The 144,179-nt window shown below is 49.0% G+C and overlaps 1 protein-coding gene across 1 annotated transcript; it reads left to right on the top strand.

The window, feature by feature from the left end:
• The first annotated feature begins 67,722 nt into the window (after positions 1 to 67,722).
• On the top strand, positions 67,723 to 117,975 carry LOC134945686 (uncharacterized). Its single transcript, XM_063935127.1, has 4 exons — positions 67,723 to 68,110; positions 74,343 to 74,466; positions 75,293 to 75,366; positions 117,365 to 117,975. Exons 1-4 carry the CDS (start codon positions 67,792 to 67,794, stop codon positions 117,766 to 117,768), a joined length of 921 nt encoding a protein of 306 aa, XP_063791197.1. The 5' UTR covers positions 67,723 to 67,791; the 3' UTR covers positions 117,769 to 117,975.
• The last annotated feature ends 26,204 nt before the right edge of the window (positions 117,976 to 144,179 follow it).

Here is a 144,179-nt window from a genome sequence, read left to right as displayed (position 1 = left end):
GTCATCCTAATTGTTACGAGTATACTACTATCTCTTTATCAACCAGTGTACAGTGCGGTAGTTCACGGCTGTGGCTACCTCTGTGTCGGCAGTCGGCAGGCAGTCCGTCCATCCATAATTGTATTATTATTATAATATATACCACCTAACCGTGGTTTTTTTATACCACCTAACCGTGGCAGTCCGTCCATAATTGTATACTAGTATCCAATCCATCCATCTCCATTGTTTACCTGAGGTGCCTTTTAGTTCTGCCTATAAAATATGGAGAACAAAAAAGTTGAGGTTCCAAAATTAGGGAAAGATCAAGATCCACTTCCACCTCGTGCTGAAGCTGCTGCCACTAGTCATGGCCGAGACGATGAAATGCCAGCAACGTCGTCTGCCAAGGCCGATGCCCAATGTCATAGTACAGAGCATGTCAAATCCAAAACACCAAATATCAGAAAAAAAAGGACTCCAAAACCTAAAATAAAATTGTCGGAGGAGAAGCGTAAACTTGCCAATATGCCATTTACCACACGGAGTGGCAAGGAACGGCTGAGGCCCTGGCCTATGTTCATGGCTAGTGGTTCAGCTTCACATGAGGATGGAAGCACTCAGCCTCTCGCTAGAAAACTGAAAAGACTCAAGCTGGCAAAAGCACCGCAAAGAACTGTGCGTTCTTTGAAATCCCAAATCCACAAGGAGAGTCCAATTGTGTCGTTTGCGATGCCTGACCTTCCCAACACTGGACGTGAAGAGCATGCGCCTTCCACTATTTGCATGCCCCCTGCAAGTGCTGGAAGGAGCACCCGCAGTCCAGTTCCTGATAGTCAGATTGAAGATGTCAGTGTTGAAGTACACCAGGATGAGGAGGATATGGGTGTTGCTGGCGCTGGGGAGGAAATTGACCAGGAGGATTCTGATGGTGAGGTGGTTTGTTTAAGTCAGGCACCCGGGGAGACACCTGTTGTCCGTGGGAGGAATATGGCCGTTGACATGCCAGGAGAAAATACCAAAAAAATCAGCTCTTCGGTGTAGAGGTATTTCACCACAAATGCGGACAACAGGTGTCAAGCCGTGTGTTCCCTTTGTCAAGCTGTAATAAGTAGGGGTAAGGACGTTAACCACCTCGGAACATCCTCCCTTATACGTCACCTGCAGCGCATTCATAATAAGTCAGTGACAAGTTCAAAAACTTTGGGTGACAGCGGAAGCAGTCCACTGACCAGTAAATCCCTTCCTCTTGTAACCAAGCTCACGCAAACCACCCCACCAACTCCCTCAGTGTCAATTTCCTCCTTCCCCAGGAATGCCAATAGTCCTGCAGGCCATGTCACTGGCAAGTCTGACGAGTCCTCTCCTGCCTGGGATTCCTCCGATGCATCCTTGCGTGTAACGCCTACTGCTGCTGGCGCTGCTGTTGTTGCCGCTGGGAGTCGATGGTCATCCCAGAGGGGAAGTCGTAAGCCCACTTGTACTACTTCCAGTAAGCAATTGACTGTTCAACAGTCCTTTGCGAGGAAGATGAAATATCACAGCAGTCATCCTACTGCAAAGCGGATAACTGAGGCCTTGGCATCCTGGGTGGTGAGAAACGTGGTTCCGGTATCCATCATTACTGCAGAGCCAACTAGAGACTTGTTGGAGGTACTGTGTCCCCGGTACCAAATACCATCTAGGTTCCATTTCTCTAGGCAGGCGATACCGAAAATGTACACAGACCTCAGAAAAAGAGTCACCAGTGTCCTAAAAAATGCAGCTGTACCCAATGTCCACTTAACCACGGACATGTGGACAAGTGGAGCAGGGCAGGGTCAGGACTATATGACTGTGACAGCCCACTGGGTAGATGTATGGACTCCCGCCGCAAGAACAGCAGCGGCGGCACCAGTAGCAGCATCTCGCAAACGCCAACTCTTTCCTAGGCAGGCTACGCTTTGTATCACCGCTTTCCAGAATACGCACACAGCTGAAAACCTCTTACGGCAACTGAGGAAGATCATCGCGGAATGGCTTACCCCAATTGGACTCTCCTGTGGATTTGTGGCATCGGACAACGCCAGCAATATTGTGTGTGCATTAAATCTGGGCCAATTCCAGCACGTCCCATGTTTTGCACATACCTTGAATTTGGTGGTGCAGAATTTTTTAAAAAACGACAGGGCCGTGCAAGAGATGCTGTCGGTGGCCAGAAGAATTGCGGGACACTTTCGGCGTACAGGCACCACGTACAGAAAACTGGAGCACCACCAAAAACTACTGAACCTGCCCTGCCATCATCTGAAGCAAGAAGTGGTAACGAGGTGGAATTCAACCCTCTATATGCTTCAGAGGTTGGAGGAGCAGCAAAAGGCCATTCAAGCCTATACAATTGAGCACGATATAGGAGATGGAATGCACCTGTCTCAAGTGCAGTGGAGAATGATTTCAACGTTGTGCAAGGTTCTGATGCCCTTTGAACTTGCCACACGTGAAGTCAGTTCAGACACTGCCAGCCTGAGTCAGGTCATTCCCCTCATCAGGCTTTTGCAGAAGAAGCTGGAGGCATTGAAGAAGGAGCTAACACGGAGCGATTCCGCTAGGCATGTGGGACTTGTGGATGCAGCCCTTAATTCGCTTAACAAGGATTCACGGGTGGTCAATCTGTTGAAATCAGAGCACTACATTTTGGCCACCGTGCTCGATCCTAGATTTAAAGCCTACCTTGGATCTCTCTTTCCGGCAGACACAGGTCTGCTGGGGTTGAAAGACCTGCTGGTGACAAAATTGTCAAGTCAAGCGGAACGCGACCTGTCAACATCTCCTCCTTCACATTCTCCCGCAACTGGGGGTGCGAGGAAAAGGCTCAGAATTCCGAGCCCACCCGCTGGCGGTGATGCAGGGCAGTCTGGAGCGACTGCTGATGCTGACATCTGGTCCGGACTGAAGGACCTGACAACGATTACGGACATGTCGTCTACTGTCACTGCATATGATTCTCTCAACATTGATAGAATGGTGGAGGATTATATGAGTGACCGCATCCAAGTAGGCACGTCACACAGTCCGTACTTATACTGGCAGGAAAAAGAGGCAATTTGGAGGCCCTTGCACAAACTGGCTTTATTCTACCTAAGTTGCCCTCCCACAAGTGTGTACTCCGAAAGAGTGTTTAGTGCCGCCGCTCACCTTGTCAGCAATCGGCGTACGAGGTTACATCCAGAAAATGTGGAGAAGATGATGTTCATTAAAATGAATTATAATCAATTCCTCCGCGGAGACATTGACCAGCAGCAATTGCCTCCACAAAGTACACAGGGAGCTGAGATGGTGGATTCCAGTGGGGACGAATTGATAATCTGTGAGGAGGGGGATGTACACGGTGATATATCGGAGGGTGAAGATGAGGTGGACATCTTGCCTCTGTAGAGCCAGTTTGTGCAAGGAGAGATTAATTGCTTCTTTTTTGGGGGGGGTCCAAACCAACCCGTCATATCAGTCACAGTCGTGTGGCAGACCCTGTCACTGAAATGATGGGTTGGTTAAAGTGTGCATGTCCTGTTTTGTTTATACAACATAAGGGTGGGTGGGAGGGCCCAAGGATAATTCCATCTTGCACCTCTTTTTTCTTTTCTTTTTCTTTGCATCATGTGCTGATTGGGGTGGGTTTTTTGGAAGGGACACCCTGCGTGACACTGCAGTGCCACTCCTAGATGGGCCCGGTGTTTGTGTCGGCCACTAGGGTCGCTAATCTTACTCACACAGCTACCTCATTGCGCCTCTTTTTTTCTTTGCGTCATGTGCTGTTTGGGGAGGGTTTTTTGGAAGGGACATCCTGCGTGACACTGCAGTGCCACTCCTAGATGTGCCCGGTGTTTGTGTCGGCCACTAGGGTCGCTAATCTTACTCACACAGTCAGCTACCTCATTGCGCCTCTTTTTTTCTTTGCGTCATGTGCTGTTTGGGGAGGGTTTTTTGGAAGGGCCATCCTGCGTGACACTGCAGTGCCACTCCTAGATGGGCCCGGTGTTTGTGTCGGCCACTAGGGTCGCTAATCTTACTCACACAGCTACCTCATTGCGCCTCTTTTTTTCTTTGCGTCATGTGCTGTTTGGGGAGGGTTTTTTGGAAGGGACATCCTGCGTGACACTGCAGTGCCACTCCTAGATGGGCCCGGTGTTTGTGTCGGCCACTAGGGTCGCTTATCTTACTCACACAGCGACCTCGGTGCAAATTTTAGGACTAAAAATAATATTGTGAGGTGTGAGGTATTCAGAATAGACTGAAAATGAGTGTAAATTATGGTTTTTGAGGTTAATAATACTTTGGGATCAAAATGACCCCCAAATTCTATGATTTAAGCTGTTTTTTAGTGTTTTTTGAAAAAAACACCCGAATCCAAAACACACCCGAATCCGACAAAAAAAATTCGGTGAGGTTTTGCCAAAACGCGGTCGAACCCAAAACACGGCCGCGGAACCGAACCCAAAACCAAAACACAAAACCCGAAAAATTTCAGGCGCTCATCTCTACTAACTACGAGAAGTTAGGAGGTACAAACGAGAAACAGACAACTTTGAGATTTTCTGTGCTGACCACTAGAGGGAGTTGGTTATACAGGTTACTGTGACATAGAAACAAAGGGGTACATTTACTAAGATTCGTATTTTCCAGAATCATGTCCAAGTTCAATCACGAATGACATCGACAGTGTAAAATTGCAACTTTTTGAATTGATTACGACTAATTTACTAAGCTGTCGTATTCGGGTTTTTCTTTTCTTCCGATGTCGATGTCATTCGTGTTTTTTTTTAGTTTTTTACGGCAGTGATTAGCAAAACACTGCCGACTTTTTTTACAATCAATCTCGGCCGGATCTGTGTGATCTGTGCTGGGGTTCATTTTTTTTTATTTTTAATTAAACAATGTAAAATTTAAAAAAAATGCGTGGGGTCCCCCCTCCTAAGCATAACCAGCCTCGGGCTCTTTGAGCCGATCCTGGTTGCAAAAATATGGGGGAAAAAATGACAGGGGTTCCCCCATATTTAAGCAACCAGCATCGGGCTCTGCGCCTGGTCCTGGTCCCAAAAATACGGGGGACAAAAAGAGTAGGGGTCCCCCGTATTTTTAAAACCAGCACCGGGCTCCACTAGCTAGACAGATAATGCCACAGCCGGGGGTCACTTTTATATAGTGCCCTGCGGCCGTAGCATCAAATATCCAACTAGTCACCCCTGGCTGGGGTACCCTGGGGGAGTGGGGACCCCTTCAATCAAGGGGTCCCCCCCCCCCAGCCACCCAAGGGCCAGGGGTGAAGCCCGAGGCTGTCCCCCCCCATCCAATGGGCTGCGGAAGGGGGGGCTGATAGCCTTTGTTGTAAAAGAAAAGATATTGTTTTAGTAGCAGTACTACAAGTCCCAGCAAGCCTCCCCCGCATGCTGGTACTTGGAGAACCACAAGTACCAGCATGCGGCGGAAAAACTGGCCCGCTGGTACCTGTAGTACTACTACTAAAAAAATACCCAAAAAAAGACAAGACACACACACCGTGAAAGTATAATTTTATTACATACATACACACATACATACATACTTACCTTAAGTTCCCACGCAGGTCGGTCCTCTTCTCCAGTAGAATCCAAGGGGTACCTGTTGAAGAAATTATACTCACGAGATCCAGGGGTCCAGGCTCCTCGGGAAATCCAGGGTTAATCCACGTACTTGACAAAAATAACAAAACGGTGTCCCGACCACGAACTGAAAGGGGACCCATGTTTGCACATGGGTCACCTTTCCACGAATGCCAGAAACCTACTTTGACTTCTGTCTAAGTGGGTTTCCTCAGCCAATCAGGGAGCGCCACGTTGTAGCACTCTCCTGATCAGCTGTGTGCTGCTGTCCTCACTGACAGGCGGCACACGGCAGTGTTACAATGTAGCGCCTATGCGCTACATTGTAACCAATGATGGGAATTTTCTGCCCTGCGGTTGACCTAAAGTGACGTCACCGCTGAGCAGAAAGTTCCCAGCATTGGTTACAATGTAGCGCATAGGCGCTACATTGTAACACTGCCGTGTGCCGCCTGTCAGTGAGGACAGCAGCACACAGCTGATCAGGAGAGTGCTACAACGTGGTGCTCCCTGATTGGCTGAAGAAACCCACTTAGACAGAAGTCAAAGTGGGTTTCTGGCATTCGTGGAAAGGTGACCCATGTGCAAACATGGGTCCCCTTTCAGTTCGTGGTCGGGACACCGTTTTGTTATTTTTTTCAAGTACGTGGATTACACCTGGATTCCCCGAGGAGCCTGGACCCCTGGATCTCGTGAGTATAATTTCTTCAACAGGTACCCCTTGGATTCTACTGGAGAAGAGGACCGACCTGCGTGGGAACTTAAGGTAAGTATGTATGTATGTGTGTATGTATGTAATAAAATTATACTTTCACGGTGTGTGTGTCTTGTGTTTTTTTGGGTATTTTTTTAGTAGTAGTACTACAGGTACCAGCGGGCCAGTTTTTCCGCCGCATGCTGGTACTTGTGGTTCTCCAAGTACCAGCATGCGGGGGAGGCTTGCTGGGACTTGTAGTACTGCTACTAAAAACAATGGCCCTCATTTCGAGTTGTTCGCTCGAAGTTTTTCATCGCATCGCAGTGAGAATTCTCATAGTGCGCATGCGCAATGTTCGCACTGCGACTGCGCCAAGTAACTTTGCTATGAAGAAAGTAAGTTTACTCACGGCTTTTTCATCGCTCCGACGTTCGCATTGTGATTGACAGGAAATGGGTGTTACTGGGCGGAAACACGGCGTTTTAGGGGCGTGTGGCTGAAAACGCTACCGTTTCCGGAAAAAACGCAGGAGTGGCCGGGGAAACGGTGGGTGTGCCTGGGCGAACGCTGGGTGTGTTTATGACGTAAGCCAGGAACGAAAAACACTGAACTGATCGCACAGGCAGAGTAAGTCTGAAGCTACTCAGAAACTGCTAACTCGTTTGTAATCGCAATATTGCGCATACGTCGGTCGCAATTTTAAGAAGCTAAGATTCACTCCCAGTAGGCGTAGGCTTAGCATGTGTAACTCTGCTACATTCGCCTTGCGAGCGATCAACTCGGAATGAGGGCCAATATCTTTTCTTTTACAACAAAGGCTATCAGCCCCCCCATCCGCAGCCCATTGGATGGGGGGGGGGACAGCCTCGGGCTTCACCCCTGGCCCTTGGGTGGCTGGGGGGGGGACCCCTTGATTGAAGGGGTCCCCACTCCCCCAGGGTACCCCGGCCAGGGGTGACTAGTTGGATTTTTGATGCCACGGCCGCAGGGCACTATATAAAAGTGACCCCCGGCTGTGGCATTATCTGTCCAGCTAGTGGAGCCCGGTGCTGGTTTTAAAAATACGGGGGACCCCTACTCTTTTTGTCCCCCGTATTTTTGGGACCAGGACCAGGCGCAGAGCCCGATGCTGGTTGCTTAAATATGGGGGAACCCCTGTCATTTTTTCCCCCATATTTTTGCAACCAGGATCGGCTCAAAGAGCCCGAGGCTGGTTATGCTTAGGAGGGGGGACCCCACGCAATTTTTTTATAAAAAATAAGCACTTTCCCACCCCTTCCCATTGATATACATGCACGGATCTCATGGATCCGTGCATGCCTATCTAATCACGGGGAAAAAAAATAGGTCTGTTTTTTTTTAGCACTTTTTTACGAGTTGTACTTTTTCACGGCAGTGTTTTGTTTTTTTTTGCTTTGCACTTCTTAGTAAATGACCGAGATTCATACTTAAACAGCCGCGTTTTGACCGATGGTGTATTCATTCGTAATTTTTTACTTGGACTTGCAAAAAATTACGAATGCCCTCATCTCTGCCGTGATTAGTGTTTAGTAAATTACCGAGATGACACTTTGATGAAAAAACGGCATCTCGGTCAAAATCGGGAGCTTAGTAAATTTCCCCCAAAGATTTAAACATACTGTGCTGGAAGTCATGACACAGACCCAGTGGCGCATGCAGGGGGGTTTCTGAGTACCCAGAACATCCCCCCCGATCAGCAGAATCTGCTTTCTCAGAGACGGAGACAGCTCTGTCTCCGTCTCAACACTAACTGCGACCGTGATCGCGGTTGCAGCAGCACTGAGCTCTGATCTGCAGAGCTCAGTTTCTGGAAGCCGCAATGTATACCGAGGCACTTCTCCCTCTATGTCCATTCTGCAGTGTCCTCCTCTCTGCCACTGGTATTGTTTGTATGTGTGTATGTATGTTTGTTTGTTTGTTTGTATGTATGTATGATGTATGTATGTATGTATGTATGTATGTATGTCCAGTAACCTGTGTGTGTGTCTGTGTGTGTTGTGTAATGCATGTATTGTTCTTATGTCCAGTAGCCTGTGTGTGTATTGTGTAATTTATATATTGTTCGTACTGCATGTCTGCCAGCCTGTGTGTGTGTTATGTAATGCATGTATTTTGTTTGTATGTACAGCAGCCTATGTGTGTGGTGTGTTATGTATGTATGTATGTGTGTATGTGTGTGTGTGTGTGTGCAATGTATATATGTGTGTGTTATTTGGTGTGTGTGCTATATAGTGTGATATATATTAGTGATGTGCACCGGAAATTTTTCGGGTTTTGTGTTTTGGTTTTGGGTTTGGTTCCGCGGCCGTGTTTTGGGTTCGAACGCGTTTTGGCAAAACCTCACCGAATTTTTTTTGTCGGATTCGGGTGTGTTTTGGATTCGGGTGTTTTTTTCAAAAAACCCTAAAAAACAGCTTAAATCATTGAATTTGGGGGTCATTTTGATCCCATAGTATTATTAACCTCAATAACCATAATTTACACTCATTTCCAGTCTATTCTGAACACCTCACACCTCACAATATTATTTTTAGTCCTAAAATTTGCACCGAGGTCGCTGGATGAATAAGATAAGCGACCCAAGTGGCCGACACAAACACCTGGCCCATCTAGGAGTGGCACTGCAGTGTCACGCAGGATGGCCCTTACAAAAAGTACTCCCCAAACAGCACATGACGCAAAGAAAAAAAGAGGCGAAATGAGGTAGCTGTGTGACTAAGCTCAGCGACCCAAGTGGCCGACACAAACACCTGGCCCATCTAGGAGTGGCACTGCAGTGTCACGCAGGATGGCCCTTCCAAAAAGTACTCCCCAAACAGCACATGACGCAAAGAAAAAAAGAGGCGAAATGAGGTAGCTGTGTGACTAAGCTCAGCGACCCAAGTGACAGTAGACGACATGTCAGTAATCGTTGGCAGGTCCTTCAGTCCGGACCAGATGTCAGCATCAGACTGCCCTGCATCACCGCCAGTGGGTGGGCTCGGAATTCGTAGCCTTTTCCTCGCACCCCCAATTTCGGGAGAATGTGAAGGAGGAGCTGTTGACCGGTCACGTTCCACTTGACTTGATAATTTTCTCACCAGCAGGTCTTTGAACCCCTGCAGACTTGTGTCTGCCGGAAAGAGAGATACAACGTAGGTTTTAAATCTAGGATCGAGCACAGTGGCCAAAATGTAGTGCTCTGATTTCAACAGATTGACCACCCGTGAATCCTGGTTAAGCGAATGAAGGGCTCCATCCACAAGTCCCACATGCCTAGCGGAATCGCTCTGTCTTAGCTCCTCCTTCAATGTCTCCAGCTTCTTCTGCAAAAGCCTGATGAGGGGAATGACCTGACTCAGGCTGGCAGTGTCTGAACTGACTTCACGTGTGGCAATTTCAAAAGGTTGCAGAACCTTGCACAACGTTGAAATAATTCTCCACTGCACATGAGACAGGTACATTCCACCTCCTTGGCCTATATCGTGGGCAGATGTATAGGCTTGAATGGCCTTTTGCTGCTCCTCCATCCTCTGAAGCATATAGAGGGTTGAATTTCACCTCGTTACCACTTCTTGCTTCAGATGATGGCAGGGCAGGTTCAGGCTTTTTTGGTGTTGCTCCAGTCTTCTGTACGCGGTGCCTGTACGCCGAAAGTGTCCCGCAATTCTTCTGGCCACCGACAGCATCTCTTGCACGCCCCTGTCGTTTTTTAAATAATTCTGCACCACCAAATTCAAGGTATGTGCAAAACATGGGACGTGCTGGAATTTGCCCAGATGTAATGCACGCACAATATTGCTGGCGTTGTCTGATGCCACAAATCCACAGGAGAGTCCAATTGGGGTAAGCCATTCTGCGATGATCTTCCTCAGTTGCCGTAAGAGGTTTTAAGCTGTGTGCGTATTCTGGAAAGCGGTGATACAAAGCGTAGCCTGCCTATGAACGAGTTGGCGTTTGCGAGATGCTGCTACTGGTGCCGCCGCTGCTGTTCTTGCGGCGGGAGTCAATACATCTACCCAGTGGGCTGTCACAGTCATATAGTCCTGAGTCTGCCCTGCTCCACTTGTCCACATGTCCGTGGTTAAGTGGACATTGGGTACAACTGCATTTTTTAGGACACTGAGGACTCTTTTTCTGAGGTCTGTGTAAATTTTCGGTATCGCCTGCCTAGAGAAATGGATCCTAGATGGTATTTGGTACCGGGGACACAGTACCTCAATCAAGTCTATAGTTCGCTCTGAAGTAATGATTGATACCGGAACCACGTTTCTCACCGCCCAGGATGCCAAGGCCTCAGTTATCCGCTTTGCAGCAGGATGACTGCTGTGATATTTCATCTTCCTCGCAAAGGACTGTTGGACAGTCAATTGCTTGGTGGAAGTAGTAAAAGTGGTCTTACGACTTCCCCTCTGGGATGACCATCGACTCCTAGCAGCAACAACAGCAGCGCCAGCAGCAGTAGGCGTTACACTCAAGGATGCATCGGAGGAATCCCAGGCAGGAGAGGACTCGTCAGAATTGCCAGTGACATGGCCTGCAGGACTATTGGCATTCCTGGGGAAGGAGGAAATTGACACTGAGGGAGTTGGTGGGGTGGTTTGCGTGAGCTTGGTTACAAGAGGAAGGGATTTACTGGTCAGTGGACTGCTTCCGCTGTCGCCCAAAGTTTTTGAACTTGTCACTGACTTATGATGAATGCGCTGCAGGTGACGTATAAGGGAGGATGTTACGAGGTGGTTAACATCCTTACCCCTACTTATTACAGCTTGACAAAGGCAACACACGGCTTGACACCTGTTGTCCGCATTTGTGATGAAATAATTCCACACCGAAGAGCTGATTTTTTTTGTATTTTGACCAGGCATGTCAATGGCCATATTCCTCCAACGGACAACAGGTGTCTCACCGGGTGCCTGACTTAAACAAACCACCTCACCATCAGAATCCTCCTTTTCAATTTCCTCCCCAGCGCCAGCAACACCCATATCCTCCTCATCCTGGTGTACTTCAACACTGACATCTTCAATCTGGCTATCAGGAACTGGACTGCGGGTGCTCCTTTCAGCACTTGCAGGGGGCGTGCAAATGGTGGAAGGCGCATGCTCTTCACGTCCAGTGTTGGGAAGGTCAGGCATCGCAACCGACACAATTGGACTCTCCTTGAGGATTTGGGATTTCAAAGAACGCACAGTTCTTTGCTGTGCTTTTGCCAGCTTAAGTCTTTTCATTTTTCTAGCGAGAGGCTGAGTGCTTCCATCCTCATGTGAAGCTGAACCACTAGCCATGAACATAGGCCAGGGCCTCAGCCGTTCCTTGCCACTCCGTGTGGTAAATGGCATATTGGCAAGTTTACGCTTCTCCTCCGACGATTTTAATTTTGATTTTTGAGTCATTTTTTTACTGATCTTTTGTGTTTTGGATTTTACATGCTCTGTACTATGACATTGGGCATCGGCCTTGGCAGACGACGTTGATGGCATTTCATTGTCTCGGCCATGACTAGTGTCAGCAGATTCAGCACGAGGTGGAAGTGGATCTTGATCTTTCCCTATTTTTTGAACCTCAACATTTTTGTTCTCCATATTTTAATGCGCACAACTAAAAGGCACCTCAGGTATACAATGGAGATGGATGGATAGTATACTTATGGATGACGAGTGACTGACGACACAGAGGTAGCTACAGCCGTGGACTACCGTACTGTGTGTTAGGCGCCAGGGTCCGCTCGTCGGTGCGGCCCGGCGCCTAGCAACCAGGGACGCCGTACGCGTACAGCCGCCGGCTCCCTGGCAACGCTGGACGCCGGGCACACTGAGCCACACGGACCCTAGCAACGGGGACGCCACTGGTGGACCGCGTTCCCCGTTGCTGGGTCCAGTTTAAATGATTGTGCTCCTGTTTCCTGGCCGTGCAGCAAGGCAGCTGCACGGCATTTATGTAATCAGCCCTGTCAGCAGCTGATTGGAGGACTCCTGTTTATATGCACTCCCAGGGCTTCTCACAGACGCCGGTAATAGCTTCCTGCATGCTGTCCTTGTTTGCTGAGAGTCTGTTTCCAGTCTTGCTGTATCCGGTCGTTCCTGTCTTCAGTAATCCTGTACTCGGAAGTTGTCATCTTGTTCCTGGAGTCCTGACTGATCACCGTTTAACATCCAGTGGTGTTCGTGAGTCGCGGCGTTGCCGTGTGTTGCGGCTTGGCCGCTTACCATTTATTATTTGTGTTTTGGAGCATTTTGCGGAGGGTTCCGCTTCCACAGGTCCACTCTGGTATCCGGCGGTGCTGGGTAGGAGTATTGGACAAGTGGATTTTTGGTTGTCCTTTTCCCTGGCGGTTTTTCCGCACATACTTCAGGTCTTTGCTAGTTAGCTTGTTGCCCCTGGCCTGTTGTCAGTCAGAGGTCCTCTTGTTATCATCCTGCCTCGGATTTCCCTTTGTCTCTCATTAAGACCGGGGGGCATCAGAGTTGGGCAGACATAATCCGCCCTTCAAACGTGGCTGCCATGGGCTCAAGAAACCATAGTCTCGCAAGGGATCTCCGATAGCACGGGTGAGAAAATAGAGTTAGGGCGCCAGGGGCAACTAGTCTTTCCTGCTCCCGTTACCAGCATTCCATTCCAGCGCTCTGGTCATTGTTATAAGATCTCCTCTGGCAAGGAGTGCTGGAATCATAACATTATTACCGGCCACACCAAAACTTAAAATTAAACGGGGTTTAATTTTTTTCTCATTCAGTTTTGTAAGAGTTTATCGGCCTCATGAATCCAACAGGTTTAGGGCCAAATCCTGGTCAGCTCTTAGTCAGCCAGATTCAAGAACTTACTCAGATGGTTCAGGATCTTTCCCTTCGGGTGAAGTCGCAGGAAGATCTTTTGCGAACTTCCCCGAGGGTAGTCCCTGAACCAAAGATGCATTTGCCTGACCGTTTTTCTGGTGATAGGAAAGAGTTTTTTAATTTTAAAGAATCCTGTAAACTTTATTTTCATTTAAGACCGATCTCCTCGGGTACTGAATCTCAGCGGGTTGGGATTATTATTTCTTTGCTCCAGGGGGATCCTCAGACCTGGGCTTTTGGTTTGAAAGCAGAGGATCCGGCCTTGTTGTCAGAAGACGCCTTTTTTGGGTCTTTAGGGCTATTGTATGATGACCCTGATAGAGAGGCATCCGCTGAAGGTCAGTTGCACGCTCTCAGACAGGGTAGGAATCCTGCAGAGGTTTATTGTATAGAGTTTCGCCGTTGGTCGAACGACTGTGGCTGGAATGACCTAGCCCTGCGCAGTCAGTTTCGCCTCGGCTTATCAGAGTCTATAAAAGACAGTCTCCTTCAGTATCCCGCTCCTGAGACTCTCGATAAACTCATGGAGCTTTCTATTAAGATTGATCGTCGTCTCAGAGAGCGGAGGGCTGAAAAAGGAGCTTCTGTCAGGTCAACTCCATGTGTATATTCCATTCCTGAGGACGTAGAGGAGCCCATGCAGATGGGTCTCTCCCGGCTGTCTCCTGAAGAAAGAGCCAGAAGGCAAAACTCTGGTCTTTGTTTGTACTGTGGGGGTAAGGGACATTTTGCTCGTAATTGTCCGAACAAGTCGGGAAACGCCTCGACCAGGTGAATTGTGAGGGGGTTCACCTAGGTCTGCAGCTTATCTCCTCGAATAACTCCCTATTAGTCCCAGCTAAAGTTTCCTTTGGCAGCCTCAGTTCTTCGGTGTCGGCTTTTGTTGACAGTGGAGCTGCAGGAAACTTTATGGATTTAACTTGGGCTAAGGCTTTAGGCATTCCTCAGTTATCTTTGGGTAGGTGTGTCACCATGCATGGCTTAGATGGGAGTCCACTGTCCAATGGGGTTATTACCCTCTGTACACCCCCTGTACTACTTACGGTAGGAGCTCTTCATTCTGAAAAAATCGAGTTCTTCCTTACCCATTGCCCAGCAGTTCCAGTGGTTCTGGGTCACCCTTGGCTGGCCTTTCATAATCTCACCATTGATTGGCGGTCGGGGGAGATTTCACAATGGGGTACCTTCTGTGATAAGGAATGTATTACGTTTCCAGTCAGAATAGCAGCTGCCATTCCTGAACTCATTCCCGTGGAATACCAAGAGTTTGCTGATGTGTTCTCCAAGGGCAATGCAGACATTCTGCCTCCACATCGGCCTTATGATTGTGCTATTGAGCTAATTCCTGGTGCCGCTTTGCCAAAGGGAAGGTTATATGCTTTATCCGGGCCAGAAACTGCGGCCATGAATGATTATGTTAAGGAGAGCCTAGGGAAAGGATTTATTAGGCCATCAAAATCCCCTTTAAGTGCAGGCTTCTTCTTTGTGGAGAAAAAGGATGGCTCGCTTAGACCTTGCATTGACTTTAGAGCCCTGAATAAAATCTCAGTTAAAAATACTTATCCTCTGCCGCTGATTTCTGTCCTCTTTGATCAGTTGCGTTCGGCTGTAATTTTTTCTAAAATTGACCTAAGAGGTGCGTATAATCTCATCCGAATCAAGTCTGGAGATGAGTGGAAGACGGCTTTCAGTACTCAGTCGGGTCACTACGAGTACCTGGTGATGCCGTTCGGCTTGTCTAACGCTCCAGCAGTTTTCCAGGACCTCATTAACGATGTGCTCCGTGACATCCTAGGGAAATTCGTGGTCGTTTACTTAGACGACATCCTGATTTATTCTGACTCAATTGAACAACATGTTACCCAGGTGCGTCAGGTTCTTCAAAAGTTACGTGAGAATCATCTATATGCCAAGCTGGAGAAATGTGAGTTTCATGTCACGGAAGTATCTTTTTTAGGGTACATTATTTCCCCTCTGGGATTTTTCATGGAACCTAAGAAGCTCCAGGCCATACTTAGTTGGGCGCAACCCACCAATTTAAAAGCAATTCAGCGCTTTTTAGGGTTTGCAAATTATTATAGGAGGTTTATTCATTCTTTTTCCGACCTGGTTGCTCCCATTGAGGCTCTGACAAAGAAAGGAGCGGATCCTACCAACTGGTCGCGTGAAGCTGAGTTGTCCTTTCGGGCCCTGAAACAAGCTTTTGTCTCGGCTCCAGTCCTCAGACATCACAATCCAGAATTGCCCTTCATTGTGGAGGTTGATGCCTCGGAGGTTGGAGTGGGGGCTATCCTATCTCAAAAGGATCCGGAGTCTCTGGAACTACATCCTTGTGCCTTTATGTCCAGGAAATTCTCCTCCGCTGAATCCAACTATGACGTTGGTAACCGGGAGTTACTGGCAATAAAATGGGCTTTCGAGGAGTGGAGGCATTGGCTGGAGGGAGCAACACATACTATTACAGTATTGACTGACCATAAAAACCTGCAATACATCGAATCAGCTAAGCGGCTGAATGCCCGGCAGGCTCGTTGGGCTTTATTCTTTACTCGTTTCAAATTTATTATCACTTTCAGGCCAGGTTCCAAGAATACCAAGGCGGATGCCCTGTCACGTAGTTTTCTTCCAGTTCACAATAACAGTCCTGTTACTCCCATACTTCCATCTTCAGTCATTTGGGCAGGCCTCACACAAGATTTATTTACCCAGTTAAAACAGCTTCAACACCAAGCTCCTAGAAATACTCCTGCTGGTCGTCTTTACGTCCCTGAGTTTTTGAGAGCTACTGTTTTGACTGAGTTCCATGATAACAAAGTTTCCGGGGATCTCTAAGACTTTGGAGTTAGTCTCCCGCTCAGTATGGTGGCCTGGTCTTTCTAAAGACGTTAAGGAGTTTGTTTTTTCATGTCAGGTTTGTGCACAGCATAAGGTTCCCCGTTCCTTGCCTATCGGGCAACTTATGCCCTTGAATGTTCCCCTCAGGCCATGGTCTCATATTTCCATGGATTTTGTGGTAGACCTTCCCCTTTCAGCCGGATTCCGAGTCATATGGGTGGTAGTGGACCGTTTTAGCAAGATGGCTCATTTCATTGCTCTTCCCCGACTGCCATCTGCCCAAGGATTGGCAGTTTTGTTTCTCCGCCATGTTTTCAGACTTCATGGGTTGCCCACTGATATTGTTTCTGATCGGGGTCCACAATTCATTGCACAATTCTGGAAGTGTTTTTGTGCTTCATTAAAGATGAAATTGTCATTAACATCCGGTTACCACCCCCAATCCAACGGGCAAACCGAGCGAGTTAACCAATCATTGAAAGAGTATTTGCGTTTGTACTCAGCCAAACTCCAGAATGATTGGTCCGAGTTTCTTCCATTGGCGGAGTTTGCTTACAATAATTCTTGTCATTCCTCCACTAATGTGTCTCCATTCTTTTCAGTTTTTGGTTTTCACCCCAGAGCTAATTCTTTTTTTCAACTTTCCTCAGTTTCCTCGCTAACCTTAACCTCCCATCTCAGAGCCATTTGGAAAAAAGTGCACCTTGCTCTCAGAAAAGCGGCCTTTCGAGAGAAAATTTTTTCTGACAGGCTCCGACGTCCTTGCACTTTTAAGGTGGGAGATAGGGTATGGTTGTCGATTCGTAACATTAGACTTCGACAATCCTCGGCTAGATTGGGACCCAAATTTATTGGACCATTTCATATTATTAAAAAAGTCAACCCAGTTGCTTTCCGGTTACGTTTACCAAGATCTCTCCGGATTAGAAATACGTTTCATTGCTCCCTGTTGAAACCATACGTTTCTTCCAGTAGATTTCCTCGGAAGATCTCTCAGGGAAGATCTCCAGTGGATGTACAGGGACAACAGGCGTTCCTGGTGGAGAAGGTTCTCGATTCCAAATTGTCCCGGGGCAAGCTTTATTTTCTGGTTCACTGGAGAGGCTATGGTCCTGAAGAAAGGTCTTGGGTCCTGGATAAGGATCTTCATGCCCCGGGGCTCAAGAGGGCATTTTTTCGGGAATTTCCTCGGAAGCCTGGCTTTAGGGATTCCTTGACCCCTCCTCAAGGGGGGGGTACTGTTAGGCGCCGGGGTCCGCTCGTCGGTGCGGCCCGGCGCCTAGCAACCAGGGACGCCGTACGCGTACGTACAGCCGCCGGCTCCCTGGCAACGCTGGACGCCGGGCGCACTGAGCCGCACGGACCCTAGCAACGGGGACGCCACTGGGGGACCGCGTTCCCCGTTGCTGGGTCCAGTTTAAATGATTGTGCACCTGTTTCCTGGCCGTGCAGCAAGGCAGCTGCACGGCATTTATGTAATCAGCCCTGTCAGCAGCTGATTGGAGGACTCCTGTTTATATGCACTCCCAGGGCTTCTCACAGACGCCGGTAATAGCTTCCTGCATGCTGTCCTTGTTTGCTGAGAGTCTGTTTCCAGTCTTGCTGTATCCGGTCGTTCCTGTCTTCAGTAATCCTGTACTCGGAAGTTGTCATCTTGTTCCTGGAGTCCTGACTGATCACCGTTTAACATCCAGTGGTGTTCGTGAGTCGCGGCGTTGCCGTGTGTTGCGGCTTGGCCGCTTACCATTTATTATTTGTGTTTTGGAGCATTTTGCGGAGGGTTCCGCTTCCACAGGTCCACTCTGGTATCCGGCGGTGCTGGGTAGGAGTATTGGACAAGTGGATTTTTGGTTGTCCTTTTCCCTGGCGGTTTTTCCGCACATACTTCAGGTCTTTGCTAGTTAGCTTGTTGCCCCTGGCCTGTTGTCAGTCAGAGGTCCTCTTGTTATCATCCTGCCTCGGATTTCCCTTTGTCTCTCATTAAGACCGGGGGGCACCGGAGTTGGGCAGACATAATCCGCCCTTCAAACGTGGCTGCCATGGGCTCAAGAAACCATAGTCTCGCAAGGGATCTCCGATAGCACGGGTGAGACAATAGAGTTAGGGCGCCAGGGGCAACTAGTCTTTCCTGCTCCCGTTACCAGCATTCCATTCCAGCGCTCTGGTCATTGTTATAAGATCTCCTCTGGTCAGGAGTGCTGGAATCATTACACTGTGTCTGCTAGTATAGAGATGATAAAGATATAATAAAAAAAAATATGATACTACTGTCTACTGTAGGTATATATATATATGATATAATGACGGACCTGCTGGACACTGTCAGCAGACTGCTAAACTAACTAGTACTAGACTAGTATGAATGAAGATAGAAAAAAGAAAACACCACACAGGTAGAGGTACATTATTTACAATATTGGCCGAGCACTAGTAGTCACGACACAGAGGTAGCACTAGCTACAGCCGTGGACTACCGTACTGCGTCTGCTAGTATAGAGATGATAAAGATGATTGAGATGAAAAAAAAAATATAACACTACTGTAGGTAAATATTTATATAATATAATGAATGACGGACCTGCTGGACATTGTCAGCAGAATGCGTTTATAGAATAAAAAAAAAAGACACCACAGGAGTGTTTAACTTTTTCAGGCAGACAAACGTATACTGGTGGTCACTGGCAGCAAAAGTGTGCACTGTACTCCTGCTATAACTGCTCCCCAGTCTCCCCCACAATTAAGCAGTGTGAGCAGTGAGCACTCAGCACAGTCAGATATACATATATCATGCAGCACACTGAGGCTGAGCACAGATAGTATGGAGCGTTTTTGTTCAGGCAGAGAACGGCTAAAAAAAAAATAGCAAAACCTCCCCAATCCTCCCAACACTAAGCTAAGCAGTAGCACTAGCAAATCAATTAGATCAAGTGTAATACGCAGGGTCGGACTGTCCCACAGGGGTACCTGGGAAACCACCGGTAGGCCCCACTGCCTGGGGCACCACTCCTTCCTCTAGGGATCAGGTTCCAGACTGTGCACTTGTATTATACACTAGGTGCTTCATCGCGCCCTACAGGCGCTCTTCACACCGTCGCAAGGGGCTACGCCCCCTTAACCCTTGCATGCCTTTCTGGGGTTTAAAATTTGTATTATATGGAGTATTACCTGCATTCCTTTGTTAGTGGTTAAACATTGCACAATGAAAGGGCGTGCGATGGTGAAGGAGGCGCAGCCCCTTGCGACGGCGTGAACAGCACCTGCAGGGCACGATGTACAGAATGTAGCGGGTGCGGGGGGGACTGCAGATGGTGTCTGTAGATGCTGTGGGTGGAGGGTGCCCGGATGGGGAAGGTTCGGGAGGTGCTGCGCGTGGGGCAGGGGTAGAGGAATGGGGGATGCAGATGGGGGAGGGGTCCGGAGGCACTGCAGGTGGGGGAGGGGCAGGGGTGCCATGGGTGGGAGAGGGGCAGGTGTGGGGATGTTGTGGATGGGTGAAGGGTTCCGGAAGTGCTGTGGGATGGGAAGGGACGGGAGTGCCGGGGGTTGGGTAGGGGACCGCAGGCACCATGGGTAGGGTAGGGGCAGGTACGGGTGTTGCGGCGGATGGGAAAGGAGGTCCGGAGGTGCTGCAGGTGGTGGAGGGGCAGGTGCAGGGGTGCCATTGGTGGGGGAGGGGGGGACCGCTGATGGAGGAGGGTGTCTGCAGATGCTGCGGGTGGAGGGGGGCAGGTGTGGGGGGAGACATATAAGGGGGGTGAATGGTGGAAGGGGCCTGGAGGTGCTGTGGGTGGTGAAGGGGTGGAGGAGTGGGAGCCACGGGTGGTGTAGGGGGTCTGGAGGCACAGCATGTGGGGGAGGGGTGGAGTGCCGCATGTGGTGGAGGGGAAGGTGTGGAGGTGTGGTGCATTGGGGAGAGGTCTGGAGGCGCTGCGGGTACTGTACATGCCATAAAAGGTAGTTGGAGGGTATGCAGTAACAGGGCCAGGACAGGGGTGACAGGGTCAGTACAGGGTTGACGGGGCAAGGACAGGGGTGACAGGGCCAGGACAGAAATGATAGGGACAGGATAGGGGTGACAGGGCCAGGGTAGGGGCGGGAGGACCAGGACAGGGGTGACGGGGCCAGTATAGGGTTGACAGGGCAAGCACAGGGGTGACAGGGCCAGGATAGGGGTAACAGGGCCAGCATAAGGGTGACAGGGCCAGGATAAGGGTGAAAGGGCCAGGATAAGGGTGAAAGGGCCAGGATAAGGGTGGCAGGGCAAGGCCAGGGGTGACAGGGACATGACAGAACACAGGGCACGGGAGAGATTGGTATTAGGGACAAAACAGTGGTGACAGACAGATGTGTCTTACCGGAGTCACTGCTGCTGGCTGCTGCTGTTCCACTCCAACCTGTTGGGATCTGCTGCTGCTGGAGACTTGGCATGGCTGACTCTCTCAGGCTGGAGTCCTGCTTTCTCTGCCCGTCCGCATCCCTCCCCCCCTCCTCAGTCACACACCGCAGACCTCGCGCAGCTGCCGGGCACTGTGGTAAGGTGAGACTGGAAATGACTGGTTAGCCCCCAGGAGATGCTGCGGCTGGAGGGAGGATGGGGATCATAGCATGCACGTGGCGCGGACCTCACGGCTTCCGGGCACTGTGGTAAGGGGAGACTGGGAGTGACTGGTTAGCTCCCAGGAGACGCTGCGGCTGGAGGGAGGAGGGGGTCAGAGCCTGCAAGCAGCTCGGATTTCTGCAGCGCTACCCGCCAGCTAAAGTGTGTGAATGAGCTGGGCGCACTCCACTGCGGGTGGCAGCGCTGCAGCTAGCGGTGGGGTTGCTGGGGCTGGAGATAACAGAGGCAGTATGGAACCTGTACAGCGGCAGGTGCCCCACAAAACTGCAGCTAAGAAGCGTGGAGTGTGCTAGAAAGTGACCCTCCTCCCCACCAGAGAGACCCTGCTGAGTATGCCGATGTGGGGGGTCAAGCACACAGTGAGCCGGTGCCCATCTGTCTGTATGACATACCCCTCACACACCCCCATACCTCCCAAATGTCCCGATTTTCGCGGGACAGTCCCATTTTTTGGGGTCTGTCCCGCTGTCCCACCCGCGGGTCGCAGTGTCCGGCGGTGGGGGGGGGGCAGTTGGAAAGCTCCTGTACTCGCTGTTCTGCTTAGCAGAGCAGCGGTGAATAGTGGAGACAGAGGGAGAGGGGGCATCAGGCGGTACGGATTAATGGGGGGGTTCCAGCAGCAGAGCCGGATTAAAGGGGGGGGGGCAGGGGATACGTACCGTTGGCCCCACAGTTTTAGGGGGCCCCCCGGCTGGAGTAGCTCTGTCCCAGCTCAGAAGCTCCCCCCCCGTTCTGCCAGCAACAGCGGCAGCATTGTGCTACAGTCAGCACACGCTGCTGCGTATTGGCAGGTCTGTGGTGTTGCAGGGAGGCAGCAGTCTCCCTGCTTTCTTCTGCCTGTGCGGGTGTGTAGGGGGAGCGACCACCTCCTCTGGATTTAGCCCTAGCTGAGGGGCCAAAATCCCATTAAAAAAATTAAATTAAAAATCGGAATTGGCATAAGGGGGCGTGGCCGCGCGGGCCGCTATTAGGCCACGCCCCCAACCCACAGCAGGCACAGCAATGAGATAGGGCTCCCCTGTCTCAAGTGCCCTGTGCCCCCTGGACTCATAATCAGCCCCTGGGAGCATACCAGCAGCTCACAGAGCGCTGGGCATGCTCCCTCACTGACGAAAACGGGACCCTCCCGTGAAGCCATGCCCCCTTTTCGCCGAGTGTGTGTCCTTCCTTCTGCCTGGAGAAAGCTCCTGCAGGAAGCTGGGAGGTCTGCACCCCTGCCTGTGCCATGCCCAATGCCCATGCTATCTGCTTCTGCTCCTAGTCTCCTGTAGATTTGGCCAGATCTCTGTGACTCATTTGACTAACTCCGCCCAGTGTTGTGACTCCGCCCAGCGTTAGCAAATGAATCACAAGGTCACAGAATAGGGCTATTATATAGGAGATAGTAGACATGTTGCATTACACTGCACAAGACAACTGTGTATTTCAAGCCTCTGTGGGGGTTGGCCACACCCCCTTTGTACGCTGACCACACCCCTAAGTATGGGCCCCTATCACTACATTCCCCCGGTGGGCCCTTCATGCCCCAGTCCGACACTGGTAATACGTAATAATAACTAACTACTAGTACATAAAGTAAACGGAGAGGACGCCAGCCACGTCCTCTCCCTATCAATCTCAATGCACGTGTGAAAATGGCGGCGACGCGCGGCTCCTTATATTGAATCCGAGTCTCGCGAGAATCCGACAGCGGGATGATGACGTTCGGCCGTGCTCGGGTTAACCGAGCCGCACGGGAGAATCCGAGCACGGCTCGGACCCGGCCACAAAGGCTGAAGTTCGGGCGGGTTCGGTTTCCAAGAAACCGAACCCGCTCATCACTAATATATATATATATATATATATATATATATAAATAAAATAAAAAAATCTTAATATTTTGAAAATTACAATAAGTAAAACTAAAAATTTCTAAAATGATAAAAATAGTTTAATATATTTTAAAGAAATGTAAAATGCTTATTTAAAGAGGGAGATAAGTTGTTGGTATGCCGGCTGTCGGGATTCCGGCGCCGGTATACTGAGCGCCACGATCCCATCAACCGGCATATCAAATAACATATATATATATATATATATATATATATATATATAAAAAAGGGGGGGAGGTGCAGCGCCACTTGCGAGATATATCTCATTAAAAAGAATCACCTTACAATGAGGGATTACATATACCTAAAATTTACCATAAAAAACACACATAACCTCATTTAAAGGTGTCTGCCGGGCCCTAAGGATGCAGTGCCGGTACCACACTGCTAGGTTTATGGAGAGTTGGAGAGATAGGGTTCGGCGCTCAGTGTTGTTAAAAAATGGTAAAAGGCACACAAATATCTAAAAGTTTAAAAGATTTATTTTATATAAAAAAAATTTTAAAAAATTTTTTTTAATATATGAGAGTAAAACAAGGGTACTTAAAAACATATACGTATGGATCAAGTAAAATCAAGTAAAAAAAGGTCAAGTAAAAAAAAATTTTCAAGTAAAAAAATTTTTTGGGAATACGTAAAAAATTTTTTTTTTTTCCGTATTCCAAAAAAATTTTTTTACTTGAAAAAATTTTTTTACTTGACCTTTTTTTACTTGATTTTACTTGATCCATACGTATGTTTTTAAGTACCCTTGTTTTACTCTCATATATTAAAATTTTTAAAAAATTTTTTTTTTTATATAAAATAAATCTTTTAAACTTTTAGATATTTGTGTGCCTTTTACCATTTTTTAACAACACTGAGCGCCGAACCCTATCTCTCCAACTCTCCATATATATATATATATATATATTCCAAAAACTTGCCCCGTCACTCCTCTAAAGTAGCTGGCTGTGGTGCCCTTCCTTGTGAACCAGCAGGCCCACCGGTATGTAGACAAAGAAATTAGGTGGCACTCACAGGCTTGTAATAAACGTGAAAACTCCGTGAGGAGATTTATTGTGCAAAAACCGTAACGTTTCGGGGACGTGTCCCCTTCCTCAGACAATTGAATCATAACACATGCAATGTATAAATAGTGTACAGTGACCCCACTTACCCCCTTCATCATGACTCCCAGCTGCGTGGACCACGGCTTGCCTCGGCGCCTCCCGACCCGCACTTCCGGTTTCGGCGTCACCGCCCAGCCGGAAGTGACGCATGCGGGCTTCGCCGGTCACCATGGAGACGCGCCGGGAGCCCTGTCAATGCAGAAACAAAGACAAAACAAGACACAATTAATTACAGTGAGAAAATGACACATAATAAAGCAGCGCTCGGTCAGAGCTAGAGTGTCAGAAAAACCAATAACAAATGAACACACTATTAGAACACAAACATCTAAAAACAGGAATAGTGTTAAAAAAAATTTCTAAAAACAGGAATAGTGTTAAAAAAAATGTTTAAAAGTGACCAGTGAGTCAGGTGCTGTGTAAAAAATTACTCTTTTCTTCTAATAAATAGACCTGGGTGGCAAAGAGCCCGAATGGCTCCTAATCTGCAGGGCAGTATACATGTGTCGGTGGTATAGGTTAACCCTCAACTGTGAAATCTGTCACTAAAAGGCCCTACTCATTCTCAGAAGTAGTTCTTGGGTCGGCGTACTTAATACCCCAAAATTGATAGCCACAGACTTTGGACTCATGCCGATCTGGAATGATTCATAGAAAATTGATTAGTCCAAGGGACTCATTTAACCCTTTAGGGGCTAGGCAATCCAGGCGGTAGATCCACCTGGATTCCAACTGCAACAATTTTTTTCCCCTATCGCCACCCCTTAGAGATGCTGGTACATGGTCAATGGCCCTATATCTCAGACTAGCCAAGGTATGGTGCTTTGTGGCAAAGTGTCTAGCAACCGGTTGGTCACTAGTCCCTGCTGCCAATGCTGCTCGTATGGCTGACCTATGTTGAGTAAGTCTGACTTTTAATTGGCACTCCGTTTTGCCCACATAATAGAGCCCACACGGGCACACTATTATGTAGATGACAAAACGGGACGTGCAGGTAAGTGGCCACCCTATCTTCAATCTCTGGCCGGTATGTGGATGGGGAAAGGAATCTCCCGCTAAGAAAAATGAACACGTCGTGCAACCCAGGCATTTGAAGCATCCGTTTTTCTTGCTCAAAAAATGCCTGGGTGCATTCTTGGCGTCAAAACCTGTGATATCGGTCTTGACCACCAAGTCTTTCAGATTTTTGCCCCTGGAAAAACTTGTCAACAGTTTACTGTTTTGAAAGCATTTTAACTCTGGGTCCGTGGTGACCATCCGCCACATGCTCTTAACTTGTTTAACCAAGTTCGGGCTGTTGGCATTATACTCGGTTACCCATGGAATGGTTTCTCTGGGCAGGGTTTTATGGCGCTGTTTGGCCTGTTTTTGAAAATTGGTCAGTGCCCTGTCTCGTGCTTTCTTAAGTTCAGCCAGGGCGTAACCTCTCTCACTAAATTTTATTACCATCTCCTCTAGCTGCATCTCACGTGTGTTGGGATCTGTATTATTTCTGCAAACTCTGAGGAGTTGTGAGTAGGGTAAGCTGCGGATCATCGCTTTAGGATGAGAGCTTTCGGCCCGAAGCACTGTGTTCCGGTCCGTGGGTTTTTTGTATAAAGATGTCACAACCTTTCCTTCAACCAGCTGGATCCGGACATCCAGATAACAGATGTCTATCTTACTTGATGTCCAAGTTAATTTAATGGGACTATTCGTGTCATTATGTTTCAAAATGATGTCGATAAGTTTTTGTATATCATCGTTCCACAAGACCAGAAGGTCGTCAATGTAGCGGAAGTAAAGTGAGATCTTACTTGAGATATTTGTATCTATGAAAAAAAGGTCCCGTTCCACCTCCCACATGAAATTATTGGCAAACGCTGGGGCCACCGGGGACCCCATCGAACAGCCCTGAAGTTGCCTGTAAAACTTCCCATTGAACAAAAAGAAATTATGTGTCAATGTGAAGGTCAATAGTTCAATAAACAGATCAATATCAGGACCCGAATACAGGCTATTGCCCGTGATCAGCCGTCTAACCGCTTCCAACCCCTCTTCGTGGGGGATACAAGTATAGAGGCTGGTCACGTCCAATGTGACCATGATTGTTTCACTGGGAACCTGTCCCAAGCCTGCTAGTCTCTCTAGCAACATATTCGTGTCCTTCAGATACGTAAAAGTGGCTTGTACACATGGCTGCAAGAATGTGTCTAAAAACACCGCCACTGGTTCGCACAGAGACCCCCGGGCCGAGATGATAGGTCTCCCCGGTGGCCTCTGTGCGTCCTTGTGGACTTTCGGCAAAGTGTAAAATATTGGCACAACCGGACACTTAGTAGTTAATTTATCTTGTATTACCTGTGATATTAACCCCTCTTCCACCGCTCTTTTCAATATAGTATCAAGCTTTTGTTTAAAAACCGGTGTGGGGTCATGATCAAGTTGACAATAAGTTTTGCTGTCACTAAGCAGCCTATCACATTCTGCAACATATAGTGACGTGTCCTGAATAACGACTGAGCCGCCCTTATCGGCGGCCCTGATCACAATATCAGTCCTCTGTTGCAGGTTTTTCAGAGCTTGTCGTTCATCTCTGGGCAGGTTGTGTTTCACTGTTGGTACTCCAGTTCCCGTGATGCCGTCCATTAGTCTGTGGAAGGTTTTCAGGGTGGCATTGTTTGACTGTGGGTCAAATCGGGAGCGATTGCCCAGTCTGGAGATACGGCTAGGTAATGTCGGTTCAAAATTTGCCGTCGGGTGTTTAAAGAAATGTTCCTTAATTTTTAAAGAACGTGCCAATTTAAATGATTCCACCTTCCAGTTAAATGGGTTCATGTAGTTGGTAGGGATAAACGTGAGTCCTTTGCTGAGCAGCCGTTGTTCAGGGTCTTGAAGGGTGTATGAGGACAGATTGAAAATTAGGTGGCTTTGTTCTTGGGTGGTCTTCCCACTCTGCCTCCTCGTTTGGCCTCCCCGTCTTGTTTTGGTCTTCCCCGGGAGGAGGCCACTGCCCGGGTATTGGCCCCTAAAGGGGTCACGGGTTTTCTAGCTTCAAAACCTGTTGCTCCCCCTTCATCGTTATCACTGGCAGAGGTACTTGAGAAACGTACCCGTTGTGGTCGTCTCAGATTACCAGCTCCTCGACCACGTCCGCGGGTTTGAATACTCTGCCCCAACCAGGTGTATACTCGGTGTTGGGCATAGTCAGTAACAACCTTTTTGTGTTTCTCTTTCTTATATTTAACCAGGTTGTTTTTATATTCGTCAAGTTGGGCCTGTAGTTTAGAGACCCAATCGGTGGACTTGTCAGCAGTCATAGTGGTCAGATGTTCGGTTTCGAATGCGCTGATTTTTTCAGTTGTTACTTTTAGCTCCCTCGTGGACTCCTCAATGACCAGTAACATGAGGTCCATGGAGCATTTATTGAGAATTGAAATCCAGCGCTTGCAGAAGGTGGTATTGTACCGGCCAATGGTTGGAATATTGTGGACCCTGAAACCACGGGGTATGTGTTTTGCCCTGTAGTAATCGGACAGGGTGCGGCTATGGTAGAGGAAGTCCATCTCTCTTTTCTTTAGTTTAAACAGTTCACGATAGACCTCAGAGCTAGATTCCGTATAGTCATCAGACAGAGCCCTGTCTTTGTGTAGAATCTTCTCAGCATCTATGTCTGAGAAGCTGAGCGTCTCGTAGTTGTCACACTCTAATAAAAATGACGTGAAATCTCCCTCACCTTCCGATGTCGCCATTCTGGGTTCTTGTGCCCGTCCCGGTGCTGCACCTGGCTGTGAATGTGTTTCTCACCAACGTGTCGACACCGTGCAAATCGGTGTTTACAGTGACTAAAAACAAAATGGAACTCTGAGGGAGGAGGTCTTGTTGGAGGGTGCCATGGGCTGGTTCAACGAGCTTATCCACCGCAGCAGAGCGTGGAACCAAATATTTTCCAAAAACTTGCCCCGTCACTCCTCTAAAGTAGCTGGCTGTGGTGCCCTTCCTTGTGAACCAGCAGGCCCACCGGTATGTAGACAAAGAAATTAGGTGGCACTCACAGGCTTGTAATAAACGTGAAAACTCCGTGAGGAGATTTATTGTGCAAAAACCGTAACGTTTCGGGGACGTGTCCCCTTCCTCAGACAATTGAATCATAACACATGCAATGTATAAATAGTGTACAGTGACCCCACTTACCCCCTTCATCATGACTCCCAGCTGCGTGGACCACGGCTTGCCTCGGCGCCTCCCGACCCGCACTTCCGGTTTCGGCGTCACCGCCCAGCCGGAAGTGACGCATGCGGGCTTCGCCGGTCACCATGGAGACGCGCCGGGAGCCCTGTCAATGCAGAAACAAAGACAAAACAAGACACAATTAATTACAGTGAGAAAATGACACATAATAAAGCAGCGCTCGGTCAGAGCTAGAGTGTCAGAAAAACCAATAACAAATGAAAACACTATTAGAACACAAACATCTAAAAACAGGAATAGTGTTAAAAAAATTTCTAAAAACAGGAATAGTGTTAAAAAAAATGTTTAAAAGTGACCAGTGAGTCAGGTGCTGTGTAAAAAATTACTCTTTTCTTCTAATAAATAGACCTGGGTGGCAAAGAGCCCGAATGGCTCCTAATCTGCAGGGCAGTATACATGTGTCGGTGGTATAGGTTAACCCTCAACTGTGAAATCTGTCACTAAAAGGCCCTACTCATTCTCACAGTTGAGGGTTAACCTATACCACCGACACATGTATACTGCCCTGCAGATTAGGAGCCATTCGGGCTCTTTGCCACCCAGGTCTATTTATTAGAAGAAAAGAGTAATTTTTTACACAGCACCTGACTCACTGGTCACTTTTAAACATTTTTTTTAACACTATTCCTGTTTTTAGAAATTTTTTTTAACACTATTCCTGTTTTTAGATGTTTGTGTTCTAATAGTGTTTTCATTTGTTATTGGTTTTTCTGACACTCTAGCTCTGACCGAGCGCTGCTTTATTATGTGTCATTTTCTCACTGTAATTAATTGTGTCTTGTTTTGTCTTTGTTTCTGCATTGACAGGGCTCCCGGCGCGTCTCCATGGTGACCGGCGAAGCCCGCATGCGTCACTTCCGGCTGGGCGGTGACGCCGAAACCGGAAGTGCGGGTCGGGAGGCGCCGAGGCAAGCCGTGGTCCACGCAGCTGGGAGTCATGATGAAGGGGGTAAGTGGGGTCACTGTACACTATTTATACATTGCATGTGTTATGATTCAATTGTCTGAGGAAGGGGACACGTCCCCGAAACGTTACGGTTTTTGCACAATAAATCTCCTCACGGAGTTTTCACGTTTATTACAAGCCTGTGAGTGCCACCTAATTTCTTTGTCTACATACCGGTGGGCCTGCTGGTTCACAAGGAAGGGCACCACAGCCAGCTACTTTAGAGGAGTGACGGGGCAAGTTTTTGGAAAATATTTGGTTCCACGCTCTGCTGCGGTGGATAAGCTCGTTGAACCAGCCCATGGCACCCTCCAACAAGACCTCCTCCCTCAGAGTTCCATTTTGTTTTTAGTCACTGTAAACACCGATTTGCACGGTGTCGACACGTTGGTGAGAAACACATTCACAGCCAGGTGCAGCACCGGGACGGGCACAAGAACCCAGAATGGCGACATCGGAAGGTGAGGGAGATTTCACGTCATTTTTATTAGAGTGTGACAACTACGAGACGCTCAGCTTCTCAGACATAGATGCTGAGAAGATTCTACACAAAGACAGGGCTCTGTCTGATGACTATACGGAATCTAGCTCTGAGGTCTATCGTGAACTGTTTAAACTAAAGAAAAGAGAGATGGACTTCCTCTACCATAGCCGCACCCTGTCCGATTACTACAGGGCAAAACACATACCCCGTGGTTTCAGGGTCCACAATATTCCAACCATTGGCCGGTACAATACCACCTTCTGCAAGCGCTGGATTTCAATTCTCAATAAATGCTCCATGGACCTCATGTTACTGGTCATTGAGGAGTCCACGAGGGAGCTAAAAGTAACAACTGAAAAAATCAGCGCATTCGAAACCGAACATCTGACCACTATGACTGCTGACAAGTCCACCGATTGGGTCTCTAAACTACAGGCCCAACTTGACGAATATAAAAACAACCTGGTTAAATATAAGAAAGAGAAACACAAAAAGGTTGTTACTGACTATGCCCAACACCGAGTATACACCTGGTTGGGGCAGAGTATTCAAACCCGCGGACGTGGTCGAGGAGCTGGTAATCTGAGACGACCACAACGGGTACGTTTCTCAAGTACCTCTGCCAGTGATAACGATGAAGGGGGAGCAACAGGTTTTGAAGCTAGAAAACCCGTGACCCCTTTAGGGGCCAATACCCGGGCAGTGGCCTCCTCCCGGGGAAGACCAAAACAAGACGGGGAGGCCAAACGAGGAGGCAGAGTGGGAAGACCACCCAAGAACAAAGCCACCTAATTTTCAATCTGTCCTCATACACCCTTCAAGACCCTGAACAACGGCTGCTCAGCAAAGGACTCACGTTTATCCCTACCAACTACATGAACCCATTTAACTGGAAGGTGGAATCATTTAAATTGGCACGTTCTTTAAAAATTAAGGAACATTTCTTTAAACACCCGACGGCAAATTTTGAACCGACATTACCTAGCCGTATCTCCAGACTGGGCAATCGCTCCCGATTTGACCCACAGTCAAACAATGCCACCCTGAAAACCTTCCACAGACTAATGGACGGCATCACGGGAACTGGAGTACCAACAGTGAAACACAACCTGCCCAGAGATGAACGACAAGCTCTGAAAAACCTGCAACAGAGGACTGATATTGTGATCAGGGCCGCCGATAAGGGCGGCTCAGTCGTTATTCAGGACACGTCACTATATGTTGCAGAATGTGATAGGCTGCTTAGTGACAGCAAAACTTATTGTCAACTTGATCATGACCCCACACCGGTTTTTAAACAAAAGCTTGATACTATATTGAAAAGAGCGGTGGAAGAGGGGTTAATATCACAGGTAATACAAGATAAATTAACTACTAAGTGTCCGGTTGTGCCAATATTTTACACTTTGCCGAAAGTCCACAAGGACGCACAGAGGCCACCGGGGAGACCTATCATCTCGGCCCGGGGGTCTCTGTGCGAACCAGTGGCGGTGTTTTTAGACACATTCTTGCAGCCATGTGTACAAGCCACTTTTACGTATCTGAAGGACACGAATATGTTGCTAGAGAGACTAGCAGGCTTGGGACAGGTTCCCAGTGAAACAATCATGGTCACATTGGACGTGACCAGCCTCTATACTTGTATCCCCCACGAAGAGGGGTTGGAAGCGGTTAGACGGCTGATCACGGGCAATAGCCTGTATTCGGGTCCTGATATTGATCTGTTTATTGAACTATTGACCTTCACATTGACACATAATTTCTTTTTGTTCAATGGGAAGTTTTACAGGCAACTTCAGGGCTGTTCGATGGGGTCCCCGGTGGCCCCAGCGTTTGCCAATAGTTTCATGTGGGAGGTGGAACGGGACCTTTTTTTCATAGATACAAATATCTCAAGTAAGATCTCACTTTACTTCCGCTACATTGACGACCTTCTGGTCTTGTGGAACGATGATATACAAAAACTTATCGACATCATTTTGAAACATAATGACACGAATAGTCCCATTAAATTAACTTGGACATCAAGTAAGATAGACATCTGTTATCTGGATGTCCGGATCCAGCTGGTTGAAGGAAAGGTTGTGACATCTTTATACAAAAAACCCACGGACCGGAACACAGTGCTTCGGGCCGAAAGCTCTCATCCTAAAGCGATGATCCGCAGCTTACCCTACTCACAACTCCTCAGAGTTTGCAGAAATAATACAGATCCCAACACACGTGAGATGCAGCTAGAGGAGATGGTAATAAAATTTAGTGAGAGAGGTTACGCCCTGGCTGAACTTAAGAAAGCACGAGACAGGGCACTGACCAATTTTCAAAAACAGGCCAAACAGCGCCATAAAACCCTGCCCAGAGAAACCATTCCATGGGTAACCGAGTATAATGCCAACAGCCCGAACTTGGTTAAACAAGTTAAGAGCATGTGGCGGATGGTCACCACGGACCCAGAGTTAAAATGCTTTCAAAACAGTAAACTGTTGACAAGTTTTTCCAGGGGCAAAAATCTGAAAGACTTGGTGGTCAAGACCGATATCACAGGTTTTGACGCCAAGAATGCACCCAGGCATTTTTTGAGCAAGAAAAACGGATGCTTCAAATGCCTGGGTTGCACGACGTGTTCATCTTTCTTAGCGGGAGATTCCTTTCCCCATCCACATACCGGCCAGAGATTGAAGATAGGGTGGCCACTTACCTGCACGTCCCGTTTTGTCATCTACATAATAGTGTGCCCGTGTGGGCTCTATTATGTGGGCAAAACGGAGTGCCAATTAAAAGTCAGACTTACTCAACATAGGTCAGCCATACGAGCAGCATTGGCAGCAGGGACTAGTGACCAACCGGTTGCTAGACACTTTGCCACAAAGCACCATACCTTGGCTAGTCTGAGATATAGGGCCATTGACCATGTACCAGCATCTCTAAGGGGTGGCGATAGGGGAAAAAAATTGTTGCAGTTGGAATCCAGGTGGATCTACCGCCTGGATTGCCTAGCCCCTAAAGGGTTAAATGAGTCCCTTGGACTAATCAATTTTCTATGAATCATTCCAGATCGGCATGAGTCCAAAGTCTGTGGCTATCAATTTTGGGGTATTAAGTACGCCGACCCAAGAACTACTTCTGAGAATGAGTAGGGCCTTTTAGTGACAGATTTCACAGTTGAGGGTTAACCTATACCACCGACACATGTATACTGCCCTGCAGATTAGGAGCCATTCGGGCTCTTTGCCACCCAGGTCTATTTATTAGAAGAAAAGAGTAATTTTTTACACAGCACCTGACTCACTGGTTACTTTTAAACATTTTTTTTAACACTATTCCTGTTTTTAGAAATTTTTTTTAACACTATTCCTGTTTTTAGATGTTTGTGTTCTAATAGTGTTTTCATTTGTTATTGGTTTTTCTGACACTCTAGCTCTGACCGAGCGCTGCTTTATTATGTGTCATTTTCTCACTGTAATTAATTGTGTCTTGTTTTGTCTTTGTTTCTGCATTGACAGGGCTCCCGGCGCGTCTCCATGGTGACCGGCGAAGCCCGCATGCGTCACTTCCGGCTGGGCGGTGACGCCGAAACCGGAAGTGCGGGTCGGGAGGCGCCGAGGCAAGCCGTGGTCCACGCAGCTGGGAGTCATGATGAAGGGGGTAAGTGGGGTCACTGTACACTATTTATACATTGCATGTGTTATGATTCAATTGTCTGAGGAAGGGGACACGTCCCCGAAACGTTACGGTTTTTGCACAATAAATCTCCTCACGGAGTTTTCACGTTTATTACAAGCCTGTGAGTGCCACCTAATTTCTTTGTCTATATATATATATATATATATATATATATATACAGTATATAGAGAGAGAGAGAGACAAAAGATGGAGCACTCACCAGGCTTGTTCTTCAATAAACATCACCGATTTTTATTAAATAGACAGCACAATTTCAACTGCTCACTGCAGTCTAAGAAGAGATACCATAAGTCCTCTCACACGTTTTCAGTCCCATACAGACCGTCATCAGGAGAATCCAACATGTATAGAAAGCTGTCTCATCCTTATCCCAAAGCATCAGCAGTCTATCTCACCATGCCTCACCAGCTCCTTAAATACCCTCATATTCATCTTTTGTCTCTATAAGTGGATGCTCGGGAGAGCATTTGTGGATGACACCCCAGCTGATGATCTCTGCTTTATACCTGAGTGCGACCTATCTTTATATATATATATATATATATATATATTTATATATATATACGGAAATCCACCCTAATAAATCATGCGTTTGCCCCTGAGACCCACAATCAGGACCCATGTATAGCAGCAAAAAAACGCTCCATTCGCTGCAACATTGGCGGTGTATCCATCCAGGCTGATTTTGCAATGTAAAACAGGAGAACTCTCATAAAATCTCTCACCGATTCTCACACCCTATTACATTCCTCCTACTATCACAGGACAATGAGCATAATTCAGACCTGATCACTGTTCAGTTTGCTCGCAAGCAGCGTTCGCAGGTGTGCGAACGCGACGCAAGAGTGCCAACTCACACCCACCGTGCACGAGTGCACACAAATGTGCTGCAGTGCGCAAAAGAGGTGTATACTATTCTGCATTCGGAAGGTTGCAATTTGCATCGCTGTCAACATGGAGCTTGTCGTACACGTGCGTTGCATTCGCTAGCTTGCAAATAATCGCACAATGGTGTGGGGGTTTCAACATAAATAAAACAATCACCCTAAGGAATTGTAATGTGATTGATCAATTAAGTGATCAAACAATGCAAAATGAAGAGTTTGACAACCTAATAGCTCAAACACATTCAGCAATTAAGGCAACAAACATACTGTTTGCACAAAATATGTTTGTTGACCTACTTGCACAAAACACTTAATACTATTTTTATAAACTATATATTGAAATATGTAGTGTTTTAAATTAGTGATGTGGTAAAGCCCCCCCCTCCCCCCCCCCACAAAAAAAAAGGAAAGAGACACATCGAAATGTAGCAAAAATAACAAAAGTCACATATTGCAGTAACAGGATAGATGATATAGTAAAAAAACAGATACAGAGATACAATGCAGTACCATTCATCACACAATACAGTTGTGAAGAGAATCGAATTAGAAAGTCTTTTTCAAAACACTGGCATGTTCTAAAATTGGATCCTGTGCTGAGAGAAATCCTACCAGAACGCCCACAAGTCCTATTCAGAAAATCCCAGAATATCAAGGAAATCCTGGCTCCAAGCATGATTAGAAGCAAGGGGACCACTACTACGAGTCTTCCCAGATGTAAGGGCATGTATAAATGCGGACACTGCATTATGTGCAAATTCGTCCACCCGAATAGGCGATCCTTTTTTAATTCTGACCAAACCAAAGAATTTAATATGAAGGACTTTGTTAATTGCAACACGTCTTCAGTTATATACGTGATAGAGTGTGGATGCCATCGTAAGTATGTGGGAAAGACTAAAAGACTTCTGAAACTTCGAATCCAAGAACATGTACGTAATATCAAAAACAAAATTGAAAGTCATCCACTCTCCAGACATTTTACCGAATCCCACAACTCCTGCCTGGATACATTTACTTTCAGAGCCATCGAACATGTTACATTAGGACCCAGAGGAGGGGATCTCCTAAAAAAACTATCCCAGAGGGAAATGTATTGGATTTTTACTCTAAATACCCTCCAACCTCGCGGCCATAATGAAGGCTACGAGATCGCCCCCTTCCTATGAGACACACCTAAGCCTCATATCTGAACCATGAGCTCGCCGAGAAACAGCTCCCTTTGTATTTCCTAAAATCAGTGATCTCCCCTGTAATTAATTAATTATTTAATTATTTAATTATTTATTTAATTAATCATTTATTTATCTATTTTTTATGAAAGATCACGTTTTTTATTTCACATCACATAAGAAATATACTTGGGATTATGGAATATGTTTTAACTGTTTTTATCTCTATATATATTTTTTTTTATATGCTTTTTTATATATTTTTTAAAATTGGCACATTTCTTATATATATATATTAATCTAGCACTTCTGTATTACTTACTTATTTATCTATTTATGTAATTTATCATGTATAAGTATGCTGCGGAGCAATATTAATGATAATGGACTTTACTATTCTGCTTCTAAATCAGCTTTACTGCATTGGAGTTACTTCCGCCAACCACTGTGCCAACCACTAACAGGATGTTATAATTTTATATATTTTTTAAAATTGGCATTTTTTTATATATATATATTTATCCAGCACTTCTGTATTACTTATCTATTTATGTAATTTATCATGCATAAGTATGCTGCGGATCAATATTAATGATAATGGACTTTACTATTCTGCTTCTAAATTAGTTTTACTGCATTGGAATTACTTCCGCCAACCACTGTGCCAACCATTAACAGGATGTCATTGCTGGAACGCATGTGGCTCTCCAGTCCAAAACCGGAAGTGACGCGGCCGCGTCACTTCCGGTTTCACGGAGCTCACGGAGCACATGTATTGTGTGTCCGTGGCGCTCTGCACCCATTAGATTATCCTTTATTTTTTCACTGCACCACCAATGTAACATATAGATATGGGTTAAATGACACAGATGATGCTTTGTATACTTTTATAAGTCGGACCAAGCACTTCCGGTTCCGGAAATGACGCGAACCGGAAGTGCAGTCGAAAATGAAACTGAAAGTAGTATAAATATGTGCACTTTCTGACATGATGTATTCTCCTGAGGAAGCCCTGGAGGCGAAACGCGTTGAGACTGACCTATCTACTGCCTATATCAATCAGCTAAGATTTATGATTTATTCTATTTTATTTTATTTTTGAATTTGTGTATTATTATTGTTAATGATTAAATACTTTATTGATAATATACAAGGCAGTAGCAGACGATTGATTCAAGCTATCACACATCACTGGACCGACTTGTTCTACATGGATATATATATATCCTACATGCTTTATTGAATTTTCCATCTGGTACGCTTAAAATAGAAAGGGGGGGGCACCCCAAGATATACCTGAGGTTACTACACCATATGGCGATGATCTTTATTTCCTAGGTGGGGAACAGCCACAAAGAATTGTCCGAGATATACAGGCTTAAATCCCAAGAATTTATCTGGTGGGGAAAAAGCCACAAAGAATTATCTGAGATATACAGGCTTAATCTCAAGAATCTATCCGGTACTTATATTTTATTCACATACATATCACTCCATTTATTCCTAAATACTACACCATATGGCGCCTGTTCTTTTCCCCTGCCTTACAGAATTGCATGACTGAACATACCCAAGTCATTTTTGAAGAACGGTGCAGCCTCCAAAGAAGCTTGGGAGGTGTCCTCTAACGGAGTGTCTACGACTGACTTAACCTAAGAAATAGCAGAACTTTCTGACGACCAATTACTCTACAGTAAACATTTGAACGTTTGATTAAGCGCACCGACCTAAAAAAACTCTTTTCACAGAGATACAATAGTTTAATAAAGACGCTACTTAATAAAAAAATGTGTAATCATTTACTGAGGTTTTTTTTTTACAAAATATTAAATTAAATGTAACAAATTGTAATTAAATTAAATGTAACAAATTTGAGACATTTCTCAGCAGGGCTGGATGTTTGCCTGCATGGCTATTAGTTCCATTCTTGTGGCCTGATCACGGTCTGCAACCTCAGGAACTGTAATAAGTGGGTGACAATGTGCTTAAAACATTATTTAAAAACATAAAAGCATATTCTGTAAATCTTCAACACTAAAACCATTAAGAATGGCACCGCAAAGCTGATTATGCTCTTCACATGTGCAATAACATAAAAACTACCACTCAAATCTACAGAAAAGTTTTTGCATATATAATTGTTAAAAAAATAAATGTGTATATATATATATATATATATATATACGTCCCTTTGTCAAGGTGAGTTACTCGACAAAGGGACGTGTCAGTGCCGCTGAAGGCTTCATTGCTTCTAGTCTACCTTAATTGTACCTTAATTGTACCAGAGGGCACCGGGGCACATAACTCAAGCCGTGGGAGTGCCGATCCACGCTGCCTCTATTTATATATATATATATATGGAAAACAAAAGGTGAGAATAGGCGCCTCCTAGTGTAATATTATATATATAATGTGACCATCACCCTTGATATCACCCTGTAGAGTGGAACTGTACCGTGTATGGTGGAATTCCAACCACCTTTAGAATAGCATAAAGTCACAATTTGAGCGGCGTCATCAGTGATCTCAATGATCTCCTGTTAATCTTCCTTCATCCTTCTGTGCATGTAACCAGTCCCTTGTCCTCTTCCTACAAGGACAGAACCAACCAAATGATGAGCTCATCATTTGGTTGGAATTCCACCATACACGGTACAGTTCCACTCTACAGGGTGATATCAAGGGTGATGGTCACATTATATATATAATATTACACTAGGAGGCGCCTATTCTCACCTTTTGTTTTCCAGATTTACTATTGGTGGGCTTGAACAGCCAACCACTGGAGAAAAGGGCTGCCACCCCACGAAATATAATACTGGGGGAGTATATTCTAGATATAAGAAAATTGACCATAGGAAAAAAGGATAAGTCATCCTAAGAAGGGTTTAGCGCCATTTACCACCACCAACTTTCTATATATATATATATATATATATATATATATATATAAATGTCCCATATATACAGCGGCACTCAGAGACTCATAATGAGTGAAAAAATTTGCAAAATTTATTCCATGCTACAAACTGTTCAGGCCTGAACAGTTTGTAGCATGGAATAAATTTTGCAAATTTTTTCACTCATTATGAGTCTCTGAGTGCCGCTGTATATATGGGACATTTGGATATCGATTACTCACAGAGGGCACCGGAGCAAAGTATTTATGAGAGGTGAGTGCCGGTCCTATACGACATATATATATATATATATAGATATATATATATATATATATATATCCGCTTATCTAGTCAAAACAAACAAATTCCACTTACACTATGCATCTGTCATGTGAACAGCGGACTTGTTCACAATCTCAATTTCAGGAGTTTTTTACCCGTCTTATGCAATGGTGTCACACAGGGCCGGTTCTACACCTTGTGGCGCCCAGTGCGAATGTTTCTACTGCCGCCCCCCCCCCTGCGGCAAAACAGTTAGTGCGTGCCAGAGGTGCGGAAAAAACAGGGGCGTGACTTCATTGGGGAGGGGTGTGGCCACAGTTATGCCCCCAGTAGCTGTGCCTCCAGATTTGCCCCAAGTAGTTGTGCACCCCAGTAGATTTGCCCCCAGTAGATTTGCCCCCTGTAGCTGTGCCTCCAGTAGCTGTGCCCCCTGTAGCTATGCCCCCAGTAGATTTGCCCCAGTAGTTTTGTCCCCTATATCTATGCCCCCAGTAGATTTGCCCCATTAGTTGTGCCCCCTGTCGCTGTGCCCCTAGTAGTTGTGCCCCCTGTAGCTATGCCCCCAGTAGATTTGCCCCAGTAGTTTTGTCCCCTATATCTATGCCCCCAGTAGATTTGCCCCATTAGTTGTGCCCCCTGTCGCTGTGCCCCTAGTAGTTGTGCCCCCTGTAGCTATGCCCCCAGTAGATTTGCCTCAGTAGTTGTGCCCCCTGTAGCTATGCCCCCAGTAGATTTGCCCCAGTAGTTGTGCCCCCTGTTGCTTTGCCCCCAGTAGTTGTGCCCTCTGTTGCTGTACCCCTGTTGCTTTGCCCACAGTAGTTGTGCCCCCTCTCACTGTGCCCCTTAGTAGCCGCTTACAAACACACACAAAAATAAAAAAACAATACTTACCACTGCCCCGCTCCTGCTTCCCGACCGCTGCTGCTATGTCTGGCCTCCTGCGGCTCCTCTCTATGGGAGAGACGTCATGACATCTCTCCCATAGCAGCACCGCACAGACACTAGAGGTCAATAATGACCTCTCATGTCTGTCAAAGCCCACGGTGTCTGCTGCAGCCGGGGAGCGGAGTGCGGGTAGGCGGCGGTGACTGCAGCCGCGCCCCCAATCCACAGCGCCCCGGGCGCAGGCACTGCTTGCCCGTACCAAGAACCGCTCCTGGTCTCACACACATCTTAATATGGGAGTCAATCCGAGTTGACAGCTATGGTCATCTTCCCCCCGCACAAGTACAAAAGCATCACACAGGTCAGACCACCACCGCCGCTCGAGTTGTACAATGGTCTGCCGCATGCGGACCCTTGCACGCAGTTTTCTGCGGGCCTCCATGTAGGCCGCACGTTTTTGGGCATTTGACACTTATCTGCCCGTGCGGCCTATGCGGCGGTCCATGACTGCGGTGAGGAGCCACAGCTCCTGCATACTGAAGGCGGCAGCTCATATAGTGCCAATAACTTATTCATCACAAATGCTAATATTTATACTGTCTGCCAACTCTTGATTGGCTGTCAGCTGTGATGCAGACATATATTGATAAACTTTATTGCTATTACTGCAAGTTAACAGTCTGCTACGTGTTCTCGGTTGCGTCTGCAATTGCGAGTTTTTGTTACTGTTAGTGGAGCTTCTGCAAACAAACTTATCAAAATTCTCTGCTCTTTATTTAGCTAAACATTACAGGATTGTTGTATTAGTATGTGTTTTTGTTTTTATGTGGAAAAAAATTAAGAAAAACTCTAAGACACATGAATGCATGATAACAAATACATATATGCAGCATTTTAAATACAAAACCTCCAAAAATAAAAATTTCAATAAACATAGTACCACACTGTTGATATAGACAATATATATATTGACAACACAACACTACTGTTGTTCAATAACTATTTTCATGTTTTTTTTATGTTAAACCCATATTTTTTTATTGTTTTTAGTCTCAATCAATTACATTTTGATTTTTTTTTTTTTATTAAAAAGGCAGTAATAATAATTTTACATTAATCTAAGTCAAAACACATTTTTGGATTAAAATCAGTAATTACATATGTTATACCTTGCTCAAATATGTGTATAAATACACCCATAAACACTTGTCTGATGTGTTTTTAACGGCAACATACCTGAAATATTGGTTGACTATTCTGGCCCTAAGGGCATGTCCCCACTGGGACTCTGAGCCCCACCTCCATGTCCGTCCAATCCCTAGCTCCTCATCTTCTGGGGTCAATACCTAATTTTGAGGCAGCTTTACAAGCCTTCTTACAGCAATATTGTGGAGGATTGCACACAGGACCATGATTTTACTTACCATTTCAGGCGAATACATGAGGTCACCACCAATGCAGTGGAGCACACAAAAGCTTCCTTTTAAGACTCCAATTGTGCGCTCCACCAGCTGTCTGGTGGCTGTAAGCATGGAAATAAATGCCATTTGTGGTCCTGGTGTTGGTCTGCTGTAAGGAGTCATGAGCCAGGTGGTGCAAGGATATCCACGATCTCCTGCAAAGAAACTATACAATAAGAGGTCAAACATATGATTAACAAGTAAAACTAACAAAACTTAACCTTTACTGCATGATGTGGATCAAACTCACCCAATATCCACGCATCTTGGCCTTCCAAAAATCTTTATTTTTGCCATATCCCTGATTGCCGAATCACGTAGAAATCATGGGCACTTCCTGGGTACCGGGCATTCAGAGAAAGGATCTGGAGGGATGGGCCACAAACAAACATCACATTCAAAGAGTGGAACAATTTTCTGTTCCTAAAGATTTCTTCATTATGTATTGGTGCCACAAGTGGAACATGTGTCTCATCCACTGCCCCAATAACGTGTGGGAAGCGACTACCTTCTTCACGTAATTTTCACTTCAATACAGCTAGGGCACCCACATCTAGTGGCATAGAAATGAACTGCTTCATTCTTTTCAAGAATGCAGCAATTACGCACCTCAGGATCCTTAAAAAATGCTGCCTGGGAGATGCCTACCAGGACACCAACTATATGCTGGTAGGACCCTGAGGAACAGAAATGTAAGACAGCAAGGAATTGTGTCAGTGGTGGAATTGCTGTAGGATGCTGAATTTAACTTCCTAGATCAATCTCTATTATTAAGAGAGTTTCTAGGATGACATGAGGAGGCAGCCTATAGCGGCACACAACCACATCATCTGGCATAGCAAAAAGGCTGACACGGGTATGGAAGATAATAGGCCTTGCACTCCTTTGTTGCCTTCAAGGATGAGGGTCAGGATGGGGTTGGCTGTATAAGGCATACAGGTCTGCTGACGACACCATCTGAAAGACACATTTAACAGAGTGTAGAAGCATAAACCAATGATTTCACCCAAATATTAGTCACAAACAATTTCTTAATACAATAACCACTTACAGCTGTTGGAAGGTCCATATCTAAATTGTGAACACTAGGAGGAAAAGAACATTGTTAACTTTTAAAATATTTTAATAAACAAGTATTATACAAAAAACACATCACAGCAGAACAACACAATGAGCATGCATAGATTTACAATGGGCATGCATATACTTACCATAAAATAAATTTAATAAAAAACAGCAAAAATAAGTAAAATACAAAAACAAGGCTACTTAGGGCATACAAATTGCAAAAATGAACGCTGCCTTGAGAAGAAAATAAGAAAAACATAAATAATAAGCACACTAAGATAACCCAACACCCCACTGCACAACAAACACCTATGAGCATGCATTTACTTACCCGCAGAGGAACTTGAGGAATGGATATAAAGGTAAAAGGCCACAAAAAAGAAAATGGACTACTTTGCCAAAAACAAGAACTCAAAAATATGCTTCGTTCGGAAGGGAAAAAACCATGGCCCTCATTCCGAGTCGTTCGCTCGTTCTTTTTCATCGCATCGCAGTGAAAATCCGCTTAGTGCGCATGCGCAATGTTCGCACTGCGACTGCGCCAAGTTATTTTGCTAAGAAGATAGTATTTTTACTCACGGCTTTTTCATCGCTCCGGCGATCGTAGTGTGATTGACAGGAAATGGGTGTTACTGGGCGGAAACACAGCGTTTTAGGGGCGTGTGGATGAAAACGCTACCGTTTCCGGAAAAAACGCAGGAGTGGCTGGAGAAACGGGGGAGTGTCTGGGCGAACGCTGGGTGTGTTTATGACGTCAAACCAGGAACGACAAGCACTGAACTGATCGCACAGGCAGAGTAAGGTTGAAGTTACTCAGAAACTGCAAAGTAGTTTGTAATCGCAATATTGCGAATACATCGGTCACAATTTTAAGAAGCTAAGATACACTCCCAGTAGGCGTAGGCTTAGCGTGTGTAACTCTGCTAAATTCGCCTTGCGACCGATCAACTCGGAATGAGGGCCCATAATAAGCACACTAATATAACCCAACACCACGCCTCACAACACACACCTATGAGCATGCACATACTTACCCGCAGATGAACTTGATGCAAAAAAAAAAAAGGCTAAAGGCCACAACAAAATAAAAGTGCTACTCTGCCAAAAAATCTCAAACCAAAAAAATACTTCCTTGAGAAGAAAAATAAATAAGCATAATAAATACACACATAGATACAAAAGCTCCACACAACACATACCTGTGAACATGCATATACTTACTTACAGATAGATATACTGTTGTTCCTTTGAGAATAAATGTACAAATATAATTGTCAAAAATCAGGTTATCCCCACTACAAACATCCTACAATACATACCAAAACAAAACACGAGAGCCCCCAAAAAATAGTTTGTGCTACACAATGGCCCTCATTCCGAGTTGTTCGCTCGCAAGCTGCTTTTAGCAGTATTGCACACGCTAAGCCGCCGCCTACTAGGAGTGAATCTTAGCTTCTTAAAATTGCGAACGAAAGATTCTCATTATTGCAATTACACACCTCTTAGCAGTTTCAGAGTAGCTCCACACTTACTCGGCATCTGCGATCAGTTCAGTGTTTGTCGTTCCTGGTTTGACGTCACAAACACACCCAGCGTTCGCCCAGACACTCCTCCGTTTCTCCAGCCACTCCTGCGTTTTTCCCAGAAACGGTAGCGTTTTTTCGCACACACCCATAAACGGCCTGTTTCCGCCCAGAAACACCCACTTCCTGTCAATCACACTACGATCGCCAGAATGAAGAAAAAACCGTGAGTAAAATACCTAACTGCATAGCAAATTTACTTGGCGCAGTCGCAGTGCGAACATTGCGCATGCGCAGGGCCGGCTCTAGGCATGTTCGAATAGAGCGGCCGCACAGGGCGCCACCCTTAATGGGCGCCGCGCGCTGGCGCCGCCATATTCGATGCTGGAGCCGGCCCTGTGTGTGCAGCATTGGCCCGTGTGCACTGTGCGCTATGCGCGCTGCGCGGCGCCGGTGTCTGACGTCAGACGCCGGCGCCATAGTGCACACAAGTGGCCACCCGGACCCAGGCTCACTCTGACTCGCCGGCCGCCCGCCCGCCCGCCAGCACTCCCGCCCGCTCGCCAGCACACTCGGACAGGCGGACAGCAGCAGTACTCCTCCCCAGCAGCGCCGCAGGTATTGGGGGGATCCGCACTGTGGGGGCATTTCTGGCTATGGGGGGGGCATTTCTGGCACTGTGGGGGGCATTGCATATCTGGCTCTGTGGGGGCATATCTGGTTCTGTGGGGGCATATCTGGCACTGTGGGTGGCATATCTGGCACTGTGGGGGGCATTTCTGGCACTGTGCGGGCATATCTGGCACTGTGGGGGCATATCTGGCTCTGTGGGTGGCATATCTGGCACTGTGGGGGGCATTTCTGGCACTGTGGGGGCATATCTGGCACTGTGGGGGCATATCTGGCACTGTGGGGGCATATCTGGCTCTGTGGGGGCATATCTGGTTCTGTGGGTGGCATATCTGGCACTGTGGGTGGCATATCTGGCACTGTGGGTGGCATATCTGGCACTGTGGGGGGCATTTCTGGCACTGTGCGGGCATATCTGGCACTGTGGGGGCATATCTGGCTCTGTGGGTGGCATATCTGGCACTGTGGGGGGCATTTCTGGCACTGTGGGGGCATATCTGGCACTGTGGGGGCATATCTGGCACTGTGGGGGCATATCTGGTTCTGTGGGGGCATATCTGGCACTGTGGGTGGCATATCTGGCACTGTGGGTGGCATATCTGGCACTGTGGGGGGCATATCTGGCACTGTGGGGGGCATATCTGGCACTGTGGGGGGCATATCTGGCACTGTGGGGGCATTTCTGGCACTGTGGGGGCATATCTGGCACTGTGGGGGCATATCTGGCACTGTGGGGGCATTTATCTGGCACTGTGGGGGCATTTATCTGGCACTGTGGGGGCATTTATCTGGCTCTGTGGGGGCATTTATCTGGCTCTGTGGGGGCATATCTGGCTCTGTGGGGGCATTTATGTATCAGGCACTGTGGGGGCATTTATGTATCTGGCACCGTGGGGGCATTTATGTATCTGGCACCGTGGGGGCATTTATGTATCTGGCACCGTGGGGGCATTTATGTATCTGGCACCGTGGGGGCATTTATGTATCTGGCACCGTGGGGGCAATTATGTATCTGGCACCGTGGGGGCATTTATGTATCTGGCACTGTGGGGGCATTTCTTGCACTGTGGGGGCATTTCTTGCACTGTGGGGGCATATCTTGCACTGTGAGGGCATTAATGTATCTGGCACTGTGGGGGCATATCTGCGCTGTGGGGGCATTTATCCATCTGGAACTGTGTGGCCATTTATGTAGCTGGCACTGATGGGGGGCATGTCACGTGTAGCTGCCACTGCTGGGGGGCATGTCATGTGTAGCTGGCACTGCTGGGGGGCATATCATGTAGTGTTCCCGCTAGGCGTCTGTGGCTGGGCAGTGTGTCTCAGTGCTCTACCTGGCGCAATGTGTCTAACGTGCTCTTATAGGAGGTTCTACCTGGTGCAATGTGTATTAGCTGCACTACTGTGTGGTGTAATGTGAATTGCCACTATAATGTGGCTACGCACCTTCCCCACGAAGTAACTCCCCTAAATTTTTGCTGCGCGCCTTCGGCGCGCACAGTCCATGCTTTAGCGTGTGGAAATGGGTACAACAAGCATTACAATATGTACATCATTTTGCCCACCTAACTTAAAAATGTGCCCTCCCTGTGATCAGCAACCTGCCCTAAAAAGTGAACACTATCATGTGTAGCTGGCACTGCTGGGAGTCATGTCACGTGTAGCTGGCACTGCCGGAGGGCATGTCATGTGTAGCTGGCACTGCTGGGGGGGGCGAGACCACGCCCACTTTTTCAGGAGGCCACACCCACTTTTTCAGGAGCGCGCGCCTTCGGCGCGCGCATGGGGGAGGGGGGGGGCACTTTTAAATTTTCTCGCTCAGGGTGCTAGTAGGCCTGGAGCCGGCCCTGCGCATGCGCACTAAGCGGAAAATCGCTGCGATGCGAAAAAATTTACCGAGCGAACAACTCGTAATGACCACCACTGTGCATTCATACAACAACAGATAAACGCACCGCATCGGGACGTGGTGCATACACATCAGCAAACACCATACTTACAATTATTAACACAAATAACTACACATCTCTGCATAACACATTACATTCAGTGGCGGTTCTTGCCACGGGCAAGCAGAACTTTTGCTCGGGGCGCCGCCTTCCGGAGGGCGCCAGCGCCCTCCGGAGGGCGCCGCACCGTGGCAAGATCCGCCACTGTGCCCTCTGCAGTGTCCCCCGCTGTGCCCGCCGCTGGTCCCCCGCTTTGAAGGGAACCAGACGCTAAGCGTCTAGCTTCCCTTCATGGAGAGGACTGTGCTGAGCGGTGCGCGATGACGTCATCGCGCACCGCACAGCAAAGGTCCTCTCCTTGAAGGGAAACTAGACGAAGCGTCTAGCTTCCCTTCATGGAGAGGACCTTTGCTGTGCGGTGCGCGACGACGTCATCGCGCACCGCACAGCACAGTGGCAGAGACACTAGGGGTCATAATTGACCTCTAGTGTCTATGCTGTGCTATGGGAGAGACGTAATGACGTCTCTCCCATAGATCCGAGGACAGACACAACCAGCCGAGTCCAGGAGAAGAGCGGAGCCGACGGAGGAGATCAGGAGCGGGGACTGTAAGTATACTTTTATTTTTTTTTATTTTTTTTTCAGGTGCGCTACAGACCACGCTACAGACCACGCCCCCATATGAAGCCACGCCCCCATTTTTGCCCGGGGCGCCACAAGGGCAAGATCCGGCCCTGATTACATTTACATTACTTCATAGAAATATGCTTGGAAACAATACATATTTTTAAACATCTAAACACAAACATATCTTACATTAAATAAACACTCTCCACCTCTCCAACACACCAACCACTTCTACATACAATGAACCACTCCTGCATACACCCACAAACCACGGGTGTCTAGAATATGCTTAAATAGTGGTATCAATCAAATTGTGTATGCATCACCTGTGCTAATTACCACTAGGCATGCATACACAGGTATAAAAATTTCCCACAGAACCATACGCACATGCCACCATCATGGTGCGTGACCTCGCTCATGAGTACCGCAAAATCAGAGAAGAGTATGCAGCATTAAGCGAAAAACTACAGAGAATAGAAAATAAACTTCAGCAATTGGCAGAAGAACAAGAAACAGGGGGGTATATTTACTAACATTCGTAATTTTTGGAAAAAGGTCAAAGTTCAATCACGAATGACATCGAAAGTGTAAAACTGCAACTTTTTGAATTGATTACGACTAATTTACTAAGCTGTCGTATTCGGATTTTTTCTTTTGTTCCGATGTCGATGTCATTCGTGTTTTTTTTTTAATTTTCACGACAGTGATTAGCAAAACACTGCCGACTTTTTAAAAATGAATCTCGGCCGGATCTGTGTGGTCCGTGCTGGGGTTCATTTTTTTTTTTTTTTTTTAATTAAACACTGTAAAAAAATGTAAAAAAATGCATGGGGTCCCCCCTCCTAAGCATAACCAGCCTCGGGCTCTTTGACCCGATCCTGGTTGCAGAAATATGGGGAAAAAAATGACAGGGGTTCCCCCATATTTAAGCAGCCAGCATTGGGCTCTGCGCCTGGTCCTGGTTCCAAAAATACGGGGGACAAAAAGAGTAGGGGTCCCCCGTATTTTTAAAACCAGCACCGGGCTCCACTAGCTGGACAGATAATGCCACAGCCGGGGGTCACTTTTATATAGTGCCCTGCGGCCGTGGCATCAAAAATCCAACTAGTCACCCCTGGCCGGGGTACCCTGGGTGAGTGGGGACCCCTTCAATCAAGGGGTCCCCCCCCAGCCACCCAAGGGCCAGGGGTGAAGCCCGAGGCTGTCCCCCCCATCCATTGGGCTGCGGATGGGGGGGCTGATAGCCTTTTGTGAAAATGAAAAGATATTGTTTTTAGTAGCAGTCCTACAAGGCCCAGCAAGCCTCCCCCGCATGCTGGTACTTGGAGAACCACAAGTACCAGCATGCGGCGAAAAAACGGGCCCGCTGGTACCTGTAGTACTATTACTAAAAAAATACCCTAAAAAACACAAGACACACACACCTTGAAAGTAAAGTTTTATTACATACATCCACACAAACATATATACATACTTACCGATGGCCCCACGCAGGTCGGTCCTCTTCTCCAGTAGAATCCAAGGGGTACCTGTTGAATAAATTATACTCACCAGCTCCAGGGTCCCAGGCTCTTCGGCGAATCCATTTGTAATCCACGTACTTGATTAAAATAAAAAAACGGAGACCCGAGCCACGCACTGAAAGGGGACCCATGTTTACACATGGGTCCCCTTTCCCCGAATGCCAGAAACCCTCTCTGACTTCTGTCTAAGTGGGTTTCTTCAGCCAATCAGGGAGCGCCACGTTGTAGCACTCTCCTGATCGGCTGTGTGCTCCTGTACTGAGTGACAGGCGGCACACGGCAGTGTTACAATGTAGCGCCTATGTGCTCCATTGTAACCAATGGTGGGAACTTTCTGCCCTGCGGTTGACCGAAAGTGACCTCACCGCTGAGCAGAAAGTTCCCACCATTGGTTAGAATGGAGTGCATAGGCGCTACATTGTAACACTGCCGCGTGCTGCCTGTCACTCAGTACAGGAGCACACAGCCGATCAGGAGAGTGCTACAACGTGGCGCTCCCTGATTGGCTGAAGAAACCCACTTAGACAGGAGTCAGAGTGGGTTTCTGGCATTCGGGGAAAGGGGACCCATGTGTAAACATGGGTCCCCTTTCAGTGCGTGGCTCGGGTCTCCGTTTTTGTATTTTAATCAAGTACGTGGATTACAAATGGATTCGCCGAAGAGCCTGGGACCCTGGAGCTGGTGAGTATAATTTATTCAACAGGTACCCCTTGGATTCTACTGGAGAAGAGGACCGACCTGCGTGGGGCCATAGGTAAGTATGTATGTATGTATGTTTGTGTGGATGTATGTAATAAAACTTTACTTTCAAGGTGTGTGTGTCTTGTGTTTTTTGGGGTATTTTTTTAGTAATAGTACTACAGGTACCAGCGGGCCCGTTTTTCCGCCGCATGCTGGTACTTGTGGTTCTCCAAGTACCAGCATGCGGGGGAGGCTTGCTGGGCCTTGTAGTACTGCTACTAAAAACAATATCTTTTCATTTTCACAAAAGGCTATCAGCCCCCCCATCCGCAGCCCAATGGATGGGGGGGGGACAGCCTCGGGCTTCACCCCTGGCCCTTGGGTGGCTGGGGGGGGATGACCCCTTGATTGAAGGGGTCCCCACTCCCCCAGGGTACCCCGGCCAGGGGTGACTAGTTGGATTTTTGATGCCACGGCCGCAGGGCACTATATAAAAGTGACCCCCGGCTGTGGCATTATCTGTCCAGCTAGTGGAGCCCGGTGCTGGTTTTAAAAATACGGGGGACCCCTACTCTTTTTGTCCCCCGTATTTTTGGAACCAGGACCAGGCGCAGAGCCCGATGCTGGTTGCTTAAATATGGGGGAACCCCTGTCATTTTTCCCCCCATATTTCTGCAACCAGGATCGGCTCAAAGAGCCCGAGGCTGGTTATGCTTAGGAGGGGGGACCCCACGCATTTTTTTTTTTTTTTAAATAACCACTTTCCCACCCCTTCCCACTGATAGACATGCACGAATCTCATGGATCCGTGCATGCCTATACAATCACGGATCAAAAAAGCAGGTCTGCTTTTTTTTAGCACTTTTTTGCGATTTGTAATTTTTCACGGCAGTGTTTTCCCCTTTTGAAATTGGCACTTTTTAGTAAATGACCGAGTTCTACTAATCTGCTGGCGTATTTTGACCGATAGTGTATTCATTTGTATTTTTTTACAACTACTTCCAAAAAAATACGAATGCCCTCATCACTGCCGTGATTTGAGTTTAGTAAATGACCGAGATGACACTTTGAAGAAAAAACGGCATCTCGGTCAAAATCGGGACCTTAGTAAATATACCCCTCGGCTTGAGGAGACAGGAGCACAACCCAGTATTGAAGTATCCCCATCTACTGGGCAAGAAACACAACAAGAGGCTGGTGTGAGTTCCCTGGCTGAGGAGGATCTGGGCCAAATTGAGGAAGATTCTAGGCCAACTACCCAAATGCAAGAATCAGGCCCTCAAAGTGAAGAGGAAGCTGGAACTAGTTCTCAGGCTACTGCATCGCAGGCAAGGACCCAAAGAGAAGACGCCAACTACCATTTACCAAGAGGGAGTTGGCCATTCTGGTCCCACAAGCCATTGATAAGATTAATTTTGGCAGTAAGAACATGGGCGCTATGACCAAGGACCATATCTGGAGGGAGATCACAGATGCAGTTAATTTGGTGGCACCCATTGTCCGCACACCCCAAGAAGTCAGAAGACGGTAAGTACATGCTGAGGCACACTCTAAAACACTATTGTCTGCATTCACTAAGATGGAAGATCGTCTTTAGAAGTCATGTTGCCTATAGCAACCAAGACTATTATATATGTAACCTTCTAGAAGGTGCAAAATAAATGATAAGCTTAATGTTTGGTCTGTTTCTACGTCTATCTTGAAGTTTAATTTACATATTTCAGTATTTACTGCTATGTATGTGTACAAGTAGAAGTTGCCCAAAGGAATGTAGGGTGTGATATTTCTGAATGCTTTATGTATACAATTGATAAATAAACACAAAAAATGGACTGAAATGTAATATTGTTTTGTTTCTTCTGCTTTCCTCCAAACACAAAAACATATGTACTGTAGTTGGGCTAATTTTAAGTCCCGCCTGAAGCAGAAGAAGTCTGTGCATTGGAACGCTTTGAGGTCAACAGGGGGAGGGCCACTCCTTGAGACTGTGGAATTTACCGACTTGGAGGAGCAAGCGATGGTTTGTGTGTCGTATGAGGTGGCAGGTGTAACCGAAATAGACACCGACACACCTGCCCTTGTAGGTCCACATGCCTTGGAAGGTAAATGATTTCTTATTTTGCCAAATGTATACTTTTATAAATTTGGTAAATGTGGGGTCCTATTTTTTTTTCTTTTTGTCTCCTTTTCCAATCACAGCACAGGAGAGGCAGCTCACTGAGGCTGAGGAGGGGTGAATGAGTGACAGCTCCAGTGTGGGGCAAGAAAGGACACCATCCCAGAAACACACTGCTTCACTCCCCCAACCCAGTCTCCCGGAGCTTCTGGATCAAATTGTTACCCATGGAAAGAAAAACACCAACTTCCATGACCAGATGCTCCGGGAGGTCCATGAGCTGGCCTCCTCAGTCCATGACCTGTCCTCCATGGTCCATGAGATGTCCTCCAATATGCAACAAGGCATGTGTTACATCTCTGCCAGTATTGGACAAGGCATGCAGACCATCTCAGCCCTCCTTGGCCAGAGTCTCAGTGAGGCTACAACACTTGGCCCATCCCCTAGCCCAGCCCAGGACAATATCTCACTGTGCAGGCCCCTCAAAGATCCGTGGGCAGACCCTAGACAGAACAACCCCAACATCTGGCAAAAAAAGGAGAACGCGGTGATTTCTCTCCAGATACGGTCCTTCGTTCCAGCGGCCATGTTCTGTTTTCATAAATTCGATCAGGTCGGAATGACCCCCTTTGTTATCATACTCTGCACCGTTGTCTGATCTCAGGATCTTTAGTTTCAAACATGTCTGATTGTCCACCAGATTTTTGTACTCCACAATTTTGTTGACAACTTCACTCTTCTCTTTAAGGAAGTACACGTGTGTCATTCTTATGGCATCATCAATGAAAGTCATGAAATACCTGTAGCCACTGATTGATTCTTCCTCCATTGGTCTACACACATCTGTGTGCACTAGAGATAATGGTGTCTCTGCTCTACTAACTGACTTTGGAAATAGGTTGTGAGTTTGCTTGCCTTTTATGCAACTCTCACACATGGGTCTTTCAGCGTTGCTCACGGTGATCCCTGTTACCATTCCATCTAGCAGTTTCTGGACATTGTCATAACCCAGATGACCCAAGCGTTTGTGCAAAAGCTCCATTGACTGTGTTTCATCAGTAGCCATCATTGCAGTACACGCCTCAGTGTCCAGGACATATTGTTGGTTGCACTGGGTTGCTGAAGCGATAACAGTTCCTCTTTTATTATGGACCATACACGTGCCCTTCTGAAATTGGACTTTGTAGCCTTTTTTCTCTAGGATGCTGATAGCAATGAGATTACTTCATAAATCAGGCACGTACAACACATCTTGGATATCTGTAGCAACTGTCGCACCTCCAATTCTTAAAAGCACTGTGACTGTCCCAGCTTGTGATGCAGTAAGGGCCTTATTTCCAATCCCTGTAACTGTAGTGGTTACACACGGTGTTAAAGAATTGAACCAATGCTTATTGCAACTGAAATGTCTAGTGTCCCCCGAGTCCATGTACCAGCAATCCTTCCTGTGACTGTCTGCTACATTCAGAGCTGACTCGTTTGGCTTGTCACGCTGCTTCTGCGCGCCACTGGAATTTCTCATCTTGCAATCTGAAGCTTTATGTTCTATCTTGTGACACACAAAACACTTGAATTTGTGCTTTTTGGACTTTACGCCCTTTGTGATCAAGGCAGAACCCGCAGCTTTGGTCTCGACAGGAATACGTTCTTGGAACTGCAGCAACTTGGCTCTTACAATCTCCGTTGTCAGTTTAATGTCATTTGACTGGAGGTAGCTGGGAGGTGGCTGGGAGGTGACTGGGCAATGGCTGGGAGTTGGCTGGGAAGTGACTTTGCAGTGGCTGGGCAGTGACTGGGAGGTGACTGGGCGATGACTGGGCAGTGGCTGGGGGATGTCTGGGAGGTGACTGGGTAGTGGCTGGGAGGTGGCTGGGAGGTGACTGGGAGTAGACTGGGCAGTGGCTGGGAGGTGACTGGGAGGGCTAATAGTGCACGTAAAATATCCAGTATATGCAAACAAAAAAGCTGTAAGTGTACAGTGAAATGCATCAGGTGTACTTACATCTGCTTACAGTACCTGCTAAAGAATAACTGGATACACTCTAGAGAGCCTGAACCAGCCCCTGCCTCCAACCAGCACCACTGCTTCACTGTGGCCACTCTGCCAACTCTGACTGCCATTTGGCTTCACCTAACTGCATCCACCATATACCATCTGAGGGCTCCAATATGGTGCACTGTGGCTTCAAGCCAAAGGATTACCCTGCAAGGATGAGGCAAGTATGATTGCACTGGACAGTCCTAATATCATAAGGAAGTGACACACAAGTAACTATTCTGCTGGTTGTTTATGAATAGAAACAGGCATCTGTAACATCGATGGTCCCGCATATTGATGAACTAAGTAAATGCTTTTAAGAATTGAGATTTTGATGGTTCTGAATATTATGGAACTGTTTTATGATTGACACTTATAAAATGAAATGACCGCTTAGAGGCAGCATATACCGTATAGCACAGAGATTCACTCATCTACTGTATACACACACAGGCAGGACCATGTTATTAGTAGTGATGTGCACCGGACATTTTTCGGGTTTTGTGTTTTGGTTTTGGGTTCGGTTCCGCGGCCGTGTTTTGGGTTCAAACGCGTTTTGGCAAAACCTCACTGAATTTTTTTTTGTCGGATTCGGGTGTGTTTTGGATTCGGGTGGTTTTTCAAAAAAACCTAAAAAACAGCTTAAATCATTGAATTTGGGGGTCATTTTGATCCCATAGTATTATTAACCTCAATAACCATAATTTACACTCATTTACAGTCTATTCTGAACACCTCACACTTCACAATATTATTTTTAGTCCTAAAATTTGCACCGAGGTCGCAGGATGGCTAAGCTAAGCGACCCAAGTGGCCGACACAAACACCTGGCCCATCTAGGAGTGGCACTGCAGTGTCAGGCAGGATTGCCCGTTCCAAAATCTACTCCCCAAACAGCACATGACGCAAAGAAGAAAAAAAAGAGGCGCAATGAGGTAGCTGTGTGAGTAAGCTAAGCGACCCTGGTGGCCGACACAAACACCTGGCCCATCTAGGAGTGGCACTGCAGTGTCACGCAGGATGGCCCTTCAAAAATATACTCCCCAAACAGCACATGACGCAAAGAAAAAAAGAAGCGCAATGAGGTAGCTGTGTAAGTAAGCTAAGCGACCCTAGTGGCCGACACAAACACCTGGCCCATCTAGGAGTGGCACTGCAGTGTCAGGCAGGATGGCCCTTCCAAAAACTACTCCCCAAACAGCACATGACGCAAAGAAAAAAAGAGGCGCAATGAGGTAGCTGTGTGAGTAAGCTAAGCGACCCAAGTGGCCGACACAAACACCTCGCCCATCTAGGAGTGGCACTGCAGTGTCACGCAGGATGGCCCTTCCAAAAACTACTCCCCAAACAGCACATGACGCAAAGAAAAAAAGAGGCGCAATGATTTTACATGCTCTGTACTATGACATTGGGCATCGGCCTTGGCAGACGACGTTGATGGCATTTCATCGTCTCGGCCATGACTAGTGGCAGCAGCTTCAGCACGAGGTGGAAGTGGATCTTGATCTTTCCCTATTTTTTTAACCTCCACATTTTTGTTCTCCATATTTTGCGCACAACTAAAAGCCACCACAGGTATACAATGTAGATGGATGGATAGTATAGTATTACTTATACTTATGGACGATGAGTGACGACACACAGGTAGGTACAGCCGTGGCCTACCGTACTGCTGCTTAGTGCTTATATATATAATATACTATATAACGGACCTTGTGGACGGTATCAGCACACTGCTAAACTAGTATGAAGAAAGAAAAAAAACCCACCACAGGTATACAATGTAGATGGATGGATAGTATAGTATTACTTATACTTATGGACGACGAGTGCACTGACAACACAGAGGTAGGTACAGCCGTGGCCTACCGTACTGCTGCTTAGTGCTTAATTATATATATAATATACTGTAACGGACCTAGTGGACACTGTCAGCAGACTGCTAAACAAACTAGCATGAAGAAAGAAAAAAAAAACACCACAGTGTTTTTCAGGCAGACAAACGTATACTGGACTGGTGGTCACTGTCAGCAAAACTGTGCACTGTACTCCTGCTATAACTGCTCCCCAGTCCCCACAATTAGGCAGTGCGAGCAGTGCACTCAGCACAGATATATCATGCAGCAGTGCAGCACACTGAGTGAGCACAGATATGGTCGAGCGTTCTTTTTCAGGCAGAGAAACAACGGATTAAACTCAAAACCCTGCACTGTACTCCCTAACAGCTGCTCCCCGTCCCCAATCCTCCCCACAATTAAAACTAAGTCACTCAGTTTTTTTTTTCTAATACAACGGAGAGGACGCCAGCCACGTCCTCTCCCTATCAATCTCAATGCACGTGTGAAAATGGTTGCGACGCGCGGCTCCTTATATAGAATCCGAATCTCGCGAGAATCCGACAGCGGGATGATGACGTTCGGGCACGCTCGGGTTAACCGAGCAAGGCAGGAGGATCCGAGTCGCTCGGACCCGTGTAAAAAAAAGGTGAAGTTCGGGCGGGTTCGGATTCCGAGGAACCGAACCCGCTCATCACTAGTTATTAGTAGTGATGAGCGGGTTCAGTTTCTCGGAAACTGAACCCCCCCGAACTTCACCCTTTTTACAAGGGTCCGAGCCATACTCTGATTCTCCCGTATGCCTCGGGTAACCCGAGCGCACCCAAACTTCATCATCCCGCTTTCGGATTCTTGCGAGATTCGGATTCTATATAAGCGGCCGCGCTTCGCCGCCATTTTCACTCGTGCATTGGAAATGTTAGGGAGAGTACGTGGCTGGCGTCCTCTCCGTTATTGTTGAATTTGATTGTGCATTATTGCTTAATTCATTGTGGGGAGGACTGGGGAGCAGCTGTATAATATAGGAGGAGTACAGTGCAGAGTTTTGCTGATCAGTGACCACCAGTTATCCGTTCTCTGCCTGAAAAAAACGCTAGATATCTGTGCTCAGTGTGCTGCATATTTCTGTGCCCACACTGCTTTATTGTGGGGACTAGGGAGCAGCTGTATTATATAGCAGGAGTACTGTTAGGGTCTCCTGCCCTGTGCTGCCACATCGTCATGGCAACCGGGAGACAAGTGCTAGCGGAGTAACCTGAGCGCAGCTGATACTCCGGTTCGGGTCTTTTGCTGTGCAGTGGTTATAGGCTCTGTGCATGGCAGTGGATCCGGTGCTGGTTTTTGTGCTCACAGTCTGTGAGGTCTGAGTGGGGTGTGGACAGCACCTGCTTTATAAGGCCTCTTTTCAGGTTAAGCAGATGCTGCTGAATCTTTGTTGGTTAGTCAGTTCCTGAAAGTTAACCAGTACTGTGTAGCTTTGTATTTGTTTGTTGCTTACTGCAAATAGGCCTGGGGATTTGGTATTACACTCTGCCAATTCAGACCTAGCAGTAAGACTGGAGTCAGTCGTTTAGCTTGCTGGGGTTCTGTTACTACTCTGTGAACTTAGCAAGTTTGCGGCTGTATTCTAAGACTTGCCTGTCTAATCCTGTCTCACTGTGCTAGGTGTCAGGGGTCAGTTTAGTGGCAGTAAGCTGAACCTGTGCACTGCAAGTGAGAATTAGGATTGTGGAGACTCTCCTTGTGTCTATCATTCCATCTCTGACCAAGGAGTTTACTGCCACACTCGTTGGTAACCCTTTAGGGTTTTGCTGTTGCCCTTAGCAACAGCATTTCGGGTTCTCTACGTATTAAAACACAACATCTTGCTTTTCCCATCTGAGCATTTCTAATACAAGGGAGATACCCAGTTCCTTAGCCTCTGGGCTTCTCTGTTCACTTTGTGTGTATTTTGTTACCCTATCACCTTCTGTGTACGTTATGTCATATTCCCCAGTCTGTCTGTGAGTCCATTTGTTTTGCATAACAGTTCAAACACCAGTACATTCCTGCATGCACTGGAGTGCATAACAGTTCTGACACCAGTACTTTCCTGCAGGCACTGGTGTGCATAACATATTCAGCAGCCTAATACTCCTGTTGAAATTTTGTGGGAATATGGAGCATACCCCTCAAAATATGTTGCAACAGGTGGTCGATCAGGTGCAGGTCCTGACTCGACAATTTAATGATTTGTCCATTAAAATGCACACCTCCCAGGCTGCTGGCGGAGCTCCCGCAGCAGCAGCACCTGCAGGGGTTAAGGAGCCGAAAGTAAATCTCCCGGATCGTTTTTCTGGAGATCGCTCGCAGTTCTTTTGTTTCAAGCAGAGCTGCAAGCTATACTTCCGGCTTAGGCCTCAGTCTTCTGGGTCGGAGATTCAGCGGGTGGGCATAGTGATTTCCTTGCTACAAGGAGACCCACAGGTCTGGGCATATGGGTTGCAGCCTGACTGTCCGTCGCTTAAAAGTGTTGATGCTTTTTTTACGGCACTGGGCATGTTGTATGATGACCCTGACAAGACGGCTTCAGCCGAGGCTCAGATTTCGATCCTTAAGCAAGGGTGAAGGCCAGTTGAGGTTTACTGTACAGAGTTTCAGAGGTTGGCCCATGATACCCAGTGGAATGACCCAGCCCTGAGACACCAGTACCGAAGAGGTCTTTCTAACCAGATAAAGGACCAACTGGTACCATATCCCTTGCCTGATAGCTTGGATCAGCTCATGCAGTTATCCATCCGGGTGGATAGATGGCTGAGAGAGCGTAGGCTTGAAAGGGAGACTGAGATTTCCTTCCTTCCCAAGGGAACCTCAGACTCTGAGGAATTTTCCGAGGAGCCTATGCAGATTGGGGCTACCCGCCTCTCCTCGCGTGAGAAGACGCGGAGGAGACAGCAGGGGTTGTGTTTGTACTGTGGGAATAAAGGTCATGTGGTAGTATCATGCCCAGAAATGCCGGAAAACTTCAGGGCCTGAGGGTGATGGGAAATATCCTGTCAGGCCAGAAGTCAGAATTTCCCAAGAAGACTTTTATCATTCCGGTGACCTTGAAGATCCTCGGTCAAACTGTCAAGACTGAGGCCTTTGTGGACAGTGGGGCCGACGGGGTTTTTATGGACCGCCAATTCGCCCTGAAACACTCTGTTCCCTTAGTACCCTTGGCATTGGAAATTGAGATTTGTGGGTTAAACGGGGAACCATTATCCCAAGGTAAAATTACCTCTTGCACTAGCCAGATTTCTTTGTTTATTGGAGCCACACACTCTGAAAAATTGTCCTTTTATGTGACTGTCTGTACTTTTGCCCCATTCGTGTTGGGGTTACCCTGGTTAAGGGCCCACAATCCTCAATTTGACTGGGTCTCTGGGGAGATTCTTAGTTGGGGTACTGATTGTTTCAGGAGTTGCTTGAGCCTTCCAGTCAGGCTCTCGCAGCTAAGTTTGCCAGGATTGCCAGGGTGTTATGCAGAGTTGCAGAGGTACTACCTCCCCATCGCCCCTATGACTGTGCCATTGATTTGTTGCCAAATGCTAAGCTTCCCAAGAGCAGGTTGTACTCCCTGTCACGTCCTGAGACTCAGGCTATGGCAGAGTACATTCAGGAGAACTTGGCTAAGGGATTTATCAGACCTTCACAGTCTCCAGTTGGGTCAGGGTTCTTCTTCTAGCAAGTTTGCGGCTGTATTCTAAGACTTGCCTGTCTAATCCTGTCTCACTGTGCTAGGTGTCAGGGGCAGTAAACTCCTTGGTCAGAGATGGAATGATAGACACAAGGAGAGTCTCCACAATCCTAATTCTTACTTGCAGTGCACAGGTTCAGCTTACTGCCACTAAACTGACCCCTGACATCTAGCACAGTGAGACAGGATTAGACAGGCAAGTCTTAGAATACAGCCGCAAACTTGCTAAGTTCACAGAGTAGTAACAGAACCCCAGCAAGCTAAACGACTGACTCCAGTCTTACTGCTAGGTCTGGATTGGCAGAGTGTAATACCAAATCCCCAGGCCTATTTGCAGTAAGCAACAAACAAATACAAAGCTACACAGTACTGGCTAACTTTCAGAAACTGACTAACCAACAAAGATTCAGCAGCATCTGCTTACCCTGAGAAGAGGCCTTATAAAGTAGGTGCTGTCCACGCCCCACTCAGACCTCACAGACTGTGAGCACAAAAACCAGCACCGGATCCCCTGCCATGCACAGAGCCTATAACCACTGCACAGCAAAAGACCCGAACCGGAGTATCAGCTGCGCTCAGGTTACTCCGCTAGCACTTGTCTCCCGGTTGCCATGATGACGTGGCAGCACAGGGCAGGAGACCCTAACATTACCCCCCCTCTGACGAGGGGTCAAAGAACCCCTACCACCAGGTTTATCGGGGAACTGCGAGAAGAAAGAGCGTATCAGTCTGGGGGCATGAAGATCACAACTGCGCACCCACGACCGCTCCTCCGGGCCATACCCCTTCCAGTGCACCAAAAATGACAGCCGACCCCGAACCACCTTGGAGTCAAGAATCCTTTCAACAACAAACTCCCTCTGGCCACGTATCAGAAGAGGGGAAGGTCTTCCACTGGAAGAAGGATTACTAATCGCCCGTTTTAAAAGGGAACAATGAAATGTTTTATTGATACCCAAAGAACGGGGCAGATCTAACTGAAATGCCACCGGATTGATAAACCTGGTGATCTTATAAGGGCCGATGAACCAGGGGCCTAACTTATGAGATGGCTGTCTCAACTACAAATTCTTGGTAGACAGCCAGACGAAGTCTCCTAATTTGAAGCTGCAGGGTCTTTTCCGCTTATCAAAAACCCTTTTGGTCACTAATGACACAGACACAAGGGCTTTCTACACTTTCCGCCAAATACCTCTAAGGACCGAAACCACAGAGGAACCACCAGGCGTGGAGTCCAGGGGGTCAAAAGAATTGGCCTTAGGATGATGCCCATACACACAAAGGAAGGGAGAGATCCCTGTAGCAGAGTGAGCAGCGTTGTTATAGGCAAACTCAGCCATGGACAGATGAGCAACCCACTCAGTCTGACACTTGGAGACATAACACCTGAGGAACTGCTCCAAGGACTGGTTCACCCTTTCAGTCTGCCCATTAGACTGCGGATGGTAGCCCGATGACAAGCTGACAGAAATCTGGAGATCGGAACAAAATGCCCTCCAGAATTTGGCCACAAACTGGGATCCGCGGTCAGAGACCACATCAAGTGGCAACCCGTGGAGACGCACAACATGCAGCATAAATAATTCAGACAGGCGTCTGGCCGATGGCAGCCCAACCAGTGGAACGAAGTGCGCCATCTTCGAAAACCTGTCAACGACAACCCAGATGGCTGTCATCCCCAAGGATTTGGGCAAGTCCATCACAAAATCCATTGAAATGTGGGTCCATGGCTTAGATGGGATAGAGAGTGGATGTAATGGGCCAACAGGAACCCCTCTAGCAGTCTTATTTCGGGCACAGATGTCACATGCCCGAACTCACTGATCCACATCCTTAGCCACCGAGGGCAACCACACCACCCTAGATAGCAACTCCCGAATTCTGGCAATACCCGGGTGACCTGCAGACTTCTTGGCATGGAATTCCAGGAACACTCGCTGTCTTAACCTAGGAGGCACAAACAAAAGACCTACCGGAAGGTCTGGAGGAGCCTGATCCTGTCCTCTAAGGACTAATGATAAGAGGTCCTGGGTAATGCCCACTTTAATACATGATGGGGAAACAATGGGCAACGGCTCCTCGGTGGTCTCCTGGATTGGAGCAAAACTCAGCGAGAGCGCATCAGCCTTGATGTTTTTTGACCCAGGGCGATATGTTATCAAAAAATTAAAGCGAGCAAAAAACAAAGCCCATCGTGCCTGCCTGGCATTGAGCCGCTTCGCTGACTCTAAATATGCCAGATTCTTATGGTCAGTGAGAATTGAGACCACAAACTTAGCCCCCTCAAGCCAGTGTCTCCACTCCTCGAGTGCATCCTTAATAGCCAACAATTCCCGGTTACCCACGTCATAATTCATCTCGGCAGGCGAAAATTTACGGGAAAAGTAAGCACAGGGATGAAGGCGATTATCAGACACTCCCAGCTGAGAAAGCACTGCCCCAATACCCATCTCAGAGGCATCCACCTCCACCACAAAAGGACGCTCTGGATCTGGGTGTCGCAGCACCTTGGCCGAAACAAATGCCCTTTTGAGACGGGCAAAAGCCGCTTTAGCCTCACAAGACCAGTGAGCAACATCCGCCCCTTTCTTAGTGAGTGCCACCAAGGGGGCCACTATAGACGAAAATCCAGCGATAAATCGTCTATAAAAATTCGCAAAGCCCAGGAAACGCTGAAGCGCCTTCAAACTAGTGGGCTGCACCCAATCCAGGACTGCCTGTACCTTGGAACCCTCCATTTGGAAACCTTCTGGGGAGATAATATATCCTAGAAATGCGATTTGCTGAACTTCAAATTCGCACTTCTCCAGCTTCGCCCCAAGCCGGTGGTCTCTGAGTTTCTGGAGGACTAAGCGTACATGCTTCCGATGTTCCTCCAGGGAATGGGAGAAGATTAGGATGTCATCTAAGTATACAACTAAGAATCTATCCAAATATTCCCTGAGCACATCATTCATGAAATCCTGGAAGACTGCCGGGGCATTACAGAGCCCAAAAGGCATCACCAAATATTCATAATGCCCTGAGTGGGTATTAAAGGCAGTCTTCCATTCATCCCCCTCTCTTATTCGGATTAGATTGTACGCACCGCGTAGGTCAATCTTAGAAAAAATGGTGGCAGTACGAAGCTGGTCAAACAAGACCGAAATGAGAGGCAGTGGGTATGAGTTTTTAATCGTGATACGGTTCAATTCCCTGAAGTCGATGCAGGGTCGCAACGAACCGTCCTTTTTACCCACAAAGAAGAACCCCGACCCAACTGGAGACTGTGAAGGTCTGATAAATCCCTTAGCCAAGTTCTCCTGAATGTACTCTGCCATAGCCTGAGTCTCAGGACGTGACAGGGAGTACAACCTGCTCTTGGGAAGCTTAGCATTTGGCAACAAATCAATGGCACAGTCATAGGGGCGATGGGGAGGTAGTACCTCTGCAACTTTTTGGAGAACACGTCCGCAAAATCTGCATAACACCCTGGCAATCCTGGCAAACTTAGCTGCGAGAGCCTGACTGGAAGGCTCAAGCAACTCCTGAAACAATCAGTACCCCAACTAAGAATCTCCCCAGAGACCCAGTCAAATTGAGGATTGTGGGCCCTTAACCAGGGTAACCCCAACGCCAATGGGGCAAAAGTACAGACAGTCACATAAAAGGACAATTTTTCAGAGTGTGTGGCTCCAATAAACAAAGAAATCTGGCTAGTGCAAGAGGTAATTTTACTTTGGGATAATGGTTCCCCGTTTAACCCACAAATCTCAATTTCCGATGCCAAGGGTACTAAGGGTACAGAGTGTTTCAGGGCGAATTGGCGGTCCATAAAAACCCCGTCGGCCCCACTGTCCACAAAGGCCTCAGTCTTGACAGTTTGACCGAGGATCTTCAAGGTCACCGGAATGATAAAAGTCTTCTTGGGAAATTCTGACTTCTGGCCTGACAGGATATTTCCCATCACCCTCAGGCCCTGAAGTTTTCCGGCTTTTCTGGGCATGATACTACCACATGACCTTTATTCCCACAGGACACACATAACCCCTGCTGTCTCCTCCGCGTCTTCTCACGCGAGGAGAGGCGGGTAGCCCCAATCTGCATAGGCTCCTCGGAAAATTCCTCAGAGTCTGAGGTTCCCTTGGGAAGGAAGGAAATCTCAGTCTCCCTTTCAAGCCTACGCTCTCTCAGCCGTCTATCCACCCGGATGGATAACTGCATGAGCTGATCCAAGCTATCAGGCAAGGGATATTGTACCAGTTGGTCCTTTATCTGGTTAGAAAGACCTCTTCGGTACTGGTGTCTCAGGGCTGGGTCATTCCACTGGGTATCTTGGGCCAACCTCCGAAACTCCGTACAGTAAACCTCAACTTGCTTTCGCCATTGCTTAAGGATCGAAATCTGAGCCTCGGCTGAGGCCGTCTTGTCAGGGTCATCATACAACATGCCCAGTGCCGTAAAAAAAGCATCAACACTTTTAAGCGACGGACAGTCAGGCTGCAACCCATATGCCCAGACCTGTGGGTCTCCTTGTAGCAAGGAAATCACTATGCCCACCCGCTGAATCTCGACCCAGAAGACTGAGGCCTAAGCCGGAAGTATAGCTTGCAGCTCTCCTTGAAACAAAAGAACTGCGAGCGATCTCCAGAAAAACGATCCGGGAGATTTACTTTCGGCTCCTTAACCCCTGCAGGTGCTGCTGCTGCGGGAGCTCCGCCAGCAGCCTGGGAGGTGTGCATTTTAATGGACAAATCATTAAATTGTCGAGTCAGGACCTGCACCTGATCGACCACCTGTTGCAACGTATTTTGAGGGGTATGCTCCATATTCCCACAAAATTTCAACAGGAGTATTAGGCTGCTGAATATGTTATGCACACCAGTGCCTGCAGGAAAGTACTGGTGTCAGGACTGTTATGCACTCCAGTGCCTGCAGGAATGTACTGGTGTTTGAACTGTTATGCAAAACAAATGGACTCACAGACAGACTGGGGAATATGACATAACGTACACAGAAGGTGATAGGGTAACAAAATACACACAAAGTGAATAGAGAAGCCCAGAGGCTAAGGAACTGGGTATCTCCCTTGTATTAGAACTGCTCAGATGGGAAAAGCAAGATGTTGTGTTTTAATACGTAGAGAACCCAAAATGCTGTTGCTAAGGGCAACAGCAAAACCCTAAAGGGTTACCAACGGGTGTGGCAGTAAACTCCTTGGTCAGAGATGGAATGATAGACACAAGGAGAGTCTCCACAATCCTAATTCTCACTTGCAGTGCACAGGTTCAGCTTACTGCCACTAAACTGACCCCTGACATCCAGCACAGTGAGACAGGATTAGACAGGCAAGTCTTAGAATACAGCCGCAAACTTGCTAAGTTCACAGAGTAGTAACAGAACCCCAGCAAGCTAAACGACTGACTTCTGTCTTACTGCTAGGTCTGGATTGGCAGGGTGTAATACCAAATCCCCAGGCCTATTTGCAGTAAGCAACAAACAAATACAAAGCTACACAGTACTGGCTAACTTTCAGAAACTGACTAACCAACAAAGATTCAGCAGCATCTGCTTACCCTGAGAAGAGGCCTTATAAAGCAGGTGCTGTCCACGCCCCACTCAGACCTCACAGACTGTGAGCACAAAAACCAGCACCGGATCCCCTGCCATGCACAGAGCCTATAACCACTGCACAGCAAAAGACCCGAACCGGAGTATCAGCTGCGCTCAGGTTACTCCACTAGCACTTGTCTCCCGGTTGCCATGACGACGTGGCAGCACAGGGCAGGAGACCCTAAAACCCTTTAGGGTTTTGCTGTTGCCCTTAGCAACAGCATTTCGGGTTCTCTACGTATTAAAACACAACATCTTGCTTTTCCCATCTGAGCATTTGTAATACAAGAGAGATACCCAGTTCCTTAGCCTCTGGGCTTCTCTGTTCACTTTGTGTGTATTTTGTTACCCTATCACCTTCTGTGTACGTTATGTCATATTCCCCAGTCTGTCTGTGAGTCCATTTGTTTTGCATAACAGTTCAAACACCAGTACAGTCCTGCAGGCACTGGAGTGCATAACAGTTCTGACACCAGTACTTTCCTGCAGGCACTGGTGTGCATAACAAGTACAGTGCAGAGTTTTGCTGACAGTGACAACAAGTATACGTTGTCTGCTGAAAAACACTCCATATCTGTTCTCAGTGTGCTGCTTTATTGTGGGGACTGGAAGTCAGGACCACCAGTATAATATTATATAGGAGGAGTACAGTGCAGAGTTTTGCTGACACAGTGACCACCAGTATACTATATATAGCAGTACGGTACTGAATGCCACTGCTGTACCTACCTCTGTGTCGTCATTAAGTATACTATCCATATCCATCTACATTCTATACCTGTGGTGCATTTTAGTTTTGCAGTTTGCTGACACAGTGACCACCAGTATCCTATATATAGCAGTACGGTACGGAAGGCCACTGCTGTACCTACCTCTGTGTCGTCATTAAGTATACTATCCATCTACATTCTATACCTGTGGTGCATTTTAGTTTTGAAGTTTGCTGACACAGTGACCACCAGTATACTATATATAGCAGTACGGTACGGAAGGCTACTGCTGTACCTACCTCTGTGTCGTCATTAAGTATACTATTCACAGTACGGTACGGAAGGCCACTGCTGTACCTACCTTTGTGTCGTCATTAAGTATACTATCCATCTACATTTTATACCTGTGGTGCATTTTAGTTTTGCAGTTTGCTGATACAGTAACCACCAGTATATATAGCAGTACGGTACGGAAGGCCACTGCTGTACCTACCTCTGTGTCGTCATTAAGTATACAATCCATCTACATTCTATACCTGTGGCGCATTTTAGTTTTGCAGTTTGCTGACACAGTGACTACCAGTATACTATATATAGCAGTACGGTACGGAAGGCCACTGCTGTACCTACCTCTGTGTCGTCATTAAGTATACTATCCATCTAGATTCTATACCTGTGGTGCATTTTAGTTTTGCAGTTTGCTGACACAGTGACCACCAGTATACTATATATAGCAGTACGGTACGGAAGGTCACTGCTGTACCTACCTCTGTGTCGTCATTAAGTATACTATCCATATCCATCTACATTCTATACCTGTGGTGCATTTTAGTTTTGCAGTTTGCTGACACAGTGACCACCAGTATCCTATATATAGCAGTACGGTACGGAAGGCCACTGCTGTACCTACCTCTGTCTCGTCATTAAGTATACTATCCATCTACATTCTATACCTGTGGTGCATTTTAGTTTTGAAGTTTGCTGACACAGTGACCACCAGTATACTATATATAGCAGTACGGTACGGAAGGCTACTGCTGTACCTACCTCTGTGTCGTCATTAAGTATACTATTCACAGTACGGTACGGAAGGCCACTGCTGTACCTACCTCTGTGTCGTCATTAAGTATACTATCCATCTACATTCTATACATGTGGTGCATTTTAGTTTTGCAGTTTGCTGATACAGTAACCACCAGTATATATAGCAGTACGGTACGGAAGGCCACTGCTGTACCTACCTCTGTGTCGTCATTAAGTATACTATCCATCTACATTCTATACCTGTGGCGCATTTTAGTTTGCAGTTTGCTGACACAGTGACCACCAGTATACTATATATAGCAGTACGGTACGGAAGGCCACTGCTGTACCTACCTCTGTGTCGTCATTAAGTATACTATCCATCTAGATTCTATACCTGTGGTGCATTTTAGTTTTGCAGTTTGCTGACACAGTGACCACCAGTATACTATATATAGCAGTACGGTATGGAAGGCCACTGCTGTACCTACCTCTGTGTCGTCATTAAGTATACTATCCATCTAGATTCTATACCTGTGGTGTATTTCAGTTGTGCAGTTTGCTGACACAGTGACCACCAGCATATATAGCAGTACGGTATGGAAGGCCACTGCTGTACCTACCTCTGTGTCATCAAGTATACTATCCATCTACATTTTATACCTGTGGTGCATTTTAGTTGTGCGCAGTATATATAGTAGCAGGCCATTGCTATTGATACTGGCATATAATTCCACACATTAAAAAATGGAGAACAAAAATGTGGAGGTTAAAATAGAGAAAGATCAAGATCCACTTCCACCTCGTGCTAAAGCTGCTGCCACTAGTCATGGCCGAGACGATGAAATGCCATCAACGTCGTCTGCCAAGGCCGATGTCCAATGTCATAGTAGAGAGCATGTAAAATCCCCAAAACAAAAGTTCAGTAAAATGACCCAAAAATCAAAATTGAAAGCGTCTGATGAGAAGCGTAAACTTGCCAATATGCCATTTACAGCATGGAGTGGCAAGGAACGGCTGAGGCCCTGGCCTATGTTCATGGCTAGTGGTTCAGATTCACATGAGGATGGAAGCACTCATCCTCTCGCTAGAAAACTGCAGTGCCACTCCTAGATGGGCCAGGTGTTTTTGTCGGCTACTTGGGTCGCTTAGCTTAGTCACACAGCTACCTCATTGCGCCTCTTTTTTTCTTTGCATTATGTGCTGTTTGGGGACAATTTTTTTGAAGTTCCATCCTGTCTGACACTGCAGTGCCACTCCTAGATGGGCCAGGTGTTTGTGTCGGCCACTTGGGTCGCTTAGCTTAGTCACACAGCTACCGCGGTGCGCCTCTTTTTTTCTTTGTATCATGTGCTGTTTGGGGACTATTTCTTTGAAGTGCCATCCTGTCTGACACTGCAGTGCCACTCCTAGATGGGCCAGGTGTTTGTGTTGGCCACTTGGGTCGCTTAGCTTAGTCACACAGCTACCTCATTGCGCCTCTTTTTTTCTTTGCATCATGTGCTGTTTGGGGACAATTTTTTTGAAGTGCCATCCTGTCTGACACTGCAGTGCCACTCCTAGATGGGCTAGGTGTTTGTGTCGGCCACTTGTGTCGCTTAGCTTAGTCACACAGCGACCTTGGTGAGCCTCTTTTTTTCTTTGCATCATGTGCTGTTTGGGGACTATTTTTTTGAAGTGCCATCCTGCCTGACACTGCAGTGCCACTCCTAGATGGGCCAGGTGTTTGTATCGGCCACTTGTGTCGCTTAGCTTAGCCATCCAGCGACCTCAGTGCAAATTTTAGGACTAAAAATAATATTGTGAGGTGTGAGGTGTTCAGAATAGACTGGAAATTAGTGGAAATTATGGTTATTGAGGTTAATAATACTATGGGATCAATATGACCCCCAAATTCTATGAATTAAGCTGTTTTTGAGTGTTTTTTGTAAAAAAACCACCCGAATCCAAAACACACCCGAATCCGCCAAAAAAAATTCAGGGAGCTTTTGCAACAGCGCGTCCGAATCCAAAACATGGCCGCGGAACCGAATCCAAAACCAAAACACAAAACCCGAAAAATTTCCGGTGCACATCACTAGTTATCAGTGGGTTCCTATTAAACTTTCTTTTCTTGTAAATGAACCAAATCCTACATAACAGACCACAGAACTACTTTCACTTTTGGTTCCAGTCTATATAAGGAGGGCAGCTGCTGTTCTCCCCCTTCTCATCACCTGTGAGCACTGAGGAGATAACTGTCAGGAGACCATACAAAGACCATGAATTCCATCCCTGAGATGACGCAATATATCACTAACTTCAGCCTAGATGATTGTCAGACTGGTAATAAGGGTTTCACCCGTGTTCTCCTCCAGCTCTTCGGATTTCTAGGACATGGGAAGTCATCGTTCATCAACTCCTGCAAGTATGTCCTAGAAGACAAAGAGTTCCAGACTCATGCAGATGTGACAAAGACAGACGGAGGTAACACCACAGAGAGGATCACTTATCCACTGTCAGAGACACTGACGCTAGTGGACAACCGAGGATGCTCCGTCATGAACAACTATGAACTGGGAGAAGTATACGGACAGCTAGGTACATCTTCTACAGTAGATATGACGTAGATTAATCATCTGTCATTATTTCATTATTCTATTTTTTATATTGGTGGAATATAAAGCTAATCAAGTCATAAATAGTAATGTCATGCTGAAGACTATATATATATATGTACAGACAAGATTCCCAAATCGCGCTAAAGAGTAAATCAAGCAGCACCTCTAGAAGGACTTTCTGTTAGCTAAAGTCCAATGAATAACAAATACAAAACAAGATCTGAGGGCGCTAAATATAGGAAATATTATTGAACACCATTAATCATTATCTAGACAAACAGATAATTTAAAAATTTGTTAACAGACTCAGGACAAAGTGATTAATTTTAAAAATGCTCAATGACATGTTGAATTTAACACCTTAACAGCTATTATGGATGTAATTCCTTGTGATGATTAATGGTGTTCAATAATATTTCCTATATTTAGCGCCCTCAGATCTTGTTTTGTATATATATATATATATATATATATATATAAAAACACAGATTCCCAAGTGCGCTAATAATAAAGTGTGATTACACAATTCTTCCAGCGTTTATTTCGTCGGAAAGTATGGACTGGAGGATGTTTAGATCTGGGGACCTGTAACAGACACAGCTCACCAGAAAATCACCCAAACAAGAGGCCAACAGGCCAATTAATAAAAAGTTATTTTAATAACGTATGATAAAACATGATAATTCACAATTCAAGATTTAAAATTATATCTATAAAATACAGTCACGACCAACATGTTTGTAAGATGGATCCTAGATACTCCCTCACCTTTTTCAAGGTGCGAGCTCGAAGGGAGTATCTTCACAAACTAGGGTGCGATTTTTTTGACTGACTGGGGTTTGTCAGTCAAAAAAATAAAATAAAAAAATCGCACCCTAGTTTGTGAAGATACTCCCTTCGAGCTTGCACCTTGAAAAAGGTGAGGGAGTATCTAGGATCCATCTTACAAACATGTTGGTCGTGACTGTATTTTATAGATATAATTTTAAATATTGACTTGTGAATTAAAACTCATGCGTTTTATCATACGTTATTAAAATAACTTTTTATTAATTGGCCTGGAAATAAACGCTGGAAGAATTGTGTAATCACACTTTATTATTAGCGCACTTGGGAATCTGTGTTTTTCTCTGTATGTTTTTGAGGATCTCTCCCAGTGTGTCGCTCCTGAGTTGGCGCAAGATAAGGATACTTGTGTGTTTCTATATATATATATATATATATATATATATACACAAAGAAATATGTTGCGCAGAGTTCACTCAGGTCCTTATCATAGCTTCCAAAGCGAGTTCTTTATCCTTAATATAGATGTTTATCAGACACATGTAAAAGACAGAAAGTGACGGGCGCACCAGGTGAGTATAAAAGTATCAGTGATTTAATGACAAAATAAAAGGTTCACATACATCTAAGAAAGAAATCATCAGCCTTAAGCTCCTCCTGCGATACCTCCGGATTGGCTCACAGTGTAAATGCTGTACGGCTCGTAGCAGCGGCGGCTCCTCCTGCGATACCTCCGGATGGCTCACAGTGTAAATGCTGTACGGCTGGTAGCAGCAGCAGCGGCTCCTCCTGCGATACCTCCGGATGGCTCACAGTGTAAATGCTGTACGGCTGGTAGTAGCGGTGGCGGAGGCTCCTCCTGCGATACCTCCGGATGGCTCACAGTGAAAATGCTGTACGGCTGGTAGTAGCGGTGGCTCCGGCTCCTCCTGCGATACCTCCGGATGGCTCACAGTGTAAATGCTGTACGGCTGGTAGTAGCGGTGGCTCCAGCTCCTCCTGCGATATCTCCGGATGGCTCACAGTGTAAATGCTGTACGGCTGGTAGTAGCGGCTCCGGCTCCTCCTGCGATACCTCCGGATGGCTCACAGTGTAAACGCTGTACGGCTGGTAGTAGCGGTGGCTCCGGCTCCTCCTGCGATACCTCCGGATGGCTCACAGTGTAAACGCTGTACGGCTGGTAGTAGCGGTGGCTCCGGCTCCTCCTGCGATACCTCCGGATGGCTCACAGTGTAAATGCTGTACGGCTGGTAGCAGCGGCTGCTCCGGCTCCTCCTGCGATACCTCCGGATGGCTCAGTGTGTAAACGCTGTACGGCTGGTAGTAGCGGTGGCTCCGGCTCCTCCTGCGATACCTCCGGATGGCTCACAGTGTAAATGCTGTACGGCTGGTAGTAGCGGTGGCGGAGGCTCCTCCTGCGATACCTCCGGATGGCTCACAGTGAAAATGCTGTACGGCTGGTAGTAGCGGTGGCTCCGGCTCCTCCTGCGATACCTCCGGATGGCTCACAGTGTAAATGCTGTACGGCTGGTAGCAGCGGCAGCTCCGGCTTCTCCTGCGATACCTCTGGATGGCTCACAGTGTAAACGCTGTACGGCTGGTAGTAGCGGTGGCTCCGGCTCCTCCTGCGATACCTCCGGATGGCTCACAGTGTAAATGCTGTACGGCTGGTAGCAGCGGCAGCTCCGGCTTCTCCTGCGATACCTCTGGATGGCTCACAGTGTAAATGCTGTACGGCTGGTAGTAGCGGCTCCGGCTCCTCCTGCGATACCTCCGGATGGCTCACAGTGTAAACGCTGTACGGCTGGTAGTAGCGGTGGCTCCGGCTCCTCCTGCGATACCTCCGGATGGCTCACAGTGTAAACGCTGTACGGCTGGTAGTAGCGGTGGCTCCGGCTCCTCCTGCGATACCTCCGGATGGCTCACAGTGTAAATGCTGTACGGCTGGTAGCAGCGGCTGCTCCGGCTCCTCCTGCGATACCTCCGGATGGCTCAGTGTGTAAACGCTGTACGGCTGGTAGCAGCGGCTCCGGCTCCTTCTGCGATATCTCCAGATGGCTCACAGTGTAAATGCTGTACGGCTGGTAGCAGCGGCGGCTCCTCCTGCGATACCTCCGGATGTATCACAGTGTAAACGTTGTACGGCTGGTAGCAGCGGCGGCTCCTCCTACGATACCTCCGGATGTATCACAGTGTAAACGCTGTACGGCTGGTAGCAGCGGTGGCTCCTCCTGAGATACCTCCGGATGTATCACAGTGTAAATGCTGTACGCCTGGTAGCAGCGGCGGCTCCTCCTGCGATACATCCGGATGTATCACAGTGTAAATGCTGTACGCCTGGTAGCAGCTCCGGCTTCTCCTGCGATACCTCTGGATGGCTCACAGTGTAAATGCAGTATGGCTTGTAGCAGCGGCGGCTCTGGCTCCTCCTGCGATACCTCCAGATGGCTCACAATGTAAATGCTGTACGGCTGGTAGCAGCGGCGGCTCCGGCTCCTCCTGTGATTCCTCCGGATGGCTCACTGTGTAAGCGCTGTACGGCTGGTAGCAGCGGCGGCTCCGGCTCCTCCTGCGGTACCTCCGGATGTATCACAGTGTAAATGCTGTATGGCTGGTAGCAGCGGCGGCTCCTCCTGCGATACCTCCGGATGTATCACAGTGTAAATGCTGTATGGCTGGTAGCAGCGGCGGCTCCTCCTGCAATACCTCCGGATGTATCACAGTGTAAATGCTGTACGGCTGGTAGCAGCGGCGGCTCCTCCTGCGATACCTCCGGATGGCTCACAGTGTAAATGCTGTACGGCTGGTAGCAGCAGCGGCTTTGGCTCCTCCTGCGATACCTCCGGATGGCTCACAGTGTAAACGCTGTATGGCTGGTAGCAGCGGCGGCTCCTCCTGCAATACCTCCGGCTGTATCACAGTGTAAATGCTGTACGGCTGGTAGCAGCGGCGGCTCCTCCTGCGATACCTCCGGATGGCTCACAGTGTAAATGCTGTACGGCTGGTAGCAGCAGCGGCTTTGGCTCCTCCTGCGATACCTCCGGATGGCTCACAGTGTAAACGCTGTATGGCTGGTAGCAGCGGCGGCTCCTCCTGCAATACCTCCGGATGTATCACAGTGTAAATGCTGTACGGCTGGTAGCAGCTCCGGCTTCTCCTGCGATACCTCAGGATGGCTCACAGTGTAAATGCAGTATGGCTTGTAGCAGCGGCGGCTCTGGCTCCTCCTGCGATACCTCCAGATGGCTCACAATGTAAATGCTGTACGGCTGGTAGCAGCGGCGGCTCCGGCTCCTCCTGTGATTCCTCCGGATGGCTCACTGTGTAAGCGCTGTACGGCTGGTAGCAGCGGCGGCTCCGGCTCCTCCTGCGGTACCTCCGGATGTATCACAGTGTAAATGCTGTATGGCTGGTAGCAGCGGCGGCTCCTCCTGCGATACCTCCGGATGTATCACAGTGTAAATGCTGTATGGCTGGTAGCAGCGGCGGCTCCTCCTGCAATACCTCCGGATGTATCACAGTGTAAATGCTGTACGGCTGGTAGCAGCGGCGGCTCCTCCTGCGATACCTCCGGATGGCTCACAGTGTAAATGCTGTACGGCTGGTAGCAGCAGCGGCTTTGGCTCCTCCTGCGATACCTCCGGATGGCTCACAGTGTAAACGCTGTATGGCTGGTAGCAGCGGCGGCTCCTCCTGCAATACCTCCGGATGTATCACAGTGTAAATGCTGTACGGCTGGTAGCAGCTCCGGCTTCTCCTGCGATACCTCAGGATGGCTCACAGTGTAAATGCAGTATGGCTTGTAGCAGCGGCGGCTCTGGCTCCTCCTGCGATACCTCCAGATGGCTCACAATGTAAATGCTGTACGGCTGGTAGCAGCGGCGGCTCCAGCTCCTCCTGTGATTCCTCCGGATGGCTCACTGTGTAAGCGCTGTACGGCTGGTAGCAGCGGCGGCTCCGGCTCCTCCTGCGGTACCTCCGGATGTATCACAGTGTAAATGCTGTATGGCTGGTAGCAGCGGCGGCTCCTCCTGCGATACCTCCGGATGTATCACAGTGTAAATGCTGTATGGCTGGTAGCAGCGGCGGCTCCTCCTGCAATACCTCCGGATGTATCACAGTGTAAATGCTGTACGGCTGGTAGCAGCAGCGGCTTTGGCTCCTCCTGCGATACCTCCGGATGGCTCACAGTGTAAACGCTGTATGGCTGGTAGCAGCGGCGGCTCCTCCTGCAATACCTCCGGATGTATCACAGTGTAAATGCTGTACGGCTGATAGCAGCGGCGGCTCCTCCTGCGATACCTCCGGATGGCTCACAGTGTAAATGCTGTACGGCTGGTAGCAGCAGCGGCTTTGGCTCCTCCTGCGATACCTCCGGATGTATCACAGTGTAAACGCTGTATGGCTGGTAGCAGCGGCGGCTCCGGCTCCTCCTGCGACACCTCCGGATGTTTCACAGTGTAAACGCTGAACGGCTGGTAGCAGCGGCGGCTCCAGGTCTCCCGCTAGCAGAACGCTTGTCTGCAGTGTATTGAAGCATTTCCCGGCATCATATCTCCGCTCTCCAGTTTTGTCATTATATTTTACCTGCAGAAATCCTGGCAAAGGAGAAAAAGAGGTGACCCTCAGAAATAGATTGAAACGGACATCAGATATGGGAGCATGATGTCTGTGTGTATATTGCAATAAGTCTACACTATTTCCTCTATCTGAGTGCAGCTCCTACTTCAACACACTGGGATTACTGAGTATGAGTTTTGTTTTTTTACAGTATGGGTCTGACACCACTAACATGGTATTATGTGTGAGTGATATTTTCATTGCTTTCTCTCTCTCTGTAGATAGATAGATAGATAGATAGATAGATAGATAGATAGATAGATAGATAGATAGATAGATAGATAGATAGATAAGATAGACAGTAGACAGATAATAGATACATACATACATACATACATACATACATAAGACAGATAGATAGATAGATAGATAGATAGATAGATAGATAGATAGATAGATAGATAGATAGATGATAGATAGATAGATACATACATACATACATACATACATAGATAAGATAGACAGTAGATAGATGATACATACATACATACATACATACATACATAGATAGATAGATAGATAGATACATACATAGATAAGATAGACAGTAGATAGATGATAGATACATACATACATACATACATACATAGATAAGACAGATAGATAGATAATAGATAGATAGATAGATAGATAGATAGATAGATAGATAGATAGATAGATACTGTAGATATGATAGATAGATAGATAGATAGATAGATAGATAGATAGATAGATAGATAGATAGATAGATAGATAGATAGATAAGATATATACACACACATACAATATGAATACTATACTATATGTAATAATATGTGTCTCCCAGGCAATCTGTTGCCCCTGGATGGGCAGGTTCAGTGGAGTAAAGATTTTGGACTTGTGCAGAGGATTATAGAGGCAGAAAGTACAGTGAGATCCTCTGACTTCATCTACCCGATATTTGTGTACAGGTAAGTGGCCGACCCTCACTGTGCAGTGTAGATATGTGAGGGTGTGTGGCCTTGCACCACACATTGGTGATTACACCTGCATCACTGCCAACAACTGTAGTTTGACTGAAAATATATATTCCAGTTATACAGTAAGGATCAGCAACGGCGGTCCGGCCACACCTACGTTGGCAGGACCCTCCCCCTCTATGGTCTGTTGCCTCCCACCCTCCCGGATGTGATCGCACTTTGCTAGTTTTCACATGCGCCATGTGAATAAAGCGCTTGTGCAGAAGTTCGGAAATCACTTGTTTGGGATTTTCTGGCAATAGCGATCCAACCAGAATGAGGGCCACTTACCGGCATTAATAATATCTGTATCTACCTAGAATTCTGGAAAGAGCTACCCTCTGCGATGACTGGACTTTTGGGTTTATACGCTGAATGACGTGTTCCGCGGGAGACACTGGGAGGGATCTGATTGGATCCGTCTCAGGCCACAATGCAGAAAGAAGCCCCTAGTCTACTACTAGCCAATGTCATCTATAAATGGCGCTCTGTAACAGGCACAAGCTCCAGAACGATTCCAGAGCTTGGTACATATGGGGAAAACTCTGAAAACAGCATTTTTTGGAGTTCTGGCCGCATTTTCACTTTAGTACATCCTGCCCTTCATCTCTTGGGATCCACCTGCTCAGGAGATCAGTTCCATCAGAAAATGTTTTATCTGTTTTATGAGAGTTCCGTCACACCCAGACAGTGATTTAGGGATCCCCCCTTTAGATGGTGCTAAGTTTGTATTTTATCATTGTAATAATGTAATAGTGTCATGGTGACTGTCTTCTAGTGTGAAGAAAGGACTCTCAGCTCCAGAGGCGGCAGAAATAGAGGAACTTCTGATGAATGTCAGAAACCTGACAGGTATGCATACAGTGTGGTTATGTACCAATATGCAATGACTGTATTAGTGACAAACCAACAGTGTGTCAATAAGGGGCGCGGGGTTTACGGTGTACCTAAAACCAGCGCTGGCTCCATTTCTCCAGAGTACATAAACAAATAATCAAAACAGGAAAACAGTGACTTTCGAAAACAATATAGGACAGGTGCAGGGTATATACACATGGCTGGTATTCATATGACTGGCGGTCAGCTGACCGACAGTCACATGACCTCCTCTACCATCCCGACGGCTCACTATCCCGGCATGCAGACCAACAGGGACTATTTCCACTTGAGGGGGTCCACGACACCCATAGAGTGGGAATAGAACCCGTGGCGACCGCAGGTCGCCACCGAGCCCGCAGTGTGGCGAGCGCAGCGCAGCGTGGCCAGCGCATCGAGCCCGCAAGGGGCTTGCTGCACTCACCCCTCCCTGCTGGGATCCCGGCGTCGGTATGCTGCCGGGATCCCGGCGTCGGTAAGCTGACCAGCGGTCTCCTGACCACCGGTCAGCCGTACTACACCCTATAAACATAGCTACTGTACTTCAGCAGATGACCCTGACATAAGTATCAGGTGGCAGAAGACTGCTGGATGTGGTGCCGTCGAAGATTATTAATGTAAGAAAAGGATAAGCACATGAAGGAAGTTTTTTATAAACACATAGGGGTCTACGTAACGATAAGCGGTGATAGGTAATATTATCAATCAGCAGTGCCTGCAATTCCACCAGCATGTCATAGCAAACCTACAGTATACCGTTGCTGCCCAGGTACACAATCAGTTGCAAGTGGAGTACTTTTGCGATCGCCATGCACTGCAGAGACCATAAGCTGCTTATGCGTCCTATTCACATCGGTTTGTGAATAAGATGCATTTTAATGGGAAAAGTCTCACGTAAAGACGTACCGAACACTATACAACAGTGCTGGGGGGTGAAGGAGCATACTATGGTGGGGGGTTAGCAGCATGCTGTGGTGGGGGTGTAGGAGCATGCTGTGGTGGGGGGTGTAGGAGCATGCTGCGGTGGGGGGTGAGCAGCATGCTGTGGTGGGGGGTGTAGGAGCATGCTGTGGTGGGGGTGTAGGAGCATGCTGTGGTAGGAGGTGTAGGAGCACGCTGTGTTGGGGGTGTAGGAGCATGCTGTGGTGGGGGTGTAGGAGCATGCTGTGGTGGGAGGTGTAGGAGCATGCTGTGGTGGGGGTGTAGGAGCATGCTGTGGTAGGAGGTGTAGGAGCACGCTGTGTTGGGGGTGTAGGAGCATGCTGTGGTGGGAGGTGTAGGAGCATGCTGTGGTGGGGGTGTAGGAGCATGCTGTGGTGGGGGGTGTAGGAGCACGCTGTGTTGGGGGGTGTAGGAGCACGCTGTGGTGGGGGGTGTAGGAGCATGCTGTGGTGGGAGGTGTAAGAGCATGCTGTGGTAGGAGGTGTAGGAGCCCGCTGTGTTGGGGGTGTAGGAGCATGCTGTGGTGGGAGGTGTAGGAGCATGCTGTGGTGGGGGTGTAGGAGCATGCTGTAATGAGGGGTGTAGGAGCACGCTGTGGTGGGGGGTGAGCAGCATGCTGTAGTGGGGGGTGTAGGAGCATGCTGTGGTGGGGGGTGTAGGAGCATGCTGTGGTGGGGGGTGTAGGAGCACGCTGTGGTGGGGGGTGTAGGAGCATGCTGTGGTGGGGGTGTAGGAGCATGCTGTGGTGGGGGTGTAGGAGCATGCTGTGGTGGGGGGTGTAGGAGCATGCTGTGGTGGGGGGTGTAGGAGCATGCTGTGGTGGGGGGTGTAGGAGCATGCTGTGGTAGGAGGTGTAGGAGCATGCTGTGGTAGGGGGTGTAGGAGCATGCTGTGGTGGGGGATGTAGGAGCATGCTGTGGTGGGGGGTGTAGGAGCACGCTGTGTTGGGGGTGTAGGAGCATGCTGTGGTGGGGGTGTAGGAGCTTGCTGTAATGAGGGGTGTAGGAGCACACTGTGGTGGGGGGTGTAGGAGCATGCTGTGGTGGGGGTGTAGTAGCATGCTGTGTTGGGGGTGTAGGAGCATGCTGTAATGAGGGGTGTAGGAGCATGCTGTGGAGGGAGGTGTAGGAGCATGCTGTGGTGGGGGGTGAGCAGCATGCAGTGATGGGGGGGTAGGAGCACGCTGTGGTGGAGGGTGTAGGAGCACGCTGTGTTGGGGGTGTAGGAGCATGCTGTGGTGGGAGGTGTAGGAGCATGCTGTGGTAGGAGGTGTAGGAGCATGCTGTGGTGGGGGTGTAGGAGCATGCTGTGGTGGGGGATGTAGGAGCATGCTGCGCTGGGGGGTGTAGGAGCACGCTGTGTTGGGGGTGTAGGAGCATGCTGTGGTGGGGTGTAGGAGCTTGCTGTAATGAGGGGTGTAGGAGCACACTGTGGTGGGGGGTGTAGGAGCATGCTGTGGTGGGGGTGTAGTAGCATGCTGTGTTGGGGGTGTAGGAGCATGCTGTAATGAGGGGTGTAGGAGCATGCTGTGGAGGGAGGTGTAGGAGCATGCTGTGGTGGGGGGTGAGCAGCATGCAGTGATGGGGGGTGTAGGAGCACGCTGTGGTGGAGGTGTAGGAGCATGCTGTGGTGGGGGTGTAGGAGCTTGCTGTAATGAGGGGTGTAGGAGCACGCTGTGGTGGGGGGTGAGCAGCATGCTGTGGTGGGGGGTGTAGGAGCATGCTGTGTTGGGGGTGTAGGAGCATGCTGTGGTGGGGGGTGTAGGAGCATGCTGTGGTGGGGGTGTAGGAGCATGCTGTGGTGGGGGGTGTAGGAGCATGCTGTGGTGGGGGTGTAGGGCATGCTGTGGTGGGGGGTGTAGGAGCATGCTGTGGTGGGGGGTGTAGGATCATGCTGTGTTGGGGGTGTAGGAGCACGCTGTGGTGGGGGGTGTAGGAGCACACTGTGGTGGGGAAGTGAGCAGCATGCGGTGGTGCAGGTGTAGGAGCACGCTGTGGTGGGGGGTGAGCAGCATGCTGTGGTGGGGGGTGTAGGAGCACGCTGTGTTGAGGATGTAGGAGCATGCTGTGGTGGGGGGTGTAAGAGCATGCTGTGTTGGGGGTGTAGGAGCTTGCTGTAATGAGGGGTGTAGGAGCACGCTGTGGTGGGGGGTGAGCAGCATGCTGTGGTGGGGGGTGTAGGAGCATGCTGTGTTGGGGGTGTAGGAGCATGCTGTGGTGGGGGTGTAGGAGCATGCTTTGTTGGGGGGGTGTAGGAGCATGCTGTGGTGGGGGGTGTAGGAGCACACTGTGTTGGGGGTGTAGGAGCATGCTGTGGTGGGGGGTGTAGGAGCATGCTGTTGTGGGGGGTGAGCAGCATGCTGTGGTGGGGGGTGTAGGAGCACGCTGTGTTGAGGATGTAGGAGCATGCTGTGGTGGGGGGTGTAAGAGCATGCTGTGTTGGGGGTGTAGGAGCTTGCTGTAATGAGGGGTGTAGGAGCACGCTGTGGTGGGGGGTGAGCAGCATGCTGTGGTGGGGGGTGTAGGAGCATGCTGTGTTGGGGGTGTAGGAGCATGCTGTGGTGGGGGTGTAGGAGCATGCTTTGTTGGGGGGGTGTAGGAGCATGCTGTGGTGGGGGGTGTAGGAGCACGCTGTGTTGGGGGTGTAGGAGCATGCTGTGGTGGGGGGTGTAGGAGCATGCTGTGGTGGGGGGTGAGCAGCATGCGGTGGTGAAGGTGTAGGAGCATGCTGTGGTGGGGGTGTAGGAGCATGCTGTGGTGGAGGGTGTAGGAGCATGCTGTGGTGGGGGGTGTAGGAGCACGCTGTGTTGGGGGTGTAGGAGCATGCTGTAATGAGGGGTGTAGGAGCACGCTGTGGTGGGGGTGTAGGAGCATGCTGTGGTGGGGGGTGTAGGAGCATGCTGTGGTGGGGGTGTAGGAGCATGCTGTGTTGGGGGTGTAGGAGCTTGCTGTAATGAGGGGTGTAGGAGCACGCTGTGTTGGGGGGTGAGCAGCATGTTGTGGTGGGGGGTGTAGGAGCACGCTGTGTTGGGGGTGTAGGAGCATGCTGTGGTGGGGTTGTAGGAGCATGCTTTGGTGAGGGGGTGTAGGAGCATGCTGTGGTGGGGGGTGTAGGTGCACGCTGTGTTGGGGGTGTAGGAGCATGCTGCGATGGGGGGTGTAGGAGCACAATGTGGTGGGGGGTGAGCAGCATGCGGTGGTGGAGGTGTAGGAGCATGCTGTGGTGGGGGTGTAAGAGCATGCTCTGTTGGGGGTGTAGGAGCTTGCTGTAATGAGCGGTGTAGGAGTACGCTGTGGTGGGGGGTGAGCAGCATGCTGTGGTGGGGGGTGTAGGAGCATGCTGTGTTGGGGGTGTAGGAGCATGCTGCGATGGGGGGTGTAGGACCACAATGTGTTGGGGGGTGAGCAGCATGCGGTGGTGGAGGTGTAGGAGCATGCTGTTTTGGGAGGTGTAGGAGCATGCTGTGGTGGGGGGCGAGCAGCATGCTGTGATGGGGGTGTAGGAGCATGCTGTGTTGGGGGTGTAGGAGCATGCTGTGGTGGGGGTGTTAGAGCATGCTGTGTTGGGGGTGTAGGAGCTTGCTGTAATGAGGGGTGTAGGAGCACGCTGTAGAGAGGGGGTGAGCAGCATGCTGTGGTGGGGGGTGTAGGAGCATGCTGTGTTGGGGGTGTAGGAGCATGCTGTGGTGGTGGGTGTAGGAGCATGCTGTGGTGGGGGTGTAGGAGCATGCTGTGGTGGGGGGTGTAGGAGCATGCTGTGGTGGGGTTGTAGGAGCATGCTGTGGTGGGGGGTGTAGGAGCATGCTGTGGTGGGGGGTGTAGGAGCATGCTGTGGTGGGGGGTGTAGGAGCACGGTGTGATGGGGGTGTAGGAGCATGCTGTGGTGGTGGGTGTAAGAGCATGCTGTGTTGGGGGTGTAGGAGCTTGCTGTAATGAGGGGTGTAGGAGCACGCTGTGGTGGGGGGCGAGCAGCATGCTGTGATGGGGGTGTAGGAGCATGCTGTGTTGGGGGTGTAGGAGCATGCTGTGGTGGGGGTGTAAGAGCATGCTGTGTTGGGGGTGTAGGAGCTTGCTGTAATGAGGGGTGTAGGAGCACGCTGTAGAGAGGGGGTGAGCAGCATGCTGTGGTGGGGGGTGTAGGAGCATGCTGTGTTGGGGGTGTAGGAGCATGCTGTGGTGGTGGGTGTAGGAGCATGCTGTGGTGGGGGTGTAGGAGCATGCTGTGGTGGGGGGTGTAGGAGCATGCTGTGGTGGGGTTGTAGGAGCATGCTGTGGTGGGGGGTGTAGGAGCATGCTGTGGTGGGGGGTGTAGGAGCATGCTGTGGTGGGGGGTGTAGGAGCACGGTGTGATGGGGGTGTAGGAGCATGCTGTGGTGGTGGGTGTAAGAGCATGCTGTGTTGGGGGTGTAGGAGCTTGCTGTAATGAGGGGTGTAGGAGCACGCTGTGGTGGGGGGTGTAGGAGCATGCTGTGGTGGGGGGTGAGCAGCATGCTGTGGTGGGGGGTGTAGGAGCACGCTGTGGTGGAGGTGTAGGAGCATGCCGTGGTGGGGGTGTAAGAGCATGCTGTGCTGGGGGTGTAGGAGCTTGCTGTAATGAGGGGTGTAGGAGCACGCTGTGGTGGGGGGTGAGCAGCATGCTGTGGTGAGGGGGTGTATGAGCATGCTGTGGTGGGTGGTGTAGGAGCATGCTGTAGTGGGGGGTGTAGGAGCATGCTGTAATGAGGGGTGTAGGAGCATGCTGTGGTGGGAGGTGTAGGAGCATGCCGTGGTGGGGGGTGAGCAGCATGCTGTAGTGGGGGATGTTGGAGCACGCTATGGTGGAGGTATAGGAGCATGCTGTGGTGGGGGGTGTAAGAGCATGCTCTGTTAGGGGTGTAGGAGCTTGCTGTAATGAGGGGTGTAGGAGCACGCTGTGGTGGGGGGTGAGCAGCATGCTATGGTGGGGGGTGTAGCAGCACGTTGTGTTGGGGGTGTAGGAGCATGCTGTGGTGGGGGGTGTAGAAGCATGCTGTGGTGGGGGGTGTAGGAGCATGCTGTGGTAGGGGGTGTAGGAGCATGCTGTGGTAGGGGGTGTAGGAGCATGCTGTGGGGGGGGTGAGCAGCATGCTGTGGTGGGGGGTGTAGCAGCACGCTGTGTTGGGGGTGTAGGAGCATGCTGTGGTGGGGGGTGTAGGAGCATGCTGTGGTGGGGGATAGGAGCATGCTGTGGTGGGCGGTGTAGGAGCATGCTGTGGAGGGGGTGTAGGAGCATGCTGTGGTGGGGGGTGTAGGAGCATGCTGTGTTGGGGGTGTAGGAGCATGTTGTGTTGGGGGTGTAAGAGCATGCTCTGTTGGGGTGTAGGAGCTTGCTGTAATGAGGGGTGTAGGAGCACGCTATGGTGGGGGGTGAGCAGCATGCAGTGGTGGGGGGTGTAGGAGCACGCTGTGTTGGGGGTATAGGAGCATGCTGTGGTGGGGGGCGTAGGAGCATGCTGTGGTGGGGGTTTAGGAGCATACTGTGGTGGGGGGTGTCAGAGCATGCTGTGGTGGGGGTGTAGGAGCATGCTGTGGTGGGGGTGTAGGAGCACGCTGTGTTGGGGATGTAAGAGCATGCTGTGGTGGGGGGTGTAAGAGCATGCTGTGTTGGGGGTGTAGGAGCTTGCTGTAATGAGGGGTGTAGGAGCACGCTGTGGTGGGGGGTGTAGGAGCATGCTGTGGTGGGAGTGTAAGAGCATGCTGTGGTGGGGGGTGTAAGAGCATGCTGTGTTGGGGGTGTAGGAGCTTGCTGTAATGAGGGGTGTAGGAGCACGCTGTGGTGGGGGGTGTAGGAGCATGCTGTGGTGGGAGTGTAGGAGCATGCTGTGTTGGGGGTGTAGGAGCTTGCTGTGGTGGGGGTGTAGGAGCATGCTGTGGTGGGGGTGTAGGAGCATGCTGTGGTGGGGGGTGTAGGAGCACGCTGTGTTGGGGGTGTAGGAGCATGCTGTGGTGGGAGGTGTAGGAGCATGCTGTGGTAGGAGGTGTAGGAGCATGCTGTGGTGGGGGTGTAGGAGCTTGCTGTAATGAGGGGTGTAGGAGCACACTGTGGTGGGGGGTGTAGGAGCATGCTGTGGTGAGGGTGTAGTAGCATGCTGTGTTGAGGGTGTAGGAGCATGCTGTAATGAGGGGTGTAGGAGCATGCTGTGGAGGGAGGTGTAGGAGCATGCTGTGGTGGGGGGTGAGCAGCATGCAGTGATGGGGGGTAGGAGCACGCTGTGATGGAGGTGTAGGAGCATGCTGTGGTGGGGGTGTAGGAGCTTGCTGTAATGAGGGGTGTAGGAGCACGCTGTGGTGGGGGGTGAGCAGCATGCTGTGGTGGGGGGTGTAGGAGCATGCTGTGGTGGGAGTGTAAGAGCATGCTGTGGTGGGGGGTGTAAGAGCATGCTGTGTTGGGGGTGTAGGAGCTTGCTGTAATGAGGGGTGTAGGAGCACGCTGTGGTGGGGGGTGTAGGAGCATGCTGTGGTGGGAGTGTAGGAGCATGCTGTGTTGGGGGTGTAGGAGCTTGCTGTGGTGGGGGTGTAGGAGCATGCTGTGGTGGGGGTGTAGGAGCATGCTGTGGTGGGGGGTGTAGGAGCACGCTGTGTTGGGGGTGTAGGAGCATGCAGTGGTGGTGGGTGTAAGAGCATGCTGTGTTGGGGGTGTAGGAGCTTGCTGTAATGAGGGGTGTAGGAGCACGCTGTAATGGGGAGTGGTGGTGGGGGTGTAGGAGCATGCTGTGGTGGGGGTGTAGGAGCATGCTGTGGTGGGGGTGTAGGAGCATGCTGTGGTGGGGGGTGTAGGAGCATGCTGTGGTGGGGGGTGTAGGAGCACGCTGTGTTGGGGGTGTAGGAGCATGCAGTGGTGGTGGGTGTAAGAGCATGCTGTAGTGGGGGGTGTAGGAGCATGCTGTGGTGGCGGTGTAGGAGTATGCTGTGGTGGGGGATGTAGGGGCTTGCTGTAATGAGGGGTGTAGGAGCACGCTGTAATGGGGAGTGGTGGTGGGGGTGTAGGAGCATGCTGTGGTGGGGGGTGTAGGAGCATGCTGTGGTGGGGGTGTAGGAGCATGCTGTGGTGGGGGTGTAGGAGCATGCTGTGGTGGGGGGTGTAGGAGCATGCTGTGGTGGGGGGTGTAGGAGCACGCTGTGTTGGGGGTGTAGGAGCATGCAGTGGTGGTGGGTGTAAGAGCATGCTGTGTTGGGGGTGTAGGAGCTTGCTGTAATGAGGGGTGTAGGAGCACGCTGTAATGGGGAGTGGTGGTGGGGGGTGTAAGAGCATGCTGTGTTGGGGGTGTAGGAGCTTGCTGTAATGAGGGGTGTAGGAGCACGCTGTGGTGGGGGGTGTAGGAGCATGCTGTGGTGGGAGTGTAGGAGCATGCTGTGTTGGGGGTGTAGGAGCTTGCTGTGTTGGGGATGTAAGAGCATGCTGTGGTGGGGGGTGTAAGAGCATGCTGTGTTGGGGGTGTAGGAGCTTGCTGTAATGAGGGGTGTAGGAGCACGCTGTGGTGGGGGGTGTAGGAGCATGCTGTGGTGGGAGTGTAGGAGCATGCTGTGTTGGGGGTGTAGGAGCTTGCTGTAATGAGGGGTGTAGGAGCATGCTGTGGTGGGGGGGTGAGCAGCATGCTGTGGTGGGGGGTGTAGGAGCACGCTGTGGTGGAGGTGTAGGAGCATGCTGTGGTGGGGGGTGTAGGAGCATGCTGTGGTGGGGGTGTAGGAGCATGCTGTGGTGGGGGTGTAGGAGCATGCTGTGGTGGGGTGTGTAGGAGCATGCTGTGGTGGGGGGTGTAGGAGCACGCTGTGTTGGGGGTGTAGGAGCATGCAGTGGTGGTGGGTGTAAGAGCATGCTGTGTTGGGGGTGTAGGAGCTTGCTGTAATGAGGGGTGTAGGAGCACGCTGTAATGGGGAGTGGTGGTGGGGGTGTAGGAGCATGCTGTGGTGGGGGTGTAGGAGCATGCTGTGGTGGGGGTGTAGGAGCATGCTGTGGTGGGGGGTGTAGGAGCATGCTGTGGTGGGGGGTGTAGGAGCACGCTGTGTTGGGGGTGTAGGAGCATGCAGTGGTGGTGGGTGTAAGAGCATGCTGTAGTGGGGGGTGTAGGAGCATGCTGTGGTGGCGGTGTAGGAGTATGCTGTGGTGGGGGATGTAGGGGCTTGCTGTAATGAGGGGTGTAGGAGCACGCTGTAATGGGGAGTGGTGGTGGGGGTGTAGGAGCATGCTGTGGTGGGGGGTGTAGGAGCATGCTGTGGTGGGGGTGTAGGAGCATGCTGTGGTGGGGGGTGTAGGAGCATGCTGTGGTGGGTGGTGTAGGAGCACGCTGTGTTGGGGGTGTAGGAGCATGCAGTGGTGGTGGGTGTAAGAGCATGCTGTGTTGGGGGTGTAGGAGCTTGCTGTAATGAGGGGTGTAGGAGCACGCTGTAATGGGGAGTGGTGGTGGGGGTGTAGGAGCATGCTGTGGTGGGGGTGTAGGAGCATGCTGTGGTGTAGGGGTGTAGGAGCATGCTGTGGTTGGGGTGTAGGGGCATGCTGTGGTGGGGGATGTAGGGGCATGCTGTGGTGGGGGTGTAGGAGCATGCTGTGGTGGGGGTGTAGGATTATGCTGTGGTGTGGGGTGTAGGAGCATGCTGTGGTGGGTGATGTAGGAGCATACTGTAGTGGTGGGTGTAGGAGCATGCTGTGGTGGGAGGTGTAGGAGCATGCTGTGGTGGGAGGTGTAGGAGCATGCTGTGGTGGGGGTGTAGGAGCATGCTGTGGTGGGGTTTGTAGGAGCATGCTGTGGTGGGGGTGTAGGAGCATGCTGTGGTGGGGGGTGTAAGAGCATGCTGTAGTGGGGGGTGTAGGAGCATGCTGTGGTGGCGGTGTAGGAGTATGCTGTGGTGGGGGATGTAGGGCCATGCTGTGGTGGGGGATGTAGGAGCATACTGTAGTGGGGAGTGTAGGAGCATGCTGTGGTGGGGGTGTAGGAGCATGCTGTGGTGGGAGGTGTAGGAGCATGCTGTGGGGGTGGTGTAGGGGAATGCTGTGCTGTGGTGGTGTAGGAGCATGCTGTGGGGGTAGTGTAGGAGTATGCTGTGGTGGTGGGTGTAGGAGCATGCTGTGGTGGGGGTGCAGGAGCATGCTGTGGTGGGAGGTGTAGGAGCATGCTGTGGGGGTGGTGTAGGGGAATGCTGTGCTGTGGTGGTGTAGGAGCATGCTGTGGGGGTAGTGTAGGAGCATGCTGTGGTGGTGGATGTAGGAGCATGCTTTGGTGGGGGTGCAGGATCATGCTGTGGTGGGTGGTGTAGGAGCATTCTGTGGGGGCGGTGTAGGATCATGCTGTGCTGGGGTGGTGTAGAAGCATGCTGTGGTGGGGGTGTAGGAGTATGCTGTGGTGGGGTGTGTAAGAGCATGCTGTGTTGGGGGTGTAGGATCTTGCAGTAATGAGGGGTGTAGGAGCACGCTGTGGTGGGGGGTGTAGGAGCAGGCTGTGGTGAGGGGTGTATGAGCATGCTCTGGTGGGGGTGTAGGAGCATGCTGCAGTGGGGGATGTAGGGGCATGCTGTGGTGGGGGATGTAGGAGCATACTGTAGTGGGGGGTGTAGGAGCACGCTGTGTTTGGGGTGAGCAGCATGCTGTGGTGGGGGGTGTAGGAGCATGCTGTGTTGGGGGTGTAGGAGCTTGCTGTAATGAGGGGTGTAGGAGCATGCTGTGGTGGGGGATGTAGGGGCATGCTGTCGTGGGGGTGTAGGAGCATGCTGTGGTGGGGAATGTAGGGGCATTCTGTGGTGGGGGTGTAGGAGCATGCTGTGGTGGGGGTGTAGGAGCATGCTGTGGTAGGAGGTGTAGGAGCATGCTGTTGGGGTGGTGTAGTGGAATGCTGTGCTGGGGTGGTGTAGGAGCATGCTGTGGTGGGGGTGTAGGAGCATGCTGTGGTGGGGTGCTGTAGAAGCATGCTGTGGTGGAGGCTGTAGGAGCATGATGTGTTGGGGGTGTAGGAGCACGCTGTGGTGGTCGTAGTATAGAAGCACGCTCTGCTGGTGGTGGTGTAAGAACAAGCTGTGGTGGGGGTGTAGGAGCATGCTGTGGTGGGGGGTTTAGGAGCATGCTTTAGTGGGGGGTGTAGGAGCATGCTGTGGTGGGGTGTAGGAGCATGCTGTGGTGGGGGATGTAGGAGCATGCTGTGTTGGGGGTGTAGGAGCACGCTGTGGTGGTGGGGTGTAGGAGCATGCTGTGCTGGGGTGGTGTAGAAGCATGCGGTTGTGGGTGGGGTGGGCGCATGCTGTGTTTGGGGTGTAGGAGAATGCTGTGTTGGGGGTTAAGGAGCATGCTGTGGTGGTGGTGGTGGTGTAGGAGCAGAGCCGGCACTACCCGCTCAGCAAGGGTATGCAATACAGGTAGACGCTGAGGTGAAGAGGCTTTCTCTCTGCTCTGCTATCCTGCTGCTGCCGGCTGGCGCTGCACCAGTCAGACTAGATGACAGGTAGCGGCGCTGGTAGCGGGTAGCGCGGCTACCTCCCCCTCCTCCTCCCCAGTGAGACTGCAGATTCACCCCTCACACAGCTCCGCTGCCGCCGACGACGACATCCCGCGCTCTGAATTCTATTAAGGGCGTGGCCTAATCGCGGGAGGCATGGCCATGCCCCCTTATGGAAAAAGTTTTTTTTTTAAATCTTTTTAGTGCCTGATGATCCCTTAGCCCCTCAGGCAGGGTCAATCTGGTGTGGGAGCGTGATCAGTGTGATCACTCCACTCCCCACCCCCCACCTGTACAGGAGGCCCAACATTAGCAGCATGTTCTGTGCTCCCAGGATGAGAGCCTTATGCTGCTGCCCAGTAAAGAGGGATGGTGGTGGGAGTGCGGCAGACCAGGATCCGTGCTGGGCCACTCCATAAGTCTCAGGCCTGGGTATTTAGTACCCGCTCCCCCCCCCCACCCCCTCGGCATCACTGCCGACATCCTGCAGACGTTGCTGCTGAAGTAACGGAGCCTGCAAGAAACCGGAGGCGGAGAAGGGAGAGGAGGAGCAGCGCCCGAGCCGGGACCTCCTGCAGGTACTGGGGCTGCACTGTGGAGGGAATGAAGGCTGTATCTGGCATAGGGGGTCATTCAGAGATGAACGCAGGTGGATGCATATGCAGCCAGATCTGCGTTCATCTGTGCACATGCTGAGGGCCGCCCAGCACAAGGCAAGGCTGCCCAGCATGTGTGACGCCGCCTCCCGATGCATCTGCAATTTGATTGAGGATGCATCTGATCTAAGGTTGACCTCTGGCAGCGCAGCCAGGTCAGCAGCAATTTTTTGGGGGAGCGGCTGTGTGTGACGTCCCGGCCTGCCCCGTTTTTCCGGCATCACCCCCGCAACACCTTAACTCTGATACGCTGTCACCTATCAATCACATTGTGGTTGCATCCATTGGGGAAGCGACCGCAATGTGTGTGGCCTCACGCCCACTGCGCATGCACAGTTTGCTGCCACTGGCAAACTGCGCTGAGGGCCGCTATTGCAGCGGGGTCTCAATGACCTTCACAATGTGTATAATGGGCTGTACCTGGCATAATGTGTATAATGGGCTGTATCTGGCATAATGTGTATAATGGGCCGTATCTGGCATAATGTGTATAATGGGCTCTACTCTGGCGTAACGTTTAATAGCGGCTCTCATGTAAGGTGTATAAGGACACTACTGTACGGTGTAATGTGAGTAACGGACACTACTGTGCGGTGTAATGTGAGTAACGGTCACTACTGTGTGGTGTAATGTGAGTAATAGACACTACTGTGTGGTGTAATTGACTAAAGGACACTATTGTGCTGTATAATGTGACTAACGGACGCTACTGTGCGGTGTAATGTGAGTAACGGACACTGCTGTGCAGAGTAATGTGACTAACAGACACTACTGTGCAGTGTAATGTGAATAACTGACACTACTGTGCGGTGTATTGTGACTAACGGACACTACTGTGCAGTGTAATGTGAGTAATGGACACTATTGTGCTGTATAATGTGACTAACGGATGCTACTGTGCAGTGTAATGTGAGTAACTGACACTATTGTGTTGTATAATGTGACTAACGGACACTGCTGTGCGGTGTAATGTGAATAACAGACACTACTTTGCGGTGTAATGTGAATAACAGACACTACTGTGCGGTGTAATGTGAATAACAGACACTACTGTGCGGTGTAATGAGAATAACAGACACTATTGTGCGGTGTAATGTGAATAACGGACACTACTGTGCGGTGTAATGTAAATAACGGACACTGCTGTGGGTGTAATGTGAATAACGGACACTACTGTGCAGTGTAATGTGACTAAAAGATTCTACTGTGTAGTGTAATGTGACTAACGGACACTACTGTGTGGTGTAATGTGAGTAATGCACACTACTGTGCAGTGTAATGTGACTAACGGACACAACTGTGTGGTGTAATGTGAGTAATGCACACTACTGTGTGGTGTAATGTGAGTAATGGACACTACTGTGCGGTGTAATGTGACTAACGGAAACTGTTGTGTGGTGTATTGTGACTAACGTACACTGCTGTGTGGTGTAATGTGACTAACGGACACTGCTGTGCGGTGTAATGTGAATGTCGGACACTACTATGCAGTGTAATGTGACTAACGGACACTGCTGTGTGGTGTTATGTGTCTAACGGACACTGCTGTACTGTGTAATGTGACTAACAGACACTGCTGTGCGGTGTAATGTGACTAACGGACACTACAGTGTGGTGTAATGTAACTAACGGACACTGCTGTACTGTGTAATGTGACTAACGGACACTACTGTGTGGTGTAATGTGACAAACGGACACTACTGTGCGGTGTAATGTGAGTAACGGTCACTACTGTGTGGTGTAATGTGAGTAATAGACACTACTGTGTGGTGTAATTGACTAAAGGACACTATTGTGCTGTATAATGTTACTAACGGACGCTACTGTGCGGTGTAATGTGACTAACGGACACTGCTGTGCGGTGTAATGTGAATAACAGACACTACTGTGCAGTGTAATCTGACTAACGGACACTGCTGTGCGGTGTAATGTGAATAACGGACACTGCTGTGCGGTGTAATTTGAATAACAGACACTACTATGCAGTGTAATGTGACTAACGGACACTACTGTGTGGTGTAATGTGACAAACGGACACTACTGTGTGGTGTAATGTGAGTAATGGTCACTACTGTGTGGTGTAATGTGAGTAATAGACACTACTGTGTGGTGTAATTGACTAACGGGCACTATTGTGCTGTATAATGTGACTAACGGACGCTACTGTGCGGTGTAATGTGACTAACGGACACTGCTGTGCGGTGTAATGTGAATAACAGACACTACTGTGCAGTGTAATCTGACTAACGGACACTGCTGTGCGGTGTAATGTGAATAACGGACACTGCTGTGCGGTGTAATTTGAATAACAGACACTACTATGCAGTGTAATGTGACTAACGGACACTACTGTGTGGTGTAATGTGACAAACGGACACTACTGTGCTGTGTTATGTGAGTAATGGTCACTACTGTGTGGTGTAATGTGAGTAATAGACACTACTGTGTGGTGTAATTGACTAACGGACACTATTGTGCTGTATAATGTGACTAACGGACGCTACTGTGCAGTGTAATCTGACTAACGGACACTGCTGTGCGGTGTAATGTGAATAACGGACACTGCTGTGCGGTGTAATTTGAATGACAGACACTACTATGCAGTGTAATGTGACTAACGGACACTGCTGTACGGTGTAATGTGAATAACGGACACTGCTGTGCGGTGTAATGTGAACAATGGACACTACAGTGTGGTGTAATGTGACTAACGGACACTGCTGTACTGTGTAATGTGACTAACAGACACTACTGTGTGGTGTAATGTGACTAACGGACACTGCTGTATTGTGTAATGTGACTAACGGACACTGCTGTGCGGTGTAATGTGAATAACAGACAGTACTGTGCAGTGTAATGTGACTAACGGACACTACTGTGCAGTGTAATGTGACTAACGGACACTGCTGTGCGGTGTAATGTGAATAACAGACACTACTGTGCAGTGTAATCTGACTAACGGACACTGCTGTGCGGTGTAATGTGAATAACGGACACTGCTGTGCGGTGTAATTTGAATAACAGACACTACTATGCAGTGTAATGTGACTAACGGACACTACTGTGTGGTGTAATGTGACAAACGGACACTACTGTGTGGTGTAATGTGAGTAATGGTCACTACTGTGAGGTGTAATGTGAGTAATAGACACTACTGTGTGGTGTAATTGACTAACGGGCACTATTGTGCTGTATAATGTGACTAACGGACGCTACTGTGCGGTGTAATGTGACTAACGGACACTGCTGTGCGGTGTAATGTGAATAACAGACACTACTGTGCAGTGTAATCTGACTAACGGACACTGCTGTGCGGTGTAATGTGAATAACGGACACTGCTGTGCGGTGTAATTTGAATAACAGACACTACTATGCAGTGTAATGTGACTAACGGACACTACTGTGTGGTGTAATGTGACAAACGGACACTACTGTGTGGTGTAATGTGAGTAATGGTCACTACTGTGTGGTGTAATGTGAGTAATAGACACTACTGTGTGGTGTAATTGACTAACGGACACTATTGTGCTGTATAATGTGACTAACGGACGCTACTGTGCGGTGTAATGTGACTAACGGACACTGCTGTGCGGTGTAATGTGAATAACAGACACTACTGTGCAGTGTAATCTGACTAACGGACACTGCTGTGCGGTGTAATGTGAATAACGGACACTGCTGTGCGGTGTAATTTGAATAACAGACACTACTATGCAGTGTAATGTGACTAACGGACACTACTGTGCGGTGTAATGTGACTAACGGACACTGCTGTGTGGTGTAATGTGAATAACAGACAGTACTGTGCAGTGTAATGTGACTAACGGACACTACTGTGCAGTGTAATGTGACTAACGGACACTACTGTGCAGTGTAATGTGAGTAACGGACACTATTGTGCTGTATAATGTGACTAACGGACGCTACTGTGCAGTGTAATGTGAGTAACAGACACTATTGTGCGGCGTAATGTGAATAACGGACACTACTGTGCGGTGTAATGTGAATAACGGACACTACTGTGCAGTGTAATGTGACTAACGTATTCTACTGTGTGGTGTAATGTGACTAACGGACACTACTGTGTGGTGTAATGTGAGTAATGCACACTACTGTGCAGTGTAATGTGACTAACGGACACTACTGTGTGGTGTAATGTGACTAACGGACACTACTGTGTGGTGTAATGTGAGTAATGCACACTACTGTGTGGTGTAATGTGAGTAATGGACACTACTGTGTGGTGTAATGTAAATAACGGACACTACTGTGCGGTGTAATGTGACTAACGGAAACTGTTGTGTGGTGTATTGTGACTAACGTACACTGCTGTGCGGTGTAATGTGAATACCGGACACTACTATGTAGTGTAATGTGACTAACGGACACTGCTGTACGGTGTAATGTGAATAACGGACACTGCTGTGCGGTGTAATGTGAACAATGGACACTACAGTGTGGTGTAATGTGACTAACGGACACTGCTGTACTGTGTAATGTGACTAACGGACACTACTGTGTGGTGTAATGTGACTAACGGACACTGCTGTATTGTGTAATGTGACTAACGGACACTGCTGTGCGGTGTAATGTGACTAACGGACACTACTGTGTGGTGTAATGTGACAAACGGACACTACTGTGCGGTGTAATGTGACTAACGGACACTGCTGTGTGGTGTAATGTGAGTAATGGACACTACTGTGCGGTGTAATGTGACTAACAAACACTACTGTGTGGTGTAGTGTGAATGACGGACGCTACAGTGTGGTATAACGTGACTAACAGACACTGCTGTGCGGTGTAATGTGATTAATGGACACTACTGTGCGGGGTTATATGAACTGGTACTATTCTGTGGCCCTATATTTGTGCGCACGCTTTCGGTGTGCACTGTCCCTGTTCTGAGCATGGCCAGAGGAAACTGTTGCCCTGAGGTCTTCAAGATCTAGAACTGGCCATGTCATCGAATTTAAATGTGAAGGGGCACTATTATGTGGCATAATATTAATCAGGGGCACTACGTTTGGGTTAATGTGCATAAGATTGTAATACTGTGTGGCATAATTTGAATTGTGGGTACCATTGTGGTCACGCCCCTTCCTTGTGTGACAACACCCATTTTTGCAGTGCACGCTATCCCTTTTTTATGGATGGGAGGGCGCAAATGTATCATTTGCAGGGGGGCGCCAAACACTCTAGCACTGGCCCTGTGTAGGAGTATGCTGTGGTGGGGGTGTAGGGGCATGCTGTGGCGGGGTGGTGTAGGAGCATGCTGCGGTGGGGGTGTAGGAGAATGCTGTGGTGGGGAGTGTAGGAGCATGCTGTGGTATGGGATGTAGAGCATGATGTGGTGTGGGGTGTAGGAGCATGCTTTGATGGTGGTGGTGGTGTAGGAGCATGCTGTGGTGGTGCGTGTATGAACATGCTGTGGTGGGGGTGTAGGAGCATGCTATGGTGGTAGTGTAGGAACGGGCTGTGGTGGGGTGGTGTTGGAGCACGATGTGGTGGGGTGGTGTAGAAGCATGCTGTTTTGGCTGGTGTAGGAGCATGCTGTGGTGGTGGTGTAGGAGCATGCTGTGGTGGGGGGTGTAGGTGCATGAAACGGTGGGGTATTGTAGGAGCATGCTGTGGTTGGGGGTGTTTGAGCATGCTTTGGTGAGGGTGGAGCATTCTGTTAAGGGGTGTTGTATTTGCATTCTTTGGTGGGGGTGTAGGAGCATGCTGTGGTGGGGATGTAGGCGAATGCTGTGGTGGGGATGTAGGAGCATGGTGTGGTGGTGTTGGTGCAGGAGCATGCATTGGTGGGGGGTGTAGGGGCATGCTGTGGTGGGGTGGTGTAGGAGCATGCTGTGGTGGGGTGGTGTAGGAGCATGCTGTGGTGGGGTGTATAGGTGCACGCTGGGGTTGGGGGTTTAGGAGCATGCTGTGGTGGGGTGTAGGAGCATGCTGTGGTGGGGTGTGTAAGAGCATGCTGTGTTGTGGTTGTAGAAGTACGCTGTGGTGGTGGTGGTGTAGGAGCACGCTGTGCTGGTGGTGGTGTAGGAGCATGCTGTGGAAGGGGGTGTAGGAGCATGCTGTGTTGGTGGTGTAGGAGAATGCTGTGTCGGGGTGTAGGAAAACGCTGTGGTGGAGGTGTTGGAGCATGCTGTGGTGGGGATGTAGGAGCATGCTGTGGTGGTGTAGGAACATGCTGTGATGAGGGGGTAGGAGCATGCTCTGGTTGGGGGAGTAGGAGCATGCTGTTGTATGGGTGTAGGAGCATGCTGTGGTGATGTGTGTAGGTACATGCCGGGGTGGGGTGGTGTAGGAGCATGCTGTGGTGGGTGTTGTAGAAGCATGCTTTGGTGGGGGTGTTGGGACATGCTGTGGTGGGGGTGTAGGAGTATGCTGTGATAGGGTGTATAGGTGCACGATGGTGTGGAGGTTGTAGGAGCATGCTTTGGTGAGGGAGGAGCATGCTGTGGTGGGGTGGTGTAGGAGCATGCTGTGGTGATGGGTGTAGGAGCATGCTGCGGTGGGTGGTGTAGGAGCACACTGTGGTGGTATTGGTGGTGGTGGTGGTGTAGCAGCATGCTGTGCTAGTGGTGGTGCAGGAGCATGCTATGGTGGGGGGTGTAGGAGCATGATGCGTTGGGGGTGTAGGAGCATGCTGTGGTGTGGATGTTGGAGCATGGTTTGGTGAGGGTGGAGCATTCTGTTGAGGGGTGGTGTATTTGCATTCTGAGATGGGGGTGTTGGAGCATGCTGTGGTGGGGGGTGTAGGAGCATGCAGTGTTGGGAGTGTAGGAGCATGCTGTGGTGTGGATGTAGGAGCATGGTTTGGTGAGGGTGGAGCATTCTTTGGAGGCGAGGTGTATTTGCATACTGTGGTGGGAGAGTGTAGGAGCATGCTGTAGTAGGGGTGTAGGAACATGTTGTGGTGGGGGTTGTAGAAGCATGCTTTGGTGGGGGTGTTGGAACATGCTGTGGTGGGGGTGTAGGAGTATGTTGTGGTGGGGTGTATAGGTGCACGCTGGGGTGGAGGGTGTAGGAGCATGCACTGGTGAGGGAGGAGCATGCTGTGGTGGGGTGATGTAGGAGCATGCTGTGGTGAAGGGGGTGTAGGAGCATGCTGTGGTGGAAGTGTAGGAACAAGCCGTTTTGGCGGTGTAGGAGCATGCTATGGTGGGGGGTTTAGGAGCATGTTGCGTTGGGTGTGTAGGAGCATGCTGTGGTGTGGATGTTGGAGCATGGTTTGGTGCGGGTGGAGTATTCTGTTGAGAGGTGGTGTATTTGCATGCTGAGGTGGGGGGTGTAGGAGCATGCTGTGGTGGGGGGTGTAGGAGCATGCCATTTTGGGAGTGAAGGAGCATGCTGTGGTGTGGATGTAGGAGCATGGTTTGGTGAGGGTGGAGCATTCTTTTGAGGGGTGGTGTATTTCCATGCTGTGGTGGGGGGTGGAGGAGCATGCTGTAGTAGGGGTGTAGGAGCATGCTGTGGTGGGGGTTGTAGAAGCATGCTTTGGTGGGGGTGTTGGGACATGCTGTGGTGGGGGTGTAGGAGTATGTTGTGGTGGGGTGTAAAGGTGCACGCTGGGGTGGAGGGTGTAGGAGCATGCATTGGTGAGGGAGGAGCATGCTGTGGTGGGGTGGGTGTAGGAGCATGCTATGGTGGAGGTGTAGGAACACGCCATTGTGGTGGTGGTGGAGCAAGCTGTGCTGGTGGTGGTGTAGGAGCATGCTATGGTGGGGGGTGTAGGAGCATGATGCGTTGGGGTGTAGGAGCATGCTGTGGTGTGGGTGTTGGAGCATGGTTTGGTGAGGGTGGCGCATTCTGTTGAGGGGTGGTGTATTTGCATGCTGTGGTAGGGGGTGTAGGAGCATGATGCGTTGTGGGTGTAGGAGCATGCTGTGGTAGGGGTTGTAGAAGCATGCTTTGGTGGGGGTGTTGTGGTGGGGGTGTAACAATATGCTGCTGGGGTGGGATGGTGTAGTAGCATGCTGTGGTGGGGCTTGTAGGAGCATGCTGTGGTGGGGTGTGTAGGAGAACGCAGTGGCTGGGGTGGTGTAGGAGCATGCTGTGGTGGGTTAGTGTAGGAGCATGCTGTGGTGGGTTGGTGTAGGAGCATGCTGTGTTGGGGGTGTAGGAGAAAACTGTGGTGGGGGGTGTAGGAGCATGCTGTGGTGGGGGTGTAGGAGCATGCTGTGGTGGGGGGTGTAGGAGCATGCTGTGGTGTGTGGTGTAGGAGCATGGTGTGGTGGGGGGTGTAGGAGCATGCTGTAGTGGGGGGTGTAGGAGCATGCTGTGGTGGGAGGTGTAGGAGCATGCTGTGGTGGAGGTGTAAAGCACGCTGTAGTTTGGGCTGTGATAGCATGCTGTGGTGGTGGGTGTAGGAGCATGCCGTGGTGGAGGGATGTTGGAGCATGCTGTGGTGGGGATGTAGGAGCATGCTGTGGTGTAGGGGTGTAGGAGCATGATGTGGTGGGGGGTGTAGGAGCATACTGTGGTTGGGGGTGTAGGAGCATGCTGTAGTGTAGGGTGGTAGGAGTATGCTGTGATGTAGGGGTGTAGGAGCATGCTGTGGTGGGGGTGTAGTGTCATGCTGTGGTGGGGGGTGTAAGAGCATGCTGTTGTGTAGGGGTGTAGGAGCATGCTGTGGTGAGGCTGTAGAGGCATGCTGTGGTGGGGGGTGTAAGAGCATGCTGTGGAGTAGGGGTGTAGGAGCATGCTGTGGTGGGGGTGTAAGAGCATGCTGTGGTGGGGGGTGTAAGAGCATGCTGTGGTGTAGGGGTGTAGGAGCATGCTGTTGGGGGGGTGTAGGGGCATGCTGTGGTGGGGGGTGTAAGAGCATGTTGTGGTGTAGGAGCATGCTGTGGTGTAGGGGTGTAGGAGCATGCTGTGGTGGGGGTGTAGGGGCATGCTGTTGTGGGGGATGTAGGATCATGCTGTGGTGGGGGATGTAGGATCATGCTGTTGTGGGGGTGTAGGGGCATGCTGTGGTGGGGGTGTAGGGGCATGCTGTCGTGGGGGACGTAGGATCATGCTGTGGTGGGGGATGTAGGATCATGCTGTTGTGGGTGTGTAGGGGCATGCTGTGGTGGGGGATGTAGCGGCATGCTGTGGTGGGGGATGTAGGATCAGGCTGTGGTGGGGGATGTAGGGGCATGCTGTGGTGGGGGATCTAGGGGCATGCTGTGGTGGGGGATGTAGGATCATGCTGTGGTGGGGGATGTAGGGGCATGCTGTGGTGGGGGATGTAGGATCATGCTGTGGTGGGGGTGTAGGGGCATGCTGTGGTGGGGGATGTAGGATCATGCTGTGGTGGGGGATGTAGGGGCATGCTGTGGTGGGGGATGTAGGGGCATGCTGTGGTGGGGGTTGTAGGATCATGCTGTGGTGGGGGGTGTAGGGGCATGCTGTGGTGGGGGATGTAGGATCATGCTGTGGTGGGGGATGTAGGGGCATGCTGTGGTGGGGGATGTAGGGGCATGCTGTGGTGGGGGATGTAGGATCATGCTGTGGCGGGGGATGTAGGGGCATGCTGTGGTGGGGGATGTAGAGGCATGCTGTGGTGGGGGATGTAGGATCATGCTGTGGTGGGGGATGTAGGATCATGCTGTGGTGGGGGATGTAGGGGCATGCTGTGGTGGGGGATGTAGGGGCATGCTGTGGTGGGGGATGTAGGATCATGCTGTGGTGGGGATGTAGGGGTATGCTGTGGTGGGGGATGTAGGGGCATGCTGTGGTGGGGGATGTAGGGGCATGCTGTGGTGGGGTTGTAGGGGCATGCTGTGGTGGGGGATGTAGGATCATGCTGTGGTGGGGGATGTAGGGGCATGCTGTGGTGGGGGATGTAGGGGCATGCTGTGGTGGGGGTGTAGGGGCATGCTGTGGTGGGGGATGTAGGATCATGTTGTGGTGGGGGATGTAGGGGCTTGCTGTGGTGGGGGTGTAGGGGCATTCTGTTGTGGGGGATGTATGATCATGCTGTGGTGGGGATGTAGGATCATGCTGTGGTGGGGGTGTAGGGGCATGCTGTGGTGGGGGTGTAGGGGCATGCTGTCGTGGGGGATGTAGGATCATGCTGTGGTGGGGGATGTAGGGGCATGCTGTGGTGGGGGATGTAGGATCATGCTGTGGTGGGGGATGTAGGGGCATGCAGTGGTGGGGGCTGTAGGATCATGCTGTGGTGGGGGATGTAGTGGCATGCTGTGGTGGGGGATGTAGGGGCATGCTGTGGTGGGGGATGTAGGATCATGCTGTGGTGGGGGATGTAGGGGCATGCTGTGATGGGGGATGTAGTGGCATGCTGTGGTGGGGGATGTAGGGGCATGCTGTGGTGGGGGATGTAGGATCATGCTGTGGTTGGGGTGTAGGGGCATGCTGTGGTGGGGGATGTAGGATCATGCTGTGGTGGGGGATGAAGGGGCATGCTGTGGTGGGGGATGTAGGATCATGCTGTGGTGGGGGAGGTAGGGGCATGCTGTGGTGGGAGATGTAGGGGCATGCTGTGGCAGGGGATGTAGGATCATGCTGTGGTGGGGGTGTAGGGGCATGCTGTGGTGGGGGTGTAGGGGCATGCTGTGATGGGGGAGGTAGGATTATGCTGTAGTGGGGGATGTAGGGGCATGCTGTGGTGGGGGATGTAGGGGCATGCTGTGGTGGGGGATGTAGGATCATGCTGTGGTGGGGGTGTAGGGGCATGCTGTGGTGGGGGATATAGGTGCTGTGGTGGGGGATATAGGCTCATGCTGTGGTGGGGGATGTAGGGGCATGCTGTGGTGGGGGATGTAGGGGCATGCTGTGGTGGGGATTGTAGGGGCATGCTGTGGTGGGGGATGCAGGGGCATGCTGTGGTGGGGGATATAGGGGCATGCTGAGGTGGGGGATGCTGTGGTAGGGGATGTAGGGGCATGCTGTGGTGGGGGATGTAGGATCATGCTGTGGTGGGGGATGTAGAAACATGCTGTGGTGGGGGATGTAGGGGCATGCCGTGGTGGGGGATGTAGGGGCATGCTGTGGTGGGGGTGTAGGGGCATGCTGTGGTGTGGAATGTAGGATCATGCTGTGGTGGGTGATGTAGGGGCATGATGTGGCGGGGGATGTAGGATCATGCTGTGGTGGGGGTGTAGGGGCATGCTGTGGTGGGGGATGTAGGATCATGCTGTGGTGGGGAATGTAGTGGCATGCTGTGGTGGGGGATGTAGGGGAATGCTGTGGTGGTGGATGTAGGGGCATGCTGTGGTGGGGGATGTAGGATCATGCTGTGGTGGGGTTGTAGGGGCATGCTGTTGTGGGGGATGTAGGATCATGCTGTGGTGGGGGATGTAGGAGCATGCTGTGGTGGGGGAAGTAGGGGTATGCTGTGGTGGGGGTGTAGGGCATGCTGTGGTGGGGGATGTAGGATCATGCTGTAGTGAGGGATGTAGGGACATGCTGTGGTGGGGGATGTAGGATCATGCTGTGGTGGGAGTGTAGGGGCATGCTGTGGTGGGGGATGTAGGATCATGCTGTGGTGGGGGATGTAGGGGCATGCTGTGGTGGTGGATGTAGCGGCATGCTGTGGTGGGGGATGTAGGATCATGCTGTGGTGGGGGTGTAGGGGCATGCTGTGGTGGGGGATGTAGGATCATGCTGTGGTGGGGGATGTAGGGGCATGCTGTGGTGGGGGATGTAGGATCATGCTGTGGTGGGGGATGTAGGATCATGCTGTGGTGGGGGATGTAGGGGCATGCTGTGGTGGGGGATGTAGGATCATGCTATGGTGGGGATTTAGGGGCATGCTGTGGTGGGGGATGTAGGGGCATGCTGTGGTGGGGGATGTAGGGGCATGCTGTGGAGGGGGATGTAGGGGCATGCTGTGGAGGGGGGTGTAGGAGCATGCTGTGATGGGGGATGTAGGGGCATGCTGTGGTGGGGTATGTAGGGGCATGCTGTGGTGGGGGATGTAGGGGCATGCTGTGGAGGGGGGTGTAGGGGCATGCTGTGGTGGGGGATGTAGGGGCATGCTGTGGTGGGGTATGTAGGGGCATGCTGTGGTGTGGGATGTAGGGGCATGCTGTGGTGGGGGATGTAGGGGCATGCTGTGGTGGGGTATGTAGGGGCATGCTGTGGAGGGGGGTGTAGGGGCATGCTGTGGTGGGGGATGTAGGGGCATGCTGTGGTGGGGTATGTAGGGGCATGCTGTGGTGTGGGATGTAGGAGCATGCTGTGATGGGGGATGTAGGGGCATGCTGTGGTGGGGTATGTAGGGGCATGCTGTGGTGGGGGATGTAGGGGCATGCTGTGGAGGGGGGTGTAGGGGCATGCTGTGGTGGGGGATGTAGGGGCATGCTGTGGTGGGGTATGTAGGGGCATGCTGTGGTGTGGGATGTAGGGGCAGGCTGTGGTGGAGGATGTAGGGCATACTCTTGTGGCGGGTATAGGAGTATGGGTAGATTTACTGTACTAACGAGCAGTTTATAAAAGCCTCCAATCATCTTTGACTTTGATACTTTTAAAATGGCTTCTTTTTTATTTATTCATAATGTTATTTTAAATCTATCAGTCAAGGAGACCCTTACGGTCTTATTTTGTGTTGTACACAATACTATTGTTGCACTCATTTGAGCATTTTTCCTGCGTTGCACTGTGCATACGCCCGGAGTTCGTGCACAAAGAGTTGCAGATTCAATTGAGACGCATAGTCTCAGAAATGTCTGCAAATCATATTGACGATTCCTGATAGTGACTGGGCATGACAGGGAGGTGGCCAAGTGGCCACATGGAGATGTCCATACTGTGGCTGGGTTGTGGGAGGGTTGGAAGTGTGTCAGTGAATTGGATGCAGACTCAGACGCACAGCTGCTCACATTGGATGCCATGCTCTGACAGGTAATCTGCACCCAGCACCAAGTAGTATGTGAGCGTGTAAAGGTGGATGTCTCTTGCACATGCAGGCTCACAATTACACACCAGGGAAGGGCTTGTACTGTTTTTTGGATAAAGTCACAGAAGCGATACCAGCAAAAGGTGCAGATACAGACAATGCAACTAAGATCCTTAAGGCGCTCATAACTTTATTGTGATTACATGAACCTGTTCTTTAAGCTAGCTTATCACTAAATTAAACAACGCCACACACTGAAATAAAGACACGGACACAGTAGCTGGAGTTAAAGGTCAGAAGATGTTTATTGATCGCTGACCAACTCTTTAAACTATAATTGTGATCGAATTAGAATTGATTTTGAATATAGACTTAAATTTAGCTTGGAGGATGGCAAACAGAAAGTCGCTGCCAAACACCAGCACCAGTCACCTAGATGAAAACCACCAAACCAAGGAGGGGAGTACACATACCCCGCCTCCTTCCCGCATAACCCGCATTGTGCTGGCCTTACCCCTCTTTCTCTGGCAAACGTTCGGTTCCAGCAGGGGAACGTCTAAATGTCCAACCGCAAGAAAAGGACACACCTGCCGTCCTTCTAAAGAGGGAGCCCCACAATGACCACTTATGCCTGTGTGACAGTGTTAGGGTCTCCTGCCCTGTGCTGCCACGTCGTCATGGCAACCGGGAGACAAGTGCTAGCGGAGTAACCTGAGCGCAGCTGATACTCCGGTTCGGGTCTTTTGCTGTGCAGTGGTTACAGGCAGGGGATCCGGTGCTGGTTTTTGTGCTCACAGTCTGTGAGGTCTGAGGGGGGCGTGGACAGCACCTGCTTTATAAGGCTTCTTCTCAGGTTAAGCAGATGCTGCTGAATCTTTGTTGGTTAGTCAGTTCCTGAAAGTTAGCCAGTACTGTGTAGCTTTGTATTTGTTGTTGCTTACTGCAAATAGGCCTGGGGATTTGGTACTACACTCTGCCAATCCAGACCTAGCAGTAAGACTGGTGTCAGTCGTTTAGCCTGCTGAGGTTCTTTTGCTATTCTGTGAACCCAGCAGGTTTGTGGCTGTACTTTCAGACCTGCCTGCATAATCCTCTCTCACTGTGCAGGGCGTCCATGTGTCAGTTTAGTGGCAGTAAGCTGAACCTGGGCCCTGCAAGTGAGAATTAGGATTGTGGAGACTCTCCTTGTGTCTATTATTCCATCTCTGACCAAGGAGTTTACTGCCACACCCGTTGGTAACCCTTTAGGGTTTTGCTGTTGCCCTTAGCAACAGCATTTCGGGTTCTCTACGTATTAAAACACAACATCTTGCTTTTTCCATCTGAGCATTTCTAATACTAGGGAGACACCCAGTTTCTTAGCCTCTGGGCTTCTCTGTTAACTCTGTGTTGGTTTTGTTACCCTATAACCTTCTGTGTACGTTATGTCATATTTCCCAGTCTGTCTGTCAGTTCATTTGTTTTGCATCCCTCTCTGTTCAGACACCAGTACATTCCTGCAGGCACTGGTGTGCATAACAGTTCAAACACCAGTACATTCCTGCAGGCACTGGTGTGCATAACATATTCAGCAGCCCAATACTCCTGTTGAAATTTTGTGGGAATATGGAGCATACCCCTCAAAATACGTTGCAACAGGTGGTCGATCAGGTGCAGGTCCTGACTCGTCAATTTAATGATTTGTCCATTAAAATGCACACCTCCCAGGCTGCTGGTGGAGCTCCCGCAGCAGCAGCACCTTCAGGGGTTAAGGAGCTGAAAGTAAATCTTCCGGATCGTTTTTCTGGAGATTGCTCGCAGTTCTTTTGTTTCAAGGAGAGCTGCAAGTTATATTTCCAGCCTAGGCCTCAGTCTTCTGGGTCAGAGATTCAGCGGGTGGGCATAGTGATTTCCTTGCTACAAGGAGACCCACAGGTCTGGGCATATGGGTTGCAGCCTGACTGTCCGTCGCTTAAAAGTGTTGATGCTTTTTTTCCGGCACTGGGCATGTTGTATGATGACCCTGACAAGACGGCCTCAGCCGAGGCTCAGATTTCGATCCTTAAGCAAGGGCGAAGGCCAGTTGAGGTTTACTGTACGGAGTTTCGGAGGTTGGCCCATGATACCCAGTGGAATGACCCAGCCCTGAGACACCAGTACCGAAGAGGTCTTTCTATCCAGATAAAAGACCAACTGGTACAGTATCCCTTGCCTGATAGCTTGGATCAGCTCATGCAGTTATCCATCCGGGTGAATAGACGGCTGAGAGAACGTAGGCTTGAAAGGGAGACCGAGGTTTCCTTCTTTCCCAAGGGAACCTCAGACTCTGAGGAATTTTCCGAGGAGCCTATGCAGATTGGGGCTACCCGCCTCTCCTCGCGTGAGAAGACGCGGAGGAGACAGCAGGGGTTGTGTTTGTACTGTGGGAATAAGGGTCATGTGGTAGTATCATGCCCAGAAAAGCCGGAAAACTTCAGGGCCTGAGGGTGATGGGAAATATCCTGTCAGGTCAGAAGTTAGAATTTCCCAAGAAGACTTTTATCATTCCGGTGACCTTGAAGATCCTCGGTCAAACTGTCAAGACTGAGGCCTTTGTGGACAGTGGGGCCGACGGGGTTTTTATGGACCGCCAATTCGCCCTGAAACACTCTGTATCCTTAGTACCCTTGGCGTCGGAAATTGAGATTTGTGGGTTAAACGGGGAACCATTATCCCAGGGTAAAATTACCTCTTGCACTAGCCAGATTTCTTTGTTTATTGGAGCCACACTCTGAAAAATTGTCCTTTTATGTGACTGTCTGTACTTTTGCCCCATTGGTGTTGGGGTTACCCTGGTTAAGGGCCCACAATCCTCAAATTGACTGGGTCTCTGGGGAGATTCTTAGTTGGGGTACTGATTGTTTCAGGAGTTGCTTGAGCCTTCCAGTCAGGCTCTCGCAGCTAAGTTTGCCAGGATTGCCAGGGTGTTATGCAGATTTTGCGGACGTGTTCTCCAAAAAAGTTGCAGAGGTACTACCTCCCCATCGCCCCTATGACTGTGCCATTGATTTGTTGCCGAATGCTAAGCTTCCCAAGAGCAGGTTGTACTCCCTGTCACGTCCTGAGACTCAGGCTATGGCAGAGTACATTCAGGAGAACTTGGCTAAAGGATTTATCAGACCTTCACAGTCTCCAGTTGGGTCGGGGTTCTTCTTCGTGGGTAAAAAGGACGGTTCATTGCGACCCTGCATCGACTTCAGGGAATTGAACCGTATCACGATTAAAAACTCATACCCACTGCCTCTCATTTCGGTCTTGTTTGACCAGCTCCGTACTGCCACCATTTTTTCTAAGATTGATCTACGCGGTGCGTACAATCTAATCCGAATAAGAGAGGGGGATGAATGGAAGACTGCCTTTAATACCCACTCAGGGCATTATGAATATTTGGTGATGCCTTTTGGGCTCTGTAATGCCCCGGCAGTCTTACAGGATTTCATGAACGATGTGCTCAGGGAATATTTGGATAGATTCTTAGTTGTATACTTAGATGACATCCTAATCTTCTCCCATTCCCTGGAGGAACATCGGAAGCATGTACGCTTAGTCCTCCAGAAACTCAGAGACCACCGGCTTAGGGCGAAGCTGGAGAAGTGCGAATTTGAAGTTCAGCAAATCGCATTTCTAGGATATATTATCTCCCCAGAAGGTTTCCAAATGGAGGGTTCCAAGGTACAGGCAGTCCTGGATTGGGTGCAGCCCACTAGTTTGAAGGCGCTTCAGCGTTTCCTGGGCTTTGCAAATTTTTATAGACGATTTATCGCTGGATTTTTGTCTATAGTGGCGCCCTTGGTGGCACTCACTAAGAAAGGGGCGGATGTTGCTCACTGGTCTCGTGAGGCCAAAGCGGCTTTTGCCCGTCTCAAAAGGGCATTTGTCTCGGCCAAGGTGCTGCGACACCCAGATCCAGAGCGTCCTTTTGTGGTGGAGGTGGATGCCTCTGAGATGGGTATTGGGGCAGTGCTCTCTCAGATGGGAGTGTCTGATAATCGCCTTCATCCCTGTGCTTACTTTTCCCGTAAATTTTCGCCTGCCGAGATGAATTATGACGTGGGTAACCGGGAATTGTTGGCTATTAAGGATGCACTCGAGGAGTGGAGACACTGGCTTGAGGGGGCTAAGTTTGTGGTCTCAATTCTCACCGACCATAAGAATCTGGCATATTTAGAGTCAGCAAAGCGTCTCAATGCCAGGCAGGCACGATGGGCTTTGTTTTTTGCTCGCTTTAATTTTTTGATAACATATCGCCCTGGGTCAAAAAACATCAAGGCTGATGCGCTCTCGCAGAGATTTGCTCCAATCCAGGAGACCACCAAGGAGCCGTTGCCCATTGTGTCCCCATCATGTATTAAAGTGGTCATTACCCAGGACCTCTTGTCATTAGTCCTTAGAGCACAGGAGCAGGCTCCTCCAGACCTTCTGGTAGGTCTTTTGTTTGTGCCTCCTAGGTTAAGACAGCGAGTGTTCCTGGAATTCCATGCCAAGAAGTCGGCAGGTCACCCGGGTATTGCCAGAACTCGGGAGTTGCTATCTAGGGCGGTGTGGTGGCCCTCGGTGGCTAAGGATGTGGATCAGTGGGTTCAGGCATGTGACATCTGTGCCCGAAATAAGACTCCTAGAGGGGTTCCTGTTGGCCGATTACATCCACTCTCTATTCCATCTAAGCCATGGACCCACATTTCAATGGATTTTGTTGTGGACTTGCCCAAATCCTCGGGGATGACAGCCATCTGTGTTGTCGTTGACAGGTTTTCGAAGATGGCGCACTTCGTTCCACTGGTTGGGCTGCCATCGGCCAGACGCCTGTCTGAATTATTTATGCTGCATGTTGTGCGTCTCCACGGGTTGCCACTTGATGTGGTCTCTGACCGCGGATCCCAGTTTGTGGCCAAATTCTGGAGGGCATTTTGTTCCGATCTCCAGATTTCTGTCAGCTTGTCGTCAGGCTACCATCCGCAGTCTAATGGGCAGACTGAAAGGGTGAACCAGTCCTTGGAGCAGTTGCTCAGGTGTTATGTCTCCAAGTGTCAGACTGACTGGGTTGCTCATCTGTCCATGGCGGAGTTTGCCTATAACAACACGGCTCACTCTGCTACAGGGATCTCTCCCTTCATTTGTGTGTATGGGCATCATCCTAAGGCCAATTCTTTTGACCCCCTGGACTCCACGCCTGGTGGTTCCTTTGTCGTTTCGGTCATTAGAGGTATTTGGAGGAAAGTGAAGAAAGCCCTTGTGTCTGTGTCATTAGTGACCAAAAGGGTTTTTGATAAGCGGAACAGACCCTGCAGCTTCAAATTAGGAGACTTCGTCTGGTTGTCTACCAAGAATTTGAAGTTGAGACAGCCATCTCATAAGTTAGGCCCCCGGTTCATCGGCCCTTATAAGATCACCAGGGTTATCAATCCAGTGGCATTTCAGTTAGATCTGCCCCGTTCTTTGGGTATCAATAAAACATTTCATTGTTCCCTTTTAAAACGGGCGATTAGTAATCCTTCTTCCAGAGGAAGACCTTCCCCTCTTCTGATACGTGGCCAGAGGGAGTTTGTTGTTGAAAGGATTCTTGACTCCAAGATGGTTCGGGGTCGGCTGTCATTTTTGGTGCACTGGAAGGGGTATGGCCCGGAGGAGCGGTCGTGGGTGCGCAGTTGTGATCTTCATGCCCCCAGACTGATACTCTCTTTCTTCTCGCAGTTCCCCGATAAACCCGGTGGTAGGGGTTCTTTGACCCCTCGTCAGATGGGGGGTACTGTTAGGGTCTCCTGCCCTGTGCTGCCACGTCGTCATGGCAACCGGGAGACAAGTGCTAGCGGAGTAACCTGAGCGCAGCTGATACTCCGGTTCGGGTCTTTTTCTGTGCAGTGGTTACAGGCAGGGGATCCGGTGCTGATTTTTGTGCTCACAGTCTGTGAGGTCTGAGGGGGGCGTGGACAGAACCTGCTTTATAAGGCCTCTTCTCAGTTTAAGCAGATGCTGCTGAATCTTTGTTGGTTAGTCAGTTCCTGAAAGTTAGCCAGTACTGTGTAGCTTTGTATTTGTTGTTGCTTACTGCAAATAGGCCTGGGGATTTGGTACTACACTCTGCCAATCCAGACCTAGCAGTAAGACTGGAGTCAGTCGTTTAGCCTGCTGAGGTTCTTTTGCTATTCTGTGAACCCAGCAGGTTTGTGGCTGTACTTTCAGACCTGCCTGCATAATCCTCTCTCACTGTGCAGGGCGTCCATGTGTCAGTTTAGTGGCAGTAAGCTGAACCTGGGCCCTGCAAGTGAGAATTAGGATTGTGGAGACTCTCCTTGTGTCTATTATTCCATCTCTGACCAAGGAGTTTACTGCCACACCCGTTGGTAACCCTTTAGTGTTTTGCTGTTGCCCTTAGCAACAGCATTTCGGGTTCTCTACGTATTAAAACACAACATCTTGCTTTTTCCATCTGAGCATTTCTAATACTAGGGAGACACCCAGTTTCTTAGCCTCTGGGCTTCTCTGTTAACTCTGTGTTGGTTTTGTTACCCTATAACCTTCTGTGTACGTTATGTCATATTTCCCAGTCTGTCTGTGAGTTCATTTGTTTTGCATCCCTCTCTGTTCAGACACCAGTACATTCCTGCAGGCACTGGTGTGCATAACAGTTCAAACACCAGTACATTCCTGCAGGCACTGGTGTGCATAACAGACAGCTGGTTGGCAGCGACTTCTCGCCACCAAGGTTTACCAAACCGCCACCGCCATCCGCAACCACAACATTAACCAACTAAGAACAACTAAATAGCCCTACCGAAAAAGACCAAAAATATCCTCCAGGAAAAACTGCACTCCTTCCGGAGAAAGATGAACCCCATCGTCCTGGTCCTTAGCACCTGTAGGGGATGCCTGATCGCCACTCCACCTATGGCCCTGACAAAAGAGACACCACCGAATTCACCTTCTTGCATGCTTTCTCCAGCGCCGAGAAATGCACCGCACCACGCCAATGGAAACGTGGCACCATCAATGCAGACTCCTGGCCAGTGACAACGGATCGCCACCAAATCCGCCTTAACGGACAAAATCAAATCTATGCCCTTAACTCGACCTAGATCATTACCACCCAAATGAATGACGATACAACTAGGGCGACCCCAGCGGCGCTCCCGAGAAAAAATGACCCGCAACAAATCACCCCATAACATACCTCGAACACCTAACCATCGCAATTGCCTGGACCCAAAAACCTCAGCTGCCCTAAGTGCCATGGGATGCTTTGCCACCCAAAAAATATAGGAATGACCAACCAGCCATACTTGGTCCCCAAAATTGATGATAGCTGCAAAAGAAAATATCCTAACATCAGATTATGAACATAGGCCCTCATTCCGAGTTGATCGGTCGCAAGGCGAATTTAGCAGAGTTACACACGCTAAGCCGCCGCCTACTGGGAGTGTATCTTATCTTCTTAAAATTGCGAACGATGTAATCGCAATATTGCGATTACAAACTACTTAGCAGTTTCAGAGTTGCTTCACACTTACTCGGCATCTGCGATCAGTTCAGTGCTTGTCGTTCCTGGTTTGACGTCATAAACACACCCAGCGTTCGCCCAGACACTCCCCCGTTTCTCCGGCCACTCCTGCGTTTTTTCCGGAAACGGTAGCGTTTTCATCCACACGCCCATAAAACGCTGTGTTTCCGTCCAGTAACACCCATTTCCTGTCAATCACACTACGATCGCCGGAGCGAAGAAAAAGCCGTGAGTAAAAATCCATTCTTCATAGCAAAATTACTTGGCGCAGTCACAGTGCGAACATTGCGCATGCGTACTAAGCGGATTTTCACTGCGATGCGTTGAAAAATAACGAGCGAACGACTCGGAATGAGGGCCATGATACATACATAAAGCACAACGTAACAAAAATAAACCCATGTGAAGGAGAAAAATAAAAAAAACTCCCGTGGACCTTGATAGAACAGCCAATTGAAATTAGGCCCCCTCGGAGGAAAAATTTTAAAAATTCGCTTCACACCCTCGATTCCTTAACGGTAAGCGTTCAAAAACCGACGGGTAAACACGTTTTTGGGTTAGCGCAACAGGCGCACTTATAACTTATCCAGGCGGACATAGGACCTATAGGAGGCCGACTTCCAACGGCCCAACTCCCGAATAGCCGCAGAGGATGACCCTGTAGCCGCTGCATGAGTAGCCGCCCCAATCCGAAAGGAATGGGTACCGAAGTCCGCCCCCTGCAAGCCCAATGCCGCCAAACATTTTTTGAACACAGCAGCAAATTGAAATTTTGTCAGAGGGTCAACCCGCGCGTGCACCAGCAACTGGACGCCCCCCGGAGGCCTCAACCGTACATACTCCTGGGTCAACCGCAGCGGGCAAACCCCCGTTTCCTCCTGAGCCTCCAAAGACAACCAGCGGCCCCGACCTGTTTGATCTGTCTTGGATCGCACAATCCTACAGAGCAACAGGCCCTCCTGCAAGCGCACATTTTCGTAAAGTAAACCCGACTCCCGAGACGCCTTGTTGCATGCCACCAACTCGCTCACTCTAAAAGCCCCAAAAAAGGCCAGGGCATACGCACAACTAAACAGCGCCACCTCGAAATCCGATGACGCAATTTGGGGCAGCACACGCAGCAACTCTGCTAGAAGCTGCAACGTCATGGGTCTACGGGAGTCCGCAGGCGCCGGGTGCAACCTAGCCCAACCTTTCAGCGCTCTGGAAAGAACAAAAGACCCCGTGGGGTCCGTCATCCCGTGGAGCCGCGAGTGAAAGGAAATGCCCGCAAGGGCAGATGCCATGGCCGCTTTTGACCTACCGTTTTGGTAATGTTCCCAAACAAAGGTCATCAGGGCGTCGGCTGAGGACTCACCTGCTACCCCGTACCTACGCTGAAAGACCGACCAATCCCACCAGGCTGCATCATACGCTCTGAGAGTGGAGGGAACCAGAGCACACCTTGCTAAAGCAGCTAACCCGACTCGACAATCTGCCAGACAGAAGGCGGGCACTGTAACCCCTCCGCTGCCGCTCCCGGAACCAACGCCCTGAATTTGTCAAATTGGAACCGAGACAATGCATCCGCAATTCCATTGTCAATTCCGGGAACGTGGCGGGCCCCGAAATTAATATTGCGCCGCAAGCAAACTAACACTAGATGCCGTAGCAGCCTCAGAGCCTGCGGCGAGGAGGAACGCTGATTGTTAATCGCATGTACCACACCCAAGTTGTTGCAACTAAACGAGATGTGCCTATTTGCGAACTGGCCGGCCCATAATTCAAGCGCCACTATGATCGGGAACAATTCCAGCAAAAGGAGGTTCTTGGTAAACCCACGCGTTACCCAAGAGGCCGGGCCAGGCAGCCGCGCACCATGACCCAGCAAAAAACGCGCCAAAACCCTGACTGCCTGAGGCATCCGTGAACAATTGCAGCTGCTTACTAGAACAACAAGGCGCCGGCCACAAAACCTCCCTATTGAAGGACACCAGGAAAGAGGCCCAAATCCGCAAATCATCTCTGATCTTGCGGGAAAGGTACACGGTGTGATTCTGCCGGACCGTCCCCGCCGTAGCCCTTTCTAGTTTGCGACAGAAAATCCTACCCATGGGGATAATCCGGCACGCAAAATTGAAAGAACCCAGCAAAGACTGCACTTGCTTGAGCCGAACCCTGCGTTTGTCTAAACAGTCAGTAATTAAACCCAAAAGCTTACGCACTTTATCCTCGGGTAGGCGACAGCAACTCCCCACCGTGTCAATTTCGATACCTAGGTAGCTAAGACAAGTGCAAGGGTCCTCACACTTGTCCTGCGCGACCGGCAGCCCTAACATGTCGAATAATGCTCTAGCCACCGACAGAATATCCCCACAGATCGAACTGTCTCCCGGGCCCACAAAGAGGAAGTCGTCCAGGTAGTGAGCCACCCCCGTTTGGCCGGAGGCGGTCTGGACGCACCAGTGCAAAAATGTGCTAAAACACTCAAAGTAGGCGCAGGAGACCGAACAACCCATGGGGAGACACCGGTCCACGTAAAATTTGCCCCCTAGCTTGAAACCCAGAAAACGCAGGGAATCCGGGTGCAGCGGGAGGAGCCGAAAGGCCGACTCTACGTCCAATTTTGCCAACAGCCCCCCCCGGACCACAATCTCGCACCAAGCGCAGTGCGTCATCAAAAGACTGATAACGTACTCTGCACTCTGCCTCCGGAATAGCGTTGTTGACCGACAAACCCGGAGGGTGCGACAAGTGCTGTATCAAGCGAAACTTGCCCGCGGCCTTCTTGGGCACCACCCCTACTGGGGAAATGCACAAGGAGGGCAGCGGGGGAAAGGTGTAGGGCCCGGCCATGCACCCCAGGCCAATCTCCCCGTCCACTTTCCGCCGGACCTCCTGCGGGAATTCACAAGCCGATCTCAAATTCTGGCGCGCCACCACGTGCACCGAATCCGCGATGGGCAAATGAAAACCGTTACGAAAACCCTCCAAGAGAAAAGACGCCGCCGACTCGTCGGGGTAAAGGCTAAGCCAGCGCCGCAACTCGGGAACTAGAATCGGGGAGAAAGCCTTACTTGCCAACTCCCCCGGCCTCGGCGGGAGCAGAGGGCTTACCGCTTGCCGCTGAGGAGCAATCCTTGGCCGGGTGACTTGCCCCGCACAATTTACACGAGTGGCGAAAAGGACAACTCGCCCCTTTAACGCATTTGCCGTCGTTGTAGGCAAAGCACTTCCCTTTCCCTATCAAGCGGGAAACCGTAGCCCCGGCCGCCCCGGGCTTCTTGACCGTGACGTCCGGGGTGGGCTTAACCTGCTGCGTAACTTCCAACCACACCTCGACATCCTTAAAACCCGCGGGCAGGATGGGGTTGCCATCCTGATTGCGACAGAACTTCTCGTCGTAATCCCGCCAAGCGGAACCCTTGGATTTTAAGTACATGTCATGTACCAAAAACAAATACTTAACTAAATTGGAATACTCCGAGGGCCGCGATTCCGTGTAGCAAGCAGTAAAAAACAAAAAACCACGCAACCACTGGTGAAAATTGCGAAACGCATTTTCCCCAATGCCACCCGGCTTCTTGGCAGCATCAAAACCCTGTCGCATTTCCTCCGTAAGGGTGAATATGTCTACGTACTTCCCCTTCCGGATTTTTTCTCGCATGCGCTTACGAACCCCCCGTGTAACCGCCGTGTTGGCGCAATGCACCATCTCCCCATAACGGGGGGGGTCAAGAGGGACCGGCGGCGCAGGCGTGGCCACCTTCTGCGCCTCCTTCACCATACGCCGCGCGATGAGTCTAGCTAATTTACGCGGGCGCCGCGGAGAGCCTGACGAAACACTGCTAGATGATGAGGAACTACGGGTCGAATTGTGTAAAGGAAGGGTTAGCTCACCTGTGTTAGAAGGACCCGGAACCGCGTCGTCTGTCGCACCAGCCTCCGTTGGTGGCCGCACTTCCCCCGTCGATGTCGCAGCCGTTCGCGACCGTCGCCTCCCACCGGGCGTAGCACCGGCCCCAGCCTGTACCTGTGAGGGAGAAACAGAGGGGACAACAGGCGCTTCATTAGCAATGGTGTGAACCTGCGGGGGAGGAGGCCCCGCCCAGCCGCTCCACGGCGGAGGGCCGGCGGGAAGCTGCCGTGGAGGACCCCCACCCGAGGTGTACCCGACGGCGTGTGTGAAGGCAGCCCCGCCCCCCGCACCGAAACCCACGGGGTAAGAAGGCCGCCATGCAGTATGCGGCGTGTAGCCGCTCGTCCCCGCAAATCCGGATGACACCGGGGGGAACCGAGGGGGTACCGAGAGGTGTGGCCAAATTTGGGCTAACTGATTGGGCTAACTGATTCCCACCGACCAGGGACTGCCACGGTTGCGAGGCCGTAAAGGCAGGGAGGGGCACCGTGACCCGGAGGCCGCCGACCGACCATGTGGTCTGGACGCCGGTGCCCGAGCCGGCAAAGTACGGGTAACATTGTGAAGCGGACGCCAGCGGTATGCCCGCGTAGGTCGCTCCCGTAGCTGCAGGGAACGCCGGCGCGAGAGACCCCGACAGGCCACCGGGGAAAAATTGTCTCTCAGCGAAGCCTTGAGATGCCGCAAACGAGTGAGCCGGGCCGGGCAGCTGCTAAGCCGCCGCTATGGACGACTGAGTCGCCACCAGCTGAAATGCCCCCGGCGGGCCGGGGGACACGGCCTGCAGCCCGACGTACGAGGACCCCGCCACGTGTAGCCTAGCCATGGGTGGCCGGGGGCCGAACTCAAAAGCCCCTGATGCTTAGTTCCCATCCGGGAACCCCTGCCATGAAACTAACGACGGGGCGGGTGTTGCGGCAGCGAACCCCTCCTCAACCACACCCCCAGCCCCGTGGCCACTGAGCCCCAATCCCCTTCCCCCATCCCCAATTCTATATAAGGGCGCCGCAGGCCCCTCCGCAGGGAGGGGTAAATGTGTAGTGGGGACAGCGCTGGGGGCCGCGGGCAATTCACCCAGCAGTCCCCTATCCAAGTTCCCCCTAGAATGACCCGTCCCCACCCCGCCCTCCGCCGCCCCGTCACGGCCGCTGGGAGCCGCTTGCGGGGAAGGCGGGGGAGGCCCGGCGCCGTCCAGCGCACTCGACGAGGGAGCCGCTGGAGCCTGCATTGCCGTTGACGCCGGCGACCGCGGCCCGGCCGGGCCGCGTGTCCTGGCACTACGCGCTGCGCGGCCGCTGGCCGCCTGTCTCCGGCTGGCAGGGCAGCGGGCCGTCGCGGCCCGACCCCGCCGCATGGCCACCGCAGACATAGGCAACCTCCGGGGAGCAGCACTAGGGGAGCGGGAGCAGGGGTTGTTCCCGGCCTCCACGAGGCGGCGGGGCAGAACGTCTTGGACGCGGCATGTCAGGAGGAGAGGGAAAGGCAGCTTAGGGAAGCAGAAGCACTGTGCCCAATCTGTTACTAATAAGGGTGGGGAGGGGAAGGGTGTACAATGAAAAACAGCAATATACTGCAAAAACAGCACAAGTGTATAAGTCTTGCTATATTTATCCTTCCTGGGCCATACAATGAATGGCAAGAGGAAGTCTAGGAAAATGGCCCCCACCTATATACTATCCTAAGACCCTCCTATTAAACTTGATGCACAACCTTCTAATCCAATAGGAAAAAACCAACAGGGAAAACTGATCTGCCTAGCAACTGCTTAGTCATTAAACAACCAATCACAAAAAGTTGATCTCTTATATGGCCTCAGGCTTATGCAGCCTTCAGCTTATCTAATGTCCATTTCCATCCAGTGCTGAAATTCCCATTAGGCAGGTGAGGCAGGTGCCTGGGGCAGCACCTTTTTGGGGGGGGCGGCGGCACTTGGATGCTGTGTTGGTACTGTCAGCCAAAAAGTACCAGTAACTGCAAGACATTTCCACTGTACTGTACCATACGCCATCCGTAATGGAATGTAAACGGGTAGGACACGCACATACTGCCCCTGTAACCTGTCCCACATAGTAAATATGTATACATACCGTATATACTCGAGTATAATCCGACTTTTTCAGCACGTTTTTTGTGTGCTGAAAAAGCCCCCTCGGCTTATACTCGAGTCAGTGGAAGGAGGGACACGGAGGGCACAGCGCGCGGCTCTCCTGTGTCCCTCCTGCGTCTCCGACTCCGGCGGCGCGCGCGTGTGTGTGTGTTAAATAAACTGCCCGTTCGTGAGCTCTGATTGGCTCATGAACCGGCACTTCATTTAACACATACACGCAGTAGCGGATCTTGCCACGGGCAAGCAGGACTTTTGCCCGGGGCGCCGCCTTCCGGAGGGCGCTGGCGCCTTCCGGAGGGCGCCGCACCGTGGCAAGATCCGCCACTGCTGCCCGCTGTGTCCCCTGTCCGCCTCCGCTGCCATCCCCGTCCGCGGTCCGCCTCCTGTGAAGGGAACTACTAGACGCTATGCGTCTAGTTTCCCTTCGTGGAGAGTAACTTTGCTGAGCGGTGCGCGATGACGTCATCGCGCACCGCACAGCAAAGGTCCTCTCCACGAAGGGAACTAGACGCATAGCGTCTAGTTTCCCTTCGTGGAGAGGACCTTTTGCTGTGCGGTGCGCAATGACGTCATCGCGCACCGCTCAGCATTTCAAGGGGCCCACGCCCCCTGTATTAGGCGATGCCCCATTTCTTGCCCAGGGCGCAGTGCGCCCTTGGACCAGCCCTGCATACACGCCGCCGGAGACGGAGACGCAGGAGGGACACAGGAGAGCCGCGCACTGTGCCCTCCGTGTCCCTCCTTTAGAAGACAATGCGGGAGCGATGGAGAGTAAGTACCCTTCCTGGCACTGTGGGGCATATCTGGCAGCATGAGGGCACATCTGGCACAGTGGGGCATATCTGGCAGCATGGGGGCATATCTGGCACAGTGGGGCATATCTGGCACAGTGGGGCATATCTGGCAGCATGAGGGCATATCTGGCACTGTGGGGCATATCTGGCACAGTGGGGCATATCTGGCATATCTGGCAGCATGAGGGCATATCTGGCATATCTGGCACTGTGGGGCATATCTGGCAGCATGAGGGCATATCTGGCATATCTGGCACTGTGGGGCATATCTGGCAGCATGAGGGCATATCTGGCACTGTGGGGCATATCTGGCAAAGTGGGGCATATCTGGCATATCTGGCAGCATGAGGGCATATCTGGCATATCTGGCACTGTGGGGCATATCTGGCAGCATGAGGGCATATCTGGCACTGTGGGGCATATCTGGCAGCATGAGGGTATATCTGGCACTGTAGGGCATATCTGGCAGCATGAGGGCATATCTGGCACTGTAGGGCATATCTGGCAGCATGAGGGTATATCTGGCACTGGGGCATATCTGGCAGCATGAGGGCATATCTGGCATATCTGGCACTGTGGGGCATATCTGGCAGCATGAGGGCATATCTGGCAATGTAGGGCATATCTGGCAGCATGAGGGCACATCTGGCACTGGGGCATATCTGGCAGCATGAGGGCATATCTGGCATATCTGGCACTGTGGGGCATATCTGGCAGCATGAGGGCATATCTGGCAATGTAGGGCATATCTGGCAGCATGAGGGCACATCTGGCACTGTGGGGCATATCTGGCACTGTGGGGCATATCTGGCAGCATGAGGGCACATCTGGCACATCAGGCACTGTGGGGCATATCTGGCACTGTGGGGCATATCTGGCACATCAGGCACTGTGGGGCATATCTGGCAGTATGAGGGCATATCTGGCACTGTGGGGCATATCTGGCAGCATGAGGGCATATCTGGCACTGTGGGGCATATCTGGCAGCATGAGGGCGTATCTGGCACTGAGGGCTGTGTACGGCTAGAGCTGCATTTCCCACCCTAGGCTTATACTCGAGTCAATGAGTTTTCCCAGGTTTTTGTGGTAAAATTGGGTACCTCGGCTTATATTCGGGTCGACTTATACTCGAGTATATACGGTAATTAAAAAAACTTTTAATTAGTGGCTTTTTTATTATTTTACCCAAACACACCTTATTCAGGCGCTAATATGTAAATAAATTATGTAAAATTGTGTATATAGGAAATCTTTCCAAAATCAAACAAGCAGCAATTAAGTCCAGTTGTGTCTGTGTACACACAACTATGACTGGCAACCGCTAGCTGGTGACCAAACACAAAGCAACACTATAGAGAAAATATTTTTTTATCACTTTTTGCGCTATAAATATCTCAGGTGCATAGATGACTGAACGCACACATCGTCAATTAGTATTTATATACCTTTATATCAGAATTCAAAATAAATTGACAAACATTTAATATCAAATAGAACTAATAACAATTAGCATACGGCATCCAATGTTATATAAAAAAAATCGTCACGTGACTATCGCTGTGTCTTCTATAGGCACAGTACAATTAACTTAGAAGCAATAAAAATTATATACTGTATATGTATATATATATATATATATATATATATATATACACAGGTCTGGGATTCAGGGTCGACACCAATAAGATCAACATCACTTAGGTCGACACACCTTACGTCGACACATGAAATAGGTCAACACGGGCACAAGGTTGACATGAACAAGGTGGAAATGTAAAAAGGTCGACATGAGTTTTATATGTCTTTTTGGTGTCGTTTTCTCCGTAATGTGACCGGGAACCCCAATTAGTGCACCTTGTCCACTCGCGTGGCTCGCTTCACTAGGGTTACCAATCCCAATTGTAGTCCACGTGGATCGTAAAGTATGAAAAAGTTCAAAAAATAAAAAAGTGAAAAACTCACGTCAGCCTTTTTTCATGTCAACCTTTTGTTCACGTCGACCTATTTCAGCTGTTGGCATAAGGTGTTTCGACCAGTTGGTGTCGACCTAAGTGGTTTCGACCTTATTGGTATCGACCTAGAGTGCGGACACCATATATATATATATATATATATATATATAAACAGGTCCTTCGGCAGCACTCCCAATCTCAAAAAACAACTGTCCGGTGCCCTCCTAGTCCCGTATGGCAGCGGGACAACAATAGTATGCAGACGGCGGCACTCCGGTAATACAAAAGATACACAAGCAGGTGTAATGAAACAACGTTTCGAAGTTTAATTACTTCATCCTCGTCCTCAGGTGTAATGAAACAACGTTTCGAAGTTTAATTACTTCTACCTGAGGACGAAGTAATTAAACTTCGAAACGTTGTTTCATTACACCTGCTTGTGTATCTTTTGTATTACCGGAGTGCCGCCGTCTGCATACTATATATATATATATGTAAAAAAACTTAGTTAATATGTATACATAATTAAAAATGAAAAAATATTCATATTGTCTTTTTTATTATTCTATTAAATTGGCTATCAGCAAATAACAGCTTATAACGAATCAATGAAAATAATAAAATTAGGCTTGAAGGGTGGCTGCCACTGTGGTGTCTAGGGGCACCCTCACCCCCAAACTGCCCCTGTTTCCATCCTTCCATCTTCTGACATCACTTTAGCAGATCCAATAATAACAATTCCGGAAGGAGTGTATATTACATACTGTATCTGGCCATGACTGTACATGCAGAGTAACACTTATGCTGTATGATGTCTCCGCAGGAATATTTCCATTGGTCGTTCTCACCCATAAGACACACCAAAATTACAGGAATGTGAGGGAAAGGTTTGATAACATGGACGTGGAACAGATTTTTCCAGTTGAAAATTTCACCCCAGAAGATCATTTGAAAACAAGAGGAAAACATGAGAATATTCTAAAGTTTTTCATTGAAGTGATTAAAGACGTTACATTCCGTGTGGAGCGAATCGGCAATCCGGAGTCAGAAAGACAGAAACGGAAGGAATTTGTTCTTAAATACGTATATGACAGTGGAAAACAAAAGGAAAGGGAGGAGGCTGATAGGCAAAGGGAGGAGGCTGACAGGCGAAGGGAGGAGGCTGAAAGACGTATAAGAAACAGTCGGGTTCCTGTGAAAGAAGAAGGAGGTTGTATTACAATGTAATGTAGATTTCACTCACACAATTTGTTTTGAATCTCTGAAATCATCATACAGTATTTAAAGTGATTTATTTGCAGGTTGCGATAAATTAAAACTACTGTAAACATTTATTATTAACTGAATATTAAATTGTAATTAGTTTGGCTATGTAATAAATGATAAATAGCTTTTTTGTTGTGCTCAGAATAAAGACGCAGCATCAGATCACCATCGGGACCATTGCTTACTCAGAATGACTCCGGGAACTTCTCTAGCAGGGCCAAAAGTAGACCCTGACTTTTAAACGCCTACAAAATAGGGGTGATAAGCTATAAGATATGTTGTACAGTCCACGTTGCTGATCCCACTTCGAACACCAATGGCTATAGCATGTCAACCATGCTGCAGTTGGAGCAAACATGCAGGACCTGTTCTACACATGCGCAACATGGGTCCTGCGCATGTGAAGTCTACCCGCCTTCAGAGATGTGCGCAAATCATCGGGTTTACGCACAACTCTGAATCAGGCCCTGAAACTTTTCCTTGAACTGCTTAAAAAAAATATGGCACCTTGGTAGTTGTGTGTATGAGGATTGCACCTTGGTATCTGTGTGTATGAGGATTGCACCTTGGTATCTGTGTGTATGAGGATGACACCTTGGTATCTGTGTGTATGAGGATGGCACCTTGGTAGCTGTGTGTATGAGGATTGTACCTTGGTATCTGTGTGTATGAGGATGGCACCTTGGTATCTGTGTGCATAAGGTTGGCCCCTTGGTATCTGTGTGTATGAGGATGGCACCTTGGTATCTGTGTGTATGAGGATGGCACCTTGGTATCTGTGTGTATGAGGATGGCACCTTGGTATCTGTGTGCATAAGGTTGGCACCTTAGTATCTGTGTGTATGAGGATGGCACCTTGGTATCTGTGTGTATGAGGATGGCACCATGGTATCTGTGTGCATAAGGTTGGCACCTTGGTATCTGTGTGTATGAGGATGGCACCTTGGTATCTGTGTGCATAAGGATAACACCTTGGTAGCTGTGTGTATGAGGATGGCACCTTGGTAGCTGTGTGTATGAGAATGGCATCTTGGTAGCTGTGTGTATAAGGAAAGCACCTTGGTATCTGTGTGTATGAGGATGGCACCTTGGTATCTGTGTTTATGAAGATGGCACCTTGGAATCTGTGTGCCTAAGTATAGCACCTTCGTACCTGTGTATATGAGGATGGCACCTTGGTAGCTGTGTGTATGAGGATGGCACCTTGGTTTCTGTGTGCATAAGGATAGCACCTTGGTATGTGTGTGTATGAGGATAGCACCTTGGTATCTGTGTGCATAAGGATAGCACCTTGGTATCTGTGTGTATGAGGATGGCACTTTGGTATCTGTGTGTATGAGGATAGCACCTTGGTATCTGTGTGTATGCAGATGGCACCTTGGTATCTGTGTGTATGAGGATGACACCTTGGTATCTGTGTGTATAAGGATATCACCTTGGTATCTGTGTGTATGAGGATGGCACCTTGGTATCTGTGTGCATAAGGACAGCTGTGTCAGGTTCGGTTTGGTTTGTGTCCCCGGAGGGGGCGCTAGTGGGTCAGTGGAGGTAGGATGGAAGAAGTGAGGAAACTGGATTGGATTCCTGCGCATGTGCGCGATGTTGTTTTATTGAATGAAAAGTAAAACAATATGGCAGCAGGAATACTTTGGAGAAATAAACAATAATAAATGCAATGGGTATGGTGCAGCGTGGAAGCTGAGAGTCTATGGCAAAACAGTGAGAGTCTATGGCAAAACAGTAAGAGTCTATGGCAAAACAGTATGATAGTATGGTTGATCAATATGCTGCTATGGGAACCAGAGATGATAAACACGTGGAGCCAGCAGAGGTGATGATAATGGTAGCAAACCTGGTAGCAGATGCAGAAGACTTGATGCAGGGTTCACGGTGCTATTGGGAAAGCACAGGCAGCTTGCAAGCTGATTCACAGGTGAGGTGATGAGCTGCACCTGGAGATGGAGTCTCTACAGCTGAGGCTGAAGCACCCTGTGTTGGAGATTGGTGTGAAGCCTGTAAATGAATGCAGGAGTTGCTGATGCTTGTAGTTCCACGGAGCTATAGTAGGATAACCAGGAACACGGAGTAACAAGCAGGTAACCAGGAACACAGAGGAACAGGTAGGTAACCAGGAACACAGGGGATCCAGGAGGGTAACCAGGAACACGGAGGATCCAGGAAGGTAACCAGGAACACAGGGGATCTGGAGACTGGAACACAGGAACTTGCACACTGAATGTAGCAGGAGAGCTGGAGTGGTTGCTGGAACTTGTAGTTCCACAGGAACAGCTGGAAACTGGAATGGAACTGTTACAGCTGGAAACTGGAACAGAACAGCTGGGAACTGGAACTGAACAGCTGGGACCTGTAGTTCCACAGGTCCAATACACAAGGATATCTCTGTAGACAGAGGACTGCAAACAGGAGCCGCCTGTTCACAGAATGTGACGTTTTGTCCAAGGCGATGTGAGAGAGCCACAAACTGGAAGTTATACCTCCTGCCCAGCAGTGATTGGACACAAACTGCAGGCGGAGATACTAGCTGGATTGGGTGTCCAGATCAGCTGTGAGTTAGTTGAAGCACTATGTACTCCAGGCTGCAGAGGATTGAAAACTAGAACTGGAACAGAACTGAACTGCTGGGACCTGTAGTTCCACGGCAGTGATGCGATGGAAAATGCAGATTCCTGACAGTATCCCCCCTTTTATGGGTGGGCACCGAACACCCACGCTGGAACTTGGAGGAACCTTGAAAAAGAACTTAGGAAAACACAAAAGCAGAGATCCTCAAAAGTCTTCCCAACTTTCATCTTCAGAAGACAGATTTTCCTCGTCAGAACAAGTAGACCATTCAGGGTCATTTGAGACAGAATTTACTTCCTGGGAAAAGGCATAGCTAGGAAGGATAGAACCTCCCATAATGTAACTTGAGTCTTCATCAACAAACTCACTTTCAGAGTCAGAGTCCAGGTCTAGTGTGGTCATGGGAGCCTTTTGTTTAGGAACAACAGAATCTGAGACAATCTGTGGACCAGTGAATTTGAAGCTATATGAGACACCAGGACTAGGGTTTACGGCAGCATAGCCAACACTTACGTCAACAGATGGTAGACTTTGAACTGGTTCTGGAGCTCTCCAATTCCTGTAATTCTTGAAATCTCTGATACATTGATTCAACAGAACCTGTTCTTGTTTGGAAGGAGTTGAGTCGAAAAACTGAGAACTGGAAGACTGATCAGAAGACTGAGCAGATGTTGAATCCGGGGAGTCAATACTTTCAGAAGTGTTACTGTAGGATGGAGACACGGAAGTATATGCAACTTTCAAGTCTGAAGTCTGTGAACTTTGTCTTGACTTTACAGCTTGGAAATCTTTAATAGCTTGGTCTAATGTATCCTGATCTTGCACAGACAGAGATGTTGGAGAGGATTTAGCAGTAGACAAACTGTTGACAAATTGGCCAGAATGCCCAGATGACTCTGAATGCATAAACTATGGAGCAAACTCCTGTTTTACGGCTTCGCAGAAAGCGGGAAGATCACTCAGTAGCGGATCCTTAGATTCAATGAGAGGATTCGCCCAGTCCAGTGCTCTACCTTTGAAGAACAGGAGGAAGTATCTGATTGCATTGGCTGGAGAAATAGCATAAACAGGATTAGGTATTTGTGGTGAGCGCTGTCCCCCTCTAGGGATGTTCATATAAATTACTCAATGTCCAAGTACCTTAAACAAACATTTTTTATTGCATCCATGATAATTTTGTGACACAATGCACATTAAACATGGATTGGACATACATGAAACATAAAACGTTAAAAAGAATTGGTTATTGCACAGACCCTTGGTTGTAAACAAATGACAATATAGTCTAGGTGCAATTCATATGATGGTGCAATTTCTGGTTCATAACGTAAGAGGCATGTGGTGTGTGCCTTTGATGTAGATTGGGGTTCCAGCTGGCAGCCCAGCAACACACCACACACTTTGCCAATGTAGATGGATAACACAGGTTCCCGGTAAGAGTCCAAAGAAATCACAATTCCATTAGTACGGCACAACGCGGTTCGGATGTTACATCCTTTCTCAAGTGCATCTGTGATGTTGTGTGCTATTTTCCTTTTTAAACCCCCTTTCCGGAAATGAATTAGTTTGGATTTCCCGCCGTTTGCATTCCAAGTTGCTCCCGGAGCCGGATATAGATGTTTTGTATTCCGCGATCGTCAGTGAAAACATCCGCAACATCTCTACCGGATCCGGAAGTGTGCGCTCCATCACTCGCTGTCATCGACGGAAACCCCAGGGGCCCGTGGCACACGACGCCTCCACCACTCACATCCGCAATCATCAGCGGAAATGATATCATTTGCGTTCCACCTCTTGGCCAAACCCGGAAGTATATGCGTTCCATTCATCGTGAACATAGATAGGAGATGATATCCCTTATTGAGTGCTCAGATTTCCATCATATTCACAAAAAACAAAGATTCTTCTTCTTGATATAATGGATCCTTTGCTAATATAAGTTGCCCATTTAAAAAATCTGCATGGTACTTCGTTCCCATGTAGTCCATCCCTACCGGCAACATTATATTTTATTTTGACATGTGGAGAAAGAGAGATAAAAACCAGATTAAAAATTGAACATAAAACATTTTATTGCATCATAAACCATTTTAGTTCAAAGTCTGAGTTGAGACCATTAGGAACCAATGTGTTTAAAACATATATCCATTCCATTTCCTTTTTTGCCAAGCGTACATCAATATCTCTATTTCTACTAGTTTCTTTTATTTGTTCAATCCCCATAAATCGTTTAATTTCAAATTCACAATTTTTATGAGAGTTTTTAAAATGCTGTGATAACGGGTGATTTAATTGCCCCTTCCTTATATTATATATATGCTCTGCCATACGTGTTTTTAAATTACGGGTGGTCTTACCTATATATATAAGTCCGCACATACATTCTATTAAATAGATTATATTACGCGAATGGCAAGTGATGAAACTTCCTATATTATAGGATTTATCATGCACTTCAAAAGAGGTAATTTTCCTGGAATTAAAAGAATTGTTGGTGGAGCGGCACATCAAACAAGAGCCACATCGATGAAACCCCTTTGTTCTTTCACTAGTTATTTTGGGGTCATATAGTGTGCTATTAACTAATCTATCTTTGAGTGAAGGAGCTCGTCGATATATAAATTTTGGTTTTTTAGGTAGATGGTCTTTCAAAATGGGATCTTCCTGTAGGACCCTCCAATTCTTCTGTATACTTTTTTCCATTAGTTTAAAATGAGATCCATATTGGCTGATAAAAGCCCATTGTAATGATGGATCATCTTTTTTGTTGTTGGTATTACACTTCAAAAGATCTTCCCTTCTGGAGAAATAGTCACTGAAGATTCCGACTCAGTAAAAGCGAGGTATTGGCTCGCCACTGCACGAAACTGAGCATAGTCACCATCAAAGTAGACTGGAGCTTTTGTATCTAGTGGACACTTGGAAGGCTGAATGTCAGTTGAAGTCTCGGAAGACAATGTAAGACACTTGAGAGTTGAGGACTGGAATAAGCATTCAGAAGCAGGAGTAGAATCAACTTGAAATGCTCGAGGGTGGAGAGAGGACGTCATCTCCTGGATTGACTGACGGGAATTCTCTGCTGAGGTTGACAGAACGCTAGAAGCTTCATCTTGGGGTGAGATGCTTAGTGCCTCCATCTGGGTTGAGGCAACTGCAATATCTGCAAGAACCGTAGACTCTGGACATAGCGACGGGAGTTGCTTACTTGAAACACTGGAGAGAACCACACCGGGTTCAGAGGAACTGGAATCGCTAGGGACAGATAGCAACTTTGGACAAACGGATGGATCCGGAACTTGTACAGGATTATTTGAATTGACTTGAACCGAAGGAGGCTGATCTGGACAGACGGATGGGACCAGATTGGGTCCAGAAAAGCTTGAACCGGCTGGAACCGGAGGAGTCTTCGGACAGACGGATAGGACCGGATTTGATCCGAAGAGACTGGAATCGTCTGGAACCGAAGGAGGTTTACTGAAATCGGCTGGAACCGAAGGAGGCTGATCCGGACAGACGGATGGGACCGGATTGGGTCCGGAAGAGCTTGAAGTGGCAGGAACCGGTGGAGTCCTCGGACTGACGGATAGGACCGGATTTGATCCGAGGATTCTGGAATCGGTTGGAACCGAAGGAGGTAGCCCATCATTGGAGCCACTCAGGCTGGCTGGAACCAGTGGAGACTTTGGACCGACGGCTGGAACCGGGCTAGGTCCATTGACACTTGACTCTGTATAGACAGAATCCGGATGTTCTGATGATCCCTCTTGGAGTGGTACTGAGCTGGTAGCACTCTCTGAAGTTGGCAAACAAAAGTTCATGTCTGTATCTGTGGCTTTAAGAATTCCTCCTGGGATCTTGGCCCTGGATTCCTCACTTGAGGCTGAAACTCCAAAGACCCCTCCTGGGGTTAATAGATCAGACACACTTCTTTGAGTTGCATGCCCGGATGCCACTTCTGGAACCTGAACATCAGATACCCCTACTGGGGTCACAACATCAGATGCCCCACCTGGGGCTGTAGACACAGACACCCCTTCTCGGGCTGTGGGCACAGACGCCCCTTCTCGGGCTGTGGGCACAGACGCCCCTTCTCGGGATGTGGGCACAGACACCCCTTCTCGGGATGTGGGCACAGACGCCCCTTCTCGGGCTGTGGGCACAGACGCCCCTTCTCGGGCTGTAGGCACAGACGCCCCTTCTCGGGCTGTAGGCACAGACGCCCCTTCTCGGGCTGTAGGCACAGACGCCCCTTCTCGGGCTGTAGGCACAGACGCCCCTTCTCGGGCTGTAGGCACAGACGCCCCTTCTCGGGCTGTAGGCACAGACGCCCCTTCTCGGGCTGTAGGCACAGACGCCCCTTCTCGGGCTGTAGGCACAGATGCCCCTTCTCGGGCTGTAGGCACAGATGCTACTTCTCGGGCTGTAGGCACAGATGCCCCTTCTCGGGCTGTAGACACAGAAACTACTTTAGTTATGGGTAACATAGATAGTCTCTGTTGATTTCTGAACTTGGGATTGGGTCTATTTGTCACAGGACCCCAATCGTAGACTTTTTGGACACTCCTGTCCCGGGTAAAGGAACTTGAAACTGTAGAGGATACGTTGGAAGGTTTGCAGGTGAAAACACTGCGATGTTGGGACCTGTCACCAACTTTTGAGTTGCGGAAGGAACAGTCCTTAATAAGATGACTAGAACTCCCACAGTAAAAGCAGAGGTGAAGCTGCTTGCGATGCCGGCGTTCAGCTTCCGTGAGTTTGGAGCGCGGGTAGCTCTGGAATCTGCCCTCTCTCTGCATAGGAGAAGAGACTTTAGTTTGAAAAAAAGTTGACACGGAGGTCGCACTAGACTCAATACTTTGAGCAGTACTCTTCACTGCGTTTAAAGCACCACCCAGGATTTCTGGCATTATTGGAATGATTTTTGTTAGGAGTCTTTGAAGTTGTTCCAATAGATGATAAAGTGTGCTTATTGGTTCAGAGTTCACAGCAGACAACAAAGGAGTCTTGAAGCTTTCAAAGGAGGAAGTCGCTTTCTCAGGAGAATTAGCTGTGAAGGGAATGCCATAGGACTGACTTGAGCAAGATCCATCCACAGGAACGGATTGTGCAGGGAAAGTTGAAAGGACTGGAGCAGGAGTGACTTGAACAGGAACTGGAGAAACAACAGAACTTGGAAGGGATTGCTGCAAGGTATCCAAACGTATAGACATTCCCTGTAGAAAAAGGATCAGTTGTTGTTGTGCAGCCTCGTAATCATCCAAACGGGAGACCAGATTTTGTAAGGCCCCTGACCCCACATTCTGACCACCATCCGAGTCCATGGGCCTTGGACAAACTGTCAGGTTCGGTTTGGTTTGTGTCCCCGGAGGGGGCGCTAGTGGGTCAGTGGAGGTAGGATGGAAGAAGTGAGGAAACTGGATTGGATTCCTGCGCATGTGCGCGATGTTGTTTTATTGAATGAAAAGTCAAACAATATGGCAGCAGGAATACTTTGGGGAAATAAACAATAATAAATGCAATGGGTATGGTGCAGCGTGGAAGCTGAGAGTCTATGGCAAAACAGTAAGAGTCTATGGCAAAACAGTAAGAGTCTATGGCAAAACAGTATGATAGTATGGTTGATCAATATGCTGCTATGGGAACCAGAGATGATAAACACGTGGAGCCAGCAGAGGTGATGATAATGGTAGCAAACCTGGTAGCAGATGCAGAAGACTTGATGCAGGGTTCACGGTGCTATTGGGAAAGCACAGGCAGCTTGCAAGCTGATTCACAGGTGAGGTGATGAGCTGCACCTGGAGATGGAGTCTCTACAGCTGAGGCTGAAGCACCCTGTGTTGGAGATTGGTGTGAAGCCTGTAAATGAATGCAGGAGTTGCTGATGCTTGTAGTTCCACGGAGCTATAGTAGGATAACCAGGAACACGGAGTAACAAGCAGGTAACCAGGAACACGGAGGAACAGGTAGGTAACCAGGAACACAGGGGATCCAGGAGGGTAACCAGGAACACGGAGGATCTGGAGACTGGAACACAGGAACTTGCACACTGAATGTAGCAGGAGAGCTGGAGTGGTTGCTGGAACTTGTAGTTCCACAGGAACAGCTGGAAACTGGAATGGAACTGTTACAGCTGGAAACTGGAACGGAACAGCTGGGAACTGGAACTGAACAGCTGGGACCTGTAGTTCCACAGGTCCAATACACAAGGATATCTCTGTAGACAGAGGACTGCAAACAGGAGCCGCCTGTTCACAGAATGTGACGTGTTGTCCAAGGCGATGTGAGAGAGCCACAAACTGGAAGTTATACCTCCTGCCCAGCAGTGATTGGACACAAACTGCAGGCGGAGATACTAGCTGGATTGGGTGTCCAGATCAGCTGTGAGTTAGTTGAAGCACTATGTACTCCAGGCTGCAGAGGACTGAAAACTAGAACTGGAACAGAACTGAACTGCTGGGACCTGTAGTTCCACAGCAGTGATACGATGGAAAATGCAGATTCCTGACAAGCTTCTTGGTATCTGTGTGTATGAGGATGGCACCTTGGTATCTGTGTGTATAAGGATGGCACCTTGGTAGCTGTGTGTATGAGGATGTCACCTTGGTAGCTGTGTGTATGAGGATGGCACCTTGGTAGCTCTGTGTATGAGGATGGCACCTTGGTAGCTGTGTGTATGAGGATGGCACCTTGGTATCTGTGTGTATGAGGATGACACCTTGGTAGCTGTGTGTATGAAGATGTCACCTTGGTAGCTGTGTGTATGAGGATGGCACCTTGGTAACTGTGTGTATGAGGATGGCACCTTGGTATCTGTGTGTATGAGGATAGCACCTTGGTATCTGTGTGTATGAGGAATACACCTTGGTAGCTGTGTGTATGAGGGTTGCACCTTGGTAACTGTGTATATAATAATGCACCTTGGTATCTGTTTATATAAGGATAGAACCTATTACAGTATCTGTGTTTATATACATGGTACCTTGGTATCTGTGTATGAGGATGGCACCTTGATATCTGTGTGTATGAGGATGACACATTGGTAACTGTGTATATAATAATGGCACCTTGGTATCTGTTTATATAAGGATAGAACTTATTACAGTATCTGTGTTTATATACATGGTACCTTGGTATCTGTGTATGAGGATGATACTTTTGTTTCTGTGTGAAGGAATTAATTCTGAAGGTATTTGTTAATTAAGAAGATTAATTCTGCTATTTTATACAATAACACATAATAACTTGAGAAAAGTTTTCTTGTTGGACACACACCGGCCTAAAAGAGCGATTGACCCAGTAACCTGGAAACATGTTCCTGTCACCAGTGCATCAATAAAACATTGAATGTATACAGGTTGCTAATAAGTTCTTCTATGGCTATTGGAGTTTTATGATTAATCAACAGGGAGTTCACATTTTACTTATTTGACCAATGACATTCCAGATCCGGATACGATTATTACCAATTACAGGTTGAGTATCCCTTATCCAAAATGCTTGGGACCAGAGGTATTTTGGATATGGGATTTTTCCGTATTTTGGAATAATTGCATACCATCAGAGGCGTAACTAGGGTTTTTGGAGCCCAGGGCAAGATCAATAATGGCGCCCCCCCCCAAAAAAAAATAATAATAATAATAATTTTTTCTTAATAAAAATAATAAATTAATTAAATGATAATAAAAAAAAATACAAAAGGAAAGTATGTGCAGACGCCACCGGTGTCACTGCATATAAAGATGTCAGGGTGTGTATGTATGTGTATGTAGGTGCAGTGGTCGAAGTTGAATTTTTGAAGGTGGAATGAAAGAGTGCAGATAGCAATTATGCGCGCGCGCTCCAGAAAAGGGGCGTGGTCACTCAAAAGGGGCGTGTCATTCAGTGTAGTAGGACCCCTTATACTATCTAGTACTGGTGCCCCTTTCACATTATAGCACACGGTATAAGCCGAAATTCACATTATAGCACACAGTATGAGACGAAATTCACATTGCCCCACACGGCATGAGCCGAAATTCACATTATAGCACACAGTATGAGCCGAAATTCACATTACCCCACATGGTATGAGCCAAAATTCACATTATAGCACACGGTATGAGCCGAAATTCACATTATAGCACACGGTATGAGCCAAAATTCACATTACTCCACATGGTATGAGCCAAAATTCACATTTCCCCACATGGTATGAGCAGAAATTCACATTACAGCACACGGTATGAGCCGAAATTCACATTACAGCACACGGAATGAGCCAAAATTCACATTACCCAACATAGTATGAGCCGAAATTCACATTATAGCACACGGTATTAGCCAAAATTCACGTTACAGCACATGATATGAGCCAAAATTCCCATTATAGAGTTAGGGGATCCTACCCCCAGAATTAACATGGCCTGTGGGGCACTATGATGAGGGGAGCCCACCCCCTTAATAGACTAATTGCAGAGTTTAGCAGCGGAAGGGCTGCAGCGGTTTCTCACCCCAAGCTGCGGCGCTTCTGCCACCTCCGACACTCCACATCTTCGGCACCACCCGAGATGCAGAGCACCGCACCGGGTATGCACCCTTTTCAGTGTGGTCTGCTGTGCTCCGAAGGGGTTCTTGTTTCATGCTGCAGGATCCCGATGTGCGCCTTCCTCCCCGCTGTTACTGTCACGGTAAACATTAGTATCGTTTACCGCAGAGGCCATTTTCTGAGGCATATGTGTTAAACCTCAGGAACTGAGATGCCCTTCTCACCATACAGCTGTGTGGCCGAGCCGGGCGGGGGGACAGCCAGCAGCAGCATGCCGGATATCAGCAGCAGAAGGTGCGGGCTGTACATACTTGAGGCAGCTGGATATTCAACAGTGCTGAAAGCCTCCGGAGCCCGCACCCCCGGAGCTGCAGTACACCGGCAGAGGACACCCATCCCCCGAACCCTGCGTAGCCCAAAGCCGGAGATCAGCAGCATGTTGAACGCGGAAGCAGAAGCTGCTTATTGCCGGTCAGCATGCTGCTGATCTCCGGCTTTGGGCTCCGCATGTGCATTACAGCCCCCACCCTCGGCTGCTGATATCTGGCATGCTGCCCCTGCTGCTGGCTTTCCACCCGCCCGGCTCGCCCACCCAGCTGGATGGTGAGTGAGAAGGGCATCTCAGTGCCCGTGGTTTAATACATATCTCTCTTTGGTAAATGGCCATTAGTACATCCCACACACACTGATTACACACACACAGACTGGCCACCCCCAAATCCTACACACACCCACTCAGACTACACACACACATTCTCATACTTTCCTCTCCCCCACACACACACTGGACTGCAAAAATTTACACACACTGACACTGTTCCACACACACACACAATTAACACACACTCACACTGTCCCACACACACAATTAACACACACGCACACTGTCCCACACACCAGTGGCGTGCAGTGAGGTCAGTGGCGTGCGGTGAGGCACTACAGCCATAATGTCCGCCGAATCCTGTCGATGAACCCTACCGCCACCGAGCCAATGCCCGCCACTGCCTCTGAGCCGATGCCCGCTGCCACCACCAATGGCTTACAAACTCGCCCACCATCAACTGACCCAGCCCTCCGCCACTAATTTGCAACTCAGTCAAAAGTCGCCAATGCCCGCTGCATGCCTGCTCATCATACTTGTGATATATTGTACATTTTTATAGAAAAAAATAATAATCAGTGTTTGGGACTGGGAAGGGAGTGGGAGGAGGACATGAATGCAATTTTGTTGTCCAGGGTTTCCATTAACTTAATGGAGAAGGGTCTGAATGGGTTAAAAATGTAAAAAAAAACTGCGTGAGGTCCCCCTCCTAAGTATAACCAGCCTCGGGCTCTTTGAGCCGGTCCTGGTTGTTTAAATACTGGGAAAAAAATGGACAGGGGTTCCCCGTATTTAGACAACCAGCATCGGGCTCTTAGTCCAGTCCTGGTTCCAAAAATACGGGGGACAAAAGATGTAGGGGTCCCCCCGTATTTTTAAAACCAGCACCGGGCTCCACTAGCCAGGGACATAATGCCACAGCCGGGGGACACATTTATGTAGGTCCCTGCGGCCGTGGCATTACCCCCCCAACTAGTCACCACTGGCCGGGGTTCCCTGGAGGAGTGGTGACCCCTTAAATCAAGGGGTCACCCCCCCTCCAGGCACCCAAGGGCCAGGGGTGAAGCCCGAGGCTGTCCCCCCCAACCGTGGGCTGTGGATGGGAGGCTGAAAGCCATGTAAGTAAAAAAAGAATATTGTTTTTTTGTTGTGGAACTACAAGGCCCAGAAAGCCTCCCCCGCTTGCTAGTACTTGGAGAACCTCAACTACCAACATGCAGGGAAATAACGGGCCCGCCGGTACCTGTAGTTCTACAACAGAAAAAATACCAAAATAAAAACACAACTCACACACCGTGACAGTAAAAATTTATTAAAGCACACTGACACACTCACACATACTTACCTATATCCCACGCCGGTCACGTCCACTTGTCCAGTAGAATCCAATAGGGGTAGCTGTAAAAATGAGAGACACATTACTTACCTACATCCCACGCCGGTCACGTCCACTTGTCCAGTAGAATCCAGTAGGGGAATCTGTAAAAATTAGACAGATTACTTACCTACATCCCACGCCGGTCACGTCCACTTGTCCAGTAGAATCCAGTAGGGGAATCTGTAAAAATGAGAGACAGATTACTTACCTACATCCCACGCCAGTCACGTCCACTTGTCCAGTAGAATCCAATAGCGTTACCTGTAAAAATGAGAGACAGATTACTTACCTACATCTCACGCCGATCACGTCCACTTGTGCAGTAGAATCCAATAGGGGTACCTGTAAAAATGAGAGACAGATTACTTACCTACATCCCACGCCGATCACGTCCACTTGTCCAGTAGAATCCAATAGGGGTACCTGTAAAAATGAGAGACAGATTACTTACCTACATCCCACGCTGGTCACGTCCACTTGTCCAGTAGAATTCAATAGGGGTACCTGTAAAAATGAGAGACAGATTACTTACCTACATCCCACGCTGGTCACGTCCACTTGTCCAGTAGAATCCAGTAGGGGAATCTGGAAAAATGAGAGACAGATTACTTACCTACATCCCACGCCGGTCACGTCCACTTGTCCAGTAGAATCCAATAGGGGTACCTGTAAAAATGAGAGACAGATTACTTACCTACATCCCACGCCATCACGTCCACTTGTCCAGTAGAATCCAATAGGGGTACCTGTAAAAATGAGAGACAGATTACTTACCTACATCCCACGCTGGTCACGTCCACTTGTCCAGTAGAATTCAATAGGGGTACCTGTAAAAATGAGAGACAGATTACTTACCTACATCCCACGCTGGTCACGTCCACTTGTCCAGTAGAATCCAGTAGGGGAATCTGTAAAAATGAGAGACAGATTACTTACCTACATCCCACGCCAGTCACGTCCACTTGTCCAGTAGAATCCAATAGGGGTACCTGTGAAAATGAGAGAGAGATTACTTACCTACATCCCACGCCGATCACGTCCACTTGGCCAGTAGAATCCAATAGGGGTACCTGTAAAAATGAGAGACAGATTACTTACCTATATCCCACGCTGGTCACGTCCACTTGTCCAGTAGAATCCAGTAGGGGAATCTGTAAAAATGAGAGACAGATTACTCACCTACATCCCACGCCGGTCACGTCCACTTGTCCAGTAGAATCCAATAGGGGTACCTGTGAAAATGAGAGAGAGATTACTTACCTACATCCCACGCCGATCACGTCCACTTGTCCAGTAGAATCCAATAGGGGTACCTGTAAAAATGAGAGACAGATTACTTACCTATATCCCACGCTGGTCACGTCCACCTGTCCAGTAGAATCCAGTAGGGGAATCTGTAAAAATGAGAGACAGATTACTTACCTACATCCCACGCCGGTCACGTCCACTTGTCCAGTATAATCCAATAGGGGTACCTGTAAAAATGAGAGACAGATTACTTACCTACATCCCACGCCGGTCACGTCCACTTGTCCAGTAGAATCCAATAGGGGTACCTGTAAAAATAAGAGACAGATTACTTACCTACATCCCACGCCGATCACGTCCACTTGTCCAGTAGAATTCAATAGGGGTACCTGTAAAAATTAAAATGATACTTACAAACTGCAATCCACAGGAGGAGAGAGAGAGAGAGAGAGAGAGAGGGGGGGGGGGGGGGGAGAGACTAACCTGCTGCTGCTGCTGGGGAGACCGGCACACACTGCAGGGCCACGACGGGAGGACGGAGCCGGCGGAGGAGGGGGAGAGCCGCACACCGCCGCTCCTGTCAGCGGCAGCGGAGGAGGATGGGGCGCACACCACAGACGCCAATAACCGCCGGGACAATTAACACACACACACACAATTAACACACGCACACTGTCCCACACACAATTAACACACACGCACGCACACTGTCCCACACACACAAATAACACACACGCACACTGTCCCACACACAATTAACAAACATGCACTGTCCCACACACACACAATTAACACACTCACACTGTCACACACACACACACACACACACACACACACACACTTAACACACGCACACTGTCCCACACACACACAATTAACACACACGCACACTGTCCCACACACACACAATTGATACACACGCACACTGTCCCACACACACACAATTAACACACACGCACACTGTCCCACACACACACAATTAACACACACTCAAACTGTCCCACACACACACAATTAACACACTCACACTGTCCCACACACACACACACACACACACACACACAATTAACACACTCACACTGTCCCACACATACACAATTAACACGCACTCAATACTGTCCCACACACACAATTAACACACTCACACTGTCACACACATACACACACAATTAACAAACACGCACTGTCCCACACACACAATTAACACACTCACACTGTCACACACACAATTAACACACACACACTGTCCCACACACACACAATTAACACACGCACACTGTCACACACACAATTTACACACACTCAAACTGTCCAACGCACACAATTAACACACTCACACTGTCCCACACACACACAATGTCCCAAACACAACACACACGCACACTGTCCGACACACACACACACTTAACACACACACACACACAAAATGTCCCGCACCCCCTTCCCGCTCACCTGCTCTCACTGCTGTTCAGGGCAGGGGCCGCACGCCCCCCCCCCCCCCCGAGGTCGCGCACGCGCATGCGCGCACCTCCGCGGTCGCAATCGCGCACGCAATCGCGTACACACAGTCACTCACTTTGCAGGGGGGAGTAGGGGGAGGCTCCTGGCTGCCGCTGCCTGTCTATTGTGACAGGCACAGCAGCCGGGGAGACAGGGAAAGCGCCGCGGGTAGCACCGGCGGAATCCCTGAAGCATGGGGCGAGTGGGCCGTGCAGGTGCCGGTTGCGCCCCCCTCTGTTGGGGCTGCCATGGCACCCAGGGCACGTGCCCTGCTCGCCCCGTGCTAGATACGCCTCTGCATACCATAATGAGATATCATGGTGATGGGACCTAAGTCTAAGCACAGAATGCATTTATGTTACATATACACCTTATACACACAGCCTGAAGGTCATTTTAGCCAATATTTTTTATAACTTTGGCCCTAATTCCAAGTTGATCGCAGCAGGAATTTAGTTAGCAATTGGGCAAAACCATGTGCACTGCAGGGGAGGCAGATATAACATGTGCAGAGAGAGTTAGATTTGGGTGGGGTGTGTTCAATCTGCAATCTAATTTGCAGTGTAAAAATAAAGCAGCCAGTATTTACCCTGCACAGAAATAAAATAACCCACCAAATCTAACTCTCTTTGCACATGTTAAATCTGCCTCCCCTGCAGTGCACATAGTTTTGCCCAATTGCTAACTAAATTCCTGCTGCGATCAACTTGGAATTACCCCCTTTGTGCGTTAAACAAAGTGTGTATACATTCACACAATTCATTTATGTTTCATATACCCCTTATACACACAGCCTGAAGGTCATTTAATATAATATTTTTAATAACTTTGTGTATGAAACAAAGTTTGTGTACATTTGTGTACATTGAGCCATCAAAAAACAAAGGTTTCACTATCTCACACTCACTCAAAAAAGCCCGTATTTCGGAATATTTGGATATGGAATACTCAACCTGTACAATGTGAATTTCGGCTCATTCAGTGTGCTATAATGTGAATTTCGGCTCATTCAGTGTGCTACAATGTGAATTTCGGCTCAGTCAGTGTGCTACAGGTTGAGTATCCCTTATCCAAAATGCTTGGGACCAGAGGTATTTTGGATATGGGATTTTTCCGTATTTTGGAATAATTGCATACCATAATGAGATATCATGGTGATGGGACCTAAGTCTAAGCACAGAATGTATTTATGTATCATATACACCTTATATACACAGCCTGAAGGTCATTTTAGCCAATATTTTTTATAACTTTGTGCGTTAAACAAAGTGTGTATACATTCACACAATTCATTTATGTTTCATATACCCCTTATACACACAGCCTGAAGGTCATTTAATATAATATTTTTAATAACTTTGTGTATTAAACAAAGTTTGTGTACATTTGTGTACATTGAGCCATCAAAAAACAAAGGTTTCACTATCTCACGCTCACTCAAAAAAGCCCGTATTTCGGAATATTCCGTATTTCGGAATATTTGGATATGGGATACTCAACCTGTATATAAAGGAGGCCCAGTATATAAAAGAAGAACTTCAAGATTATGATTATGATATGGACTGGAAGGGATAAATGTTTAACTCCTAGTATTCAATTTTCAGGATAAGGAAAATGTTTTTTAAGCATACTGTATTCAGTATTGTATTCCTTGATTAAATGTTTTCTTGTGATCATAATTTTCATTCTGCTCATATATGTCTATACTGTAATATAAATGGCCTATCCTGCATTCAAATGCTTACCACAAGGAAGAGTAAGAGAGAGAATGGAGGTCATTCCGAGTTGTTCGCTCGCAAAGCGGATTTTAGCAGATTTACTCACGCTAAGTCGCCGCCTACTGGGAGTGAATCTTAGCTTCTTAAAATTGCGAACGACGGATTCGCAATATTGCGATTAGCACACTTCTTAGCAGTTTCTGAGTAGCTTCAGACTTACTCGGCATCTGCGATCAGTTCAGTGCTTGTCGTTCCTGGTTTGACGTCACAAATACGCCCAGCGTTCGCCCAGACACTCCCCCGTTTCTCCAGCCACTCCTGCGTTTTTTCCGGAAACGGTAGCGTTTTTTCAAACACACCCATAAAACGGCGAGTTTCCGCCCAGTAACACCCACTTCCTGTCAATCACATTACGATCACCAGAACGATGAAAAAGCCGTGAGTAAAAATACTAACTTCATAGCAAATTTACTTGGCGCTGTCGCACTGCGGACATTGCGCATGCGCACTAAGCGGAAAATCGTTGCGATGTGAAGAAATTTACAGAGCTAACAACTCGGAATGACCCCCAATATACGAGAGATGAGGCTGAATGAACTTTATATTTCTTATGCAGTCTGATAAGTGATATAGCACATGTAGAATGTGTATGATCAAAGTGGAGAATTGTTCAATATCTAAGTGCATAAGGAATATAATTTATTTTACTAATTCAATATACTCGCATATTTCGTGGTATACAGCTATACCTATCATATATCTTACATGCTTTTGAGCCTGTTCCGTAGAATTAGATAGGTGACCTTTATACAGACATTAGTTCACTTATAAGATACATGTACCTTTAACAGAGTTTGCAGATTTCAGCAGTCATTGTGTGTAATAGAATTGGAATTAGCCCCAAATAAGGCTAACCACCTTCTAGCTGTTACCCTGTCCTAATATGACCATAAAACTGTAAAAAGATTCTTCTAGGATGTATGAGATCAGTGGGAGTGTTCAGAGAATTGGGTGTAACCAAGTATTATAAAACCAAGTGCACCGCCATATTTTTTTTGTTAATGTCATGTAACCCTGGCTGACAATATGTGCCTCTCAGCCTGTAAATGGGCGTGGTGTTTTAAATAAATGATTGTTTTATTAATCTGACTTCAATTCAATCTTTTACTTAGATGCAACAAGGAAACAAACAGTTAAAAGTAGTATTTAACAAAAGACATCTGTAGAAATATTGGCACCTTGGAATCTGTGTAGGAGGATTATGCCAAGGTTGTCACCTTGGTTATGTACCTCTGTCTGTGAGTATATCTGTGATACCCGGGCATCGCCAGGTCCATCAGTGATTTAAAGGATTAACTGCCAGGCCATTTCATCACAAACAGGGTTATCACGACAATCACATGTAATTTCTTGTTCTCCTCTCTCCAGCACAATATTCATATGGGTTACATCAGGTTAGCATTTCCTTTCATTCGCTTCACTGGCAATAACAGCATAAACAATGATGAGACAGCATTACATTACATACCACACAGTCTCTTGGAATCAGTAGTGCCGTGGGCGCAAACTGAGGCAGTCTATCTAAATGGGATCTCTCATGGACTCGTTACTGGGGGCCATCTGTCACACATGGTTTCCTATCACTCACCCAGATAGTCCTCTCCTGAAGACTCACACCTCCCGTCCTGCTTCTAGGGTTCCCCCTGAAGGTGGGGATCTGCCTTGGTTGCTGGTTCCTTCCACTCTACTCTGCATAATGTGGCTCTCACACTGCACTCTCCATCTCTCACTGAAGCTGCCAAATAATGAAAATTCTGCTTGTTAACGTAGCCTGACAAATGAAAGTGAGCTTTGTCAAGAAATTGCAGCGATTACACTGGAAATGACCCTTGCTCTGATTGATGCAAAACTTCAGACATTAATTCCAAATGTTTATCTTGAATGAAGACCTACGAGATTCTCATCTTCTCTGCCAGGATAATGACCTACAAATACCACAGGTATTCGTGAGCAAGCTGACTTTAAGGTGAAACATGTGTCAACACTTGAGTCTGCTTATGCACAGATAAGACTGTAAGAACCCCCACTGGTGACAGTGCCTGTATAATTTTGCAGTATTCATCCCTCCGTAATGAGAAAGAGAACTATCACACGTGCACAACAGCAGATGTGTCTCCATACTTCCATAACACAGAGCACACCCATTTGCCGTTCACTGTTAATTCCTGACACACGGGGGAAAGCAGAAGTCCTGGCTGCTCTTCTTTATTCTATATTCCATATTCCTTCTGATATTTGCACCAGTCTATGTATTTTGTATTATCATGGTTTTGCTATTTGTTTAATCTTGTACATTATGGGTCTGATTCAGCGTTGCACGCAGTACTGATCTTCATGGAGTTAAGCAATCTTTTTTTTTCCGCTATTGCATGCGTGCAAAAATCCTGAAAAACTAGGATAGCTCCTGCGTTACACAGTGTGTACGCACCAAAGGGCAGCTGCATTTAGGATGCGCAGTGTCACAAATTACTTGGAAGAACGCCGGACATTCCTGAGTGGGAACTGGGATGTGGCTAAACAGATGCCCGAAGATGGTCCATGTTGGTATCTAGGTCAACCACACTTAGGTCGACATACATTAGGTTGACATGGTTTCTAGGTTGACTTGGCTACTTGGTCAACATGTTCTAGGTCAACATGACAAAAGTTTGACAAGAGTTTTTTTTTTAACTTTTTCATACTTTACGATCCATGTGGACTACAATTAAGAACAGTAACCTGTGCCGAGCACTGTCAGGTACCTTGCCTGAAGCATGGCGAGCAAAGCGAGCTGCGAGGGGACACAGGGGGTAATTCAGAGTTGATCGTAGATGTGTTAAATGTAGCACATCTACGATCAGTTACTCTGACATGCGGGGGGACGTCCAGCAAAGGGCTAGTCCGCCCCGCATGTCAGGCCCGCCCCCACCACACAGGTACAAAAGCATCACATGGCGGTGATGCTTTTGTACCTGGTGAATAGCTCCCTGCCAGCGCAGCTCCTACGCGCTGGTAGGGAGCTAACCACCGCATCCCGGGTCGCAGCTGCTGCATGTGACGTCACGCAGCCACCGAGGCCCGACCTCCCCCAATGGTCCGGACATGGCTCCGTTGTCCGGACCATGCCCCGCCAACGGCATTCTAATGCCATTGGCACGCACCCTCCCGTCCAAAACCGCCTCTGCCTGTCAATAAGGCAGAGGCGTTTGCAGCCCAGAGATGCCGATAGCATCTCACTGGGCTCCCGGGGTGCACATGCGCAGTGCGGCAACTGCGCATGCTCACTCCACAAGACAATTCAGACTGCGATCGTTGCCGCTGCAGCGATCCAGTCTGACTTAACTCCACAGTGCAGTAATAGGGGTTTCCGGTCACTCAACGAAGAAAACAACACCAGTTTAAAAAAAAAACACCTCATGTTGACCTTTTGCCATGTCGACCTTGCTCACGTCGACATAATGCTTGTGTAGAACTATTTTAGGTGTCGACTTAGTTACTGTCGACCAATAGTGGTCTACCTAGACACTGTCGACTTAAGTGTGGTCGATCCTATGAACCACACCCGTCCATGTAATGGGAGTGTCACAGGCGGGTAACTGGAGTGTTTGCATAGAATCGCTCACCTTGGGGGCCGCACTCAGAGGGATAATCCACACCTGCCATTGGGCTGAGGCCAGTTTCTATGGTGCTACTGATGGTGGCGTCTAATGATGGACCGGGCGGTGTTACAGGGCCTACAAAGTGAGCATCAGTCCTTGCACAGTCATACACACGGGCGGATTCAGGGGTGAGGGCGCCCCCAGGCACAACAGTACAGCCACCTCACGCCTATCTAAGTTTATTATTTTTATTGATTTGTTATAAACCCTCATTTTAGGATAGCCAATTTAATAGAATAATAAATAAAAAGTCGCTAACTATGACATTTGTTTTTATTATGTGTTTATGTGTACTTATTTACTAAGTGTGACAGGTTACAAGGGCAGTATGTGCGTGTCCTACCCAATTACACTCCCTTCAGGATGGCGTATGGTACAGTACAGTGGAAATATCTTGCAGTTACTGGTACTTTCTGGGCTGACAGTAACAACACCAGCATCCGGGTGCTGCCCCCCAACAAGTGCAGCCCCTAGGCACCTGCCTCACCTGCCTAATGGGAAATTCACCACTGCATACACATGGATGTTCGCCATGGAAAGGCTTTGTTGTGACATTTGCATAAAGTCACAGATGGGGAACCACCAACACATGGAGCCACGGCCGTGTCTACAGCATACTTACCTACATTCTGGCTGCTCTCTCTCTGCGGGAGAGAGCAGCCAGGTCGGCTCAGAGGGCGGGCAGGGGAGACCGTGACGTCGAGGAGGGGGTGGGCCGGAGGTGGCACGGGGGCGGAGAAAGGGCGGAACGGGGCGGAGCAAGGGGGTGATGATTAGAGATGAGCGGGTTCGGTTCCTCGGAATCCGAACCCGCCCGAACTTCAGCTTTTTTTACACGGATCCGAGCGACTCGGATCTTCCCGCCTTGCTCGGTTAACCCGAGCGCGCCCGAACGTCATCATGACGCTGTCGGATTCTCGCGAGGCTCGGATTCTATCGCGAGACTCGGATTCTATATAAGGAGCCGCGCGTCGCCGCCATTTTCACACGTGCATTGAGATTGATAGGGAGAGGACGTGGCTGGCGTCCTCTCCATTTAGATTAGAAGAGAGAGAGTGAGATTGAGACAGAGACACTTGATTTACTGGAGCTTAGGAGTACTAGAGAGTGCAGAGTTTACTAGTGACTGACCACTGACCAGTGACCACCAGTGCAGTTTTATTTAATATAATCCGTTCTCTGCCTGAAAAAAACGATACACAGTGACTCAGTCACATACCATATCTGTGCTCAGCCCAGTGTGCTGCATCATCTATGTATAATATCTGACTGTGCTCACACAGCTTAATTGTGGGGGAGACTGGGGAGCAGTTATAGGTTATAGCAGGAGCCAGGAGTACATATTATTAAAATTAAACAGTGCACACTTTTGCTGCAGGAGTGCCACTGCCAGTGTGACTGACCAGTGACCTGACCACACTGACCACCAGTATAGTATACTATATTGTGATTGCCTGAAAAAGTTAAACACTCGTCGTGTGACTTGTGTGGTGTTTTTTTATTCTATAAAAAACTCATTCTGCTGACAGACAGTGTCCAGCAGGTCCGTCATTATATAATATATACCTGTCCGGCTGCAGTAGTGATCTATATATATTTTTTATATCATTATTTATCATCCAGTCGCAGCAGACACAGTACGGTAGTTCACGGCTGTAGCTACCTCTGTGTCGGCACTCGGCAGTCCATCCATAATTGTATACCACCTACCCGTGTTTTTTTTTTTTCTTTCTTCTTTATACATACTACATCTCATTATCATCCAGTCTATATTAGCAGCAGACACAGTACAGTACGGTAGTCCACAGCTGTAGCTACCTCTGTGTCGGCACTCGGCAGTCCATCCATAATTGTATACCACCTACCCGTGGTTTTTTTCTTCTTCTTTATACATACTACATCTCATTATCATCCAGTCTATATTAGCAGCAGACACAGTACAGTACGGTAGTCCACGGCTGTAGCTACCTCTGTGTCGGCACTCGGCAGTCCATCCATAATTGTATACCACCTACCCGTGGTATTTTTTTCTTTCTTCTTTATACATACTACATCTCATTATCAACCAGTCTATATTAGCAGCAGACACAGTACAGTACGGTAGTCCACGGCTGTAGCTACCTCTGTGTCGGCACTCGGCAGTCCGTCCATAATTGTATACCACCTACCCGTGGTTTTTTTTTCTTTCTTCTTTATACATACTACATCTCATTATCATCCAGTCTATATTAGCAGCAGACACAGTACAGTACGGTAGTCCACGGCTGTAGCTACCTCTGTGTCGGCACTCGGCAGTCCATCCATAATTGTATACCACCTACCCGTGGTTTTTTTTTCCTTCTTTATACATACTACATCTCATTATCATCCAGTCTATATTAGCAGCAGACACAGTACAGTACGGTAGTCCACGGCTGTAGCTACCTCTGTGTCGGCACTCGGCAGTCCATCCATAATTGTATACCACCTACCCGTGTTTTTTTTTTCTTTCTTCTTTATACATACTACATCTCATTATCATCCAGTCTATATTAGCAGCAGACACAGTACAGTACGGTAGTCCACGGCTGTAGCTACCTCTGTGTCGGCACTCGGCAGTCCGTCCATAATTGTATACCACCTACCCGTGTTTTTTTTTCCTTTCTTCTTTATACATACTACATCTCATTATCATCCAGTCTATATTAGCAGCAGACACAGTACAGTACGGTAGTCCACGGCTGTAGCTACCTCTGTGTCGGCACTCGGCAGTCCATCCATAATTGTATACCACCTACCCGTGGTTTTTTTTTTCTTCTTTATACATACTACATCTCATTATCATCCAGTCTATATTAGCAGCAGACACAGTACAGTACGGTAGTCCACGGCTGTAGCTACCTCTGTGTCGGCACTCGGCAGTCCATCCATAATTGTATACCACCTACCCGTGGTTTTTTTTTCTTTCTTCTTTATACATACTACATCTCATTATCATCCAGTCTATATTAGCAGCAGACACAGTACAGTACGGTAGTCCACGGCTGTAGCTACCTCTGTGTCGGCACTCGGCAGTCCGTCCATAATTGTATACCACCTACCCGTGTTTTTTTTTCTTTCTTCTTTATACATACATACTACATCTCATTATCAACCAGTCTATATTAGCAGCAGACACAGTACAGTACGGTAGTCCACGGCTGTAGCTACCTCTGTGTCGGCACTCGGCAGTCCATCCATAATTGTATACCACCTACCCGTGTTTTTTTTTTCTTCTTTATACATACTACATCTCATTATCATCCAGTCTATATTAGCAGCAGACACAGTACAGTACGTTAGTCCACGGCTGTAGCTACCTCTGTGTCGGCACTCGGCAGTTCGTCCATAATTGTATACCACCTACCCGTGGTTTTTTTTTCTTTCTTCTTTATACATACATACTACATCTCTTTATCAACCAGTCTATATTAGCAGCAGACACAGTATGGTAGTCCACGGCTGTAGATACCTCTGTGTCGGCACTCGGCAGTCCGTCCATAATTGTATACCACCTACCCGTGGTTTTTTTTTCTTTCTTCTTTATACATACATACTACATCTCTTTATCAACCAGTCTATATTAGCAGCAGACACAGTACGGTAGTCCACGGCGGTAGCTACCTCTGTGTCGGCACTCGGCAGTCCGTCCATAATTGTATACCACCTACCCGTGGTTTTTTTTTCTTTCTTCTTTATACATACATACTACATCTCTTTATCAACCAGTCTATATTAGCAGCAGACACAGTACGGTAGTCCACGGCTGTAGCTACCTCTGTGTCGGCACTCGGCAGTCCGTCCATAATTGTATACCACCTACCCATGGTTTTTTTTTCTTTCTTCTTTATACATACATACTACATCTCTTTATCAACCAGTCTATATTAGCAGCAGACACAGTACAGTACGGTAGTCCACGGCTGTAGCTACCTCTGTGTCGGCACTCGGCAGTCCATCCATAAGTATACTAGTATCCATCCATCTCCATTGTTTACCTGAGGTGCCTTTTAGTTGTGCCTATTAAAATATGGAGAACAAAAATGTTGAGGTTCCAAAATTAGGGAAAGATCAAGATCCACTTCCACCTCGTGCTGAAGCTGCTGCCACTAGTCATGGCCGGGACGATGAAATGCCAGCAACGTCGTCTGCCAAGGCCGATGCCCAATGTCATAGTACAGAGCATGTCAAATCCAAAACACCAAATATCAGTAAAAAAAGGACTCCAAAACCTAAAATAAAATTGTCGGAGGAGAAGCGTAAACTTGCCAATATGCCATTTACCACACGGAGTGGCAAGGAACGGCTGAGGCCCTGGCCTATGTTCATGGCTAGTGGTTCAGCTTCACATGAGGATGGAAGCACTCAGCCTCTCGCTAGAAAAATGAAAAGACTCAAGCTGGAAAAAGCACAGCAAAGAACTGTGCGTTCTTCAAAATCCCAAATCCACAAGGAGAGTCCAATTGTGTCGGTTGCGATGCCTGACCTTCCCAACACTGGACGTGAAGAGCATGCGCCTTCCACCATTTGCACGCCCCCTGCAAGTGCTGGAAGGAGCACCCGCAGTCCAGTTCCTGATAGTCAGATTGAAGATGTCAGTGTTGAAGTACACCAGGATGAGGAGGATATGGGTGTTGCTGGCGTTGGGGAGGAAATTGACCAGGAGGATTCTGATGGTGAGGTGGTTTGTTTAAGTCAGGCACCCGGGGAGACACCTGTTGTCCATGGGAGGAATATGGCCGCTGACATGCCTGGTGAAAATACCAAAAAAATCAACTCTTCGGTGTGGAAGTATTTCACCAGAAATGCGGACAACATTTTTCAAGCCGTGTGTTCCCTTTGTCAAGCTGTAATAAGTAGGGGTAAGGACGTTAACCACCTCGGAACATCCTCCCTTATACGTCACCTGCAGCGCATTCATAATAAGTCAGTGACAAGTTCAAAAACTTTGGCCGACAGCGGAAGCAGTCCACTGACCAGTAAATCCCTTCCTCTTGTAACCAAGCTCACGCAAACCACCCCACCAACTCCCTCAGTTTCAATTTCCTCCTTCCCCAGGAATGCCAATAGTCCTGCAGGCCATGTCACTGGCAATTCTGATGAT

The sequence above is a fragment of the Pseudophryne corroboree genome, chromosome 7 (genome assembly GCF_028390025.1).
Source record: "Pseudophryne corroboree isolate aPseCor3 chromosome 7, aPseCor3.hap2, whole genome shotgun sequence".
Taxonomy (NCBI): Eukaryota; Metazoa; Chordata; class Amphibia; order Anura; family Myobatrachidae; genus Pseudophryne; species Pseudophryne corroboree.
The sequence above is the reverse complement of the archived record's forward strand: the minus strand, read 5'-3'. Positions and strand labels throughout refer to the sequence as shown.

What these genes read in the sequence shown, in the direction of transcription:
- LOC134945686 (XM_063935127.1), top strand. Translation starts at nt 67,792, where the DNA reads ATGAATTCCATCCCTGAGATGACGCAATATATCACTAACTTCAGCCTA. An exon ending in TACCCGATATTTGTGTACAG is followed by an intron (nt 74,467 to 75,292) that starts GTAAGTGGCCGA and finishes ACTGTCTTCTAG; the next exon opens with TGTGAAGAAAGGACTCTCAG. An exon ending in GAATGTCAGAAACCTGACAG is followed by an intron (nt 75,367 to 117,364) that starts GTATGCATACAG and finishes ATGTCTCCGCAG; the next exon opens with GAATATTTCCATTGGTCGTT.